Consider the following 144,179-nt stretch of genomic DNA (forward strand, 5'->3'; position numbering starts at 1 on the left):
AAAAAATGGTTGCATGGAAAGATTGATTAAAAGTCACTATATTTTCCAAAAAAAAAAAAATCATTGTATTCAAGCAACTCTTTATTCAAATTAAAGTCACTATATTTCCTTTTCTACAGAACGGTCACTATATTATTTTCAATACAAGGATACAGTTTATTCATATCTTTTAGTTCCTAGCTTAAGAGATAAAAAAAAAAAAAAAAAAAAAAGGTTCTTGTTTAAATTTAAGAAGCAGATTATTTAAAAAAACATTAGAATTTATTTAAGAGTATAGATAATTCTTTTTTATCTAATGGCCAAAATAATAATTCTTTTTTATCTAACTAAATGTATAATATTGAAAAATGAAAAAAAAAATGTTTACACCACTATTAAATAGATAATTCTTTTTTATCTAAATAAATGGATAATATTGAAAAATAAAACTAAATAGACAATTGGTCAATTGCATTGTACGTGAATACAGTAGCTTCTAATTAAGGAATGTGCTCCTTCATAAAATAAGTTGTTTTTGTAAAACATTTTAATTAAGTGCAATTATGGAATTCTATTGAAAGATGAACGTTCATCTTGCAACAGCACAGAAATTAAACACTAAGGAACTTCGATAAATTAATGTCCCTTATTTTTTATTTTTTTAATGGCCCTTGTTTAAACCGATAGATTTTGAAATAATTTTATGCGTTAAACAAAAAGTTAAGTGCATTAATAAAAACTTGTTAATTTGATGATTAAAGTATGACAAAGGGTAACTACCTTAAAAACCTTATAGTATATATTTACGTGTAAAACTAAAAACATTTCAAAAAAACAAAAGGTGTAAATGGAGAAAAATTATTTGAGAGTCCTACTTATGGTGTTAATATTGGGATGGATTGTCCTTATCCAATTTGTAGTGCAAGCAGAAGATCATGCTCCCCCTCTCTCTCTGTTGACTTCACTTCCCACCCATCGTCTTCCACACTCTACAAATGATGAGCTAATTAGAGCCATTATACGTGTTTATAATGGTTATCTTAACAAGGAAAATCACAATGCTAGATATTTTCAATGTATGACTCAAAATATGGGAAATTGTCTACATCATGAATCAGAAGAAGAGTTTGTGGAATGTATGGAGCGTCATATCAAAGATTGTCTTAAAAAACACAAATATATGAAACATTACTAGTGTACATTTGGTGGTACATAATCTATAAAGGAAAAATTTAGATTTGGTATGAAAATCTTACTCTATTCTCTTTGTTCAACATTGACACCAATCAAAATTACACACAAGCATGCATACATTTGTATATATCATACATCATATATGCATATAATTATTAAAATTAATTACATATTTTAAAGGGTATTTTAAAGGGATATTAAACAATAATGATTGGGTTTGTGTGGTAAATTATACCTACTACAGGGAGTAGAATGCAGCTGCTAATCACTTGGCTTCTTTGAGATTTGATTTGGAGTTGGGTGTTCATTTTATGGCTTCCCCTCCTATATGTAGTTTGATGTTTGTTGATGTCACTAGTTGTTGAATCTACTATATATATGTGCAGTGGAAAATAAGTCCTTAAGAGTTTTATGTAATGATAAAAATATTTAATAATTAAAAGCATGGATATTTAAAATTTGTCAAATCTAGTCTTTAAGAACCTTATTTACAGCTGAATCCAAAGCTTTAAAATTTGTTTCCAGTGTGCCAGAGAACTGATTATATATCGATAGAAACATATCAATTCATGAAAAACAAGGAGAATCACAAATTAATCAATACAACTACAAATTGATCAAAAAAATTAGGGAATAATGTATATAATTATTGATATTATTATAATTAATAAATATATGTATTTATTATATAATAAAACAAATCGGGCGGGCCGGTTGTAATTGGGCGGTAGGAAGCCCAACCCGTAACCTACCCACCTCATGCTGTCATGCATGTCGTGCCCAACCGAGTTGATGGGCCAATTTTTGAACTGATATGTGGGCCCGAACCAAGCCTACCCATCATAGTTTAGGCCGCCAGTTTTGCAGGCCGGCCGATTTTGTGCCCAGGCCTAGTTTTTACTACCCTTTTTGACGTAAGTTTTGACGCAAAGGCGGCGCTTTCTAGTCTTATTATTTTTATTTAAAATTTTTGGGAAACGAGGTCGTTTTGTTCATTTACCTATTTCATTGTTTTAATGAAACGGTAGGGATAGACATTTAAACCATGCACCAAAAAAATCGGCTAGACCGAACCGGTAAAAAACTGTGTTGACCGAAAAAAGTCAACATCGGAAAGAAAATCGGACCGGACTGGTTCCAACTGGTTCTAGTTTCACACCTCCTTTAACCAAACTGGACTGGACCGGACAATTAAAAATATATATTTATACAATTTTTTGTCACACCCCGAACCCCGAGTATGCCACAGAGACACCCACCTTGAATGCTTCGAGAGATTAATACCACTAAATTAAGTTAATCCCCCAAGATACACGTAAAGTAAAAATAAAACTTATTTATAAAAACAATCTCCAAGGTTTCGATAATTCATTGCAACCTTAAAAATTAAATAAATTTGAAATACATAACAAGCATAAAATAAATGTTTCAAAGCTACGTAAATGTAAAATCAAAGTGAATAACTCAAAACTATCTCCAATTAATGGAGGAAAAATCAATAAAGCATACTCGACAAGAGAAAATCAATTAAATGACATCACCAATTGAATTCAGGAAGTTGACAAGTCCAGAGATGCTACTCTATTCGACATTCGTCCAAGTTTGTCTCTTTACCGTGCTTTGTACCTATAAAAACATCCAATAAACAAGAAACAAAACAAATGTAGAGGGTAAGCATCACATACGATTATAGCTTCCCCTCAGGGGACCCTGCTAAGTTTGAAAACCAAAAAACCTTTTTTTAGTGTAAATTATTTTCTTACAGATCCTCAAATCATCAAAATAAATTATTCAAAACCTTTTCTTTGAAATCATTTCAAAACATTTATGACTCGGCTGCACATGACATATTATAATCATGCAATTCCATAAAAAATCATTCATACCTAATAGTCGATACACAATGGTACAACTATAATGTCAGTCGTAATAAATAAATAATTACCATAATGAGAGTGCCACAGTAAACAGAGATAGGAACTCAAAATTGAGTAACCGTACCACTGCCACATAATCAGTTATAGGCATATGCACTACTACAAAAAAGCTCATACATATCACTACATTAATATCAGTTTTAAAGGTATTCGATATAATAGGGTTTTTAATATCGCTTATGTGTTTTTTTTTCAAAAACTGATATATATAATATTTTATAAATCACCAAGTTTTTCAATATGATATCTTAAGTTTTTCAATTTACTTAACTATTCATTAAAAGTGATATCTAAAGTAAAAAACTGATCGCAAGCTTAGTGCCAAGAAAAAAGGCGCTACTGTTCATAGAACTTAATTTTTTTTTTTTGCCTAAAACAGAACTCAAAACACGACCTACACTCACTTCTGTGACTCTGATAGAGCCACATCCAGACACACTCACACTCTCTCTTTCATCGCTACCTCCTTCATCTCGACGATCTCCTTCATCGCTAGGTACTCCTCTCATCGATCTCCTTCTACTCTCTATTTCTCTCTTTTGTTTCTCACTCAAGCCCTTACTCCTCTCATCTCTCTCAACAAAACCTAGGTCAACCTGATATCAGCTCGTCTCTTTTCTATGCGAATCCCTGGGGTTAGATTTCTTCCATCTCTCTCTCTCTCTGTTCTCTCTTTCTCTTCTTCTTTCACCGTTTCTTTACTTCCCTCTATATCTCTCCTTTTCGCAATCCTTATCTCTCTTTCTGAAAACCTAGGTCAAATCTATAGTGAGAATTTGAAGCCCTGGTACCTACGAACAACCTGGAAAGAAAGTGTCGTTCATCATCTCCGGTACCTGCGCCGTCACCCTGAGCTTCAGGTTACTCATCTATTAATTTCTTATTTATTTTCTTTTAGGTTTTGTTGATACGGCCTGGAACGTTGGGGTTTCCATACTTCATTTGTTTTTTATTTTTGTGATTCAATTTGGTTTGTGATTTTATTAGTTAATTTTTCTATTTAATACATTTGAGATTACTTTAGGGTTTATGACTCTAGGCGTGGGAGGACAGAGGTGGTTCCTGTTGAGATTACTTGCATCCTGTATTTGTTTGACAATGTTCAGCGGGAACAAGCCAAGTTGAAGACAGCATTCACAATGGTTATTACAAGTTGAACAATGGCAAGTTGAAGATTGAAAGTTGGCATTGTTGTCTTCACAGGTAAGCTTACATTTTGTTTAATATAAAATGTCTTGTTAGATCTAGATTGCTGGGATGATATTTTCATATGTTAATTGTGTAAACTCAAAGTATAATAATCCTCCACTGATCCATCTTGCCAAGTTCCCATGTTCCTTTGAGGTTGCTTTTACTTTTTGAAGCATTATTCAAATATCCAATGCTACAGCACCAATCAAGTTGTTATGGATCTATTGATATACTCAAGTTGTTATGGATGTAGAATGAAATCAATTTGGTATTTGTTCATGTCATAGAAAGCATTTGGAGCTAATTTGTTTGGTAAAGATCAACCCCATGCTATGTAGTGTTTAAGCTAGAAAGTACTTCATCATCCTAGATTCCAGCGGTAAATCCATTTCTTATTCTTTGTTGTAAGATAATTATTTGTGAATGATTTTCCAGTCTGACCTACAAGTTGAATTCCCATGAAAACAAAATAGCATAATTAATTGGGTAGTAATGACTAGTTATGTTGTTTGTCTCGTACTTTCCCTAACCAAAATAGGAGTGAAAAACAAAAGATAAATGTATTATGTATTTTTTTTTTGTTCAGGTTAGGAATAACCCTGCTGCATTGCTTGCTTTATGCTGGTAGTATTGGGCTTCTGATGGGTTAGGATCCAAGGTATTATTTGCTCACTCTATTTATACTCTCTAAATTGTGTCGTATTTCACCTATTTCTTTTTGGTAGGTTTTTCCTTTTTAAATTGTTGAACATTCCCTGTTTGGCTTTCCTCAGGATATGGTTCTTCTTCCTTACAAGGATAGGATTTGACCTTGATGGTAATCGGGTATGTGTAACAATCTGTAGACCATTTTTTTGTTGTTTACTTGGGTTCAAGTAGGAAAAATGACATGGTTATTATTCATAAGAAAATACAATCTCATATTGTGTATTGTTGTATATAACCTTTTAAGTTATATAGGTTAATTGTCTTGTCTGCCGCCTATTGCTGTTACTGTTGCCACTGTGTTCTAGAAAGCTACAAAGTGGTCAGAGCGAAAGGAGGCTGTTGCAGAGCTAACCAAGCTTGCTTCAACTAAAAGAATATCCCCTGGTGATTTTACAGAAATCTGTCTGACGTTAAAGAAGGTACTTATTTATTTTTAGTTGAACAAACTATTTTCATCTTCCAACCTCAACATTGTCCTTTGTCAATTGCATTTCCAATGTAACAGTACAGCTGATCTACCACATAAATGATTTTTTTATCCTCTACAATCCCTTTCTCGCAATGCCTATCTTTTTCCCGCAGCTCATAACAGATGTGAACATAGCTATTGCAATTGAAGCCATCTAAGCTATTGGAAATCTTGCCAAGGGTTTAAGAACTCATTTTTCTGGGAGTTCACATTTCTATTGCCAGGTTTACTTGTAAGTTTGTTTGCTTACTTTTTACCTTAGGAAAGGAAGGAGCATTTATTGGTATAATTTGTTCTAAGAATAATATGACAAATTTTAAACCCTCTCCAATGTTTCAACTGTAAAATCAAAGCTCCTATAAAAATCTGTACAAATCAAAGTGATTAAATGAATTGGTGTGTGGTAATTAAAGCATATGGTTACCTTTTTTTCAACTAATTTCCTAATCATTTTTGAGGTAGATGGTTCTTTACATGTTGAGTTGAGGTTTTGTTTAAGCCCCGATTTGAAAGAATCCATTGAGAGTATGTATAAAGGTCAACTATAATTTTTCTTCCTGATGCTATTACATACATGGTTTCTTATATATGATATTTTGTAATTTTGATCTATCTGAAGTAATGAATATAGTCCTCTCCCCTGAGGTTGGAGTCTCCACAACCAAGAAATTAAGAAACAATATGTTGAGAAAGAAATAACTAAATTCTTTTTACTTTATTCTACATTCTCTTAAGGAGGCCCTTAGAAATTATTATAGAAGCCTAGTGCTTTATCTAATGACATAACCAAATTCAAAATTTTTGATGTTTAATGATTTATTTTTTCTTATGTTTGTGTAGCAGACAGTTCTCATTCGAGTGGGTAGTTGTCCTATGAATCAGTTCATTGTGCTGATATAACTTTATTTCTCACATATTATATTTTTTGTTTACTTAATGCAGGGATTAAATATGCAACAAGGTTTTCAAGAAACTTTCGAAGATGTTTGGTGTTGTCAATACTTGAGGGAAAAAGAACTCTCAAAACATACACATTCAGATTTCTCCTTGTGGTAAAAGTGCTACTCGGAGTTGTAGGATGAAACCCAATTTAAAAGCAACTCTAAACCACCCATCTTCTCATTGTATCTCAAATTCTGATACTCAGCTTTTCCACCGAGTCACTGGTACACTACCTTTCTTAGCTTCTTTTACTCATTCTGAATTTGTTTTTTTTTTTTCTTCTTTTTCTTTATGGAATTACTTGTTTATGGACTATGGTCATCTATATTTTTTGTGTGTGTGTGTGTGTTTTCATAACCAATACATCAATGATGTTGCTTCTATTTTCCTCCCCTGTTAAAAAAATATGCTTGAAAGTGGCATTTAGATTTGGTTATTTATTTATTGTTTTCAGCCTTGTATTTTACTAACAAGTTCAGTGCCTGAATGTAACCACTCTTTGATATAAGTCCACTCTTTGATCAACCTACATGGCAGCTCGTTTTCAGCAAGGAAAAAGCGATCGTGTTTTCTTGGTGCCTTACAATTCTGGGTAAGGGTGTTTAGATGATTAACTGACTTTCTTGAACCTTTTTTATGCCTGCCATTTATTCATGCATGCTAATTATAGTGCTACCCTTTTTGAAGGTCGCATTGGATGCTGACCATAATTACTGAAGATAAACATTGTACTGTTTGCATAAATGTTTACTGAAGATAAACATTGTTCGTATGTACTCTGAGTCACATTTGGGCAAGAGAATGCCGGCCTATGATGGCAGGAAAAGCTTATATACAGCTGGGTCATTGCCATTTGATTCAAAGGAGTTTTTGGTTAAGTTACTTGAAAAAGATGGTCGTGCTGGGCCATCAGGTTCAAAGAGGTATTTTCCCAGTGAGGTGTCACCGTGTCACTGCTTGTTTGTCTTTTTGTTTTTCTTTATGTATTTTTTTATAGTTCTTTCTGGGTTTTGAACTTCATTGTATTTGATTGCTCTACTCATTTAAACCTGCAGGAAGGATAGAGAGTTTAAGGTGGCTGTCAAATTGGCCAATAAGCCTGACATTTATCAACTACAACAGTTCTTACTCAGCAGACACCTCGAAATGCCTCAAGAGGCTATACAAGTTCTTGATGTTGTTCTTAGGGCCACACCATCTGAAAAGTAACGTCTCTATTTGTTAAAAATGTGTAGTTTTTTGTTTTAAATTTTTATGACTTGGTTTTCTCACTATTGTTTGAATTTTGTATTTTCTTGCACAGGTACACTGTTGTCGGGAGGTCATTTTTCTCCACTGAGCTTGGGCAGCCAGGCAACCTTGGGGATGGTCTGGAATACTAGAGAGGATTTTACCAAAGTCTGAGGCCAACCCAGCTGGGGCTGTCGCTCAATGTTGGTAAGGCTTCTACCTACATTTCCCTGTCTTAAGAATTATTCTAAGTCAAGCAATAAAAATGACTTGGCTTCGTGTTCTGTTTCAATGTTGCAGATGTATCTGCCAGATCTTTTTATGATCCCATCCTGGTGACTGAATTTCTTGCTAAGCATTTTAACTATTAAGATATGTCCAGGCCTTTGCCTTAGCGTGATTGTATTAAGGTATTCACCATTTTCCTGTTACTCACCATAAATTGCCTGCTAATTTTCTGAATGTGAAGGACAAGTTATTCATAACATTTATAGGTTATATTATAAGCTGAATATGTTAACATGAAGATATATTGAATTTCCCCATGTAATCGGTTGTTGTATGCATTTTGTTTTCAAGGCTATTCTGTGAGTGCAAACCTCTTATTGTGAATGATTTTGACTTGGTGCCTTTTTGAATATCACTTCCTGTGAATTACATTGCAAATATCCACGAAGATAATATTCTCGCCTTGTGCTATCTTCTCACTTTTGTCTGTCCAGAAGTATTTACTTGTGTATCTTTCTTTCTTTTGACAAAACTGACTGTGACATTCTAATACTTACAGGTGAAGAAAGTCTTGAAGGGGGTAAAGGTGGTACCGAGTTATAGGCAAAATGGGTCTTACAGAATCACGGGGCTTTCTGCACGACCCTTGAGCCAACTGACGTGAGTATTGTACTGTTTGCATAAATGTTTATTTCCCACCGTGTTAGTTATGTGAATTTGCACAAGCTAGCTGCAAGCATTATTTTAGTATGAGCAAGCTTTACGCTACCTTACTATTGAGCTAATGCAATTTTCCTTTGTGTTTTCAGTGGAGCAAATCGAAGATCAAGCGATGTAGTTAGACCAAAGACCAAATTGATGATGTTCGAGAAGAATGGGGTGACTTTGTTAACTTGAATTATGTGTAGGCTTAGGTATATGTGGTGATGGCTGGATGTGCCATTTTGTGGATATTATAGAACTTAGATCAATTAATTTAAATGCTGCCATGCCCATATTTTGTAAAGGGAAATGGGGAATTGCATGCCTACTGCCTAGTTTTTTGGGAAAATGCATGCCTAGCCTACTGCCTAATAGTTTTTGTAAAGGGTAGTTTTAAGTGATGCCTAGCCTAGCTAGCTTAGACATATTTGAAGGAAGGGATAGTTAGAGATGATGAGATCTCCCCCTAATTTTTGTGATATGACAACTTTTGGGTCCTTTGAAATATATGACATTTGATGAATGGAATGGATTGTTGAATGAAATGAATCAGTTTAGCTTATCTGTGCAGGTAAAATTGGCCACTAAATAAATATGCCCTGGATGGTTCAATGTTGTTAACCAATTATTTCAATTTTCTGAAAATAAATTCGATATCAATACAGGTGTCACATAATTCTAATTTCGAAATATATTAGATCAATTCTAATATAAAAACTGAAATGGTATAGAGAATAGATATCTATTTTGGGAAAATAAACTGATACTAATCATGGCTTCATAATCAGTTCTACAATAAAAACACATATAATAGATGTTTACGATATCCGTTTTATCACCAATACCGATATCTATGGAAATATTTATATCAGTTTTATACTTTTAAAACATATAAGTCAAATATACGATATCATTTTTTATCACCAATACCGATATTTATGAAAATATGTATACCAGTTTCATACTCTTGAAACATATAATTCACATATATGATATCAGTTCTTATAAAAAATAACGATATCTATAAGAATATGAATACCAATTTCATATTTCAAACACATATAATTCACATATCAAATATCATTTATGAGAACTAATATCGATGTCTATGATACAGTGTATACCAGTTCCATAATTCAAGAACATATAAGTCTGATCTAAGATATCTGTTCTTATACACAATACAGATGTCTATGGAAATAATTATACCAGTTATACGATTAAAACACATATTATTAATGTATATGATATCAGTTATAAATATAATACTGATATAATATATTATAAATATATCATTTATTGCGTTTTTAACCATCCGGGAAGGAAAAATATATCGCATTTAAAAAAGGAACTGATTTAAAAACCTCTATAGATATCAGTTCAAAACTGATATGTAAACTAATGAGAATAGATATCACGCTTTCCTATATCGAATTTTAGGGGCCTTAGATATCAGTAAATTACTGATATGTATGAGCTTTTTTGTAGTAGTGATGCTTCGCACGGGCATTCATAACAATGTAATACCTTGTGTAGGCCTTCTATAACTTTAATGATTAATTCTTCTAGAAGATTTAGGGACTTGAACTTAAGGTCACAAGTTATGTTACCTTTACTCTCAAACCCATCACAATAAATGTAATAATCATAGCATGTTATAATAATTGAAAATCACACACACACACACACACAAAAGTTCATAGTCAGGAATGTAGGATAAATCGCTCTACCTGGAATCCAATGCTCTTCACATATTCTCTTACACATCCTATGCATCTCATCCGTCTTGAATCCATTGCCTTTTTGGTAAAATTTTATTTACTCGCAAATATACGAATCTAGTAGTATATTAACGAGGTCGAACCTCAAGGAGTGATGAAAAACGATACACTAAACTTAAACTTAAGTTAATTTAAAACTAACCTAGTTTGAAAATTTTGTTGTTTTGTGAGACAACTTAAAACAAAATGCAACTAAATTAAAAAACAAATAAAGTAGATGAAAAGAGAATAAAGTAAGTAAAGGTGCAAGAAATTAAATATTAAATCTAGAAATGAAAATAACAACTTTTTAGTTATAGAAGCTAAACAATGGTATAAGAACCAAGGTTAGGATTCCACACCACTTATGAACATATTAAATGAGATTTTTAGTAATTTCCCCTTAAAAGAGGGCACCCAAGAGTCACTTGATGCCTTCTTACAAAGATAAATATGAATTAAGCACAAAAGTTGAAGATTTATATGGTAGATCTTGATTTTGCTTAGAAAATACAAACTTTAAGCAACTCAAGTAAACTAAAACTAAGGAACAACTAGAGTTCAAAAAGTTTATGTTTAAAACAATTAACCATAAAGCTAAAATGTGGAAAGACGATCTAACAACCCATAATATATGACATTATGGGTGAAAGATGATCTCTTTCTCATTTTAATATCAAAATCTAGAGCTTGTAGGATCTTAAACAAGGAGAAAATTAACATAAAGATCTCATTTAATAATGTTCATGATGGTGCTTCTTCCTTACCTTGGTAAGGGGGTTTAGTGACCACCCATGATGTTATATCTTAAATAAAAATAAACAAATAAATAAATGAGCATGAAATTTAAAGAACAATAAAATAAATAACACTACTAACAATAAAGTAAAGAACTACATAAAATAAAAGACATAAAGTAAATAAAAGATTAGGAGAAGAGAGAATATGACATAATATTAAAGTTAACCATAAAATAAAGAACTACATAAAATAAAAGGCATAAAATAAATAGAAGATTAGAGAAGAGTGACATAATATTAAAATTGCATTAATCAAAATGCAAGAAAATTATATTCCTATTCTCTCTCAAACATCATAGCCAAATGGCTTGAGAGAGAAATCCTAAGAGAATACTAGAAAAGGCAGCAAATTAAATTCTAGAGTAAAAGATGTGGTAAAGGGGCTGAATGCTTTCTTTTATAGGCAAATACTAGGGCTAGTCATGAAGAAAGGATCAGCACAAAAGGCTGCTGCAAGGCTGGAAATATCTAGAATTTCTGCCACATGTCGCAAAATGATTGGCTGAGGGGGATATTTGTGAAAGGAGAGATGCGGAAGGAAGACGTTGGAGAAAGGCTGCGCACAGCTGCAAGAGGTGCCACGTGTCGCCTGCTGGTTGGAGGAGGAGTTGATTAATCAAATGCAGCAACAACATTTGCACGGAAGAAGGTGCAGCGTCTTCCGTGCAGCGGCTTGGAGCTGGCTGAGTTGCGGCTGCATGGGAAGACGTGAGAGAGAGAAGAGAAGGGAACGGCTGGCTCGGCTTGGCTGTGAGCTTGGCTTGCGGCTGGCATGGGGAGGCGTGCATTAGAAAGCTGGAGGATTGTGCTGTTGGGCGGAAAAGAAAAAGAGAGGCATTGGGTTGATTGATGTTGTGCCACGTGTCGTCGTGGTATTGGCTGGAGCCAATATTAATCAAACCATTTGATTTGGGCGGAAGTGTGGTTGTGACTCTTCAGTTTCCATTTGAATTGGGCCGGGCCAGCTGCTTCTTCTTTTGGGCTTCAGTTTCTCCACTTGGGCTGGGCTTGTTCTTCTTCCTTTATTTGTTTTGGGCTTTTGTTTTCATTTTCTTTAATTAAGCCTACAAAATTAAAATAAACTAATTAACAAAAATAAAATCTAATAGACAGTTAAATAAAACTTATTAAATTATACGAATTAAGACAAAACCTAATAAAACCCACTAATTAATTAAATAATAAAAATAAGAATTTACAACACTAAAAATGCTCAAAGATATAGACAAAAATATATGATTTTAAGGATAAAATATGTATATAAATTAAGCTCAACAGCCTTCTTGTCACGTCATAAAGAAATCATTCGGTAACTGGTGTTCCTACTATCCGACAATACGACAACTTAGTCAAAAGTTAAGTTCAACACAATCTCGTTATGAACCATCCTTTTAGGTCACACGTCCCTAAAAACTCTAGTTCTAAGTAGACTAAACTCTACTTTTTAGAGTTTCTAAGTTTCAAGTTTTATCTCAAAGTCAAACTACTTGACTAATTGCTTTAATTCAAAGTAATTCTACAAATTAATTTAGGTTAGAATAAATCAAACCTAAGTACTATCCAAGTATTTAATTAATTAGTATTTCTCCAAAATATTTCACTAATTAATTAAGCTCGAATAATAGCTTAAATCTAACTTAATCTCTACAATAGAAACTTGTTAAGTCTAGCACGTTATTAGCTTTAAATTAAATCTCTAAATTAAGGTTACAACTAATCATGCTTAATTAACCAAATAAATTAAGCAATTAAATCTCCAAAATAAACCTAGACATGTTTAATTAATAAATAAATCCTACTTAATTAATCTAAGCATGCAACCTAATATTAAAGCCTAAGAAAAATAAATAAAGCAGAAATATTAAAATATTTACCCAGTTGTAGACCTCCAAAGCTAGACTCCAACTCTAGGACTTCTCCTCATTGGCAAGCTTTCCAAAGAAAACTTTTAAACTATGAGAATTTTCTTCCATTTTGGTATGTCTCTTCTTAGAGGGACTTCCAAAAAAACCAAGGAGTGAATAACTCTAACTTCACTTGGTGGTACAAGTGAAAACGAGGTATAAGGGTATTTATTTATAGGCATAAGAGGGTGGGAAGAAGTTGTAAGTTTCTGATGTGGGACAAAATGCACTAAAACATATTAACACTAGTGTAGAAACCGAACCGGGTCTGGGAGGGAAAACGTACGAATCTAAAATTCAGGTATTTTGTGAGACAAAATAGGTATAAGAGGCGCGTCAATGGGCGATCCGGCTGGGGGTCAAACGGGTCAACATGCAGGTCAAAGAAACCCAACCGGTTGTGACTGGTTGCTCCAAAAATGGACGGTCGAGATTAGGAAGGCTTTAATGAGGGCGACCGGCTAAGATTTGATTATGGGTTAGGCTTCTGTGTGGTGCAGTGCACCCTTCCCTGCGTGCACTCGTTGCGTCAGCGCCTGCTGGGTGCCTTGTCAGACAAGCCGGCCAATGGCGTCGCGCCACGCGGTGCCTTGTTTGCCTAGTCAGCATCCAATTTAATTTTTTTTTTCCTATTTTCTCTAATTTTTTCTACTTCGAAAATTCACCAAAAATAGTTTGGGACTCCAAATAATTCTCTGAAAAATTTTACAGAATCGTCTCACTAAGTACTAATTTCCTATAGCCTCAAAATAGTCAAATCACTTCAAAAAAAATTATGAAAAATCCTCCTCTCATAATTTAATTCTGAAAAATGTAAATAAATAAAATAATCACTAAACTCTTGAATTTCTTTTTCCAAAATTCACTTCCACACAACTAAACTCTAGAATCATAACCAAGGGTCTAAGTTAGTTCAAACAAAGTTAAGGAAAACTTTAATTCCTTTAAATAAACCTTAAGAACAAGGTTGAAAAACTTAAGTAATAAAATTATCATAAGCAGAAAATTCAGGGTGTTATATTTTTATAAACATTTTATACTCATTTTAGATAATAAAATTAATATTAACCTAGCTATATTTTTATTTTAGATCCTAAAATATAGTTTATATAACCCTATGGCCTATATTCTATATATATAATAATGTTTTAGTATATAATTTTAATTATACCCTATATAATAAAATTAGTATATTCTATATACTCTATATAGTCTATACACTTTACCATATATATACGTATTATAATTCTATGGTATAGTATATATATATATATATATTGTATATGGTATATGCCCTATACTCTAAACCATAAACTCTATCCTATACACAAGAAGTAAAATTTCGGTTTTGAGGAAATTTTCGATGGAAATTTCGATTAAAATTTCGATTTCAACAAAATTAGACAAAAACGACGAAAATTGCTATTAAAATACAGAAATTTTGAATAAAACTTTATTATATGTTTATTTAACATATGATCTACTACGTTGATAAAACAATATTCAAAAAACTAAATTATATAGTAGGTTTCATATGATATAAGATGATATAGACTGAACTGTCAAAAATAATGTATCAAAATTCTGTCTTTTTTATTTTACCACTTTGATTTTGCCTAGTTATTTAAACATAAAAAAAATAATAATAATAAACAAAACCAACTGTTTTGTTACTTTTGTACCTAAGCTTATAAGCCAAAAATTTGATAATTTTGAGATTTCTAATTTTTATTATTATAAAAAATATGTTTTTTTTTTTTTTGAAAAAACCACACATGGACAGTACATTTTTTATTTTCACTTTATTCTTTGCCAAGGCTCCTGACTCCTGAATACTGATGGACAAAAACTTTGTTAACAATTTTTTTTTTTTTATAAATTATGATTCAATTAATTGGGACCACACACTCTGCACCAAAAATGTATTAGAAGTTAATCATGCATACCCCCTACCCCATGACACGCTCATTCTCTCTCCTCCCTCTCTCTTTCTCTTTCTTTTTCTTTTTCTTCTTTCTGGCGAATCTGGCTTCTCTTTCAGCCCCTTTTTTTTTTTTTTTTCTTCTTCTCCTCCTTTCTGGCTTTCTCTTTCAGCCTTCTTTTTTTCTTCATCTCCTTTCTTTCATTTATCTCAATTAGTCCATCCCCCGTGCTTCTCTCTCTCTCTCTCTCTCTCTCTCTCTCTCTCTCTCTCTCTCTCTCGACATCTCAATCCCAGCCCATCCTCATCTCGCCCCTGCTGCCAAAACCCAGTCTCTCCTTTCTTCCTCCCTCCTCCACGGCCTCAGCCTCCCTAAACCCATAAATCTCACCCAGTGAAAATTTCGCCGAAATTTTGAAGAAATATTCCAAAATTAAAATGAAAATTATATGGTATTGTGATAAAATTTCGCCCTCTCCAAAAAACGAAATTTTCCTCCTTGCCTATACACTATAATAAGTTAAAACTTAAAACCTAAGCATACAATTCTAATTTCTAAATCTGAAACCCTATACACTTAGGTCCCGTTTGGTATTGTTTTTAAAATTGGAAAAACGCTTTCTGATTAATAAAAGCGTTTTTGGTTGAGTTTGACAGAAATAAATAGAAGTGCTTATGAGTTATAAAAGCGCTTTTAAGTGGTTTTTTGAGAAGCACCTGTTAAACATTTTAATTTTTTATAAAAATTTATATGTGCTTATGAGCAGAAGCGCTTCCAATAAAAACGATACTGATTATAAGCGCTTCTAAAAAGCAGTGCCAAACGGACCCTAAATCTAATGTTATATATATCTAACATTGTTTATGCATATATAGTTATATATAAATTTATATAAAGATAATTTATGAACTAGTTAGTAGTTTCATAAACTAGTTTGTCCAACCAAACCCCAATTTGCCTAAATCCCAATATGCTCAAACCCTAAACCAAAATTAATTTCCCAAACCCTTAAACATATGTTTTATAAAAATTATAGAACATATGTAAATACAATGAAAAATCCAAATCTAAACTCCAAACCAAACAACTAAAACGCAAAATGACAAAACTCAGAAATTTAATTAAATTATAAAACATGTAAATGTAATAAAAGGGCCCGTTTGGCACTGCTTTTAAAATTGTCAAAAGCGCTTTCAAATTAGTAAAAGCGCTTTTGATAGCGTTTGGCAAAAATAATTAGAAGTGCTTTTGAGTTATAAAAGCACTTTTAAGGGATTTTTTGAGAAGCACCTGACAGGTGCTTTCTCAAGAAGCACTTTCAAGTGCTTTTGCATAAACAACTTATAAGTTTTATAAAAATTTATATGTGCTTCTTAACATAAGCGCTTCTTCGAAACCCCAATCTAAACCCCAAACCAGACAACTAAAACACAAGTGAGGCAGTGACCCAGTACTCTGGAAACCTCCGTACTCTCTCTCTCTCTCTCTCTCTCTCTCTCAGTCTCTCTGTCTCAGACTCTCTGAGTCTCTCGCGCCGCGTCGCCGCCCTCTCTCTCTCACTCACCTCGCAGCTCTCAGTCACTCATCTCTCTCATCTCTGATCTCTCACTCTGTCAGACTGTCATCTCTCATCTCTCTCAGTCTCTCAGTCTCTCGCCTCTCATCTCTCATCTCTGTCGAAGACTCTCTAGGTTATTCATATACTGTTATTCTTTTTTGGATGGAATTCTGTATTGTTCGTATGCTCTGTCTTATCCTTTTATTTATTGATGCTCTGTAATTCTGGGAGTGATTTGTTTTCGAATCTTGAGAGGCTTACGCCTTGCCTTTGAAAACATTGGGTCACTTAGAAGTTAGCACAGGGAAACCCAACACCTATAACTAATCTTCATACATGTTTTGATTGTTGATCTTATTGGAAGGTTTCGAGAGAATGGGTAAGAGAGGAAAGAGTCAGATGAAAGGCAATGGAAAACTTAATAAGAGAAAGCTCCGTGACGAACACGATGCCATTGAAGATGACATGGATGATGAAATTGATGCCTGTATGTTAGTTAATTCACTGATTACTTTTTTACTTTTTATTTCTTGTGAAATTTATTTTCTGGCACTGACAATTGAGTTAGTTTTGTTTCGTACTTTCAAAGTTTCTATATATTTTGAGTTGTTTAGATTATTTTTTGTGAAAATTATCTTCGGACTTTTTTAAATGTTTATTCTATCATCCCATGTAATTGGAGATAATTCTTAGTTGGAAAAGAAAGTCATAGATTTTGCTTATATTTTTTTGGTTTCAGTTCACAAACAAAGAGATATTGTTCCTCTGGACATTAATGAAGACGTTGGGGAATCTGATGAAGATAACGAGCAACCCATCTTTGATATTGAGGTTTTCTTTTTGTACTATTTCCCTTTCATCAAGTTTTAATAGTTGCTACAGAGTTATTTAAACCCTTCAGTAATTTAATATCTTCTAGTTAGAGTGATGCAGATTGCAGAATCAAATTTTTAGTTGCTAGAATATGCTTTTCATGTAATTTTGCTCTTGATTCAATTGTTATGTTTTCTTCATTCCATTTATTGTTTTTCTAATTTGGGGGAGTTGAAATAACTTTGTGTTCTGATAAATAGTTTAGTTTTCGTCTTTCCGATGAATTTTATGAAAAAGGAATTTGGATATGAACTTCTGAGTTTGATTTTCATCCCCCTTTTTTTGAAGTAATTATTGATATTTGTATCTTTATTTTTTCTGAAGATAGTAAGGCTAATACTGTTTACAGAATATTAATGATGGTGACGACGATGAAGATGATGATGAAACCCTGGATACTGGCTTTGCTGCAAAAAGTAAGGAATGGTTTACGATCTTTTGATTTGTTTGATTTCATAGTTCCTTGTTGAGTACTACCATAATATAGCTTAGGATTTTTATTTAAAAAATTTTGATTTCAAGTTATCAAGCCAAAAAGAAAAAACTTATTTTGAAAAGTGAGAATCAGTATATTTTTTTTGGATTCTATAGAGTATTTGACCTTATAGAGATATTTCACAAGTTCACAACATTTAAGAAGAATTTATGAATTATATGTGAAATAGGAACTTTGTTTTGGAATTTTAGGAGCTGTGTTTTGTCACCAGATTGAGTGCATATAGAGAAATTCACATAATATGTTATTGTTCAATCTAGATTCATTGTATGGATGCTTATATCTATATCATTTGAAATACCTTGGTTCAAACTTCATTATTTGACTTTGACACTTTCTTCTTTTGGGTGTAAAATCATTATGTTTAATTATGTAATTACTACTGGAAACTCCTCTTGCTTATCACTCTTGTGGTTCTTACAAACTATATGAGCACACCTGGTTTGAAATTACATAATTGCTCATGGCTTACTTATGTATTGGTTGTAGTTGTTAAGCAGCAAAAGTTCTTAAGGGCAAAGTTTGGTGGAGTTGAGGATGAAATGCACAATGATGATGAAGAAGATGAGGAAGAACAGATGCCTGTATGGGGAGGAAGGAAGCCCCATTATCATGGTGCTGATAATCGTGATTTTGAGGTGAGGACTGGTACTTTAATTGCTAAACTTCTCTCTCTCCCCTTCCTCTCCCTCTATTCATGTATGTATGTGTAACTATTAATTTACGCTGACCATTTTCTTGTGATGTTTTTTCTTCCCTTCCAAATTCTATCAAATTTGCATAACTGGATTTCTATGTGCTTGTTTTAATATTACTTTGGGATTGTTTTTAAATCATTTTTTCTTTTTTGATTGATGAAGCTACAATCAAGCGATGATGAATCTGCTGAAGAGGAGGAGGCAGAAGTGTTGAGGATGCAGAGAGAAAGGGAAAAATCATCAACACGGGAAGACTTTGGGCTTGAGGATATATGTCAAGATGAGAGTGATAGGGAATTAACTTTGGAGGTGAGGTTTGCACACAAAGTTGTTACTTTGGTTTTGTTAAGTCATTGGCTCTCTTGAATCTCTCCTTGTGATGGGGAATGATGGCTAAACTTAATAAGTTAATGTTTTCTGTTCAAAGAGGGATTATGATGTACAGTTTCTTTCATTTGACATGTCATTAAATTCCTTTATTTCTACAGGAAATTTCAGTTACTGGAAAAAGAACAAAAAAGTGTCCAGTGGGATTAGAAGTGACAGATGACATGGGTACAGCTTATGAGGAGGTCAAGAAAGATTTGAATGCTTTATCAAAGGAGGAGAAAATGGATGTTTTATACAAGTAAGGTCTTACATTTTACATTTTTTTTTTATTATAGTATATGCATTCAGATGAGTTTAGCTTTATATGTATTCTGATAAGTTGTCTCTATATGCATTCTTATAAGGGTATACATGTTTTATCTCTATGCATTTTGGTATAACGATAATTTTTTTTTGTCTGATTCATTCTCATCAAAGTTGAACAGTCACCTAACAAATTAAACAAATCAATAATGCTTTGGTTCCATAAAAATATAGTGTAAGTTCTGTTTTAAGGAAATCCTCTGTTTTAAGAAATCCAGGAAGATTGAAGGATCAACTGTAGTCTGCAGGGAAAAAGCATCAACTTTTTTTCATAGGTTGTGTATGCGTTTATATTTGACACTTTTAGACTTGTTTTACTTTTTGGTTGCTAAGAGAAGTTTGATTTTTTTTTTTTTTCCTGTGCCATGTATTGTGTTGCTTTACAAATGCTCTTAAACTCAATCCATTGCCTTTCATCATTTGTAGATGCACATATCTCTCTCTCTCTCTCTCTCTCTCTCTCTTTCTCTCTCTCTCTCTCTTTAGATTTATAGTTTTATTCTAGGACTTTGTATTTTATGATTTAGTTTTCTTAGTTAGCATTTTTTTTTTTCCTACAGTTCTGCACCGGAATTAGTTGGTTTGCTGTCAGAGCTGAATGATGCACTTGAAGAGCTTGAAAGCAAAGTTAATCCACTTTTGAGCAAGGTAGTGTTCATTCTTTTTAATTTTTTATCATCATTTTGTAGTGTTATTGCATGCTTCTTTTGGTAGTACTCTGAGTGCTAATGGTATCATTTTTTTTTCATTGTTGACATCTTTGCATGGAGGGTTTGTAGGAAGAGTAATTTAGAAATTTTAAGGATAATTTTGTGTCTGATTTTTTGACTGGGTTGTAGTTGGTTTTGTGTGTCTTTGGCTGTTTCTTTTGACATTTTATTTTGTTGGACTTCTTGTCCATTCTCTTATGTACTATTTTTTTCTCTTCAATAAAATTCTTGTTTGGTATAAAAGTCTTTTGTGTCTGATTTGGTGTATATGGACAGAAATGATGTGGTGGTTTAAAAGGATGGATTATTCTTCTTATGCATTGAAACTAAGTGCTTTCCTGGAGAAGCACTTGGTAGGTGCCTGCTCAAGAAGCGCTTTCAAGTGAATATGCAGGAAGCACATGGGCTTATAATGCAATTTTTCATTTTTCAGGTGCTTTAACAAAAGCACTACTAAGGGTCTGCTTAGGACTACTTTTGCACAAAGCGCTTTTAGTCAGTAGCCCTTTTGTTACTAGCGCTTTTGTTAGAAGCACATATAAAATATCATAAAAAATCTGAGCGCTTCTGACATACTTGAAAGCTCTTCATGAGGAATCACCTATCAGATACTTTTCCAGGAAGCACTTGAAGTGCTTCTGTCATCCCAAAAAGTACTTTTGTTTGTTTCTGCCAAAATTGTATAAAGCAAGTTTCTTGTTTAGTTATCTGAAAACGTTTCTCACACTGCCAAAAGAACCCCCAAACAGACCCTAAAAAAACTGCTACTGAGTAAAAGCGCTCCGTATAGAAACATGCCCTAAATTTTTTAGGGTGTCATTCTTATGGGCAACAACTTCTTCTCCCATGTCTCCTTTCTTCTTCTAGGCTTTACAATTTTGTTACTTTTTTTATTCTCTTATTTATTTGTTCTGTACTTGTGTTCATGGGTCACACTGCCTTTGGCCTTTTGGTTTTAATAATAGTTAATTGTGCCTAGAAGTAAGATGTTTCTTGTCTGCATTGTGAATCTATACAAAATAGAACAGTTTAATCATTTTTAGCTTTACTCCCAGATGTCTTGGCCCCAAAATTTATGTCCATTATAAAAGAAAAAGATTTTAATGATTCTATTTCATTTTTCCTATATTACCTTTAACTTCAGTATAATTTATATTCTATGCTAAGACCAAACCTATAATGGCAATTTTGGAATATCAAAACTGAAGATATGGAATGTTCATGCATATATTGATTATCCTTCTAAGTTGTTCCCTCTTCAAAGCATTGGTCTATCTAAGGCGGTACACATTTTTTTTTATTTGCAGCTGCACATGTATGATGGTGTGGGTCCTTTTAAGGAGTTATTGTGTTTAGATAATTCATTTGTCATCCATGTATTTGGAATTCCTTTGGGCTTTAATTATGCTCTTATGGTTTCAATATTTGATATCAGAATGCTCTAAACCATTCATTAGGTTTCTTCTGATTGTCCAAAATATTATGATTAATTTGTAAAATTGGTCCCTTAATCCCATCACTCAAGACGGGTGTTATCCACATTTATTATTTATTTTTAAGTTTTGAGTGTCGTTTTTTCTCATAGTTACACACAGATGTGATGAAGTATTTGGTTGTTGACTTGGTGTTATGTATTGTTATATTTTCATGTTTTATGAAGGTTAAAAATGGGGAGGTCATGATGGAAGGAGGAATGCACTATTTAGAGGTCAAGCAGCTTCTTCTGCTGGCCTATTGCCAAGCAATTACATTCTACCTTCTTCTAAAGTCTGAAGGCCAACCAGTTCGTGATCATCCTGTACTTGCTCGCCTCATAGAGATCAAGAGTTTATTGGATAAGGTCTTCTTTTTTCCTCTAAGACCCCCCTCTCCCTCTTTTTTCTTTCCCCAAGTGATTTGCTCCCAAGTAGGCATCATTTACTTGCAAGGCCTTCTAGAGATCAACTTATTGTATTGGCTAATCTATCGGTCATGGCTTGTTGATTGATTGGCCAAGAAATTTTCGTGTGTCACCTGAACCGGCTTGTATAAACACATGTGTGCATACATATACATATAATGCAATGTGCTTTTACTCCCAATTCCCAAAGAATACTTTATATTTATTTCCTTCATTTATAAACATCAAAAGCCTGCTGAGCTCAATGGATATTTCACTAATATGGCGTGTATTTACATTCATTGCAACTTTAAATAGATGGATCTAATTGTTAATTTGTTATCTTCAAATGTCTGTTTTGTTGGTTTTGATGGAACTGCCTTTGTATTTATTGCAAAAAGAATGACTTGCAACTGAGTTTTGGTATTGTTTACAATTGGAACTGGTTGGTGGAAAAAGGAAAATGAATTGCACCACTTGGGTTGAATTTCAGCTTTTCCCAAATTGGTTGCTTCAGATAAGTTTAATCTATTGCCCATGAAAGTAAAGGTTCTGCTTTTTTCTTTTGCTCTTAATTTGTGCAGAAGCAGAAGTAGAGTAGTGGTTTATGTGAGGTGTAAACTGATGCTTTTGTTGTTCGAAGATAGGAGCTAATGTGTGTTTAACTTAACAGATGAAGCAACTTGATGGGAATCTTCCATCTGATCTTGAGGAAATTCTCAACAAGTATAATGAGGTGGAAGCAGTAGTGAAATCAGGTGAAGTTAATGCTTTTGCTAAAGGGTACAGGCCTCCACTTGCCTCAGTTGAAGCAGAAGAAGCAGCTGTGGTAGTTCTTACTTTAATCTGTATTTCAGCAGTGTACAAAATATAGTTTTTGAGTAATGATCTCTTGAGTGATTCATGCTTTAACACTGTAGTTGCATGACATTGCTGAGTTGGAAAAGGTGGAATCTTTGAAGGATAATGAGAAAAAGGTCCAAAAACAAAAATGTCAGGTATATCATACATGACATATTGTTAAATAGTTTCACATTCTCGATTCTGTATCTTTCCTGGATCTGATATTTTCTTTTGGGACACAAAAAGATTATCAATTTGTCTAATGTGGACCTCTTAATATGTGGCAGAATGATGAAGTTGGTGTACAGAGCATGAAAATGTTGAAAGTAAGAGCTGCCCTTGAGGAAACATTGAAGCAGAAGGGTGTCTTCAGTTCCATCCCTCTGAAAACTGATAAACCCCGAAAACTTCTGAAGCCATTGAATGGGTATCACTTTGCTCCATACATCCTTATCTATACTTGTACCTACACTGGGAGGACTAACTTGACCAACATGGAATTGAACAGGAAGCTTGAGTCATACGATGATTTTGATGATGACGCTGTAAATGTTGAAGGGGCCTTCCATGGATTGACTAATGGTCATGCAAGTAAAATTTCCAAACTTGTTGTGGCTAATCCAAATAAGTCCAAGGTACAAACCTCAATACTGTCCTCCTAATCCGTACTTGTTTTTTAACTGCTTCTTTCTCTGGATATATATATATATATATATATATGCAACTTAATGAATTTATACGATTCATCGCAAATCATTGCACCTCATTTTTCCTCGAGAGGTTCGAACAGGAAATAAATTTCTACATTTCCACGCCCCAACTGTATTGCATCTGGATATTGATTTACTAGATTTGGTGTTCTACATTTTGTGGAGAATGCAATCCAAACATTAGTTGACTAGTTGTTCTATGTCAACATATCAATATAAAATCATGATTCAGGATAACCTGATATGGTTTCTACCCAAAAAGGAAAAAAGGATAAATCTGATGTGGTTGGTCATAATGCTATGTCAATATGATTATTAAAATAATATTTGGATGCCGGTTTTTTTTTTTTTTTTTTTTTCTTTTTCTCTTTATGAGAAGGTTATATCAGGTGATGATGATTTACCTAGGAGAGATGATATTGGAGAAAGGCGGAGAAAACATGAGCTCCGAGTACTGGCAGGAGCTGGAATCAAGTCTGAGGATGATGCTGGAGATGAAAATGGCACTATTTCAGATGAAGAAGATGTTGAGATGGAGGATAGTGAAACAGGGGGTTCAGAAGATGAATTTTACAAACAAGTGAAACAAAGCCGAGCTGCAAAACTTGCTGCCAAAGCTGAGATTTATTCAAGGTGTATATTTCATTTTGGTTAATTGTTTTAGTTTTTAATTTGGTTAATTACGTCAATCCTGATATGCTTTGCATTTTGTAGTATATTTAGTCATTGTTGGTTTTAAGACTGGTTATTGTTGGTAATTTGTGTTTGCGAAATATGCTTTGCTTCTGCAGGTCCTCCACAGTTCCATCTTTCCCCGAAATTGAAACTACTGTCGATGGGAAACGCCATATTACTTATCAGGTTAACATGACCCCACTATGTCTTTTCTCATATGATCTTTGATTATTTAATATCTACCATTGTCTCTTGGTTCACCAAATTTCACTGCAGATGGAGAAGAACAGAGGGCTTACTCGTGCTCGCAAGAAGTTGATCAAGAATCCAAGAAAGAAATACAAGGTATTTTCATCAAGATACTTATACCTTTGATGCTGCACGTTACTAAATTGTTTCTTTGTTAATTAATCTCTCTCTCTCTCTCTCTCTCTCTCTCTCTCTCTCTCTCTCTCTCTCTCTCTCACTGTGCAGCTAAAGCACCAGAAAGCAGTGGAGCGTCGGAAAGGACAGGTACGAGCAGTCAAGAAGCCTATTGGTCCCTACGGTGGGGAGGCATCTGGAATCAATGCAGGAATCAGTCGGAGCATCAGATTCAAGAACTAATTTGTTGTTGCCTTTTATTTATTATTTCCCTTCACAATACTGATCTGCATCATTATGAGTGTATGTTATTAAGTAAATTTTGTGTTACAATTTTGATCTAGTCATATAATTCTTTAATATAGTTGAACAGTTTGATGTTTAGAAAGCGACTGATTTTTGCACTTCCAGATTTAACTCTCTTGCTATGGCCTCTGTATAAAGTATGATGCAACGGGGGGTGTTGTTCTTGTAAAGACTTGAGAGTACCTACTATTTTTTGTTGGCTTCGGATCGAAATTTGGGACTCGTAAGTACGATAAAGTAATGGCAGCGCATTTACTCCCACCTTTAAGGCTTTGGGTCTTCTCTTCATATTTGACCTCTTTTGTAATTTTTTTTAAAAGGAGCAAAATAAAACAACAGTTTGAGTTCGATTTCTTTGAATTGGATAAGTTAAACTTGGTTTGGTGCTCAAGATTGAATTGGGTAAGTTTAACTTGTTAGGCTTTCAAAACAAAAATAACTCACTAGATTCAAGTTACATTGAAGAAAGAAATGGAGGGTAACTAATAAACCTTGGAAGGAAGAAGTAGAAGGAAGATGGTGAATCAGTCACGAGGGGATGTCATCGTGGGGATCAGATGAAGTAAGTTTTTCTAATGACTAATCCATCTTATTTAACTTGGACAAAAGTTAGAAGTTAGTATGTATTTCTTTCTTCAATATACCTTGAGTTAAAATTAGTCATTAGATATGCAGTGCATTTATTGATAGTGAGCTCAATTTTGTTAGAAAAATGTATTCTAATTATTATAAAACCTATGATAAAGAGCATAATAAAATAACTTTTCTGTATAACACCTCATGTGCACTTAGCGTCTTTTTTTTAGGACAATTTGTGTCTTTTTTTTTATAAGAAGGGTTTGTTTATCATTAGGTTGACTTTTTTAACATTTGGTAACATTAGGTAGGTTTATTTAACAGTGGTGTAAAAACGGAGTTTAAAATTATTTACTTAAATATTTTAATGTGTCAATTACAGAAAAATAATTAAAATAAATATCACTATACCAATAACTAGTTAAATAAATGTCATTTTTATATTACTTATTCCTTTAAAGACTATAGGAAAAACCTCTTTCTTAATACAAAGAGATCTTCCTTGGAGAAAACCAACCAACCCTTCAAGAACATCTACAAACAACCTGACAATTGAGAGGAGGAAATCTCCCTATAAGGCGGAAGGTGTCGAAATGTAGTTTTATATTTTCAAATTGGAAAAAAATTTGGTGCCTCAAATCATGTGCCTTAATATGGACTAGAGATCACAGATAATAAAATATAGGCTCAAGTTCAAATTAAACACTCAATTATGGGGTGAATTTTATCGAGATTCACGAATTAATAAATTTAAAAAAAAAATTTCACAAATTAACGTCTAAATTGAAAAAAATATTTCCATTTTCTTAACCGATAATTTTGGGGTTAAATGCTAATGTGGCCACCATGATATGACATGTTCAATAACGTGACATCAGCTTGGCAATTTTCACCCCTAGTACACAATATGCAGCATGTTCACATCCAATGGGAACTGTATCAGTGGGCTGAAAATAGGAGGGGTGGTGGGCACGTGCCACATATTGGGTTATTAGGGGTGAAAATTGCCAAGCTGGTGCTACGACATTGAATATGTCATGTCATGGGTGGCCACACTGGCATTTAATCCCAAAATTAACAATTTAGCAAACATAAATACATTTTTCAATTTAAAAGTTAATTTGTGGATGTTTATGAAATATTTATTAATTTGTGGACCTAGTTGAAATTTTTTTTTGGTGATAAGACCTAGTTGAAATTCACCCCATAGTTGGTGTTTAATTTGAACTTGAGCCTAAAATATCTATATATAGATATATATATATATAGTAGAAATAAATAAAAAAATTGGGCATGCATCTCGGGCTACAGCCCATGCTCTCCAATTAATGGCTCCACCCGCCTTAATTAAATACCCTAGACCTCCCCTGTGCATGCCAATGTGGAATACCAATTAGGGGTATCATTGTATCACCATTCACCATAGAAATGAACAGAGCGTCATGCATATTTCATTATTTTGTGGAACTATCATTTTAGCAGGAATGTGTGAGAGGTCTATTAGATGTGGGTTGGTGGATAGGTGGGTTAGGCTGTTTTATGGACTTGTTGGAGATTAAGGCATCAAGTTTGTTTCTAGTACATAGATTGATCGTTTAACACCCAAAATCAAAGAGTTCAACTCTAAAACGAAATTTTATTTCATTAAGAAAAAAATCTAAGTCAAACACAAATACATTCAATCCTAAGTTCCTAACAAACTAGCCTGCAGTAGGTGTAGAACAAAACAAAATAACTCACATACCCTAACATAACTTTTAACTCAATAAAATAACACATAAATAAATAAAATCAACAACTACAAATATATAAAATAAAACAATTAAAAAACCAAATCACATCCCCGGCCAAAAAAAAAAAACCAAATCACATAATTGAACAATCATCTCATAAGAATCCTCTATTATTCCCTTTAGGCCGTAAGAACAATCTTATGTTTGACCAAAAAAAGAACAGTCTTATGTTTCACCAAAAAAGAACAATCTTATGCAACAGCAGTTGTTGCAAAACAAGCAAGGAACATCCACTAGTTAAAAGTTTCTATGTATTGAAGGCAGAGTCCAGAATAGAAATGTACGAAAAGAAACAAAAGAATATTAGAATCATATCAACACTAGACCTCCGCCAATTAGTTCTTCAAATACTCATGCTCCAGAGCTTCTTCTGCAGAAATTCTTCTACTTGGATCCAAGCAAAGAAGTTTCTGAAAAACAAAATGCTTTAGTTTAGTAATCTGCATGTGTTTATGAATGAATGAATATGTACCATGCATGACCAATACACACAAAAGTATATAGGATATATATATAAGATTCAAGTTAAATTTTGGAGCAACTCACAGACAGCAGATCCTTTCCGTTTGCGTCAAGCCTCAGGACCAAAGTTCCCAAATCCTACAAGGACATGGCAGTAGAATTTAAGTATATATATGTATATGCAAAATTTATATACAAAGAAATTACAAACATAAGTTACCTTAGGTACACAGAAAACCCATTCGGAAAATTCTCTAATGAAGTTACCCCAGGCCAATTGTCTTCATTAGGTGTACCCATAGTACTAACACATACAAAGAAATTGAGGGCATTAGTGCCATACAAGAAGAGAACTTGAGTAAAACCTTGCCACTCCAAATTTGAAAATTTAAGTAATAATTAAGAAATTGGCAGCATCAGCGTCACCTGAAAATTTTATGCAGCACATCAATCTCAGATTCGCCTTTAAACAGAGGTTTCAATGTCATCATTTCAGCAAATACACAACCAATTGACCACATGTCAATGGCTGTAGAATAGCGTTCAGAACCAAGCAGGATTTCTGGTGCTCGGTAATCAACTGTCACAACCTGGAAAAAACCACAATTAATAATCTCTTTATGAGGAACAAACTTTTATTGAGTAAGAAAAAGTAAAATCAGGTTCAGATGTCCACTTAATAAAAAATCTAGCTCCTAGAAATGAACCAGAATCAATAAAAAACCATACATATTATATGCACTCTAAGTGGTAGGGAATTGCAGCTACAATCGAAGAGTGTTATCTAATAATAATAAATAATTTGTTACTTGCATTACATTGGTTTCTTCATTATTTCAGCATATTCTATTGTATAAATTTTTTAATTTTAAAATGAAAAACTAAGTATTCTTAACATGTTTTATATAAAAAAATACCATTCAGTTTAAATTTACAACTATTACAGACTGCAACTTAAATCATGTTGAAGGAAACCACCTTCAAACTACAAAAAGATAAAGAGAATGTTAGTACCGTAGGAGTAAGACTTGTTTCAACAGTAAGGAATCCCCTAGCAGACCCAAAATCAGCAATCTTCAGCTCATCACCAGTAATCAACAAATTCTCAGGCTTCAAATCACGATGCAGAACTCCATGAGAATGACAATAAGAGATCCCACAAAGAATCTGCTTCAGAAAACCCTTCAAAAAGAAAAAGATAGAAAACAAAAGAATAAATTGTTCACATGAGATCAGATGATAATAGTCACAAAGCATCGAACTTATAGCATCTTTGACCATTTGGAAGGCAGAAAATTAATTTTGTAGAAAACACTAAGAAATAAAGGTTGAATCAAGAAGCTAACAAGATTGGACCCAAGCACAATGAACAAAAAATAAAGTTTATAGTACCATATTTATATTAGTACTTAGCCAGCGTAGTTATTACTTCTACATGTGCTTGTTTACATTACCATGCTAGAAAGGAGAAAGTCCAGTGCCGTTAAAAACATTTCCTTACCAGTTACCACAAACATGCTAATAACTTCCCATCATTGAGAATGAACGAAAAACTAATTTAATTTGAAAATGGTAAAGAACAAATTGCTTCCTAATATTGTAAACCAATTCTAGAAAATTGTTCACAAATAACCACTCGCAAGTGCTTCTGAATATTTAGGCCAATTCTAGAGCTACGTATACCTAAAATGTAACAATTATCTATCACAAGATATTGTGAATGGTAAATTGTGAAGAGCATACCTTTATCATCCCCAGATCATTATACTTGTCTTTATGCCACACGAAGTGCACATTCATACTCATGGTCATGTGCTCTAAAACCAAATATAGAAAACCCTCATGGACAAATACACCCTCCAACCTGCCAGAAAAAGATGCCATTAGAGAATAAGTCGGAAATATTTCGAATGAGTAAACAAAAAAAATCAAATACTACATACTTATAAGATTACATCATGTGGATGGGACACAAAATGAATTTGTTGCAATAATACCTTAAGAAACAAAAAGTTCTTACCATTTCATCTTAAAATCTGTTATTGTAAAATCTTAACTATCATACACTTGCAATTTATGCGCTTCCCCTAATTAATCAATCTGGATTAAATTAAACACACACCAAAAACAGAACTAAAACTAAAAAAAGCTAAGGCATGTTGCTGCTGGCGCTAACCTGATAGATAATAAGCAAAGGATAAGATCACGCACCTTAACAATATTAGTTGAGGAGGATTTCCATATAGCAGTAAGAAGTACCTGACTATGTTCTTGTGCTGCAACTCATAGAGAATCAGTGATTCTCTGAGCATGTCACGATCAATTTGTTTGTCCTCCAATCGAATTTTCTTCAAAGCAACAGTCTGCTTGGTACGAAGATCGGTGGCCATATCAACAGTGGCATGGGCTCCATCTCCAAGCCATTCCTCAATCATGTACTACAACATAATTTAGTAAAACTTACAAATTTAAAAACATGCTTTCAAACTCGGAAACTGAGGAAAAGTATAAATGAAATAAATCAAACAAAATTCTAAGGGAAACATTTACCCGGTCCATGATGATGTTGTCCATTGTTCAGAAGCTGAGATACAAATTTCAAAAGTCAAGAGGAATCTGAAGGAAAAGGAAACATTTACAAAATCAAATTATACTCTAACAACAGAAAACTAATAAAAGAAACTTAAGGATAAACATTAATTAATGCTTAATTTTCATAATCAGAGCCTTGAAAAGAAGATCTGGATGATTTTAAATCAAAGCTTTTGTCATGATCACATTCCATGAGCTGAGAAATTATAAGATTAAGATTCAATTACAAACAAGAAAAGGCAAAATAATTTGTTCTTTCATCGAAAGTACTCATAATACTACTTGTAAACTGTAATTAGGACTTCCAGTTGATTGATAGAAACAGAAATACTGTTGAATTTGAATTGAAAAAGATTAGAAGAAACAGAAATCTTTTTGAATATTTCAGAGAAACTCAAAACGATTTTGAATCCTTAAACTGAATTAAAATGACTTCGTAACTCAAAATTAATTTACTTAATCCACAAAATTCAACGTCCATGCATGCATTGCATGCTTTTCATTTCTAACATTTTAGTACGTTGCTAAATGCAAACAGTGATTAATTCTAAATGCATAGTGATCGAGATTGCAAGAACCAAAAATCGGAGGAATTGAAAACGACTCTGAATCTAAAACTGTGTTAAATTACCTAGTACTCGAAATTTATTATTCAATCCACGAATTACTTTATTTTCCTCAAGTTTCTCGGTATCCAAACACACGGTGAGTAATTCTAAATGCATAGAACAGTGATCGATGTACAGTACACATGCAACACAGAGCAAATAGTTAGGGTTTTGTTTCTCGATTACCTCAAATTTTTTTTCTTTGCTTCTCGTCTCGATCTTCTACTTGAATATTGGAGTTGAGGTAAATGAGAGAATTGAAAAAGGAGAGAGGTGTGTGGCGGTTTTATACGGAAAGTTTTTGGAGGGAAAAGCCCTGTTACTGTTACTCTTACAGTTACAGAATTACCCATTCTGTTATATGCCGCTAACTGTGTCCCTCGTCTCTCTTCTCTCTTCGCTCTTCGCTCTTCGCTCTTCTCTCTATTGCTTCCGAATTGAGGCTTCGGTCTCGATTGGGGAAGAACTTACATAAAACAGAAGCTATATTAATACCACAATTTTATGAAATACAAAAAAAGAGATTGTTTTTCATATTTAACAATCTGAGTTAAATGCACCTTGGCCTACTTACTTTCAATTTTTTCCAAATTGGTTCAAAATTTTTTTTATACTAAGTTGGTCTATTTTCTTTTTGATATTTACTTACTTGGTCCATTTCATTAATTCTATTAAAAAGAAAGATAAAATGGTCTTTCCAAATTAAATAAAATTTTAATTCTATTTATAATTTAAAAAAAATTAAAAATTAAAACTTAAAAAGAAAAATAAATTTAAAATTTAAAAATTACCTCTCTCCCAACCCAACCCCCGTTCCACCCCCTCCACCCACCCAACCCTGCCTCTCTCCGACCACCCCTCCTCTAACCCAACCTCTCTCCTTCGCTATCTCCCCATGGGCTTAGATCATCTTGAAAATCATCATAATTGAAGAATCTGGCCGAGACCCGAAAGTCAACTCCAATGGCGATCCACCGTCTTCGGACAAATCGAGGCACCGGACCTACTGGGTTTTCTTCCCCTCGTCATGGTGAGTCTCGCCATGATCTCCGATTACCCATTTGACGCTGAATCAAAGCTCCAAAGTCGCGGCTACTCCGGTTGCTTTTCCAGCGAATCCAACAGTGATCTCTGTCGAGTAAGGGTATATTCTCGATCCTCTCTCTCTACTCTACACATTTCTATAATTAGTTTGGGCCAATTATGAGTGGAATGAAAATCCCCAAATCGAAACCCACGACCACCACGGGCTTCGCCGCACATGGTGGCTGGTTTGGGCTTCCTTCGCTCAATTTTGTCCCATTTTCATCCCTTAGTTATATGTGAGTTGATTTCCGAGCTTGGAATTGTGATTGGTTGTTGTTTGTGTCAAATCAAATTTGGGCAGCCGCCAGAAGTGGCAGCAGTGTTGAATTTCGGCCACTTCAAGACTACACAACCGATGTTTGGGATTTTGGTGAGGGTGGGCTAGCTGGGCATGGGTTGGGGATGGGAAGGTGGTAGGGGTGGGCTGAGCACGGGTTGAGGAGTGGAAGGTGGTTGGGGTTGTGTTGCAGAAGAAGAAAGAAAGAAGAAGGAAGAAGAAGATAAGAAGAAAAATGAATGAAAAGTCTATTATGCCTTTCAATTTGACGGAATGGACCAAATAGGTAAACGTCAAAAATAAAGTGGACCAACTTGGTACAAAAAAAAAAAAAAATCGTGGACTAACTTGAGAAAAACGTAAAAGTAAGTGGACCAATAGTGCATTTTGCTCTAATAAATTTTTAAAAGAGTGGTCACCATTAATTACTATTTTCCACCCATTCATTAAAGAAAAATTTTAATTAGTAATTTATCTTAATGTGAGATTACCAAAAATGACGAATATTAATTAATTAAAAGAACGATTTTTAATCACTTTGCTACTGCTAACTTTCAATCAGGGTGATTGCCATGTCAGCAAACTTTAAAAAAGGATCGAAGAAGAATAAAGGTGCAACACAGCTAAGAAATGAGCCAACTCTAAATCCTTATCCTCCTACCCTTTTAATTTTTTTTTATTTTTTTTTTTCAATTGCTTCATGTTTTATTGTCTATAGAAAGCCTTATGCAAACAGTTTCAACAATTACCCATATACATTAAAAGCTTTTTAGCAAAATACCTACTTGAACTTTGACTTGATTTATATGTTACCACCTAAATTAAAAATTTAAGCAAGTTGCTTCCTGAATTAAATTTTGTTTACAAGTTACCACCTTCATCCAAATCTTTAGGAGTTTTTTGGTCTTTGAAATTGGGTGGGGAAGCTTTTGCCACCTCAGCATGCTGAGTGGCAAGGCCCAACCAGTTACAAGTGGCCACATGTACAACCATTTTTCTATTTCTATTTTTCTATTTTTATAAACTTTAAAAATTAATTAAAAATAGCTTCGGACTCAGAAAAATACACAGAAAATTCTTACGGACTTGTCTTGACTAATACTAATTTACTATAGAGACAAATTACCAATTTACCCTCTGAGAGTTTCCAGAAAATTTGGGAAGTCCAAATTTCTTTTTAAAAAAATTAAAATAAATTTCCTGCCACAAAATAAATTCTATAAAAATTATAGAATTTCCGTAAAGTCTCAGAAGAATTCTAAAAAATATTTTGGAAATTACCAAAAACCTGTTTTAGAGAATTCTTTCTAGATTTTATGAAAATTCTAGAATTTTTCTAGAATTTATTTTTCTCTAAAACCGAGACGTCTTTTGGGTAGCAAGTGTTCACGAGAAAAGTAGTGTTAGTTTTTAGAAGACCAATGGTGCAGACCTTGTATTTTTTGGAGTTATCTTATAAATTTTTAAAGAGTCTAGAGTATTTTAATTTTTTAGAAATAAATTTGGACTTCCCAAATTTTCTAGAAACTCTTGGAGGAAAAATTGATAATTTGACTCTATAGTAAATTAGTATTAGTTAAGATGAGTCCGTAAGAATTTTTCTTATATTTTTCTGAGTTCGGAGCTATTTTTAATTAATTTTCAAAGTTTGTAAAAATAGGAAAATAGAAATAGAAAAATGATTCTACATGTGGCCACTTGTAATTGATTGGGCCTTGCCACTAAGCATGCTGAGGTGGCAAAAGCTTCCCCACCCAAGTTCAAAGACTAAAAAACCCATGAGGATTTTGATGGAGGTGGTAACTTGCAAATAAAATTTAATTCATGAGGTAACTTGCTTCAATGTTTCAATTTTTAATTTAGGTGGTAACATATAAATCGAGTCAAAGTTCAGGTGGGTATCTTGCTAAAAAGCCTACATTAAATGAATACTCAATCTTATAGGATTCATTGGGGGACTTGCTTTGTAGAAGCAAGTCAAGCAACAATGGAGGTCCAAGATATAGCTTCAAGCTGGCCATAGATTTCATGCTAGCTTTCACGTTCCAACTCCAAATCCAATGATCTTCAAAAGAAGATTTAGGGTTGCACCAACCAGTTTCTACTACTGGCCTATCCTTGATCTCCTTTGTTTATGGCGGTGGACATGGCTGCACCACTTATGACTATTAAAAAAACAATTGCGTTTTTGATGTGGGAAAATTGTTTGATGGTGGGTCATTGAGATTGTAAGTTAAGGGTATTGTGAGAATAATGAGGGTGAGATAAGTAGATTGTTGCTTTTCTAAAATTTAATAAGGTGTGAAAAAATAAATTGAGTGGAAAAATAGGGATGGGAGGTGAGAATAGCACTATTCTTTCTAAAATTTTATTTTATTATCTTTATAGTTGCTCACTATACCCACCCATATTCCAGAACTACCCTTCACCCACCTCTCTATCCACCACCGTCAGTTCGGATGTAGATTTGATTATTTGTTTGGGCTTGAAATTGCATTTTTTCAAATGGACTAGATCTCCCAGAAGTTGATTGGGCCGCATGCACAGCAGGCACAGTTATCAAAAGAAACAGGCCGTGTACGAGATGAAGCACATTGCCAATTAAAGAGACCCACACATAAGCATCACGGGCCGAGCCCAGTAGCGACAAAAGATAAGGGCTAAGAAAGATAAATCCCACTTGATCAAGGAGTCGAAGAATCCCGGACGATCAAGAGTTATAACCTTTCAAGATTCTTACCGTTACAACCTCTTGAGAGATCTTGACTCTTAGGATACAAGGCACCCGTTAAGGTTTTACCACTATAAATAGAGTCCTCAAGACTCCAACAACACAACTTTGACCCCCAGAGAAATCCAAGAGATCAATAGCATCAAGAACCCAAGCTCTTCAATTATCATAGGTACGGTTGTTACTATGTTCTTTTAGTTTCTTTTCAATTTTTAGGTGTTCTTGAGAAAATCTTATGGTTTCTTTCAAGAACTTAGGATCGAAACCTTTGCTTTCTTCAGGTTTGATTGAAATTAATATGAGTATGTTGCTTTGATTCGTATAATATTAGTGTAGAATTTACTTTTTCTTGTTCTTACTTTTTGCATAATACGTAGGTCTATTACTTCCTTTATCACTTTCATAAGCTAGATTAATGATAGATTTTGCGTTTTACGGTTCATACTCGTATTGTTACAGTTAATTCAGAAGGTTGCTTGTGTTTTGATTTCGATTTTGCAGTTAATTGTTATTTGTTAGATTTTGATTTCACACCTACCACCCACACATCCATTCATATTCACTCATTGTATTACCATCACACCAACTCTGGCCACACTACTCTAAGTCATTGCAGCCAAGGCATCATAACATTTGCGACCAAGAGATGTTCCTTCCTTGGTCCATAGTCGCCTGACCGGAAGTCAGTTTCAGTGCGAATCATTATAATGTATGCCCTGCCCAAAACCGCGTATTAACATGCTTAACAGATATTAGAAGGACATGGTTTCCTTTATCCACGGCCTAGACAACACGTGACCGTTGAGATTTTGAGGCAAACAAATATTTGTATGGGTATGTTTTTAAGGGTTTAGAGGCCAATGTTTTTATATATTTTTTTTAGGCATATAAGATGGTGGAAGTTAAAGTCAAAGTCGTTTGGTACAATTGGGCTTTTAACTCAAACAAAGCTGGATCTGGCCCATAACCAGATATAGGTGTAAACATTTGCCCCCCATTTCCTTGAGCATCAGCCATCTTAGCCGAGTGGTTGAGGAAATGTTGATGCTTTTGAACTATTTTTCGACCAACTTCTATCTTTCTCCAAAAAATTCGTTTGTTTGGGCATAACGCCAAATGTCCATTTAACAGTTAGCAATTTTCAACCTGTATTTGATTCATTATTCCAGCCGTGATGACCACAACATCAGTTCGATAGATAAAATCTCTTCAACGGCACAATATCTACCCATTAAATGCTTTCAATCACGTGAGTGATTAGACATAACTTTGTGAATTCCACGACACACGTCAATCAACTCAGCCTCCAAACATGCCTTGAAAACTAGTTTTAATCATCACATGATTTCGAATTTTAATTAATCCTAAAATTTCGAAATCTTCCACCAAACCCCACTCAATCTCTTCACCTTCAAGACTATATATAAACGAATACTTACCACTTTCAACTTTCCACGCTTTCCAGAATTCACAAACTATCCCAAACTCTTTTTGTTTTCTTTGCAATCTGCTCTCCATTCTTGATGTGTTCTTTGATTTCCAAAAACTTCAATCTTCCTTTTTTGATCTTCGATCTTATTTCACAATCAATGGCCTCCTTAAGACTTCAGACTTCAGTACTGCTCCAAAGCCACTATCTTTGGGCCTCTAGAACCTATCAGCCAACACTTTGAGCCATCATTAAACGACCTCCCAGAGCCGCTCGAGCTCCAACACAACGGCTTTGAGTTCAGCCCTCTTGCACAGCTTGTAGATTTGGTGCATGCGGCAGAGCCTGGCCTTGAGGGCGTAGCGGCGGATCGAGGGACGGAGTCGAAGCGGCACGAAAGGGCGTAGCGGCGATCCAAGCTCTCGACGATCTTCTTTGCCTAAAAAAGGAAGCGCTCGAACGTGGATGTGGATGGCCAAGGTGAGAATGGCATAGAGAGCGAAAAGAGGTGGACAACTATGGCCTTGCCGTTGGTCTTCATGCTCCCAAACTCCACCTGCTTGCCGTGACTGACGCAATGGGGATGGGATTGAGGACGGAACTCAAAAGGCTTTTGTTTTTGTTTGTTTATTGAGATTTGCAAGTGAGAGTGACACTTGAGATTCAGACTTCGAAATGATTTTTTAAGTTTTAAGCAACCATGCCTAGAATAAACGAATAAGCTACCCAATCTACTGATGGGCCCACCCACAACTTGAAAGCTTTTTCTTTTTTTATTCTTCCATTCTTTGATTAATCCAATCCATTGAACTAGCCAACTAGGACTATTGAGAAGCTCATCAAATTGTTGTCAAACGCTCAACAAAACCAGCACTAAGAAAATAATAAGTACCAATACATGGCCATGGACATGGACTGCAAAGCCGTAGTAGACTTCGCCGTTTCCAATTTTAAAAAGGTAATTTCTTTATCATGTGATGGGTATTGTAATTGTTGCGAAAGTATTCAGTTCTCCAGACTCTGACAATTGCAGGAAAACATGCTTAGGATAGGTCTCTTACAAAGGCATCAGAGGAAAGGATGGGTTTCTTACAACAAAGCTAAAGGATGTCGGTTGCTCGGTTCGGTTGTCAGTTGCCCGACTTCACCTATACCCAAAACGAACATCCGAACAAAGTTTGGTGGGTCGGGTGGTTCCAACCGATCCAACTGCATCGGGTCAATTTTTAGTTGCAATTGAAGTCATAAAAGAGAAAATTTTAGCTAAAAGACTCAAACTATACCCCATGTCTCTATTCAAGACATGAATTTCACTTTGTGTCAACTGAGGACTGAAACTTTTATTTTGTGTCAATTAATGACTCTATTTTTTTTTTTATCTCAACTTTGGCCGGACATTGGACTCATTAAATCTCCACCAAATTCAACAAACTTATACTAGGTTTAAATATATGTATCTCCTCTTTACAACCATATAAAGATTACCCAAATAGGACCTTTACAACTTTAGATAATCGGCCCCAAACTAAGGTATCTGAACTAGACATTTTCCTAAAGGTCCAATTGGACAGTTTCGTGTACCCCTACTTTGGGGTTGATTATCTAGAGTTGTAAATATCTGATTTGAGTGATCTATATATAGTTATAAAGAGGAGATGCATAGCTTTGAACCCAGTATAAGTTTGCTAAATTTGGTGAAGGTTTGATGGGTTCAATGTCAGGCCAAAGTTGAAAAAAAAAAAAAACAGAAAAAAAAACAAGGTCCTTAATTGACACAAAATAAAAGTTTCAGTCATCAGTTGACACAAAGTGAAATTCTTCAACTGATATTCATGTTTTGAATAGAGACATGAGGTATAGTTAAAGTCTTTTAACTAAAATTTTTCCTCTAGAAAATTGGTCAGTTTTCGAGTAAAAATCGACCCATTTCCACCCCTACCAAGGAGCAAACATGATATCTCTTTAGGGAGACAAAGAGAAATGGAAAGGAAGGGAAGAAGAGAGATATAGGTGGTGGGGGAGTCGGAATTGCCGACGTCGGTAAGAGGGGAGGGATGGGTGGTGGGGCTATGCATTGGGTGGCTGTGGTGTTTATTTAATGAGCAGTGCTAGAAATCCCAAATTTGTATCTCAATTTTGGATCCCAAATGATGTGTTAGTACTTTATTGATTCATACATAACCCACTCAAATGATTATTAATTTTATAACAAGTAAAACACTGACACGTATATTTGAGATATAAATTTGGGATCCTTAGAATTATTGTTATTTAATTGATTATTTGTTTTATATTTTAGTTTTAGTTTTGTCGATGCTGAAAAATGGTAAAGCAGTCAACGTCGAGTCAAACCACGTGGACCCGTTGACTTACCACTGAGTGGATGACACGTCGAAGTGGGGTAGGAACGAGTAGCTGGGTCCGACTAGTGAATAGTGGAGAAAGAATAATATCTAGAGCACCCTGCGCAAGTACACAAAAGTGAGCGGGAATGGCACCGGCCGAACCTCCTCTGTGAGACCCAAAATTTTCCAAATTTATTTTGGAATTTTTCTTTAATTTCTAGAATTTTTCTAGAAATTTGTTTGGCGGAAAATCGTATTTTTCCTTAAGCTTTAATTGTTTGGCCAACTTTGACTAGAGTTTTGACCCAAGTTAGACCTTTAGAAGGTGGTACTTTTACTCACGAACCCAACGGAGCAAGTCTCGTATTATTCCGAGTCCGGGAGATTATTTTATGATTTTCCCAAAATTTCATTTTTAAAAGCATTTTATCTTAGTTTGTGGAGCTTGAAATTTTTGAAATTTTCGAAATTTTTCTAAAGGGCAAATTGGTAATTTGACCTCATAGTTAATTAGTACTAGTCGATACGAGTCCGTAGTATTTTTCGGGGTATTTTTCTGAGTCCCGAGCTATTTTTTAATTAATTTTTGAAGTTGGGGAATATAGGAAAAAGAAAATAAAATAGGAAATACCAGATCGCGCCACGTGGCACGATCTGGGCTGTTGGATCTCGCATGGCCCATCTGATCCGACGGCTGCATGTGCAACCAGCTGCATGGCCACTTGACACGTGGCAGCCTCTCCACTTGACACGTGGCGACGGTTGGTGGTGAGTCCACCCACTGAGTCAACGAGTTGACCGAGTTGACTCAGTCAAGCCTTCCTATAAATAGCAGCGCACCCTTGCTGATTCTTCATCCATTTCAGCCGCACGCTTCCCAAGAGAGAGCTTCTCTCTCCTCTCTCCTCCTTTCTCTCTCTTCTTCAATCTTGTTTTGAGTTTATCTTGAGTTCTGGAGCTCCGATCGACGATCCGATTTCGCCTACGCGATCGTGGCGACGAGCTCTTCAATTCTAGTAGTGTGAAGGCTATGTTTTGGTGAAGTTTAAAAAAAAATCATTTCTGAGCTCCATAGGTAATTTCTTGATCCCTGTCGAATTTCTGCAAAAATTTTGTTAAATAAATCTCTTGTTAATTAGGCTATTTTAATCTTATTATTTAGCAAGTCTAGTAGTACCGAGACTCTGCTCGTGGGAAGTCTTCAACAGGTATACCCTTAACCCAGCTTATTTGATTTGTTGTTGTTTAAGTGGTGGTTATAGACGAAACGCCGTTTAACTGTTGTTATTAAATGAACTTAATAAATATTGAGGCCATATCAGTGGTAACCAAATAACGTGATGACTAAGGTCAGTCCATGAGCATACAAGCGTTGGGTACTGAGCCAGAGCTCCCTCAGTTTCCCCATGCACTGACCTGGTCACGTTGTAAGGTTCATATCTGATCAACCTCCTCGACAATAAATTAAAATAAACTTAGAAACCACACGGTCTGACATGACTGTCTGCCTCGGGGAGCAGGGTCATGCCGGATCAAGAATTTAGAGAAGCCTAGCAAGTTGCGCTAGTGCCAAACCTCTAGATTTTACCTGGTCTTAACAGACAAGGTCGAGAGTACGTTTAGTATGTTCCTGATAGCTGTCGTCGGATTCGGATCTCCAGTTTCCCAACAGGTACAAGTGGGACCCAGACACAGGAAAGGGATCAGGCAAGGGACACACTTTGGTAAAGCAGGTAGGGGGAAGGTACCATATCCCGGTTATTGGATTTCCTGCCTATTTTCGTACTATATGTATATGAAAATGTTTTCACAGAGAATGTGCATGATTTTTGTATGGCATATTTGTGTGATTTTCTGTGTGATACCTTGGACGACCTGAGAGTAACGGGCACGTGTTGTGACCTTGGGTTTCGATCCCCTAAACCTCCGGAGGGGTAAGTACGGACTGGTTAGTCGAATGTCCTTCTGGGGAGGCTAACCAATGTGGTATTACCAGGTAAATGGATACTCTCACCACAGTATCGAGGTGGTGGTTGAATTTCCGATACTGGCGGTTGGCCTGTATGTGATCGGTCGCAGGTATGTTTCTGAACTATGTCACGTGACAGGAAGGATTTTCACTGAAAAAGATGTATGAGCATGCAAAGGCTTTACTCACTGATTATTGGCATAATTATCTTTATCATTACTGGCTTTGGTTACAATATTATTGATATTGATACCCTGTTTTTGGGTGTGCATTGCTTTTAAACTGTTTTCCTTGAAATCCTATATTTTCGAGTATTGCTTCAAACCTAACCAGGATTTTCCCTCGAGGGGAAGCGATGAACGTATGTGACGCTTACCCCCTACTGTACTCTTGTGAGTGCAGATAATCCAGTTGTTGGAGACCAAGATTGAGGTCGTGGGTGTGGCACTTGCAGCTTGTCAGTTTCAGTCTTGCTATCTGGTTTAGATCCTTTCTTTGGATCTGTGGTGGTGTTTCTCTTTCATCCTCGTAGGTGGCATATCCCAATGGCTATCCATGAGTCCAATTTGTTGCACCACTTTGTTGAAGACTGAATCACTCTGGCGTGGGTTGGACTATCCTGACATATCTGTTTATCTACTGTTTTATTATGTAGCATTAGGGTTAGTGTATTTGAAACATATAACCCTCACGGGTTGGTACTCTTTACTGTTATTTATAATATGAGGCATTTTCAATAATTTCTTCCGTTGTATTTTTACTACTCTGATCCAACCCGGGTTCTTCAATAAAAAGGGCTTAACTCGTTTTAGAGAGCTTGGGAATATAATACTCGGGGTAAGGGGTATTATAGTCTCAAGATCTTTAAGACGGGTGCCGCTGTGGTGTTCCCAGTTTCGGGGCGTCACATCCTCTGACGCTCAAGTCAGTATTCAGAGAACCTGTGAGCAGAGTGAGTGAATAGTATAATATTGATTGAATTGTCCTTTTGTGGCAAGAAAGTACCTATTTTATAGTACTTTTGGAAGAGTGTCCACCAATCCGGTGGTGACACGTGTCCCTTGTAATGGCTCGCATTGTAGGAGCGCTATGTGTCACCTGTCTCGAGGACCCGAGTGAGTTGACACGGGTCGGGGGCTCAGGAGGCTAGAACTTAGGAGGTCAGGACCTAAGGGGCCGGAGCCTAGGTGGTCAAGGCCTAGGAGGCCGGAGCCTAAGAGGTCAAGGCCTAGGAACCCGAGAAGGGCTTAGTCTTTGGGCCTAAGAAGTCGATGCCTAGGAGGGGCTTAGCTTTTGGGCCTAGGCCCAAACGACATGATGCTAAGCCTTGTGTGACTTGTCGTTATGCCCAGATGATTAATCATACGAACAAGTTTAATTGTAAAATAAATATTGAGAGCTACTATTTGCACACCCTTTTTTTTCTTTTTGCACACCCCTATTAAAAAAAAAAAGCCAAAAAAAAAAAAGACAATACACTCCCTCTCTTCTTTCCCTCTCTTTTTTTCTCTCGTTCACACCCCCCTTCCCCTGTTTTTTTTTTTTTCTTCTTCTTCTCCAACCCTCCCCCAGCCAGCCCCTCCACCCAACCCACCTAGCCCCTCAACCCCCTCACCCGACCCACCCCTCCCTCCCTCCCTCCCCCTCCGACCTCCCCCCTCCACCCAACTCACCTAGCCCCTGCACCGACCCCCCCAGTCTCTCTCTCTCTCTCTCTCTCTCGCCCAAGCAAATAGCAAAAAAAAAAAAGGGTGGCAGGTGGTTCGGCACTGGTCTGCCGAACCACCTGCCACCTTTTTTTTTTTTTTTTTTGTCTGCTTGGGCGAGAGGTGAGACCACCACCGGTCACCTCCTCATTTTCTCTCCTCTCTCCATTTCTCTGTCTTGTCTCTAACAGAGCCAAGCTGCTGCCAGCGCTCCCGCGTCGCACCGTCGAGCTTCCACCCCGGAGAAGTGCCCAGCTGCTCCATCGACGATGCGACCAGGCAGTTGGGGGGGCGGGTGTTTGAGCTCAGTGCTGCACAAGGTGGCTGGAAAGAGTTGGAGCCGGCAGTTGGGCTTCGCGGAGCTTGCAGGAGAGGTGATGTTGCGGGGAGGTGGAGTCGCGAGAGAGAGAAAGGGAGCTAGGAGAGAGAATGTGACGGGGAGGTGGTGCTGCCGGGGAAGAGAGAGAAAGAGAGAGGGAGGAAGGTGGTGCAGGGAGGGTGCGGGAGGGAAGGTGGTGGTCGGGTGAGGGGGAGATGGGCTGGGTGGGTCGGGTGAAACGGGGGGAGGGAGTGAGGTGGTGCAGCTGCATGCGGAGAGGAGAGAGAGGGATTGAGGAGGGTGGCCGGTGCTGCATGCGGGGAGGTTGGTCGGAGAGGGAGGGGGTTGAGGGGCTGGGTGGGTTGGGTGGAGGGGCTGGCTGGGGGAAGGTTGGAGAAGAAGAAGAAGAAAAAAAAAACAGGGGAAGGGGGGTGTGAACGAGAGAAAAAGGAGAGGGAAAAAAGGGAGGGTGTGTAATGAAATGAGGGTATTTTGGTAATGGAGTGGGTGTGTGTTGAGAGATTTTGAATTTGAGGTAAGTGTGTGGGGGTGTGTAGGAGAAAAAAAGAGAAAAAGGGTGTGCAAAAAGAAAAAAAAGGGTGTGCAAATAGTAGCTCTCTAAATATTTTGCACTTATTTAAGTTTTTTGAGTTTTATTTTAGGACAAAATAGGAAATTTGTTTTTATTTTAACAAAAAATTTGATGATATGTGTCACATTGTCACATTTGTGCAAGTATGATTGATTGTAAATTTTTTTGTTGTTGGTAAGTGTGCCCACACCCAAATAAGTTGGGTGATATTAGGGAAAAAAAAAACCTTTCGCTAAAATGAAAGACTTAGGCCGGCCCAATAAGGTGGCTGTACTTTTCTTGGCCCAAGCAAATATTATTCTTGAACCCTGGGCCAAAATGACTGGGTTGCCCGATCCTTGCAGCGATCAAACAAACTCGAAATCGATACAAAATTTTTTTTTAGTTGGAAGGAGGGGTTTATGTTTATCCCATGTCCCATGTTTGTATCCATCACTTTTTATAGTTTCTCATGTTCTTTTCCTCCCATATCCCAATAACATAGAATTGAGTTTTGTCTTGTAACCATGGCTGAAATCAATGACACTAGAAAGTCTAGAATGGCCGACTGTATCAGCGACTTGCCTGATGACGTTCTATGTCGCATCCTCTCCTTCCTAACCGTGAAGGACGCATTTAACGCGAAGTTACTGTCTCGTAGATGGAGACATCTCCAGGTTCCTCTCTCCAATCTTTACTTCAATCAAAACACCATCTTTGGAACTGAACATAGTGATTGGTACCTAAACAAACATCTACAGCTTAAGTCTGAATTTATAGAAAGGGTTGATGGGTTTTTGAAGTTATTTAGAGGTCCATATCTGAATTCTTTCATGGTCTGTTTCTGCCTGGACAATGAGTTTGCTTCTCATATTGATAATTGGGTCGCTTTCGCTGTTCAATTGAATACTGAATCAATTAAGCTCAACTTTTACTCTGTTTTCAGTTTTAGTAGATACAAACTCTATAATTTTCCTTTTCATCTTCTTCCCTTTGGCAAAGGGTCTCGCTTGAAGCATCTGAGCTTAAAAGCATGCTTGCTGAGGCCTCCTCCGGAGCCTCAGCTCGCAAACCGACTTAGTTCCTTGAAGACCCTTGATTTGCAATATCTTCCTTTAGACCAAACTGGTATAGACACTGTCCTCTCTATTTGTTTGGAACTTGACTGGTTGATATTGAAGTCCTGTCAATTGCCAGAGACTGCACGGATATGCGGCCGAATGAAAGGCCTACGCGTCAACTTTTGTCAGGACATGCGGACTATTGAGCTCAGGTCTGTTTACCTCCAAGCATTTGAGTATAGGGGTATGAGGATAAATGTCTCCTTTTTGGATGTACGTTGTCTCGAAAGAGTTCTTTTGGGGTTTCATAACCCATCTGAGAGAGGGACAAATTATATCTGCAATGGTCTAGCAAAGGATCTTCCTGAGTTACAAATTCTATCGCTGGTTTGGTTTACTGCTAATGTAAGTTGGGAAATAATTATGTCATATTGTAATTGCTAATATGAATTTTTGAGAAAAAAAATTGGGGAATACTCTGTGTAATGTTTTGCTACATTTATTTTGTCTTTAGGCACGCCCTATACCTGCAAGCGTGACTACATTCAACTGTCTGAAACAATTGGACATGTTTGTGTCTCATTACAAAGGCTTTGACCTCCTCTCAATTGCTTACATTCTAAACGCTTGCCCAAGTCTGCGGAAGTTCCATCTGGCTGTGAGTCCTTACAATCATTTCCAAATGCTGTATTTTATTAATGACATGGTTGGACTAATCTTTGTGAAACTTATTTTACAAATTCATAACCGGCCTTTGTTATCTATACACCACTATACACACATGGTTATATTTATGAAGTGGGTTTCTATATATATATTTTTTCGTCTCTCAATTGATTTATCTTATAGGCACGTTTATGATAATGTGAGCATTGAATAGCCCAGTTCAAGGATTCAGACACACACACACACACACAGCAAGAAAATCCAATGCCCGGAAAACCTAAGGATTCCCCTGCAAAGTTCGTCCACGGAGGGTGAGTCAAGGCCTAAGATCTGGCTGAAGGCTCACACATGTTGAAACAGAAAATTAAGGGATTCTATTAGATATCCCACTTAATTTTGCTCTCTTTTCGGTGAGATAGGGAATTTGATAAAAATTTATTAAGAAAATATGTTAAATGAAAGTTTTTGAGGTTTTCTTTTAGAAGTTATTCTGAAACTTGTCTTCACTAAATGGGTGACGTGTGAAAGGGCATGGTCTTGGATTCCGTTGCACGTATACACACACAGGCACACATGCATGTATGCACACACATACACACATACACATACACATACTGAGCCGGTTTCCGTTCCTTTTTATTGTTGATTTACTCTACCTCCAGTGTGTAGATTCTGGAGAAGCATATACGTGCAGGTGCAGATATGTAATTTCAGTTGTCAGGGGCATATGCTTACTGTTAGATCACTCTAGTTTAAGAGTTCAGTGAACAAATGCAATTTCACAAGAATCGTGTGCATAAATTGTGTGATTTAATAAGTTATATGAAATATAGATGTTTCTGTGAATTCTTGGAGTCTTAGGAGTCTTTCGTTGGATTTCAGGTCTGTAGTTATATTATTAGACACTTCCTTTATGAATGGGACAATCTTAGTAAAATACATGGGATTACCATGAGTTATTATAAATATGTTTGTTGTACTAAGAGATGTAGAGATTTTGATGAAAGAAGGGGGGGGGGGGGATTTGAAAGACTTTAGGCCCTCTAGTTGCTAGTTGGTAGTGTTTATAAATTGTTGTCTTGGCACAAAAGCTGGAAAGGGTCTTGGAAGATGTGTCCGAGCCACAAAATGTGTTTTTGGGAGGAAGGTAACTTTGGAGTCAGTTTGGCTCGCAAATGATACATTGATTCTTTGCTGCAAGTGGGGAAGAATGGAATGTATCTGTAAATTGGATATCTAGGAGGCTTATGATCATGTAGCTGGATTCTTTGATCAATTATGTATTTCTAGACTAAAATTTTCATTTCTGGTGAATAGAAGTCCTAGAGGTTTTTTGTTAGTTCAAAAGATCAGGGAGATCTTTTGTCACCTCTATTATTTATCTTGGTCACGGAGATTTTGAGCAGTGGATGGGAGTCTAACTTTCTGGTTGTCAACTTGGCATAAAATGCAATGGGTTTTATCAAGTTTTCATTTGTTATTTGCATATGATTCCATTTTTTTTTATGCAGAATATTAACAAACTAACAATCCAAAATGTCCTTTGGTGTGTCTTTAGGATTATATGTGATTGATGATTAATTTGAATAAGAGTGAGATGGTGCTGTAGGTGTGGCGAGTAACGAAGTGATGGTTAGTGAATGGAGTTGTGAGGTGGGTTTCTTTGTGAATGACATATCTCAAGTTAGTTTTATGCCTTCTTCAAAGTGGTGTCAGTGTAGAATTCTTTTGGTGAAAGATTTGAGAAAAAGCAGGCGGGATGGAAGAAGAAGTAATGATCTAAAGATAGGAATGCAACGTTGATTAAGAGTGTTTTATGTAGTTTCCCAACTTCATGTCTCTCTATAGTATCTGAAAGTTGTTAATTGGCAAGAGGTTGGAGAAGATTCAACAGGATTTCCTATGGTCTGGATTATGTGATACTTATATGTGCCGTTTGGTAAATTGGAATGGTTTTTATCTTATTAATATTTTCTCAAGCAGGAAACCCACAGGGGTCCAGTGGTAAGGACGAGTTGGGGAAGTCTGCCTAGTTTGCAAGGTCCTCAGTTCGATCCCCCCTGGGTGCATACACTTCTGTTGGGTCCACCATCACCCAATTCTGCTATCGACAATCGATGGAGTTGGGGGTTTGTACTGGCCGTCCGGATTGGTGGGTCTACATGTGTCCTCGAGATTAGTTGGGTCAAAGATCCGGATACTTGAGACATCCAAAAAAAAAAAAAAAATCTCAAGCAGGATGGTGATTAGGGAATTAAAAAGCTTGATGCTTTTTAATCAAACTCTTTTAGGGAAGTTTCTTTGGCGGTTTGGAGTTCAACACAATAGCATCTGGTAGTGATAGTAACTATTGGTGTTTCAGGTGGTGGTTGGACTACCCGAGGTGTAATTAGGGGATCACACGTATCAGTTTATGCAAAAGGGGATTAGGGATGTGGACTAACTTGTCAAAGTTTCTAGTTTTTAAGTTTAGGGTTGGTACGAGAGTTGGATGTTGGAAGAGAGGATATCCATCATATTAGCCATGGGTGTGTGTGTGTGGCTATTTGGAATTCTATTCTATTCTTTTAATTAGGTGATATATTATTGTCTTATTCTTGGAGTCCAATTTCTGTTAGGAACTCCCATGTATAATTGGGAGTTACAGTTATAGCCAGCGAGGTTTCTTAATAAGGTGAAGGTTAGAGAGGGAGGGGCATGAGAGGATGTCCTGGAGTGGAGTTAGGCTGTTTGGGTTGAGTTTGTAATGCCTTTGGATGAAGGACCTTTTTATGGGTTATTATAGAGTTTTTGTTCTTCTCCCATGGAGGGAAATTTCAATTGTGATACGAGGGTTAGAGGAAATGTAATTGTTAATCATTCTAATATGAGCAAGGGAGGGGAAGAATCATTGTACGAGGAATGGAAAACCATAATGTATTGGTTTGTCAATTATTCATTTGTTGTGCTTCAAGGTTTGTCTGTCATGTCATGTGTGAGCCAATGGTGTGTGTGACAACTAAGCATGATAATAATCAATTCAATTAATTTAGTATTGAATTGATATGTCAACTTAAATTTTCAATTATAACCCTGTGCAAGTTTTTATCCTGTTGATTTAGCCTTCAATACATCCTAACTAACATTTCCCTTCTTCTATGGCAGTTAAGTTTTTGGGGTGGCAGAGAAAGACGAGAGGAGAAGGTAGAGTGTTATTCGAATTCGAAGAAACTATGTATTCTGCAATTGAAAGAAATTGAAATTAGTGGTTTTCAGGGCAGACTGGAGGAGATGGAGCTTGCCATATACTTGCTTAATAATGTTATTGCACTTAAACGTATGATCCTCATCAACTCACAAGAGAAAACGCATAACAACAGGTGGATAAATGTGTGGGACTCATGGACTGAAGTGGATAGGAAGCAAATCCATGATTCGCTTGTTAAAGAATTGATAAATTCAGGGGTAGAATTAATTGTCCTTTGATTCTTTTTTTTGAAGTGGGGTAAATTACTTATATACATATAGGATGTATTTACAAGTCAAGATTTCAAGCCATATTGGGTTATTACTCATTGTTAAATTTAATTTTCCTATTTACATTTATTAGGATCATTATCTATGTATTCATCCTGATATTGAAATTGTCAGAAATTTCCAATTTCCTACATAGAACGCCATTATTTTTTTATTTAGTGAAGAAGAGATTTGAAATTGGAATTTCTCCAACATTATGAAAAGAAATAGGACTAATTACAAATAAGTCGATAAAACTTTTAATAATTATATTTTAATCAATGCATTTTTTTATCATTTCATTTTAGTCACTATCGATTAAAATTTAAAAATATGAATTAAAATAAATTAATAAACATACATAATTATTCATATTTAGATTTAGGCTCAAATACATTTACATTCACCAATTATAGGGTCCATTTCAAGTTGGTTCACGAACTATAAAATATTTCAAATTTCCTCATTACTATAGGGTTCATTTCAAGTTGGTCCACGAGCTATAAAACATTTGAAATTTTCCCATTAACTATAGGGTTAATTTCAAGTTAGTCCACGAATTAACAAAAAATATACAGAATAGTAGACAAAACCGGGTTGACAAAAAAAGGGACTGAACCAGATTATTTATATATTTTTTATTTATTATATAAAAGTTATATATTTTGAATAAAAAATGTATAAGGTGTTTTTTGCCCATGCTGGTTCAAACCCATGACCACTTGAGGATAGTGAAAGGGTGAATTCCCACTACATCACTTAGTCACTTATGATATTCAAGTACATGCAATATATTTATAGACATACTGATACTTGAAATATAATAATTTATAAAATTATAATTAGTATTCTACACTATAACCTTATACCCTAAACCATAAAGTTTGAAACCTTATACCTTAAAAATTAACCCTATACTCTAATAATTTTAGTATATAAACTATAAATTATAGTTTGGGACTTTTAGTAACATTTTTACAATATAAAAACTATAAATTATATAAAATATAAACTAATATTTTTAGACTTTTGCAATAATAATATTTAAATAGAGACCTAAAATAATATCTTAAAAAAAGGAATAATATATAAAATATATTTAATTTTATAAATTATTATATTTCAAGTATCAGTATGCCTAGAAATATATTGCATGCATTTTAATTTCACAAGTGTTTAAGTGGTGTAGTGGGAATTCATACTTTGACTCTCCTCACAAGGTCATGAGTTTGGACCCTAGCATGTGCAAAAAACACCTTACACCTTTTTTATTCAATATATATAACTTTTATATAATATAAAATATATAGATATATAAATAATCCGATTCGATCCCCTTTTTTTGTCAACCTGGTTTTGTCTATCATTTTGTATGTTTTTTGTTAGTTAATGGGGAAATTTGAAATGTTTTATAATTCGTGGACCAACTTGAAATAGACCCTATAGTTGGTGGATGTAAATGTACTTGAGCCTTAGATTTATATTAGGTTTGTATTTGACTATTACGCAACAAAACGATTTGGGTTTAGCTCCCGGGTTTGAGACCTAAACCCTAAGTTATAAGCTCCGGAACCCTAATTCTAAACCCTAAACCTCATTTATATGTCATGTACTTCATTTCTATACCCTAAACTAAATTAATAGCAATGTCATAATTTTACGCTCATAAGTAATGAAAAAAAGGCATGAGCAAATTGGTATTATCAAGTGGATTGAGTTTAGTGACTAAAATGGGCTGACCATTTACTAAAATGTAATTTCTCAAAATATACCATTGACTAATATGAGATAGAAAATTTTGTATTGACCTATTTGTAATATTGAAACTTTTTATTGACTTTTTTAGTTTTTTATAATTTGCTATTAAAAGAATTTCGAATATCAAAATGGTCAATGAACTATACAAATAATGTTCATTGACTAAAATGAAATTAAAAAGAAAAAGGCAAAGTAATAATTAAACAAAAAACAAAAATGATGAATCATGCAATGCTGCTGACACACTGCTGATGTCAGCTGTGTTAAAATTTTAAAATTAAATAAAAGTCAATAACAATAACAAACTGACATGTTGATGACGTCAGTAGTGTTTAATTTTTAAAAATTACATATTTATCAATAAACAACAAGCTTACAGGTGGAAAATTTAGGTTAAAGTAATTAACTAACTACCATTAATGTTAATCCATAGTAATTAACATGCTAAAATTTGTGATTATGTGATAGACACCGCTTTTTATTTGGTAACTGTGTGACGATTATTGTTTTTTAATTGGTATATGTGTGACAGTTACCATTTTTGTAATTGGTATCTGTGCGACAATTACCATTTTTTAATTGGTGTTTATGTAATAGTTACCCTTTTTTGATTGGTAATTGTCACACAAATACCGTTTTAAAATTTGTGACTGTGTGACAATCAACCATTTCTTTGTGTAGTTGTTGGGTAAGTTAGTTAGAAGAGCCATAGAATTACTCACAATGCACTCACGTTCGATCCATTTCCCTTAATACAAAAAATATATATATCACCATTTCTTTGCTGAAAAAAAAAAAAGTTTTTGAATTTCGCTTGGTGTAAATATGGGAGAAGGTAAGGGCAAATTAGATAATTCATGCAACTTAAACTGTCTGACATTAGCAACAAAATTTGGGCACATTGACCATTATGTAATAGATAGTTAAAACTCAATAACCATTGTGGTAAAAAAAAAAAAAAAACTCACATTGACCATTTAAGTATCTAAATTTATTTTAATGAATTTAATTTAATCCATCTAATTTATTAATTTTTCACAATATAGAAATTTAGAAAATAATTAATTTACAGATGAATTATTTTTCATAATGACAAATAATTATTCTAGCAAGTTACTAACAAATAAATAATTACACATTATTTTATTTACCATGGTACGTCCAAAAATGCATGTTTTATGGATAATTTTATTAAATACTCAAACTTTTTTGACCCCCTAGCCCCAAAACTAACAATAATGACTCTTTTACATTTTTCAGACCAAAATACCCTTTTATATATGAAAATATCGCCACAATCCACCATGTGTCGACCAAAAATTCGATAAGTTCCTGAACCTTAAACCACAGTCCACCATGTGTCCAATGGTCGCCACATAGTCACCACAAGTCGATTTGTGTCAACCACAAATTTGACCATGTGTCGACCACAAATTTCACAAATTTGACCATGTGCTATAGCACCACCATGTTTCTAGGTTCTTCATCTCCTCTCTCTATCTCTCTCCATCATATTTGAAATTGAAATATTTTAACAGAGATTTGATTGCAAATCTTTGGTGCAAAAAAGAGAGGAGTCCAGTCACGAGTGATATCCTCACAGATGTGTGAAGTGGATTTGACCCAAAGAAAAGAAAGGAATAATAAGAAACACAAAGCATTAACCGAAGGTGAAGGTTTGATAAAAAACGAGTATGGTATTGGTAGACCCTTTTTCACAGGGATGACAATCCACAGTTTTTTGTTAAAGTAGGAATCATAATTAATCACTGCCTTTCGCACTCAGATTGCAATCGAATCGCAGTCAGCCAGAGAATGGGTTGGTTTTGGGTGCGGTGGATCTTTACCACTTTAATCTGCAAAAAATTGGGATTGGCTTTGGCGTTGTTCTTTGCTTTGGATTTGTCTTCATATCTCCATATTAATACCTGTAAATATATTGATGTTGGGTTATATTCTAAAATTTCCCTTACAAAACGTTGATCTGTTTGCAAATATCTTCATGCAATATATTCACTCCCTCATTTAACTTTGATCTTTCAATAACCGTGGATCTTTCATGCAATCCAAAAAGCAACGTTTGTAACCAAATATCTTCAAAAGATCTTTTTGGATATGTTCCAAATATGTTTTGGCCGGGTTGATATTTGGATCTTTGGCATAGTAGATCGAGAGAGGGAGGGAGGGAGAGGGAGAGAGAAAGATCAGATGACGGAGGGAGAGAGAGAAAAAAAATTGCTTCAGTAACAAAAATTTAGTTTTTATATGAAGGGTGTTATGGACATTTCACATGCAAAAGGGTCATAAATGTAAGTTTTGAGGCTAAAGGGTTAAAAAGGTTTAGTTGATATTTAAAAGGGTCATTAAATAAAATTTCTCATGTTTTATACTTTTATCCAATATGTCCCCATTTGGTTACATAGGTGTCCAAAACTATAAAATCAGAATGCTGCTATTTGCACATCTTTTTTTTTTTTTTTTTTTTTTTTCTTTTTGCACACTTTTTTTTACTTTTTCTCACTTCACACCCCACACTCTGCTCACAATTAAATTTTCTCATACGCACACCCCTCTCAATTACTATAATATATCTATTTCATCTATTTAAAAAAAAAGAGAAAAAACACACCCAGCCCTCCCCCCCTCTCCTTCACCCAGCCACCTCCGCTCTTTACCCCACCCACCCAGCCCCTCCTGTCTCTCTCTTTCTCTCTCTCTCTCTCTCTCTCTCTCTCTCTCTCTATATCTCTCATTCCCTCTCCCTTCTGAACATCAACTTAAAAAAAAAAAAATTGCAGGTTGGGCTGGGCTTGAGCTTTCCGGTGGGTGTGGGTCGATGGCCGATAATGGGTGCTCTGGGGAATGATGGCGTGCATCTGGGGAGTATTTTCCGACCGGGGGGTGACTGGTGATGGCCGGAGGAGGGAGTGGTGGTGTCGGTATGGCTGTGTGCGCATGAAATTGTGCGATGGCTGACAGTGGAGGCTGGGTTGGGGAGTCGGGAAAGAGAGAGGGATCTTTTGGCTGGGTTATCGCCGCTTGGTTCACCGGCGAATCTGCTTGAATGAGAGTTGTAGAGAGAGAGTGAGGGGCTGGGGTTGGGTTTCGGGGAGAGAGAAAGATGAGGGGAGGAGGGTGGGGTGGTAGGCGGGGTAAGAGGGAAGGAGAGAGAGTGGGGCGGGCCGGGGCTGGGGTGGTCGACGGGTGGTTCCTGGTTATCGAGGCTGGGGTGGTCGGCGAGTGGTTACTCACGGGGGTGGGGTGCTGTGACGGGAAAAATGAGGAAGGAATGAGAGATAAAGAGATGGGGTTTTGGGTAAATTTGTTTTGGGTGATTTTTGTTATTTCACAAATTAAATTTTTGTGGTGTGCAAAAAGAAAAAAAAAAGTGTGCAAATAACAGTACTCTAAAATAATTCTCAAGGCTAACCATGTGCCATGGATTATAATATTATATCCATTTTCTATTCTCTTTATATGCTTCCAGATATTTTGACAAACAATTTATTCATTCCTACATAGATGTGAATTTTCCATCTTATCATCAATTTTTGTAGGCTAAGATTGGATCTCTACTCTCTAGGTCCCTTAGTAATCCAATTTATCATTTTGGCACAAGCGCTTGCAATAATAACAAACGAGATTAAACTAAGATCAATATTACTATGTGATCTTAGCTGAATTCCAATGATAAGAAATATAAACTTGAATTACAACCCTATTCACTAGATAATATTGCTCATCGATCTTCGTTAAATATCTGTGAATGCAATAATTAAAACTCAATTGTATAACCAATTCATTCATAGCATTTGTCATTGAGGCTTAATTCTTGATCGCAAACAATTCAATGCACCAACATTAAATTAGCTAGTTAGACTCTGTAATCAACACTACTCAATGCGAAATTTAAGAATCCAAAAAATTGTAGTCTTATGTGTTCAACGAACTCATGTAAGAATGTCACCTAAGTCGGCATGAAAAATGAGGTAAAATGGGAAATTTTGAAAAAATAATTAAGGTGTTGGATACCAGTGTGGCCATGAGCAAATCTCAGGAGGTGAGCTTAGAAGCCTAAAATGATGAAAGAGAGGCCAGGCCCACTGACAATCATTAAGCCTACACTATTCATGAGGCCCAAACCAAATTTCAAAGCCATTAAACCTCAGAGTCCGAAACATGAAAAGGCTGCAAAGCCTCCACAGTCCACACCATAAGCTTGCGGGGGGTTTTTGGAATGACGGCGGCTCTTTCGATCACCCTTTTGTGCTGAGTTGACCACCCTAATTGTAATTTAGTAAAAGACATATATACCCTATAGCAAATTGACCATAAAGGACATCTAATATTTTTAGAACATATTTTCTCCCTACACCCCCTACCATCTTCAACCACCAGCTGACTCTACCATCATCTTCACCACCATCTTCAACCTTCATCTTCCACCTTCCACCACCTCCATCTTCGACCTTCCACCCTAGATATAGATTGTTGTTTTAAACAATCCCACCAGCTGGCTCCACCCACGTATACCACCATCATCAAACAACACTCCACTCTCTTCTACCACCACCACCACCACCACCACTACCACCATCTTCAACCAAACCCTAGACATAGATTGTTTCTGTAAACAAATTTATTGTATCAAAATCACTCACTTTTGACAAATGGACATTCAGAACGACAATTTGGAGTCATCAAATGAAGTTTGGGTTTTTTTTTTGAGTTTTTATGAATTTTTTCGCGGCTGAAAAACTATCAGTTCGCGTTTTTATTCGGTAAACCAGTACCGAAATATACTATATATTTCGGTGGATGGTCACCGAATAAATGTACATATTTCGGTAGGTATCCACCGTTTATAAATGTAATGTCAATTTTCCACACTATATATTTGGACGGTTGTCGAAAAATGGCAATCTATTCGGTGGTTTGTCACCGAAGTTTATACAACCGTTCGGCAGATAGCCACCGAATGGCAAATGTATAGTCTTTTTATAGTTTTATTCGGTAGGTAATTGTCGAACTATGTTGGTATATTCGGTACTTATCCACCGAATATATATGATTTATTCGGTGGTTTCCCGTCGAATACTGGGACACAGCTAATTTTTTTCCCCGAATGGCCAACGTATAGGTTTTTTTAATTGTTTCATTCGGTAATTAAGTGTCGAACTATGTTAGTATATTCGGTACTTATTCACCAAATATATATGATATTTTCGGTGGTTTCCCGTCGAATATTTGGACCAAAATAAATTTTTTTTTTTTTTTTTTTCTGAATAGAAACAGCAAGTGGGTGCTTCCACGGAACTCAGTATAGTTGAAGGAAGATGCAATTTTGACTATACCAATGAATTCACAACAGCAGAGGTAAACATTTTTTATTTGGCCGGGAATTATGAGTTATGCATACCTAAATTTGAATTGTAAATAATATAATTGTCATGTATAGGTGTTTCAAAGTAAGGATTCAATGGTTAGTTGGATTCGTTTACAAGGAAAAATGAACAACATGGTAATTGTCATTAGAAAGTCTGATGCAGGCGGGGTTCGTGGTAAGAGAGCTTGGATCAAATTTTCTTGTGAGAGAAATAGTCAATATGAGCCAAATAGATCAAGAAAGTCAACAAAGTCAGATTCAGGCGACCAAACATCCGATGCTGCTAGCCATAAGCAACCAGTTTTTGATGACTCTAAGGACACCCGTTCGAAGAAATGTGGATGTCCATTCTCGTTGAAGGCGGTGAACACTGGATGTGGTGATCAATGGGAGTTGGAGGTTGCATGTGGAGTGCATAACCATGTATTTTCAGAGTATATTGAAGGGCATTCATTCGTAGGCAGATTAACTGAAGAAGAGAATTCATTGTTAGTAGCTGTGTCCAAGACTTTGGTGAAACCGAAAGATATATTGAAGACCATAAAAAGCAAGAATCCACTGAATACATCAATAATCAAAACAGTATACAATGTCAGGTAAAGACATAGGGTCATCGAGAGAGCTGGTAGATCAGAGATGCAATTATTGTTAACTAAGCTGAGAGAACATAATTATGTTGAGTGGCATAGAAGTTCTGGTGATGTTGTAACTGACCTATTTTGGACTCATCCAGAGTGTTGATATATTACGTGCATTTCCACATGTACTGATAATGAATTGCACTTATAAGACTAATAGGTACCGTTGGCCACTTTTTGAGATTGTGGGTGTGACTTCCACTAGCATGACATTCTCTGTTGCATTTGCTGATATATGTTATGAGAAAGAGGATAATTATACATGGGCTTTGGGTAGAGTACGGTCTTTATTGAATGATGACTGTCTTCCTAATGTGATTGTCACGGATCGAGAACTAGCACTCATGTTTGCAATCCCTAAAGTGTTTCCTAGTGCCAGACATTTATTGTGTAGATGGCACATTAGCAAAAATGTGTTGAAAAATTGCAGGAAGTTGTTTGGTATGGTTGACCATTGGGAGAAGTGTAATGGTGCCTGGAATTGTTTGGTTGGATCGGAGAGCGAGGATGAGTATGTAAGTCATTTGCGTGACATGGAAACCAACTTTTGTTCATACGCGGGAGCTATTGAGTACATTAAGGATGGTTGATACCTTATAAAGAGAGGTTTGTGGCTGCATGAACAGATACTTGTATGCACCTTGGTAACACCACTTCGAACATGTAGTCTATTTTTGTTATCATTAACTTGTTATATGCTTAGACACACATACTAACTTCTTGTTACGAATAGGGCTAAAAGTGCACATTCAAGGCTAAAGAAGGAACTTGGCACCAGTCAGCTTAGTTTTGAGTTATCATGGCAGCATATTCATCCATTGATAGAGTTGCAGCATACAAACATTAAGGCATCCTTTGAGAAAAGCCGTTGTTTTATCCAACATAGTGTCAGGAAACATGAGGAGATGAAGGAATTGTTAGGCTCTGTATCAGATACAGCATTGAATATAATTGGTTGTGAGATAAGAAGGTACCTTCACTAATTAAACTTAATTCTACGCATTAAACACTTATTTAGTTCGTACCAATAATTTATTCATTTCTTTCATATTCTACAGGACTGAATGGATTGGAGGTGCCTTACCATGTGATTGCACCATTCGTCGGACACATGAGTTGCCATGTGCACATGAGATTTTGTTGTATAGACGACGTAACCGGCCTATTCCACTTGACTCCTTTCATCCTTATTAGAGAAAGTTGGATTACAATAGGGAACCGGAAGTCACAAAACTCTCGAATCCTCTAGTTAATACCACAGTAGATAGACTAATAAAATGGATGGAAGAGCAAGATGCAGACACCCAGAAGCACATAAGTTTGAAGTTAGAAGAGCTCATGAATCCAAGTTCCACTACTCTAAGAGAACGACAAGTGAAGACCAAAACTAGGGGACTCCCAAGTAAAGCTGAAACCTCTTCTCGGCATTTGCCATCCGCATTTGAGTACGTACTTTCGGGTTGTGACAGTCATTCACCCTCATCGTCTATTGGCAACGTTGGTTGTAGCTCGCCAAAAAAGAAACTAAAAAAACGGGCCAACAAAGTGAAAACGAGTTCGCCCATTCCATTTGCTCAGCCACATCGGTATATAGACCAGTTTCAACCCATCATGAGATCGTATATTTCTGGTGTAACCGACTTCTTACCAGATGGTAATTGTGGATATAGAGTTGTAGCTGTAGCTATGGGCTTTGGAGTGGATGCTTGGCGAAAGGTACGCACAGACTTATCCAAGACACTACTACATACACCGGCTTTGTTTGAGTCAGTTTTCCATGTGCGCGAGCGAGTTATTGAGTTTCAGAGGGTACTTGATTATTTTGATGACACCCCTGCACCCAGAGATCATTGGATGACCATGCCCGAGATAAGATATATTATCGCCACATGTTATGGTGTAATCGTGATCCATTTATGTAGATCGTTATACCTTACGTGTCTCCCACTATATGCACACTCACAAGCACATCAAGACGTTGAGCTCCGTGAGATTTGCATTGGTTTTGTCAACCGTGATCATTTTGTCAGGTATGGCTATAGATTGTGTAATTGTAAATTTATAGTAGAAAAACTTTCATTACTAAGTTATTCACTTAATTAATATGCGTAGGTACACTTTCCCCGGGCCATCCTATGCCACATATTTCAGAATATTGGCATAAAAATGTTGATGTGTATGCCGCACGTGGTTGGTACATTGGATATGAAAATCGCCTTGAGGAGTTTAAGCGAATTAATGGTGACGTGCTTACGCCGTAAATTGTGTCTCTTGATAATGATTGAATTTCAACTTATTAAACCTAGTGATTTGTTTTTAACCTTTATGGCGTACGTACCTATGCATAATATTATCATAATATGTGGTTTTGAAGTTTTTGTCCCTTTCAATCATAATATGTGCTTTTGGCCCTTGTAGTTGATATATGCTACCTAAAAATTACTGATGTATCCATTATAATTCATTATAATACATGCTACCTACAAATTACATGCCACCATTTTCTTACATTTACCTAAAATCAACTTGTCCATAATCCATGTCTGCCAACCAATTATAGTTCATGTCCATAAAATGACAGCCATATCAAAAAAATTTCTAAACATGGAAGCGGGTGATCACTGCCGAGTGCAGCGCTGGAATGCTAAAGTGTTGCTCAAGTGTGTGCCCTCCAAGATATGTTGTAGACTGTCAATCGCCCTGTAAAGGTGAGAGGGACGCCTTGTGGCCTCATCCTCGCCCAATGCCACAATAGGGCGAGTGATATGCAACATACGGTCAACACAATCCTATAAATAAAAAAATCATATAGAAGCAACAAGTTATATACCATGCCAAATTATAATCCAATTTGAGCCTAAATAAACTAATTTTGATAGCAATTTCAAAATTTAAGCCAATATATCCATACCCTGCCAAATCCTAGTGCCACGGTCCTATGGGGGTCAAATGCAGTCCTAAGTGCTGGATTTTGGATGTACGGATGAGATACATAATGAAACCATTGGAGGTAGCCGTCAACGGTGTCGGATGGAGCCTTCACTGCTACACTGTGACTATCTTGAGACAATAAGTGGTCCGACCACCTCTCCCACGTACTATCAAAGTACTCGTAAAAGGGATTATACGATTGCGCATAAGCACCTCGTCCACCACGCTGAGGAGCACGTGGTGCAGGAGGGATCGTTTGTACCCGTCCAAATTGCCTCAAGACTCTCTGGGGATAATACGGCTCCACAATGTCAAAACACTTGATCAATCCTGTGTAGAATGCCACATCTAGTAATGGATGTTGATGTCTACTGGATTTGTAAGGTTCCTATATAACCTGAAGAAAGAAAAAAAACAAAAAGAAGTCAGTATCAAATAATTCATCCAAGAGCAACAAATGCAAAATTAAGTCTAAATTTTTATTATGACTATAAATATATACCTCATCCGCCTTCAAATCGTCCAGTCGTTGTCTCAGTTTTTGCACATCTTCACAAGTTGTCCCAGTATCCCTCCTCGGAGTCCATCGGAGCGCACGAGGGCTACTCTCTAAGTAATTTATGTCATAACCCGGACTAACAATATGGTGCATATGCTCGTACACCCATGCCTCCAACAAGGTCATATATCCATACATTTGCTTAACCTTAGACCTAGAAGCAACACCTAACTGCCGATACATGAAAGATAAGGCCCCTGCACCCCATGCATAATGGCTAGCAGTGTCGAGATTAGTAAGTAATCTTAGATATTGAACTTGTACCCTTGTGCCAGTCTTATCGACAAAAAGGGTACATCCCAATAAGAACAATAAATAGGCTCTAGCAGCACACCTCACTAGCTCATCATCATCTGTATCACACACATGGCCAAACCTTGACCGTAACCACTCGAGACGCACATACTCACCAGAATAGTCATCCAACTCCGATGTGGCATCTGCTTCACTCACCCCTAAGTATGTTCTCAATAACAAATTTGATGCAATATGATCATGAGGGGGTGTAGAAAGTGATAAACCCACAACAGGAATTCCCAAAATGTTTGACACATCATCTAGTGTGATGGTCATCTCACCGAATGACATATGGAAAGTATTAGTCTCAGGCTGCCACCTCTCAACAAAGGCTAAGACCACTACCTTATCAACAATACGGTACGAGCATGACACCAGTGGTTCGAGCCCAGATCCTCTCACATACCCCTTCACATTGTTATTATCATTTCTACTCCACAAGTCCCATGTGCGCAGCTTTGTTGTTTTGGACATGCATCTTAGGGGCTCACGTTCCTATTTTCAAAAACAAGCCACAAGTGAATTACAATATTGCAAACTATATAGTTTAAAAATTTTAAATTATATACGTCATTATGTATAATCTCTAATACCTCATTTTTCCAAATGGAAGCAGCAATGTGACTTTTGAAGCTCCTAAGCAATGACATATCAGTGGGACCTCCAGGGAAAGGCCCATCTAGATCATTGTTGTTATCTTCTATTACATTCTCTTACGGTTGGACATCATCCCTCATCTCTTGGTAAATAGTTTTGCCCGTTTTCCTACGCCTCTCTAAAGCTGTAGGACGCGTTCGATCTTCATTTGCAGCACCACCTCTAGAAGATCTACCTCTACAAGTTTCGCCTCGAGAAGATTTACCTCTAGATGCCCCTCTCTTATCCATACATATATTCAAAAATTGAAATCATGTTTAGAATACAGAGCATATAAGTTATCATGAAATATAAAACAAGAGAAAAGTGTATGTAAAAATATTTTATATTCATGCCATTCGGCAGATGTCTACCGAAAATTTCAAATCCATTCGGTAGATGTCCACCGAAATATTAAGATTCATTCGACAGACACCCACCGAACATATATCAAAGTTTCGACAGATGCTCATCGAATGGAACCAACAACAGTTAAATCAATATCTTCATTCGACAGAACCCCATCGAATAACATTTGATATTTCAGAGGATATCTACTGAATGAATGTAAATAATTCGGAACTGAACTATCGAATGAATTTGTAAACACATTTCCACCAAATTATGTTCGGAAGTATACTGTCGAATATTTGGAAGTAATTCGAAAGGTAGATGCCGAACAAATTAAGAAATTTCGACACACCAGTACCAAATGAAATTCGAAATCAGATTCTAATTTGCAGACACCCACTTTCAAAATCTCATTCTAATTTCTCTAAAATATCAAATATATGTGTAATTGGTAGGCCAAATATATATATTAATGCATTACACAACCCTAAACCCAAAAATTTTAGATCCCGCATAAGCCTAAACATGGCTGACACCGAGAATGAGTGAGGGAGAGTAAGAGGGAGAAAGCAACCACCTGAAATTGCAGAGGAGGAATTGGCGGTGGAGGGGAGGACCGGCGACAGAAGAAGCGGCAGCGTTAGTTTCAGATGGTTTGCGTAGGCCAGGGGTGGGGTCTGCGGGTAGGCCAGGGGTGGGGTATACTGGTGGTGTGTTTGTTTTGGTGGGATAGGTGGGTTTAGATAGTAAAAATGATGTATTTTGTGAAATTAAGGGTATTTCTGTCATATTAGGGTGGTAACTCAGCATAATTTAAAAAAATTTAAGTGTAGGTAGTAAACTAAGTAATGGTGGTCAACTCAGCACAAAAGGGTGGTCGGCATAGCCCCCCCCTTTTGGAATTCGTGGCTTCTGTAATCTCTTGATTCTCTTCCCACCAGCAAAACCTCTTTCTCTTTCTGGAGTTTGGCCTTCAGGTTAGTTCTTGCTCATTTTTCTTTTGTTTTATCGAACTTTAATATCCTAACACTACTAGAAACTCTAAAACCCTGATTGTTTGTTTCCGATAATTGTGGGAAACTGAAGGATTTAATTGTGCATGCTTAGTTCCACTCGAAATGGTGTCATATCTCTATTTCTCATAAAGCAAACAGAGGGTTTTGGGTCTTGATTCTAGTAAGTACTGATGTTCATTTACCTTGTGTTATGGATTAAAATCAGAAAATAAAAAATGGGTTTTTTTCTTATTGTACCATTAAAGAAACCCAATTTAAAATGTCAGTTAGCTCATCACAAGGCTCTATTGTTTTTCTGGGCTAATTTCTACTTGGAAGAAAATCTTTTGAGGCATTTTAGCACTTTTTATTGCTCTAATTTGCTATGATGTTCTTGCAGTAACAGTTTACTTCAATTCTATTCAATAGAAAGTGAAATGAAGATATACCTGAACATTTTGAACCTCATAGGAACTCGATGTGGTCCGAAGTTACTCATATAATTCACCATGCAATGTATAAAGTGTAAAAAGTATGTTGAAGTATAAATAAAATTAAGGTGCACGTGTAAAATCAAATTTTAGTATTTGGTGAATATTTTCTAAGTAACAATGTTTGCCAACAAGCATTATTAAACCCATTATATAATTAATTTTCTTCATTTTTTTTTTTGTCAAAGTAGTAGATAATTGATTAAATAAAGAGCTTTTAAATTTTCATTCAAAAATTTTCTTATTTTTCTCACAATTTCCACGATTTTGGTCTAATTTTTACTGATATCAGTATTTTGTCGAAATCTTCATCGATTTCCGTGTTTTGGACCACCGATATTTCCCTTGAGACCGAAATTTAAGACCTTAGCCACGTCAATGGGGTGAAAAATATGTCGCAAATAGCCTCTCTAAAATTTAAGACCTTTCCCATACACGCAATAATTTTTTTTCTCTCCGAAATTATATCCATACTCGTGGCTTAAGTATATTTTGTGGAAACAAAAATATATAAGTATAGAGTTCGGCTCCTATGATTGACTAATTATGAGGGACTGTTTTAAAAGAGTTCTTTGATTAATCAAATGATACCTAGTTTGTCGGCTTTATGTTTGATTTTAACTCTGAGATTTATGGCTTTCTGAGTTAAAACTTAACATGCAGCCTTCACAAACTCCATTCTACACCTTACGACTGAAATTCCCAAGGTGGTCACTAAACAAAGCCTAGAGGGGGTGAATAGGCTTAAACAAAAATTATCCCAATTTTAAATTTACCAAGTTGATTAGATATACAATGGATTAATTAGATGTGAAACACCCAACTCAATAAAGCAATCATACAAAAAACACACAAAAATTGTTGACGCGGAAAACCCTCAACTGGGAAAAATCGCAGGACCTAGTCCAGATAAAATCCAATCCACTATGATGCCTGAAAAGTTAGAAGTTATAACCAGTGACTTGATCCAAATTAACTAATCTAGATTCCTTCCTAGAAAAGTAAAAATGACCTCACGTCACTTGCAGCTCTTCGATCACTTGAATTGAGTAGAGACCTTCTTGCCAACATCATGGAGACAAGAGCTCACAAACCCAGATTCAATCTTAATGCTCGAGTTCAACTAATGATGGAGGATGTATGCATGAATGAATGTGATAGATTGAATAGATATTCAGAAGGATCGATCTATTCAACCTATCTATGCTTATCCACAATGAACTATCTTATATCATGAGTGTTTATGCAATAAAGATGTTCATTAAATTAATAAACTTTCACATACTAAACCCTAGAATGTACAATATCTCAAATTGTATAATATGCATGAGCAAGCTAAGTTTTTTAGAAAACCACCTATTTATAAGATAATAAAGCCCTATAGAAGTAGTCTGGCCAAAAAAAAAAAAAGCCCTATAGAAGTAGGAAGTAAGGTAGGGGTCGGTAATCGGCCGGGCCGGGCCAGCCTGGCCCAAATTTTTTGGGTTCGGACCGGACTCGGGCTTGAATTATAGGAGCCCAATAAGACTTTTGGGCCGGGCCGGGCCGGGCTTGGGCTTTAATACACAAGCCCAAGGCCCGCTCATCGGGCTTTGGCGGGGTTGGAGGGCTGAGCTGGGCTAGGCCCGAACGGGCGGCCTAGAATGGGCCCAAAGCCTGTTTAGACACATATATATCTTAAAAAATATATATATAGGATTTTGGCCATGTTGTGATTTGAACATGAGACCTCACATAACAAGCTTCAACTCTCAACCAACTGAGCTGACTAGTTTATTTGTTAACTTTGTGAATCATAACATATTTAATAGCTCTTTCGTTTGTTTACTTCAATAAATTATTAATATGCTTATTAAGTTATTATATAATACTATTATGTTAGTAATAGTGTAATACTATAAATAATAAACTTTTAAAATTATATACAACATTACAACAATAATACAACATAAATGTACATATGTTTTATTATATATTTTATTACATATTTTTGTAAACAAACGATGCAATTGTGTTTTCAACGATCCGAACCGTTCAAATTTTAGTTCCTCACTTAAAGATAATTCGTGCAAAAAATAAGCTCAATCGGAGATGTAAAAATGACATAACGTTGGTCGAATTAATGAACGATCGTGGTTTTTTCGAATGATGATTGAATGGGTAGACGAATTTCGATTTGGCCGATTTTTTTTTTAAGGATGATCTTTGACTATGAACAAAGAAAATGAACGAGTCGAATTGTTGAAATTACATTGTGGTCTTCATAATTATGGAAACAACAAAGTTTCAACGGCAAAGTTATTAGAATTATACTCTTCAAGTGTATTTATATGTAGAAACTCACATATCGATCGTGTTTTCAACGATCCGAACCGTTCAAATTTTAGTTTCCCACTCAAAGAGAATCTTTGCAAAAAATTAGTTCAATCGGAGATGTAAGAGTGACGTAACGGTGGTCGAATTAATGAATGAACGTGATTTTTCTAATGATAATCGAACATTTGAACAGGTAGATGAATTCCTATTTGGCCGATTTTTTGTAAGGATGATGTTTGACTATCAACATAAAAAATGAACGATTCAGATCGTTAAATTAATGAACGATCGTGATTTAATAACTTTAATTATAGTTGTATTATAAAAGTTTATTATAATAACTATAGTTGTAAATTTGTAATGTTGTATATAAGTTTAAAATTTTATTATTTATGGTATTACACAGTTTACATTATTACTATTTACTAGCATTATATGATTATAGTATTATATAATAACTTAATAAACATATTAATAATTTATTATAGTATACAAACGAAAAACCTATTAAATATGTTATGATTCACCAATTAGACAAATAAACTAATCAACTCAGTTGGTTGAGGGTTGAAGTTTGTTCCATGAGGTCTCATGTTCGATTCACAACATAGCCAAAATCTTATATTTTTTTATTGAAGATATATTGTGTGTCAATGAGCCCCCCGACCCAAATTTCGGGCCAGATTGGGCTTCAGGCCCAATGGGCCGAGCGGACCTCGGGTGGGCTTCTGGTCTTTGGCTTTTTGGTGACCCCTAAAATAAGGCACAAGGCTTATTAGAAAATATTAGGATTGAAATAGAATTTAAAACCTAATTAAAAATGGAAAAATAAAACATTATAATGCAGGTCTTGTCAATTTACCACCTGAAATTATCAATATGTGCCAATGTGGCACCTGCCAGCTATTTCTGTCAATTTTTCTGTTAACTTAAAGGGTACTATTGTCAATTTATATTATAGAATATCTTAAAAAAAATCCAAATAAAACTCTAAACTAAAAAAAAAAAAAGAAATCCAACCAATCCACCATCACCCTCGATGTGAAACCCCGTAAATTTTTTAAATTTTATTTGAAATTTATTATGAGATTTTGATAATTTATTTAAAGAAGTTGTGATTTTCAAAAATAGTTTGGAAGTCAAAAATATTTTGACCCCTTAGATAATTAATACTCACTAAAACGAGTCTGTATGATTTTTCGGTGATTTTTTACGAGACCCGAGCTATTTTTAACGAATTTTACAAAAATAATATTTAATTATACTTAAGGGCAAACTAGGAAGTTTGAGAAAAAAGTTGATGATTTAACAGAAATATGGATAACAGGTGCTACATTGGCACATACTGATAACTTTAGGTGGTAAATTGGCAAGAAAAAAGGTTTGGATGGTACGGGAGCATCCCCCTTATAGTTCAGGTGGTATTTGAATAAAAAAGCCTTTCGAAAAACCTTCAAACAATCAATCTAACATTCAAAAACTCAATTTTACAACTTCTCAAAATCAAAACCATTTTAAGAACCAATTAATTGTGCAACCAAACAATGAGAAACACTTATGATCTAAGATAAATGCAAATTTACCTTATCTAAGATCAAGATGAACTCGAACACTATAAACCAAGCTTGAACACTTGGACACTTCAAATCTTGCCTCGATCTTTTACCAAACTTCACACACTTGACAAACCTTGACTCAAACACTCTAACCTAACTTAATGTTTACATATTGATTGTTTTGTTTAAGGAAATAGCGAATTACATAAAATTACATTAAGGGTATGATGTGAATCTGTCGACAGATGGGGTAAAAAAAGGGGACGAGAAATAAAATGAGTTTTGGTGATTTTTTATTTTATTTTTAAAAGGGTTAGTAATTTAAAACGAGTTATTGTGTAATAAAATAGGTATGGGTGATGATTTAAGTTAGGGAAATTTTTTCAAAAAGGCCTTGAACTTTGATCCTTGTGTTAGTTAAGGATATGAACTGACTTGTGTTAATTTGCCCCCTAGACTTTAGTTTTGACATCAATTTGTCCCATCCATCAACTCTGTTAGAAATTCTGTCAAAAAATGATCACATGTAACACACATGATCACTTTTCTATGGATAAAAACGTCCAACACAAATTAAATAAAAAAACTAAAAAAATGAAAGGCATGAACAATAAAATAAAAAATAGGTTCATTGATTTTAACTACTAAATTTCAATAACTTTTTAGTTTAGGTACCCAAATTAAATAATATTTTAGATTATGTACTAGTTAAAAAGTCAAACAAATAATAAAGTAAAAAGTATTAAAATTTACAAATATTACATTACATGCCACTACAATAAAAAAATAAAAATAATGTTACATCACAAAGATTACATTAATTTATACTATATTGTATTAAAAAAAGAAAAATCAATCCAGTCACAAGTTAACTGTGACTGTCTTGGTAAATTGAAAGAGACAACTCACTCCACTATACTATGTATTATTTTCAGTAAAAGTATTGTTTTGACCTCTATTTATACTGTATTGTAGTATAATTTCTCTAAAATAAATTCAATTAAGTTACAACTTAATTGTGACTGCCTCACAACTTAGATGTGACTGTCGTTCAGTCACAACTAAATTTGAAGTTGTGAATGTCATATAATTACAACTAAATGTGAAGTTGAGACTACATTAACAAATTTTCAAGATAATATAAAAGCCTTAAGGGCAATTTTGTCAAAACCTTATAAGTTTTAACTACCACCAATCATATGTGGGCCAAAGGACAAAAATGTCAAATGGAAAAGGCTCAAATCAAAGGGGCCAACATGTTTGTGATCTAATCTAAAAAACTACATTTAAATTTGGTAGTTCAATTGAAATATTATTTGTTCTTCATGCTATACCAAAAAATTATTACGATTTGGTATTTAATCCTAATTTTCTATAAAAAAAAAAATAAGGAGTTAAATACAAAAATGGTTCACGAATTAACTTTACACTTATTCTCAATTTGGTTCACTAACTATAAAAAATTTACGTCAATTTGGTCCACGAATTTTCCAAGTTGTACCTAAGCAATACAAACGCTAACCTTCATCCAAAAAATTAACGGAATTGGTCACTTGAAAATGTAATGAACGAACTAAAATGCACCTGAAAATGTGGTCACATGCTGTGCACATCACCAGTTTTCGTTAACTTTTTCGATGGAAATTAGCATTTGTACTGCTTTAGTACAACTTAAAAAATTCATAGACTATATTGATATTTTTTATAGTTAATTGACCAAATTGAAAATCATTGTAAAATTTGTGAATCATTTTTGAATTTAACCCAAAAAGAAAAACCCAAATTAACCCTTCCCCCACCCACAGAACCAACCCAGGGCCATCACTCTCCCTTCTCGCTGCCTCCCTGTCAGTCGACTCCATGCCACCTCTCTCTGCAGCCATAGACCCCTAATCTCTCTCTCTCTCTCTCTCTCTCTCTCTCTCTCTCTCTCTCTCTCTCTCCCTCCCTCCCTCCCTCCCTCTACGCCTCCCCCTCGTCTATCTTCCCTTCTCTCTCAACCACTTGGAGCAAATACGTACGTAGATTTGCAATCAATAAAAAATTGGGAAACAACAAAGAAAGCTCCAAGGTTTCTACATTCTTCATGTTCAAAGAGCATGTATGTACAAGAAAGGCTAAGGTATACTTACCAAAACCTAATATTTGTGTTTTCCAAAACAACTAGGGTTTTTCTTTGTCTTAATTATGATCGAAGAAGCACAAATTCTACAAGCTGCCTTTTTTTTTTTTTTTTTTTTTTTTTTTTATAGATGTCGGTGTTTTCTCTAGGTGGGTTGGGAGAGAATGAGAGAGAGGAAGATATAGGAAATACGGGGTCATCGGCCGGTGAGGGAAGTAGGGCCAGTTGGTGGGGAGGCAGCGGAAGGGGTGGGTGATGGTTTGCTTATGCGGCTGAGTGAGGGGTTTGGTTTTTTTTTTTTTTTTATTCTGTTCATTTTAGTTTTTTATTTTCAGTTAAATTTATTTTTAGTATTTTAGCCCTGGAAAAGCAATTATGTGTGTGACACGTGATCATTTTTTTACGTAATTTCTTACAGAGTTAACAGATGGAGCATATTGGTCAAAACTAACGTCTAGGGGGCAAATAAAAACAAGTCATAGTTCATATCCTTAACTATCACAAAAGTCAAAACTTAAGTTTTTTTTTTTTTTTTTGCCCTTTAAGTTAATAAAAATATGTGTTATTAGATTAATCTTAAGCTTTTTATAAAACATTCACTCACAAATATGGCTCATAATTAATCCCTTATAGACGCTATTCTAGATATATATATATATATATATGTACAAAAATATGCTTAGTATAAACCCTCCATGTATTTTAAGTTTTGTAGTATTAATAGTCTTATTTTACTTAGTATTCTGCATGTATTAGGAATTTTATTTGATATTAGTTTTTTTTTTCTCTATTAGGTTGTAAGGTATATCCAAGGAATAAAATTTCGGGTTTCGACGGAAATTTCGAAGATTTTTAAATTTCGACAAAAATTAGACGGAAACGACGGAAATTGCTATTAAAATACATAAATTTTGAATGAAACTTTACCATATGTTTATTTAACATATTATTTACTACATTGACAAAAAACATTGAAAAAACCAAATTATATGGTAGGTTTCATGTGATATGTAATGAATATAATGCGCACTGGAGACAATACTGTTAAAAAAATGATTCACTAATTAATAATTACATAATAAAATTACAAGAATAAATCACCAATGTGGCAACGGGAAGTAGCAAGCTTACTCAAAGGGACTTGGAAATGGTCTTCGATAGTCAAATTGAGCCGAATTGGGTTAAAAGAGAACCAACCCGGTGGCAGCAGCGGCGACAGCGGTTACCTAAAATTTCAATTTCACAAATTCTCGAAATTGAAAAACCAAACATTAAGGGAATGAAACTCCATGGTGAGGGGATAAATTTCTTTTTCATAATTTATGTTTACAACTAAACGAAACATCAAAATGGCCAAATCAAACCCCAAATAAAATCTCAAATCTTTTTTTTTTTTCTTTCCAATTGCCTAAAGACTCCAAATCTCAATCGATCCTAATTTTTTTTTTCTTTAGTTTTCTTTTCTTTTCTCTTTTTTTTTTCTTTCCTTTTCCTCCTCTTCCCCCTTGACTTCCAATGGTCTTCGTCTTCTTCCAGTGGTCTTCCTCTTTTTTCTTTCCTTTTTCTTTTCTTCCCCCTTTACTTCCAGTTTTTCTTCTCCTTTGTTTATCTCTCCTAGTCCCTCACTCCCTCCTCCCTTCCTAATCTCTCTCTTCCCTCTCCCTCCTCCGATCTTCTTCTTTTCCTCCTCTCCTTCCCCGGATCTCTTCTCTCCCTCCAACGACGGCGCGCCTCTGCAGCTTCCTCTCCGATCTCTTTTCTTCCTCCGGCGACGGTGCTCTGCCTCTGCCTCCCCTCTCCCTCCAGTCTCTACATCTAAAATTTCGCCAAAATTTCAAGGATTTCGGAAAATTTCGGCGAAATTTTTTGAAATTAATTTGGTATGGTATTAAAATTTCCATACCCCTAAAAAACGAAATTTTACTCCTTGGGTATATCTACTAGAGTTTTTTTTGTCAAATTGAAAATATCTCTAAGATATAATAAATTGTTAAGAGGTCCACATATGTCAATTTACTTTAAGGATAGTCATATACGTACCTTTTTATTTGGACAATAGGACCTCTACTACTACCTCTACCTCATATCGTTATCAAAGATACAAATGAAAACTATGAAGTTTTCTCTAAATTTTTTCAGAAAAATACCGTAGAGTTTCAAGTTGTCTTCTCCTTCACAAGGCTACGCTTTTGAGCCTATTTGCACTAGGGGAGGAATCGGTTCGGTTACCGAACCGAAACCCCATGACTGACTACCAAATAGACATTTTTTGAATGCCACAAAACGCAAACGTCGCCGGACCGAAGGCTGTTGGTTACTGATATTTTTCAAGTTCGGTCGGCGATATTGGAGGTATGGTTCGGGGTTTTGGTATTCCGAGTGGGTGGTTTTGTATACCATTTTCGACCACCGATGGTGACGGTTCGGTTTGTTTCACCAGCTGAACTTGAAAAGACACAAACATAACCAAACCGATCGGCTCAGTAGGCAATTTTTTTCCGGTAATTCGGTAAAAAATGCCAACCCTAATTTGCACCACCTATACAAAATAGTGTGTGCCTTGTGCCGCCTTATTGTCATGGCTTACGTATTGCATGCTTTTATGATTCACTGACGCCTCACTTCAGGCACACCTCATAAACTTATAACATACTTAAAATTAATGCTATATTTGATTCATATATTTTCTTCTTTTGGACTTGGATCCTCTCCTAAACTAACTAATCTACTAATCTTTCTAAACTTTTTATTATAAGATGCCATGTGTACATTTTAAGATCTACGGTCTACAAGGATTAAAGACTTTATCTTTCGTTCAATTTGTAAAACATGAATTTAGCTTTAAAAATAAATAAATAAATAAACGTGAGTTGAGTGATCGACTTCTTGTTTTCTAATGGTGCTGTAAGTCTCCTGCATAGAACCAACCCTTGGCAGAACAAGGTTTCTCTGCTATCTGTAAGCTCTCTAGTTCTCTCTCTCTCTCTCTCTCTAGTTATTGTTATATATGTTGCCCTTTTGGAGAAAGAGGCACCTTGTCTGCCATGGCTGGTGATCCTATTAATTTCACTTCGTCTATCATTGGAAGATCATATGGATATTGATAGTGTGATTATTAGATTAATTGTTACCATTTTGTAAGCCAAACGAGGAAATGAGCAAAGAATTGGAAGATCAACCAAACAACCAAGACATTAACCAAAAAAAAAAAAAATTGTACAAAATACAAAATATAAATTTCAAATTAAGAAGAGAATCACTAAGAATCATATATTATTTATCAACAGCTTTTTATCTCTCAAGCTATTAACTTGCAGAGAAAGGAATGGTAGACAAGAGTTTTGGAGGAGACGAACATCTCCAAAAGAGAAAGAAAAAAAAAATTACAAAAAGCAGTGAGAACTTTTTTTCCTCACGTTTTTTATTTTCTTTAATTATTTAATTTGAAGCTATAGCCCTAAATCAATGTGAGCCATTTGATCTTGAAATGTACACATGGCATCTTATAATAAAAAGTTTAGGAAGGTTAAGAGATTAGCTAGATTAGGAGATGATCCAAGTCCTTTACTAAATTTATACTTGCAACAAATAGATTAAATACAAATATATAACTAATAATTTGTCTTGCAGCTCTCATAGCAGGTCACGATATTATTTTTTAATTTGTCTGAATCTGCCACATTAAAAAAACAAAAATGGTGTTAGTATGAATTGCATTAATTGTTGATTTGTGGCAATTGGGGCAATCAGTTAGCTATTACAAGTCTAGACTCGATTGGACAAAAATGAGATTCAATCAACATATTCCTATTGAAAATAAAATAAAAATCAAGGATCAATTACAAAATACTTATATTAACTATAGTGTCACTTTCAATTTGGTACATGAGTTTCAAAACTTGACAATTAGGTACACAACTTTTGCCCTGCTTGACAATTAAATACCTTTAATCCCCCATCCCGTTAGATCTATAGTTTTCAGCTTAGTGTCCACGTTAAATGTCAATTGGCACTAGTGGGACCCATCTTTTCAATACTTTGGATTCCAACTCATTCTTTCATGTCCATCAAATGGGTATTCCAACTCACTCTTATGTCTAAAATACTCATCTAATGACCAGAAAAGAGTAAGCTGGAATCCAAAATGTTGAAAAGATGTATCCCATTAGTGCCACATGACATTTAACATAAACATGTAAGCTGAAAACAATGAATCTAACAAGAGGCGTGACGAAAGGAATATATTTGTCAAATGGAGTAAAAGTTGTATACCTAATTGTTAAGTTTTAAAATTCATGTACCAAATTGAAAGTGATACTATAGTTAATGTAGTTATTTTGTAATTGACCCAAAAATCATTAATAAGAACTTACCTATCCCCTCATGTGATACCACATGGCATCTCCCCCTCTCTCATTGGCTCTCTAGCTCTCTTCTCTCTCTTTCTCTCTCTCTCTCTCTCTCTCTCTCTCTCTCTCATCTCTTGTCTCTATCTCTCTCTTCAAGGGATGCCACATCACTACAACTTGAGGATAGGTAAGTTTTTTCCAAAATCAATATATTAAGAAATTTAGCAATTCAAATTCAAATACAATTATTAAATATCACATAAAATCAAAATTATATATATCCTATTTAATTTATATATTAATTTAATGTTAAAATTACATACATGTAGCATATATAAATATTAGCCTCTTGACAGTTTTTATTTGATTTTTATATTTTACAGTTTTATCCTTAAAAGATATAGTTCGTTTAGTCAATAAATTGTGTTAGGAAATGGTACGTTAGGCAACTCAAATATTGGTGAAGCCTGTAAAACCAAAGAGTGACTTATGACTTTATAATAGTATAGAGTCATTCTCGTATAAGGATGTCCTCATTTAAAGAAACTGAAGGCAACTTTGTTGGGACCACCTCGGGATGTGGTTCTATGATCCAATTCGTTCATTTTTTAGATAACTATCTAAGAATCATCTATGCAGAAACAACCACTTTGGAAATCGTGTGGCCATTTGATTATCAACATAATCACGTTTATGTATATCCAAGACATTATATTCGTCCATTTGTTTGACGATATTTAGATGACAAAACGATTTGGCCAAACTTCACTTCTAGTCCCTATAGTTTGAGTTAGGTTCCAATTTCGTCCTTGTAGTTTCAATTGTTTAGATTTTGATTCTGTAGCTTACAAATTATTGCAATTCAAGGACACATTAATATTTTTGTTCATTAATTCGTTAAATTAGTCATTGTATCGTTAACGGTATGTAAAATACATGACTAAAATCGAAATGGTTTGTAAAGTACATGATAAAAAGCACAACAAATTTGATGATTTGATGAACGAAAAATATCAATATGTCCGTGAATTACAACAATTTGTAAACTACAGGACCAAAATCAAATCATTTGAAACTATAGGGACCAGAGTGAAACTTAGCTCAAACTACAGGGACTAAAAGTAAACTTTGGCCAAACGATTTTAGATTTTATTATTTTTTTTGCAGAGATGATCTTTGATGTTAAATCTAAAGAATAGGCAGTTCATATTGTTAAAGTATATTGTAAGGTGGTCCCACAATGGTATCCTTACTTTTCTTAAAATGAGGACATCATCATTTGAGAATTATCCTAGCTTTATATATGTAAGGAAATGTTTTCTTGCAAGACTATGAATTTGAATCTTTGATCATGTATGTTCTATAGTTTGAATGGTGGTTTGGCAACATAACATATTGGATTTCGTTAAGGGAGACCAAAAATTAATATATACGGTTCATATCATTGGACTAAATGGTGGACCCCAAGTATATATGTGATTCTTTCTTTACAAATAACATAGACATCCACATTAGAAAATGACCGTATGTGTGTGTGTGTGTGTGTGTGTGTGTGTGCACATGAGGGAGAACGAGTATGTAAGATGAAATTGGGTGAGTAAAAGGTAGGATAATTTGCAAATATTTAATAACCTTAGTTTTAAATAAACTTTTAAAATCTTTTCTTTAAAGCGTCTAATAAGGTATAATCTATATTTCCTCGTACATCGATTGACAAACATTATTCTCTTAATCATAGTATATGTAAATGTAAAGAGAAAACCTACTTTTAAAACTGAATACAACATTGAGTAATTTTAGGTCGTTTGAATGACCCAATAGTTAGCCAATGATCATTTGGTCTAGTGGATGACACATAGTCTCCCTTTGTCGGAGTGGGTCCTAAGTTCAAAACTCATGGAAGATAGTTGATTAATAATAAAAAAAAAAAAAATGACCCAATAGGTTTTTTGTTTTGTTTAGGTTTTTCCTAAGTTCAAAAGTCATAGAGGACAGTTTTTCGTTTTGTTTCAAATAGCAACTATGTTTACTCTTAATTTAGAGTGTAAAATAGTATTTATGGCTTAGGGTTTAAGTTTAGGTTATGGAGTGTGGGCAGGTATAATGATCGTTGTAACGGTAAGAAATCACGCAAAGTGGGATCTCGTTTAAGATGCGAACTCTAGATAAAATGGTTCTAATTCCTCCCATTCTCCTTTTCTTTTCTTTATGTTAACACCAAATTATATAATTATAACATAATATTTTTCGCATTTTCATATGTTTCCTCGTCAAATCTCATTTATTGAAAATCAGTTGAAAAAAATGCGTAAAAGTCCAATATATAGTTCATTCTTCTTATATGAGTTCTTGGATGTGCGACAGATCTCTTGAATTGATTTGATTTTTTTAGTTCAAATCTAGAGTTTTAATTGAGAAATAAAAAATTTCTCCCCATTAAACAATATTTAAAGAAAAAAAAACTAGTTAGATTTTGTTCAAATAAAGTTATTCGCCTAAGATTTGAAATTAGAAAAAAGGAGATATCATCTTCCAATATATATAAATATAAATATAAATATCAATGTCATTTATTTTCACTAGTCTCTTGATAAGTGCATAAATTACAACATTTGAATATAAATATCCGAAAGTACGCAGTTGGAACTAAGACAAGGGTCCTAGATTAAAGATTAAATGTAAAATTTTCCCAAAATTAAAAATGAATTAGTAACTATTTACAAAAGTGGAAAATAAATGGAGAAAAATTTGGGGGCTATGAAAGAGTTTGACTCACGTTTTGGGGTTTCCAATAAATTTTGAACTCTTTTTTTAATATACAATGCATTCTCACATTGGCATATACCACATTGTTGTTTTTTTAATACAAAGATGTGCATATCATCTACAACAAAGGTTGGGGAAAAAATTGGGATAAGTGAGTCTAATTTCATAAAATGTTTAATCAAGCATAATTCAGTATATAAGTACTTCATATGATCCTTACCATTATATTGGGTCCATCTCATCTTGTAATCTTAAAATTCGAACAATTATTTTTAAGAGTGCTTTAAGTAGAAGCCCAAAATGAAAAAGAAATTTAACTCACAGCCCAGCTAACCTAAAAATTAAGTAGAAGCCCAAAAATTCTACCAAGTGCTTGACAATTCATACTGAGTGCTTAGCGATTCTTGCCGAGCACTCGGCCGCTATATCTGTAACGTGGCATATGCATCTACAACCTAAAACATGAAGATGCATATGCAACCTAAAAAAAGGCATTTGTAACTTAAAAAGATGCATACGCAACCTAAACTCTGCGGATGCAGATGCAGATGGAGGATGCATTTGCATCTTGCCAAGTGCTCGATAGCTTGTTTTCGACGTCTAGGCCCGCACATGTGAATAGATTGGGCTTCAACTTAATTTTTTATTTGGTTGGGTTTCCCCTTAAAAATCATTCAAAAACTTGACTTAGGAGTAATTTATCTTATTTTTAAATCTCCCTTTAGAGATCGTCTTTACAAAATAAAAATTAATAAATTACTCCTAAGTCCTATTTTCGAAAGATTTTTAACTGAAAATCCAGTCAATAATGAAAAAGTAAGTTCAAGCATAATATATCCGTGTACGCGCACACGGAGTTGAAAAAATACACTATCGAGTGCTCGGCAGGGTACCGAGCGCTCAGGCATCTGCATCTGCATATATATGCACATTTTTAGGTTGCAAATGCATCATTTTAGCTTGCAAATGTATTTTTTAGGTTGCAGATGCATCTTTTTAGATTACAAATGACATAATTTAGGTTGTAGATGCATGTTTTAGGTTCCAAATGCAAGTTATGTTGCGTAGATGCATCTGCCAAGCGCTTGATAATTCCCTTCGAGTGCTCAGTGGATATATAGTTTGAGTTTCCACTTAATTTTTAGGCCGGTTGGGGTTTTGGCCACTTAATTTTTTAAATAAATATTTTATTCTAAAAAATATTTATTTAAAAAAAATTGAATATAGGTAATCTGAATTTTAACATACTTTATTAGTACGAAAACATGGAAATTATATAATAGTAATTTTTTAATTATGAATAAGATAATAACACATTACTTCAAAGACATATAGCATAGTAAAAGGTAAAAGAGGTATTTATACTAGGCTTTTGAGGTTAGCCTAAGTGATGAGAGATTATCGAAATATGGATTAGAATTAAAATACGTTAAGATTCAATCCAGTCTAATATAACCTGAAAAATATACATACATTCTACACATGCATGTGATGGTGTGTCCATGTAGAGAGTGTGAGACAGGAGGGGTACCGTTCTCATGTTTGGAGTTCATAGACTTGGCACAGCGAACAGTACAATTAGAGATAGTATCAATATCTAATCTGTCGAGAACGAGAACATGGCCGTCATGCCTAATTTGACGATAACATTTTATTGGCAAACATATAGAAAGACAACCAAGGTACATTGGGAGGGGTTGTGCTTTACTACAAATGATATCACATTTTGAAATGCACCATGCTATTTTTCGAGGTAATAAAAATTTATGATGTCTAAAAATTTTAATATCATCTTGTTGAATGGAAGAGAGGAGAGCATCAAGTGGTAGTGGGAAGGGTGATGGGGCAGGAGAAGGGTTCGAGAGGGAATCATCAGCTACCACTATAACTATGGTAACCATAACCGGAATAAAAAATATGCTCATAACATTCCTCCAACCAGTTCCATTCATTGGCCCTAAATCTTAAAAGTTATGTGAAGAATAAATCCACTATTTATAGGATTTTAAGTCTATCAATCACATGTAAATGAAATAGTCCATCAATTACAAGTAGTGGATTTGACTAATTCATCATTTTAAATGCTTCTATATAGTAAGGAATTAGGTGAAATTAATTTTATTTAAGCAAACTAATGACTTTTGAAGATATTGTGAAGATTTATAAAAGAAAAGTAAAAATAAAAGAACATGCATAATGTAAAGAGTAGTGTATATATGTATAATTGTATATATTGTCTTGTACCTCATTACTTTGACTACAAGACAATATATATAAGCTATGAGTCATATTCGAGCTTTTGTCTCTTGGTATGAGTTATGAGTCATATTTGAGCCATGCATGTTGTAATTTTTATTTTTAGTTAATAATGTCCTTGTTTTAGCCCTTTGACATAAGCTTAAATGTATGTCGATAAACATTTAAAATAAAATAAGAACAGTAAATTTATAAAATTAAATAATAGAAAATTTTAAATTAAAGAATAAGAAGTCAGTTTTATAAAGAAATATTGGTATACGGCAATAGTTTTCCTTATAAAATTTGTTTTATTTTTTGTTTTTAGAAAACCCCTTATACCAACAAGTAATTCACCTTGTGTTTCTTGGCATACCACCTTAAATTAAATTGGTGGTCAGCATTACCACCTTATTACATATGTGTCATATGTCATTTGAGTTAAAAGGATGATTAACTACAGTTTAAGTTGTTTAACTATTAAAATTAATATAGTAAAATACTATTATTATGAGAGAGAAAAATATCTTAAGAGTAAAAAAAATAAAAATAAATGAAAAGACCCATCAACTCCCCACGCCCTCCTTCCCCTGTCATCTTTCTGACGACCTCTCCCTCCCATTCTGGCAACGCCTCCTCTGACTTCGGCCAGTTGGCACTCTCCGGTAGTCCTTTAGAATCCTCATTGTCATCGTGGAAAAATTATTGGATGTATCCGATACACCGCTACGTTGTGTAACCAAATGTGTAAAGGTATTATTGGACAATATATTTACATTAGCAGGGTATAATATTAATAGCATCTAGTCATATTATGATACGTTGAATTGGTTAAATCACGTGGCGGTGTATCGATTACACAAAATAATTTCTCGTCGTTGTGTTTGTTGAAGACGACATCGTAGTGGAATTAGACGCTTCGTAAATGGGTACCATCTGATTATATATAACCCGAGGTTCTTATTCATCTCTTTGCCATATATAGAAGAAAAAGAGAGGTTTGTATTCCTTTTAAAACTCGCTTTATTAAGGTTCCATTGAAAGTATATTATAATTGATATAGTTTATGCATATTTATGTGATGAAGGCAGGTTGTTTTCTTAGTTACCACTTATACTGGGCTAGACCAACTAGGGGTGTAAACAAGCCGAGCTAAGCCGACTACCACTGTGCCCAAGCTTGACTTGTTTAAAATTTTTTCGAACTTGAGCTTGGTTTGGCTTATTTCTTATACGAGCCAGAAAAAAATCGAATCCAATACGAACTCGAGCTGTATTGAGCTTATTTACATAATTTTATCTAAGGTATTTCATTAGTTACTATTAAAAAAAAATATTAATTTCTATCGAATATTTTCTTCTTGAAAACATTATAATATGTTAATTTAACTTAGAGTTAGTATAAATTTTTAATTAAATTAGATAGGCACCAAAGACTTTTTTAAAACGCCATATAGATGAATAGGATTTCCCTGAAATACAACTGTACCAAATAATTTCATCTAAATATTAATAACTTATAACACTTGCAAAAATTATCAATTAAAAAAAAGACGTAAGGTGGTAGAAGTCTCAGAACCAAATAATACAAAAACCAACTAGGAAATAAAAATAGCATGCCCTCATATAAGCTATAGAAAAGGAGGGACAAGCAAAATGAGGGATGAGCTGCTCACGAGCTTTCTATACCGAACATATTAAAGCTCAAATTTGGCTTATTTTTTAAACGAGTGAACCTTGGCTTATTTTGTTTTTTTACGAGCCAAGCTTAAACAAACGAAGCCCGAGCTGAACTCGATACAAACTTGAGCTATATCGAGCCGTTTTATAGCCCTAAGACCAACCCATTTAACCACTTGATTCACACCTTCCAATTTAGATCATGTGCTTCTGTTGATTAACATATTTGGACAATGGACACAATCACATTAGATCTATGGCCATCCCCATTTTGTATATATATATAGAGAGAGAGAGAGAGAGAGAGAGAGAGAGAGAGAGAGAGAGAGAGAGAGAGAGAGAGAGGAAGGAAAGGAGGCGGGGGTTGCTGGGTTCAGAGAGTGATTGGGTGGGGTCCATGGTTTTTAATTTTTTAATATTAATTTCTCCCACATAATTGTAATTTAAATACATTTATTATAAAAAAAAAAATAGGAAACTTGTATGCCCTGTTATAAGGGACGTGGCATCACAACAAGAGAAAGAGGAGAGAGAGAGAGAGAGGCAAGTTTTTCTATCTTTTTTTCTTTTACATGTGATGCCACGTTCGGACGTTCCCTATAACGGGGATAAACAAGTTTTTCTCTAAAAATAACCATAGTTATATGCTAGTACAGATGTCGTATTTTGAAAAAGCTTTAAGGTAGCGAGCAAATTTACTCTCTGGGACAGTGCACAAGTAATTCACCTTGTGAAATACTCCAAGTCATTGACGTCCTTAGTGATCTATTTTCTCTTTATATTATACCCGCAACCATGCATGGCCATAAAGGAAGGAGGCATAATGGTCATATTATGCCTATATTTGCTCCATCTTGCCCTTCCATCATCAAACCAAAACATCACCTTTGTAATCACAACAACTCATTCGAAACTACCCAAAGTCCATCTCTGTGGTCTTCATCATGATTTCAACTTAGTATACCCCATGCACAACCTTTATTTCAACTTTTAATTCTTCAAGTAATCATGAGATTCAAGTTCTGAATCAAAACCAGTTTTGAAGATTTTGATGGGGACACCCCAATCTTGAAATCGAGACTTTTAATCTGATTTTTCAATCAATATATTTTTAATTTATTTTTCAATCTATTTTGAGCTTTCTAAGATGCTGAACAACCTAATTCAACTAATAATTAAAACAAATAAGAACGTAAGATTCAAAACAAAATAATTTTCAATTAAAAAAAACTTAAAAATTACTCTGTAAACCCAAACCTCTACACCAATTCTTGAATCCAGTCGAAAGTGTGAACAGAATCAGGTAGAGGTCTAATATTACAAATAATTATAAATTAAGGTAACAAACTAACAAATGAACTCAAATTTTTTAAAAGGTAAAATAAAGACGAGTCAAAAGTTTTGGTAAAGAAGAAATTACAGATTTAGTCCAGTTATTTTATACTTAATTCAATTTTGGTCAACAATCTTTTTTAAGTTTTGTTTTGGTCCACTAATTGTTCCAATTGTTTAATAAAGATCCAGATTTGTTTTCTTAAATTTGACATGCCTTTTACCCTATTAATCTCACCCAAATTCAGCAAACATATACTTGTTTTAAAGCTATGCATTTCTTCTTTACAACCATATAAAGATAATTCAAATTGGAGTTATAAAACTCAAGATAATTGACCTAAAAGTAGGGTACCAAAAACTGCCAATTTTTTCAAACTTCACCCAATCTTAATTATCTTAGATTATAATACTCTAAATTTGTTTTTATAACTAAGAAATGATGAAATATAACTTATACTTCAATTGTAATTGAAGAAAAGACAACTCAATGATTCAAAGTCACAAATCTAGACCTTTATTGAACAAATGAAACAATTAGTGGATCAAATCAGAACTTAAAAAAAAATCGTGAACCACAATTGAACTAGGTATAAAATAAGTGGACTAAATTTGTAATTTTCTCTTTTGGTAAATAAAGTGTAAAAAAACTTTTTTGTTTTGTTAAGAACTTAAGATATAAAAAATTTAGGATTAATTTCAGTTCAGTAGCTCAAGTTTGCTTCAAATTTTAATTTAATACTTCATGTTTAAAATCCTGCAATATCATACCTCATTTTTCCAATTTGTTACAATGTCATACCTCTGTCAGTATGGTTGTTAAGAGATCTCTTAAATGCTGATATGACACTTATATGACACTCCCACAATGATGATTGAATATTACGTGGTCTGATAACAGGCCACGTCATGCCACGTGACATAAAAATAAAGGTAAATTACAATTATATACCTTAACTATACACCACTTTTCAACTTGGTACCTCAAGTTCAAAAAGTTGCATTAAGATACACTAACTACGAAACCGTGTCAATTAGGTACCTCCGTTAGTCTGGCTGTCAAAAAAGCCGTTATCTGATGACGTGATACACCACTAAAAGACTTCATTTCAATTTAGTACCTTAACTTTACCATGTTTTTCAAGTTCATACCTCAAGTTAAAAAAGTTACAAATAAATAAATGTTTTCTAATTTTTATCTCAACGTCACCCCAACTTTTGACCTATCAAATCTTCACTAAAATTAACAATCTTATACTCACTTTGAAGCTATGAATTTCCTCTTTATAATCATATAGACATAATTCAAAAAGAAGCTATGAAACGCGAGCTAAGTAGTCACAAATTAGGCTACCCGAAATTGCCAATTTGTTTGGAAAATTTGGCAGTTTTGGGTAGCCTACTTTGTGACCAATTATCTCGGATTTCATAACTCATTTTTGCATGATTTTTATATGGTTGTAAAAAGAAAATTCATAACTTCAAAATGAGTATAATATTGATAGTTTTGGTGGAGATTTGATGGGTCAAAAGCTGAGGTAAAGTTAAGATAAAAACTGAAAAATATTTATTTAATTGTAAGTTTTTGAACTTGAGATATGAACTTTAAAACCATAGTAAAATTGAGATACTAAATTGAAATGAAGCCTTTTAGTGGTGTGCCACGTCATCAGATAACGGCCAGACTAACGAAGGTACCTAACTGACACGATTTCGTAGTTGGGGTATCTTAATGCAACTTTTTGAACTTGAGGTACCAAGTTGAAAAGTGGTATATAATTGAGGTATATAATTGTAATTAACCCTAAAAATAATTAAACATCTAGAAACATGACACGTAATTATTAATTTTTTTTCTTTCAATTTTTAGATTTTAAATTATTTTTTATGTCATGTGTTATGTTGTCAGACCACGTGGTATCCGGTCAGCATTGTGTGATTGCCACATAACTGTCACATTAATATTTAAGAGATCTCTTAATAGTCATACTAGCGAAAGTATGACATTGCAACAAACTGAAAAGATAAAGTATGACATTGCAAGATTTTAAACATGAGATATTAAATTGAAATTTGAAACAAACTTGAGGTCGTGCACTGAAATTAGCCCAAAAACTATTGCGAGTTAAGAGTTTAGTGACAAAAAATCATGAATACAAAATTTTAGCTCCAATTTTCCCGTATTACGTAGTCCCTTCCCTCTTTCTACTTCCAACTGCTTATTCAGTGACGGAATCCAATATTCTCCTCTCTCTCAACCATTCCTCTCCCTCCCTTCTCTTCAATCCCTAAATCAATCAGTTGAGGCCATTCAAATTGCTAGATTCAGATGCTATCTAAGATTAAGGTATGTAGCATTGTATTATGTAATATGATCGATTCTATTCTTACCCACAAATAATTTAGGGTTTCGCGTTTTGTTATTTTGGCGATACTATGATGCTGCTTGCTTATTTTTCTCTACGGAAAGTTTAATTTTTTACAATTTCGTTTTTTATTTTGGGGGTAAAATTTCGGCTGCCCTAACCCTCAATTTCCTCTGCTTTGGGGGTAATGGTGATTCTGCAGGTTGGTTAATGTCGTGCAACATGCATGGTTCTGTTAACCCTCGCATTAGGTATCAAATGGTTAACCTGTTGCAATATGTATATACAATAGATGGTGATTACATCATTCATATAAAATCAATGGTTTTTACACCATTTTCTGAATCTGTGCAATAGTCCTTGTAAAAGACTATTAAAGAGGGACTCGTGTTTTAATTTCAACACAGGGACCCTGAAATCTCAGAGACTGCCTGGGCTCCTCGTCTTATCTTCTGTGGGATATAATTTCAAAGATATAATAGATGGATGCTAAAGCTAGGAACAAGGCGCTTTTTCGTGCTAAATTGAATGCCCAGAAGAAGGACAAGCGCATAGACTCTCCTCTTGTACGGTCAGTGTCCACACCTTCTCTTTTCCTCTCCTTCTTTTTAAGAATTACTTTGTAGTAATAGGATATTAAAAAAACATAAAGAATCAAATTGTCAGTTTAATATAATTCTCATTATTTTAGTAAAGAGAAAATAAAAATGCATTTTTTAGGACCCTTTTCTTGATTTTTGTTTTTCATTTATATTTTGGAATCAGAAATTAATTGTTATTATTTAAACTTTGGACAGATGATGTGCATTTGTTCTAAATACTTATTTTATTTTTGAGTTGTAGTTTTCTAGCTTAAAAGAAAATTTCAGGAATGCTTATTTATTGTTGTTCTATTAAATCAGAGCTTTGAGTGTTTAATTGATTGATATGTTGGAAAACTGTGCTCTCAAAATTTAATTGTGTCAAAACTTTGAGTTTATCAAGCACAAAATACGAATTTAGATGTTAGGTAGCATCAAATTAAAAGTAATCATAATTTGAAAAACTTGAACCTCGTGTAAACTGGGTTTAGTTAGAAGTGGGAATCAGCTAAGAAAATAATGATTATGAAACAATGTAACTTTTTTTTTTCCTGAATTTATTTTTTGGAACCAAAGAGATTGATCTTAATAGTGAAGGCTATCTTTTTTGTACCTTCCAATTGAAAATTTTCATTTGTTAAGAAATTTTGTTTTCTTTTGATGAAGCTGATTGGCATGATTAAATTGCTAAGAAACAGTTCCTGACTGCTTGTTTTGTCCTTTTATCTGATGCATACAGGTACAATGAATCTGACCAGCCCGTGTGCAGGGTTTGTGACATTGTTTTGAAGTCTGAATCCCTTTGGGATGCACATCAAGCATCTCGTAAACATCATGAGGTGATATATTACTTTCCTAAACATCAGTAAGCAGCTAAGAGATGTAAACATCTTGTAACGTGGAAAATACAAAGTTGATTAGAAGGATCCAAATGTTTTAAATAATTTGAAAGAGAATGCATCAATCAAATCATGTATGAGATGTTGAAAAGAAATACAATAGTTCCAAATTCAATAATGCCATTAAGTTCTTGAAATGTAGCTTCATTATAATCTTAAATGATTTCCCTGTTCGTGTTGTTCAGCATTAAGGGTTTACCCCATCTTGTAGATGTAGGTAAGGTAAAACTGGTCTTGTTCTGTTACTGCATCATTACTTCTTGTATACTACTTTGGCTTAGATGTCCCATTTACATCATGGAAAGAGGAGGCATTTTCTTCTTTTCCTTGCTATGAAACTTATGGGACAATTTTTGGGTTTGAACCTGTTGGATCTGGGGAAGTAGGTGGATTTACCACTAGGCTGTCATCCCTATGCCACTGAGGGACCTGGGAATGAAAGAGGAGGCATTCACCGACTTTAGTGACCAATTAACCAGGTGAAGTTGTGGCTGTAGAAGATTCCGATGCTTCATAAAGTAGTTGTAACAGGGATTGGCTGGTATTTTGGGTCTGGTCAAGCCCTCTTGTACTGCTTTGAACTTAAATTTCGTGATTTACTCACTTCAAGTCATTCTGATTTCTGCTAAATTGTATACTACATTGTACTGTTGGAACAAAGGTTACAATACTGGTGGTAGGAGGTCATGTTAGGCTGTGGTTGAGTTCATGTCGGATACATCTAATGGCATAGTAGTTAGCTTAGGTGCAAGGATCTGATATCCTGGGTGATGATTTCTCTCGAGAATGTGATACTGGCATAGTAGTTTACAGAGTAACTTGTCATGCTTGAGAATCTCATGTTTGTTATTATGTTACAACTTAATTTCCGTCTTTAGAAAATAATCATTCAATGATCTAAAATTTGGGGAAGGAAGAAATTACTTTGACAAAGTTTACGAAGTTTAAATAAAAGAACTACTTTCCTGCCAATGATTTCATGTACACCTTTTTAGTAAAAGTTATAAATTTTTTTTGTGTACATAGGTTACATCCATTCTGGTGTCTTTTTAATTTATTTATCCAAAAAAAATGGAAAAGAAAAGTATGACAATTTTACTTCTTTATGTCCAAATGTTAGCTCATGGTTATTCAAATATTTCTTCTGTTGATCATTTACAGAATAATTTCATATGCGATTCCTTTTTATTTTTCAATAATTTATCTATCTGATTGAGTATTACTAATGGGATGCATCTACTACACTAGGCAATAAGTAATCTCAAAGCTACAGCAGCTGGACTAAACCGAGTCAACAACACAAAAACTGAAGCCCATCCAGAATTGCCTAAACCTAAACCTGAACATTCTGTGGAATTGCATAACCCAAGACTTGAACACTCTACAGAATTGCCTAGACCTCAGTCGTCATCTGGGCTTCCTCCTAATTTTTTTGATAGCCATGAGGCACAAAAGATAAATAGTGGTGAGAATATGTACTATTTTTCTTCATTACTACTACTACCCTATTGCATAGTTTGATTGCCCAAGGATAATATTGTATAGAGGATTTTTTTTTTTTCATAAGATTCTTGTATAAACGATTTGGACTAGCCTTCCCACACAAGCAAGATATGTATGCAAGATATCTCTTATAGGCAAGATATGTATGCACTAGCCTTCCCACACAAGTGTAGCTTTCTCTTTTATTCGATTTTTGAAAAATGGTAGTTACAATGAAGGAGAACTATCCAGAAGTTAGTGGACTTCATAGGCAGTTAATATTTCGTACGACTAAAGCCATATCGTTTCAGGGTTTTATCTAGTTATTAACTAAGCTCTAAAACCAAGTTCTCACTTAAGAGTCAAATCAATTTCTGGGTTTTGTATTTTGACAATTAATTTTATGGTTTTTTTTTATAGTGAAGAGTTTTGGTATAGTTTTTTTTATTTTTTATTTTGGTATTTGCCACTTGTTGTAAATAATAATTACTTCTGCCTTTTGCCAGACCTGACCTGTATATTTTTGCCTCATATGCGGTTGCCCGAAGAATTGGGATCCTCCACTTATATTGTAGTGAATTAACACCCTTCTCGTGACCTTTTTCTTTGATGTATTCTAGGATTAGACAATTAGCAAACACACACAATAACAGCAACAATAAAGCAGTAAAGAACCCCAAGATTTGTTCTCGAGGTTCGGCGAACTTTGCCTACGTCCCCGTGTGACCCTTAGAGAATCACAGCTGCACTATGTATAGAATAAGATTACAAGAACTTATTGAAACCCTAGACTACCCAACTTGCAGCCGCTCTCTTCTCTCTTGCACAAATAGCTCTCTTGTGTTTTTCCCTCTTCAAAAACCCCTCCCTTGAAGTCACTCACCCTTAAGTCTCTAACCCGAGTCTCCCTTTGAGTTTCTTCCCTTGAAGTCTCTAGCTATTCTTCTTTTATGAGACTTGTAGCAGCCTATTTATAGAGCATAGGCTTACCACTTACAATATGGATTCCTAATCCTAATAGAATTAGGTAATCTACCTATTAGCTAATTATATTCCCTTGTACATAAGGAAAGCCCTTTAGAACTACTTCCCACACTAGGAAAGTCTTGCGCAAGTCCTCTTTGTCTTCCAAAATCATACCCCACTAGGAAACCCAAAATCTGCCCCAAAACTTGACTCTTTGACTTCGGGCGACCGGTCAGCCATTCCTAGAAACTCTGACGAGTCAAAATCACAACAATATTGTGTTGACATAAGCACAATATATTTTCTATACTGACATTGTGCTTATGACTTAAGTGAGACTTGGTTTTAGAGTTTAGTTTTGTGGGATTTATATTAGAGTGATTACTATAAAAGCCCGAAATGATATAGTTTTGGTCATAAGCATGATATCTACATAGAAAACCTAAGTAGAGAATGTATTGTGCAGAAATTATGTTTGAATTTTCAATCTCTTTCTTTTCAATGTTTTATTGATATCTATTAATTTTATCATCTTAGGAAGGGACTCTTTCAAACCAGTGGCGACTGAGACTGATTCATACAAAAAGATGCAGACAAGAACAATTGAGCCTGCCGGGGACCATACACAGAAATTATCTCAGATTGATGGTTCAGAAACCAAGCAAATAAAAGGAGCTCTTCCTGAAGGCTTCTTTGATAACAAGGAAGCCGATTTATCAGCACGGGGAATAAAGCTTGTTAAGCCAGATGTCAAGTAAGAATACGATTTTTCCTGAACTCCTATATTTGTGAAGAAGCTATTCTATTGAAAGTTCTCTTTTTTGTTTTCATTTTTCTACTCTAGTATGTGGTTCCTTACAAAGGGAGAGGGAGGGGGAAGGGGGGCAGGTGTATTTCAATGTTTTGGTTTTCTTGGATTCCAATGTCATCTGCCCGTATTTCTCTTTTTCATAGTGTTGTACTCAAGCTGAAGGGTGAGCCACAAATAAATAGTCAGATATGAGAACTTCTGATTGGCAATGGAAAAATTGCAACTTTACATTTTTTTGTATGAAAATGCAGTTTATAACAAGTTTCAACTATTTATTACAATCCTTTACCGAAACTAGATTTAGAGGAAATTAGTCTTTGTTGTATGGGAAATTTTTTATTTAAAATTTATAGCAAATATAGGGCAGAATATGCTGGGGTCTCATAGTCTTTCAACTTTTGGATGAAATGGTTTTCTTTTCATGTCACTTCTCTTTGTTTTACTTTAATTTTATTCCTCTCTTGAAGTAAGAACACAGTATAACCTTGAATTTGTGTTAAATGTTGGGTAGAGATGAGTACAAAGAATTTGAAAAGTTGATCCAAAAGGACTTGAAGGAGGTTGATAATCGTATGGAAGAAGAGGAGGTTAGGTTTTTATATCCTTGCACCATTCGATACTCTACATAAGATTGACTTACACATGAAACTCATACCATTTTTGTGTTATTGCAATTGTGCTGCAGATTGATGCTGCTGAAATGATAGAAGAGGCTGAAACTGTAGAACAAAAGTGAGTTGAGCAATAAAATGCCATCGTTTGGTTCAAAAAAAAAAAAAAATTTCTTTTTACATAACCCAACTTCATTTGCTGTAAATTTTTTACCTTCTTTGTTCTCCTTTTGTTCAGGGCATATAGGGAGAAAGTGAAATTGTTGAGAAAGAAGAAAATGGAGTTGAAGGCTGCTAGTGCTGCCAAGCGTAGAAGGCCTTTGGATGTTGCCAAAAAGGAGCCCAGTCATGAAGAGTCATCCAGCGATGGTGAAACTGATGAGAATTTTGCAGTGGATTGGAGAGCTCAACATTTGTGAATGGAGCTTCCAGAATTTGTTGTTCACCTCTAGGATCTGTTCTTGACATTATCAAAACCTCAAAATGTAATGCACCAAGTGACTGGTTTTGGGAATCCTTGTGTTATCTCCATTTGGAATTTGGTATATATATACACTAATCTTGGGTCCCTGATGATCATGTATGCATTTTTTGTTTCTTAAAAAAAAAAAAAGTTAAAAGAGGGAGGGATGTTACATGCATGATGACCAAAACCAGGGTTGATAATTGAGATCAAATATGAAAGAGCTACCCGTTGTCAAATTAAGTGCGATTATAAAGTCTGGATTATTGGATTCTTTTGTCACTTGACTGTTCATGCCTTTTTCAAGAAAGTTTATTAGGCATTAAAGTTATATATGTAATGTTGTTAACGATAGATTTCGGTAGAGTTTTATCAAATCATCATTTTCTTGAATGAAGCTTGGTTCTCGCTCAATAAAGTTGGTCTAGTCCAATTGAATAGAAAGCTAGTTGAGTTGTAAAGAGTGGAAGATCATAACCATCCTTAGATTTTGATTATGACATACTCAAGTATGTAGAGTAATTTACATATAATGTGTTTTGAGTACATGTATGATTCTATTGTTTACGCTTAAATGTGGTACCAGAGCTTTTCATGCACATCTTAAGATTGACGTTTTTTTTATGTGCACAAGTTTGATTGGGACTTTCGGCCATGTTGAGAGTATATGTAAAGTTTTGTAACTGTGTTACAAAATATAATCTATCTAGGAAAAGGATCTGATCCGTAACATCTTATTCTTTACACAAGTTTTTAATGAGGCCGATTCTATATAGAATTTTAACGATCTAAATCGTCTATTTTTTAGATCTCTATTAAAAGATCATTCTTGCAAAAAAAAAAAATTAAATAAATCGGAAACCATTTACTTATAAAGATTAAATTGTCAAAATTTTAAATGTTTATTTTGTTGACCATTTAATTTTTGTAGGTAAATGATTTCTGATTTATCTAGTTTTTTACAATGATATTCTTTAATGAAGATCTAAAAAAAAAGATGATTTAGATTGTTGAAATCTTATATAAAGTAATCTTATCACGGATCCGCCCTCTGATTATTTAATCTTTTTATCCATTATGAATTAGTTTTGAGTTGAATATTTTAATTTCTACATAATATCAGCGCATGCAGTAGACCTAACACATGCTCTCGCAAATTATAAGTTGTCAAGCATGGCTCAAAGTCATGTCACAAGTGCGGGGTGCGGTGTGTTGAGTATTAAAAGATCCAACTTTCATCCAAAGACTCACTCCTAAACAGGAGATAGGATGCTTTCTCGGCCTAGATAACAAAGGACTTCAACGAAGGCGACCACAGCACCACCATGAAAATGCCCAAGCATAAGAAAAGGGTGAGTTTGAATGAAGTCATAATATATTAAGTTATTTAAAAACAAACTTAATATATTTAAACTAATTTAAGATTCGACCAAAAGAAAAACTAGTTTAAGCAATCACATCGAAACCAATAATCCTGTAGATGCTTTTTCTTGAAAAAATGGTTTTAGAAATATAATTGTTTTATAGAGAAGATATGAAATATTCGTAGATTAGGTTCACTTATGATTTAAGCTCATGAGTCATGAAGTATCTGACTTTAGATTGGATGATGTTTTTATCAACCGAAAAATAAAATTTGAAAATTCAACTTGGTAACAATCTATCAAAGAGAATATATTCAAATTAAACATTTTCTCAATTTGAATTGACGAAAAAAACACAAATCACTTACCTACCAATGAAAAGGGATTATAATGGAATATGGACTTCTTGTTACTTATATTTTATTTATGCCTTGGTTCTTAATTCTACATAGTGGCTGAATTTCTTACTTTATGTCATATATAACATGGATGGCTCTACAAGCTTACCAGGTCTTATTCCTTAATCCTTCACTTAACCATATTGTCGTGTTTTGACTTGGCAACTCGATCTTAAGAGCATTTTCTTAATTAATAGAGAAGCAACTCAATATCTATATATAAGTGGTGATCATAATGTCTATTGATATATATTTAGTACAAGTCATGAGGAGAACCATGGTTAAGATCGCTAAAGTTGTTTATTTATGTGTTCTTCTTCTCGTCCTTCTCCATCTTCTAAGAATAGGTAAGTTCATAACGTAGTTTTAACTTTTCATTGTTGTTGTTATAAATTAAGAGATAAAAAAGAGAGAAGTAGGAAGAAAATAAAAGTGTATTTTCATTAACATAAAACCTCTATTTATAAGCTCTAGGATGACTAGGGTTACTTGAACATCACTCCTAAATTACTTGGAGATCACTCTCAAGTTTCCCTATTTTACATAAGAAAGGATTCTGATAATTATAATATTACAAATAAGCCCAAATATATAATTGTGGACAGTCCCATAAATACCAATATTTATAACAGTTGTGTTATTATTAATTGTTGAATTAATACCAACTAGTTTGTGGACCTGTGGTCTAGTGATACTTATATTTTTCTTAATATTAGAAGAGGTTCTAAATTCGAATTATCTCTCTCCCAAAATAAAATTGAATTAATAAATAGAGTAATTAAATGAAAAACACTATTTTTCGTTATATATCTTAGAAGTTTAGCAAAATTGCCTCTTGGGTGAGTAATTAAAGAGTATTGGATTATGATGAGTAGTACAATTCAAAAGCTTGCTATTTCTGGTAGGTGTCTCGGGCCTCTTTTTTTCGGCCAGGTAGGTGTCTCGGGCATTTGCTTGTTGCCTTCTGGGCTTTTTGGGCTCGTCCACTTCGGCTGGGTTTCTTAGTCGATTGCCAGCCTTCTATTTACCTCATAAAGTATTAAATTTGTCATGAATAAAATCAAAATGTTTAACAAAAATTGATAAATATATGTGTTCCTTCTTTAATTAAATAATAGATGTCTTGCAGAGAGAAAACCCCTTATATATATATTTTAAACAAAAATTAAAATTTGCATTAATTAGGGACAAGATATTTAAGTTGGATCACCCACATCAGTATATTTCAGCATCTTTCTATTGCTAACTACCAGTCCAAAGGTGTTTCAGAAACTTATGATGTTCATCATTATATGTATATGTGAATTTGATAGAGGCCTCGTACCCTGGTGCATGTCAAGCTCCTGTGGCTAATGGGAATTGCCTAACTGGTTGGGACTGTCTCGAAAGATGTCAGAAAGTTGCTTTTGGAAGCTCTCATGAATGTGAAGGTGGCATAATTGGCTCTACCGTTTTATGCTTTTGTAGATTTTGTTGAATGGAAACTATATCAAGCTACATCTTTTACATTCTATGTTTTGTGTTGTTACCAGCCAACTATATCCTCAATAAATTGATAGAAAAATCGATCGGTATCAATTTCCACCCCATTTGTGTTAAATATATCTTATTTATCTTCCTTTGCACTAAAAGAATATATGTATATATATATATATATATATGACAACACATTGTTGGCATCAGAGTTTCAGAGTTAAGTGAATCGGAAGACATGCACTGTTAATTAGGTCCTTAGAATTATAAATTATAAATTGATGTAGGGAGACTTTTCAAATCTACAATTCACAACTAACTAAATTCATCGATTTTAAAAGAGTGCTTATATTATCATCCCTTGTTTTATTTTCTCACCTACTTTATTTTAACATCCACCATTAAATTTGAATAAAATATAAAAATACTCTTCTCACCTCTCTTTATTCCTATAATACCCTTTAATATACCAACATAAATACTCATCCACTAAACACTTTTCCCACCCCTCTTAACTATCTTTTCACCCACCCATCTTTTTCCAAATAGCAGAAAAAGAATCTTATACTCGTCATACAATTCATTCATAAATTTCAAATTAAATCCCTAAAATTAATATTCAATTTCTAAATCAAAAGAAACATTAAAATAGAATGAATTCTTGATCTAAAATTATAAATAAATAAATAATAGGGTTCAAAGTAGAGAATAATCATACATTTTCATAGATGTATGGGCATCAACCAAATAGTATATGATATAGGATGTGCACTATGTATCGCCAAATAGTTAGGGACGTCCTAGTATATAATGGGTATCATGTATTGCAGTATAGTATTTGAGTTTGGACCAGGTCTTTACGAACTAGATTTGCATATGAGAGAATGACTGGATACATAGTGTTCACTTGTACATTTTTTATAAAATATATCCATGAAAACAATATTTGAGGTTAGAAATAATAAGAGAAAATTTTAGATAAAGTATTCAATTATACCCTATGTCTCTATTTAGGACATGAACTGAGGACTGAAACTTTTATTTTGTGTCAATTAAGGATTATGTTTTTTTTTTAGTTTTTATCTCAACTTTGGTTCGACATTGAACCCATCAAACCTTCACCAAACTTGCAAATTTATATTGTGTTTAAAGCTATGCATCTCATCTTTACAACCATATAAAGATCACTTAAATCAAACATCTACAACTCTAGATAATCGGTCCAAAAGTAGGATACTTGAAACTATTTAATTGGAGCTCTGGGAAAATATTTGGAAATTAAATTAATTGGACAGTTTTGGGTACCCTACTTTGGGGCTGATTATCTGAAGTTGTAGATGTCCGATTTGAGTGATCTTTATATAGTTGTAAAGAGGAGATGTATAGCTTTAAACTTAGTATAAGTTTTCATAATTTGGTGGAGGTTTGATGGGTTCAACGTTGAGCCAAAGTTGAGATAAAAACTGAAAAAAAAAAAAAATAGGGTATTTAATTGACACAACATGAAAGTTTCAGTCCTCAGTTGACACAAAGTAAAAGTAATGTTTTGAATAGAGACATGTGGTACAGTTGGAGTTCTTTAGCTAAAGTTTTCCCAAATAATAATTTGCCAACATCTATTATCCATTTTTTTTTTCATTTATGACTAGATTATTTATGCAATTAAACAATTTTGGTCTCATAAGAAAAATGAAAAAAAAAAATCGTCATTTTGCATATAATCATGTGGATAAAGACTTGGAAAATATCTAAATTTGTTCAGATATATACATGCGGCTCGATCTTGATTATATCGATCTCTTGGCACCAATAAATTGGAATATATAATATATAATTTATCATGAGGTGCATCAATTCATTGTTTTTTTTTTTTTTTTATCAGAGATAGTCCTGAGTTCAAAACTCATGGACTAAAGTTGTTCATAAAAAATAAATTCAGTGATTTTTAAGTAATTTGGAAATTAGATTCATCTTCAAACTTGAGAGGAAACAATTAATATCTCTTACTCTATATGCTATTTACATCTTCAAGTTGATATCTTAATTCAGGATAAGCAACTTTTAAGTAGGCTTTCACAGCCAACTTTTTCCCTAAAGGGAATTTGATAAGCAATTAGACTATGGAATAGATTGAATAAATTCCACAGTAATACACTACCGTAACAGCTACCCTTATATTCTTCTTTATTCATTCAGGCCTAATGGCGATTTCAGCATACAATACTAGAAGAAACTAAGATGGCGTGCTTGAACAATCTAATCCACCTCTTTTAAGGGGTTTATAGTGCACACTTTATTTATGCACATGTCTTAATTTCTTTATACAATTAAGCTTAATTGGGAACTTCTGGGCCATGACCAATCCCATTCGGTGGGCCCGGACGAACCGGACGAATCGGTGGGCTATGACCAATCGGTGGGCCCGGGCGAATCGGTGGGCCCGGGCGAATCGTTGTTGTTATCATCACCACCGCCATTCTCTCCATCTTCATTACCACCTCCGTTATCACTATCATTGTTATTATCATCTCCGCCGCTGTTCTCTCCATCTTCATTCCCTCCATCGTTGTTGTTATCATCATCATCGCCACCATTTCCTCCATCTTCATTACCCCATCCCGGCCATACATAATCATCACTGTCATTGTTATTATCATCTCCGCCACTATTCTCTCCATCTTCATTCCCTCCTCCGTTTTCACTTCCATCACTACTATTATCAGCACCACCATTCTCTCCGTCTTCCTTGCCTCCATCATCACCACCATCGTTATTATCATCACCACCACTATTTTCTTCATTTTGCTCATTTTCACCATCTAGCTTTCTGCCAGAATGTGTGCTCACTATGAGATGATTGCCAAATTTTTCTTTCCTTCCCACTTTTGAAACCAATTTGTTGGCCTCGGCCTCAAAAGGGAAGGAAAAAAATGTTGTAACCGCAAATAAAAGAACCAGAATTAGTAACAACCTCATCTTAAATGGTTGCACCTAATCCTATACTATATATATGTATTTATATTTTGTAGAGAGAATGTACAAATGAAAGGAAAACGCAAGACCACTGCAGAAACACTTGATTTGCAGACAATTTTGCTTGTAGAACTCTATAGTTCTTGTTACATATTTATAGAAGAGTTTGTTAATTGATTAATTGTTAGTGGAAACTGATTAGATTTCAAACACAAGATTTAACTCCTCTTATCTTTTTTTTTTTTAATTTCAATGAAGGCAAAGTGGGTAATTATCACATTTTGTAGGTCGTGCTGCATTAATTAATTTTAAATCTTATCCATGCATAATTATGGTGTTGACAATATGAGAACAACATATAGTGTGTCCGCAGTAAGTGCATGATCGAGTAATGCTAAGAAAACATATTTAATTTTTATTCTGTGATCGAGGGCCATTTTTCACATGGAATATTATGATCGTGGGGGCATTCTCTCATGATCACCTAGGTCATCAGGACCTGATCTAAATTCGGATGCTATACAGCTATACATGATATACATCTTATATCAAAACATTCATATATGACGATACATGCATGATACTCATTCTATATTAGAATGTTTTCATGCATGTATAAGATAGGCACTATGTATCGCCAACAAGCGACGTTTTGGTATATGATAGGCATCATATATTGTCATACGGTATTTGAGTTCGGACCAGGTGGTCCTCGCAACCTGGGTACTCATGTGAGAATTTATGTTATGACCGAGTACTAGATTGGCTTGTTGGGTTAAAATGATTGCTTATTATGTATCTTATACAGGATCCCTAAAGAAAACTAGACAAGGATTCTCAAGTTGTCAAAGTTAGCTAGGAAAGCCTTGGCTTCCGAAATTCCGAATGAGTTCCAGATTTATGTTCAAAGGTATTGCCTTGAAGAACAACTATTGATTCTACTCGGAATGGTGTTCTTTTTTAGACTTTTGTAATTTGGTTTATATCTCAATTAAGTACTAGATGTGCCTCTCTATGTACTAGAAGATTTTGTTGCGTAAGTATTAGTTATGTTATTTATGCGCGCAGCTACTGCTTCTTGTCCAAAACTCAAACTTTTGCACATTCCAAACTCAAATTCTTGCCACATGATGTTAACTGATGTAAATCCAGGACCAACTGTCTATAATCAGAGCTTGTGCTTAAACCAAATCAATTATATATACAACTCCAAGCTCATGGCTTTGACAGAATTTGGTGCAAGTTTATACTACTGTTAATTTCATTATCACAAGATGATTCGAGCGTTTAGAATTTGTACGTTTTAGCTTCTTTTTTCACTTATTCTAGTTATTCAATGTGAGTTGGACCTCCGGTTCTGTTCATATATATATGACATATGAGAACATATATATGATTTAAATCAAATTTTAGTAGATGAAAAATGTATGAACAAAAAAAAGAGTACTCGATCATGGACACTCTGTTTATGGCCTTTTGTATATGTGATGAATTTATTTAAGAAAGCACCACAGTAGTGTGTAGATTACATAAGGCTGATGTGAAACCATTACAAAAGTAAGCTCCATCTACTCATCTAGCGTACATAAAGAGATTTTAAAGGTAACGATTTCCTAGCTTATTTCAACATAATACCAACAAGACTTTGACAACGTGCCCACATCTTTTATTTTTATTTTATTTTTTTAGGGTTCATTGACGTTAAAATTACAATTTTTTTTTTTTTCATCTTAACTATTAAAATTCTATACTATTACAAAAAAAAAAAAAACTATTAAAATTTTATACTATTTCAGTTTAGATAATAACTTTTGTCGTTCTACCAATCAATCAATCTATAATATGAAAAAAGTTAGGTATATATTGATCATGGCAAAACTTTTTTGATTGAGTCACAATCAAAGTTTATTTCATTAATTAGTTGTATTTTCAATGTTGTATTCTGATTTAAGGTTTAGACTTTAGTGGTAAGTAGTCTCTAGGCTGTAAGGTTATAGACCTCAAGCCTACATCTAAAGCCTTAAACCTGAATAAACTCTAAACTTTTACAAATTTATGAAATCAGCAATTGTGACTGTGTGATAGTCACAACGTACTATATATCGATTGAAAAAAAAAAAAGATTAAAAACCCCTAGCAAACTCATCTTAGATTTCATAATATCATATATATTTGATATGTCACTAATGGAATGAACTTCCTAACCATTTAGAGCATCTACAGTCCTTTTCCTATATTTTTCTTCAATTTGAGGATAATTTAGGGAAAAAAGTTAGATTTGGGGAAAAACTCTTCAATGCTAAAGTTGAAATTTTTCCTATATCTTTTGTTTTTTGTTTTTATTTTTTTTTTTGGGTTTCTAGTCTAAAATCTGACTATTGAAGGTTTGGTGAGAGTTTGAGGAACCTCATCCATTTATTTGGAGAGATTTTAGGGAACGGTTGGAGCTCTGTTTTATATCATTTTTCCCCAAGTTTAAATTTGGTGGAAGGTTTAGAGAAGGATTGGAGATGCTCTTATACATATATGATTTAGGGGTTCAAAAATATGTCATGATTTAAGAACTCTATTTATATAATCTTATGATCATTTTTTAGATCACCCTTTAATGATTATCTCAGAATAATCCTTTAAAAAAAATTCATCTCCAAAATAATTTCAAAAAACAAAAAAGATGATCATCTTCACAAAAAAATCAACCAAATAAAAAATTGTTTGATTATGTAACTATTATATATCAAATAAACATACAGTAAATCTAAATATTCTCAAATTCGTTTGTTTATTTGATAACAGTTATTTGACCAAACAATTTCCAATTCGATTACTTTTTTACAGTGATGATGTTTAAAATGTGAAATAAAAGATAAATAGTTTTGATCATTGACCAATCTTAGCCTCTCAGCCTTTATTATGGTCATGGGTCATGACCCATGATGCATGGGCTCTAGTCCTTAATGAGTAGCTTGTCAAGATGTTTTGGGCTCCAGGGGTTAATGAGTTTGGGTTTCTTGTCCCTCTTCAGACCCAAAAAACAACCTCACCCAAAAAAAAAAAAAAAACAACTAGTCATAGGACATAAGTAGAAATGGGGAACTTGCTGAACAAGGAACACTGCCGCCAATCGTGCTGGTCCCACCTCTCTTCGATTTTTCCCCTCTCGCTGCCCGCACCATGTTTAGCCCTAACTCTGACCTCCTATATATACGATCCTATCCTCAACTCAGTTTTTTATTCGATTTTAATTTGTTCTATTTTTGTATTTTTTTTTTAACCTTAGCCTCTCAATGCATAAACCATTAGCCATATTGAACTCTAAAACTTGATTAGATTAACCCAGATTGAATTTTAGAGCATTTTGAGTGCTACTCCCCAGGTTGAAATTGGCCAGCATTTGATTATCTGCAATTAAATCGCTATTGAGAATTTGGGTACCTAAGTCAATTTGCTAGCTTAAGAAAAGTAAGAACATCTTCTTTAGGCCTATAATTCGATGATTAGAACCGTCTATATTTTAGAATATCATTCAAATATCACCCTTGCAAAAAATCAACCAGATCGGAAACTATTAGCTAGTTTATTATAGAAAACATCATTTCAATTTTATCAGACGGACTGTATTTGTTTGCACAGTTTAGATGACCAAACAATCGATTTGGCTGATTTTTTACAAGGGTGACCCTTAAGGAGGGACCTAAAATATGAACGGTTCCGATAATGGAAATACACTGTCTGGTGGTACCGAAAGAGGATGTTCTTACTTTTCTTAAAGTAACGACATCCTTACTTGAACGGGACTGTATATATAATATACAGTCCCGTTCATATATATATGGTTTTCTATTAAATTAGCAAATATATGAATTTCTTTTTTCTTTTCGGAATATTTTTGGTGCAGGGTGTTATAGTCACCATATGACTTGTTTTTGGAGAAGTTTGTTTTGAAATTTCTGTTTGAGGATTATTTCGAACAAGTAGGGCATTTCAACACACTGATCCAAATATGAAAAATGTTAGGGAGAAAAATGTCCATTTATTTATTTATAAGGAAATTAAAATATGTAATTCTATGAATTATATACATATGTTATAGTACAAATATGCATACATGTTTTTTTTTTTTTAGTGTACATATAAAGTAAAATTAATTTCGTTCTTTTAATTGAAAGAGAAGCATTCATTAATAAACTAGGAAGGAGGGAAATCCAGCAACACTTGTGCCTCTAACCAAGATGGGACAGAAGACCCCCAACTTTGGAGAGAACCACAATGTGAAGCATCACGTGCCAGTAGGTGGCCAACCCCATTACAAGACCGAGACACAAATTGACACGACGAATTCAAAAAAGAACACCAAACTTCCTTAGCCTCGTCTGACAAATGACCATCGGAAGCTAAATCCAACCCCGTCTTATTGAACCGAGATACAACAGAACGTTCATCCGACTCCAATAACACAGAGTTAAAACCAACAGCTAAAGCAAATTCAATTCCTCACAAGATAGCTAACACTTCAACTTGCTATGAGGAAGCGACGCCGGTGAGAGGAAGGACCATAGCCACCTCAACCTCCCCTACCCAGTTACTGATGGTAACACCACCAGCCCCAGAAACGGAATCAAAAGAACCATCAACATTCAACTTATACCACTCTAGGGGGCACGCCACTTATCCATAACTCGCGGCCTCAAGGGAACAACAGTACGTTGAACATCCTGATACTCTGCATGGTATTTGAAAGCCACGTCACAAACATGCTCTACCTACACTGATGACTGCTTATGCACGAATAAATTCCTCTTAAACCAAAGCCTCCAGAGAATAACCACAAATTGCTCAAACTCAACGGTAGAGAAACAAGAATAACAAAACTCCAGTAAGCTCCCAAAATCAGACCCTACCCAAGAGCGACAGAAAAATAAGGAGGAAAGCACTTCCAAACCTTGCGAGCAAATTTGCAAAACCAGAAAATATGAAGGAGCGACTCCGAAGCCAAACAACAATGCAGGCAAGCAGCGATGGGAGCATGGAGATTAGCCATGCATGGCAAACCATTATGGACATCACGCCACACAAACAAGATAATTTTGGCCAGTACGCTCAAACCCCAAATTCGACGCCAAAACACTCTAACAGCTTGCGGATCCGAAGTCGAACCAATACCCTCCTTAGCAAGGAGCTGCTGTAGCCTCACCCTATAGCCACTATTAACCGTATACTCTCCAGAAGGCGTATATTGTCAGAACCATCGATCTCAGGAATGAGGGAGGTCGAGAGGAACATCAAGAATAGCCACCGCATCCTCCGACAAAAAATGAACCAGAATGAATGCCCCATTCCAACCACCAGACACTGTAATAAAGAAGCTAATAGCCGCATCCCATGGCAGCACCGGGAAAGAGGAAATACAGAAACTCGACTTAAGAGGAAGCCAAGTTTCACCATAAATGAAAGTATCCCCACCGTTTCCAATCTTTTTCCTTAACCCAGACTGAAGCAACTCCCTGCCCCACAATAAAGAACGCCAAATATAAGAGGAACCTCGTCCCTTCGCAGCATTAAGAAAAGACGTGGTAGGAAAATATCGAGCTTTAAGAATTTTAGAAGCAAGGGAGTTCGGGTTTAGGAGAAGCTGCCAGCCCTGCTTAGCCACAAGAGCCTGATTGAACGTCTGTAGGTCTTTTAAACCTAAACCCTCATCATCTCGAGGTTGACAGAGCTTCAACCAACGAAGCCAATGAACCCCAGCCCACCAATAAGAAGAACTAAGAGAACTAAGCCTGTCACAAATTTTGGCCAAAATTTTAAATAAGCTTCTGGCATAGGACATGATAGCCCGAGCAACAGCTTTGATCAACACAGCCTTACCGTGCTTGGATAACAACTTTTCTTTCCAACTAGACAATTGTTTACGTAATCTACCCAATAAACCATCAAAAGCCTACATCTAAAGCCTTAAACCCGAATAAACTCTAAACTTTTACAAATTTATGAAATCAGCAATTGTGACTATGCGATAGTCACAACGTACTATATATCGATGGAATAAAAAATAAAAAAAAAAGATTAAAAACCCTAAGCAAACTCATCTTAGATTTCATAATATCATATATATTTGATATGTCACTAATGGAATGGACATCCTAACCATTTAGAGCATCTCCAGTTCTTTTCCTATATTTTTCTTCAATTTAAGGATAATTTAGGGAAAAAAGTTAGATTTGGGGAAAAACTCTTCAATGCTAAAGTTGAAATTTTTCCTATATCTTTTTTTTTTTTTTTATTCGGTTTCGAGTCTAAAATTTGACTATTGGAGGTTTGAGGAGAGTTTAATTTGAGGAGCCTCATCCATTTGTTTGGAGAGATTTTAGGGAATGGTTGGAGCTCTGTTTTAGATCATTTTTCTCCAGGCCTTAATGAGTTTGGGTTTCTTGTCCCTCTTCAACCCAAAAAACAACTCACCAAAAAAAAAAAATTAAATAACCAATCACAAGACAGAAGTAGAAATGGGGAACTTGCTGAACAAGGAACACTGCCGCCAATCGTGCTAGTCCCACCTCTCTTTGATTTTCCCCCTCTCGCTGCCCGCACCAGGTTTAGCCCTAACGTACTCCGACCTCCTATATATACGATCCTATCCTCAACTCAGTTTTTTATTCGATTTTGTTCTATTTTTGTTTTGTTTTTTAACCTTAGCCTCTCAATGCATAAGCCATTAGCCATATTGAACACTAAAATACTTGATTAGACTAACCCAGATTGAATTTTAGAGCATTTTAATTGAGTGCTACTCCCCGGGTTGAAATTGGCCAGCATTTGACTATCTGCAATTAAATCGCTATTGGGAATTTGGGTACCCAAGTCAATCTGCTAATTTAAGAAAAGTAAAAACATCCTCTTTAGGCCTATAATTCGATGATCGGAACTGTCTATATTTTAGAACATCATTCAAAGATCACCCTTGTAAAAAATCAACCAGATCGGAAACTGTTTAGCTAGTTTATTATAGAAAATATCATTTCAATTTTATTTGACGGACTGTATTTGTTTGCACAATTTAGATGACCAAACAATTACTGCTTTGGCTGATTTTTTATAAAGGTGAGCCTTGAGAAGGGACCTAAAATATGAACGGTTCCGATTATGGAAATACACTGCCTAGTGGTACCGAGAGAAGATGTTCTTAATTTTCTTAAAGTAAGAACATCTTTACTTGAACGAGACTGTATATATAATAGAGAAAATTACAGATTTATTCTACTTATTTTATATCTTATTCAATTTTGGTCCACGATCTTTTTTAAGTTTTATTTTGGTCCACTAATTATTTCATTTGTTCGATAAAGGTCCAAATTTGTGACCCCTTAAATCATTTGGGTTGTGTTTTCTTCAATTATAATTGAAGTATAAATTATATTTCATCATTTCTTAGTCATAAAAACAAATTTGGAGTATTAGAATCTAAGAGAATTGAGATTGAGTGAAGTTTGAAAAGTTGGCAGTTTCGGATACCCTACTTTGAGGTCAATTATCTTGAGTTTTAGAACTCCAATTTGAATGATCTTTATATAGTTGTAAAGAAGAAATGCATAGCTTTAAAACAAGTATATGTTTGCTGAATTTGGGTGAGATTTGATAGGGTAAAAAGGCAGGCCAAATTTGAGAAAATAAATCTGGACCTTTATTGAACAAGTGAAACAATTAGTGGACCAAAACAGAACTTAAAAAAGATTATGGACCAAAATTGAACTAGATATAAAATAACTGAACTAAATCTGTAATTTCCTCTATAATATATATATGTTTTTCTATTAAATTAGCAAATATATGAATTTTTTTTTTCTTTTCGGAATATTTTTTATGCAGGGTGTTGTAGTCACCATATAACTTGTTTTTGGGGAAGTTTGTTTTGAAATGTTTGTTTGAGGATTATTTTGAACAAGCAAGGCATTTCAACACACTGATCCAGATATGAAAAATGTTAGGGAGAAAAATGTCCATTTATTTATTTATAAGGAAATTAAATATGTAATTCTATGAATTATATACATATGTTATGGTACAAATATGCATACATGTTTTTTTTAGTGTACATAAAAAGTAAAATTAATTTTATTTTTTTTAATAGAAAGAGAAGCATTCATTAATAAACTAGGAAGGAGGGAAATCCAGCAACACTTGTGCCTCTAACCAAGATGGGACAGAAGACCCCCAACTTTGGAGAAAACCACAATGTGGTTTACAATTTCGTTTTTTATTTTGGGGGTAAAATTTCGTCTGCCCTAACCCTCAATTTCCTCTGCTTTGGGGGTAATGGTGATTCTGCATGTTGGTTAATGTCGTGCAACATGCATGGTTCTGTTAACCCTCGCATTAGGTATCAAATGGTTAATCTGTTGCAATATGTATATACAATAGATGGTGATTACATCATTCATATAAAATCAATGGTTTTTACACCATTTTCTGAATCTGTGCAATAGTCCTTGTAAAAGACTATTAAAGAGGGACTCGTGTTTTAATTTCAACACAGGGACCCTGAAATCTCAGAGACTGCCTGGGCTCCTCGTCTTATCTTCTGTGGGATATAATTTCAAAGATATAATAGATGGATGCTAAATCTAGGAACAAGGCGCTTTTTCGTGCTAAATTGAATGCCCAGAAGAAGGACAAGCGCATAGACTCTCCTCTTGTACGGTCAGTGTCCACACCTTCTCTTTTCCTCTCCTTCTTTTTAAGAATTGCTTTGTAGTAATAGGATATTAAAAAAACATAAAGAATCAAATTGTCAGTTTAATATAATTCTCATTATTTTAGTAAAGAGTAAAAATAAAAATGCATTTTTTAGGACCCTTTTCTTGATTTTTGTTTTTCATTTATATTTTGGAATCAGAAATTAATTGTTATTATTTAAACTTTGGACAGATGATGTGCATTTGTTCTAAATACTTATTTTATTTTTGAGTTGTAGTTTTCTAGCTTAAAAGAAAATTTCAGGAATGCTTATTTATTGTTGTTCTATTAAATCAGAGCTTGAACCTCGTGTAAACTGGGTTTAGTTAGAAGTGGGAATCAGCTAAGAAAATAATGATTATGAAACAATGTAACTTTTTTTTTTTTCCTGAATTTATTTTTTGGAACCAAAGAGATTGATCTTAATAGTGAAGGCTATCTTTTTTGTACCTTCTATTTGAAAAATTTCATTTGTTAATAAATTTTTTTTTCTTTTGATGAAGCTGATTGGCATGATTAAATTGCTAAGAAACAGTTCCTGACTGCTTGTTTTGTCCTTTTATCTGATGCATACAGGTATAATGAATCTGACCAGCCCGTGTGCAGGGTTTGTGACATTGTTTTGAAGTCTGAATCCCTTTGGGATGCACATCAAGCATCTCGTAAACATCATGAGGTGATATATTACTTTCCTAAACATCAATAAGCAGCTAAGAGATGTAAACATCTTGTAACGTGGAAAATACAAAGTTGATTAGAAGGATCCAAATGTTTTAAATAATTTGAAAGAGAATGCATCAATCAAATCATGTATGAGATGTTGAAAAGAAATACAATAGTTCCAAATTCAATAATGCCATTAAGTTCTTGAAATGTAGCTTCATTATAATCTTAAATGATTTCCCTGTTCTTATTGTTCAGCATTAAGGGTTTACCCCATCTTGTAGATGTAGGTAAGGTAAAACTGGTCTTGTTCTGTTACTGCATCATTACTTCTTGTATACTACTTTGGCTTAGATGTCCCATTTACATCATGGAAAGAGGAGGCATTTTCTTCTTTTCCTTGCTAGGAAACTTATGGGACAATTTTTGGGTTTGAACCTGTTGGATCTGGGGAAGTAGGTGGATTTACCACTAGGCTGTCATCCCTATGCCACTGAGGGACCTGGGAATGAAAGAGGAGGCATTCACCGACTTTAGTGACCAATTAACCAGGTGAAGTTGTGGCTGTAGAAGATTCCGATGCTTCATAAAGTAGTTGTAACAGGGATTGGCTGGTATTTTGGGTCTGGTCAAGCCCTCTTGTACTGCTTTGAACTTAAATTTTGTGATTTACTCACTTCAAGTCATTCTGATTTCTGCTAAATTGTATACTACATTGTACTGTTGGAACAAAGGTTACAATACTGGTGGTAGGAGGTCATGTTAGGCTGTGGTTGAGTTCATGTCGGATACATCTAATGGCATAGTAGTTAGCTTAGGTGCAAGGATCTGAGATCCTGGGTGATGATTTCTCTCGAGAATGTGATACTGGCATAGTAGTTTACAGAGTAACTTGTCATGCTTGAGAATCTCATGTTTGTTATTATGTTACTACTTAATTTCCGTCTTTAGAAAATAATCATTCATTGATCTAAAATTTGGGGAAGGAAGAAATTACTTTGACAAAGTTTACGAAGTTTAAATAAAAGAACTACTTTCCTGCCAATGATTTCATGTACACCTTTTTAGAAAAAGTTATAATTTTTTTTGTGTACATAGGTTACATCCATTCTGGTGTCTTTTTAATTTATTTATCCAAAAAAAATGGAAAAGAAAAGTATGACAATTTTACTTCTTTATGTCCAAATGTTAGCTCATGGTTATTCAAATATTTCTTCTGTTGTTCATTTACAGAATAATTTCATATGCGATTCCTTTTTATTTTTCAATAATTTATCTATCTGATTGAGTATTACTAATGGGATGCATCTACTACACTAGGCAATAAGTAATCTCAAAGCTACAGCAGCTGGACTAAACCGAGTCAACAACACAAAAACTGAAGCCCATCCAGAATTGCCTAAACCTAAACCTGAACATTCTGTGGAATTGCATAACCCAAGACCTGAACACTCTACAGAATTGCCTAGACCTCAGTCGTCATCTGGGCTTCCTCCTAATTTTTTTGATAGCCATGAGGCACAAAAGATAAATAGTGGTGAGAATATGTACTATTTTTCTTCATTACTACTACTACCCTATTGCATAGTTTGATTGCCCAAGGATAATATTGTATAGAGGATTTTTTTTTTGTTTTTTCATAAGATTCTTGTATAAACGATTTGGACTAGCCTTCCCACACAAGCAAGATATGTATGCAAGATATCTCTTATAGGCAAGATATGTATGCACTAGCCTTCCCACACAAGTGTAGCTTTCTCTTTTATTCGATTTTTGAAAAATGGTAGTTACAATGAAGGAGAACTATCCAGAAGTTAGTGGACTTCATAGGCAGTTAATATTTCGTACGACTAAAGCCATATCGTTTCAGGGTTTTATCTAGTTATTAACTAAGCTCTAAAACCAAGTTCTCACTTAAGAGTCAAATCAATTTCTGGGTTTTGTATTTTGACAATTAATTTTATGGTTTTTTTTATAGTGAAGAGTTTTGGTATAGTTTTTTTTATTTTTTATTTTGGTATTTTCCACTTGTTGTAAATAATAATTACTTCTGCCTTTTGCCAGACCTGACCTGTATATTTTTGCCTCATATGCGGTTGCCCGAAGAATTGGGATCCTCCACTTATATTGTAGTGAATTAACACCCTTCTCGTGACCTTTTTCTTTGATGTATTCTAGGATTAGACAATTAGCAAACACACACAATAACAGCAACAATAAAGCAGTAAAGAACCCCAAGATTTGTTCTCGAGGTTCGGCGAACTTTGCCTACGTCCCCGTGTGACCCTTAGAGAATCACAGCTGCACTATGTATAGAATAAGATTACAAGAACTTATTGAAACCCTAGACTACCCAACTCGCAGCCGCTCTCTTCTCTCTTGCACAAATAGCTCTCTTGTGTTTTTCCCTCTTGAAAAACCCCTCCCTTGAAGTCACTCACCCTTAAGTCTCTAACCCGAGTCTCCCTTTGAGTTTCTTCCCTTGAAGTCTCTAGCTATTCTTCTTTTATGAGACTTGTAGCAGCCTATTTATAGAGCATAGGCTTACCACTTACAATATGGATTCCTAATCCTAATAGAATTAGGTAATCTACCTATTAGCTAATTATATTCCCTTGTACATAAGGAAAACCCTTTAGAACTACTTCCCACACTAGGAAAGTCTTGCGCAAGTCCTCTTTGTCTTCCAAAATCATACCCCACTAGGAAACCCAAAATCTGCCCCAAAACTTGACTCTTTGACTTCGGGCGACCGGTCAGCCATTCCTAGAAACTCTGATGAGTCAAAATCACAACAATATTGTGTTGACATAAGCACAATATATTTTCTATACTGACATTGTGCTTATGACTTAAGTGAGACTTGGTTTTAGAGTTTAGTTTTGTGGGATTTATATTAGAGTGATAACTAAATAAAAGCCTGAAATGATATAGTTTTGGTCATAAGCATGATGATATCTACATAGAAAACCTAAGTAGAGAATGTATTGTGCAGAAATTATGTTTGAATTTTCAATCTCTTTCTTTTCAATGTTTTATTGATATCTATTAATTTTATCATCTTAGGAAGGGACTCTTTCAAACCAGTGGCGCCTGAGACTGATTCATACAAAAAGATGCAGACAAGAACAATTGAGCCTGCCGGGGACCATACACAGATATTATCTCAGATTGATGGTTCAGAAACCAAGCAAATAAAAGGAGCTCTTCCTGAAGGCTTCTTTGATAACAAGGAAGCCGATTTATCAGCACGGGGAATAAAGCTTGTTAAGCCAGATGTCAAGTAAGAATACGATTTTTCCTGAACTCCTATATTTGTGAAGAAGCTATTCTATTGAAAGTTCTCTTTTTTGTTTTCATTTTTCTACTCTAGTATGTGGTTCCTTACAAAGGGAGAGGGAGGGGGGAGGGGGGCAGGTGTATTTCAATGTTTTGGTTTTCTTGGATTCCCAATGTCATCTGCCCGTATTTCTCTTTTTCATAGTGTTGTACTCAAGCTGAAGGGTGAGCCACAAATAAATAGTCAGATATGAGAACTTCTGATTGGCAATGGAAAAATTGCAACTTTACATTTTTTTGTATGAAAATGCAGTTTATAACAAGTTTCAACTATTTATTACAATCCTTTACGGAAACTAGATTTAGAGGAAATTAGTCTTTGTTGTATGGGAAATTTTTTATTTAAAATTTATAGCAAATATAGGGCAGAATATGCTGCGGTCTCATAGTCTTTCAACTTTTGGATGAAATGGTTTTTTTTTCATGTCACTTCACTTTGTTTTACTTTAATTTTATTCCTCTCTTGAAGTAAGAACACAGTATAACCTTGAATTTGTGTTAAATGTTGGGTAGAGATGAGTACAAAGAATTTGAAAAGTTGATCCAAGAGGACTTGAAGGAGGTTGATAATCGTATGGAAGAAGAGGAGGTTAGGTTTTTATATCCTTGCACCATTCGATACTCTACATAAGATTGACTTACACATGAAACTCATACCATTTTTGTGTTATTGCAATTGTGCTGCAGATTGATGCTGCTGAAATGATAGAAGAGGCTGAAACTGTAGAACAAAAGTGAGTTGAGCAATAAAATGCCATTGTTTGGTTCAAAAAAAAATTTTCTTTTTACATAACCCAACTTCATTTGCTGTAAAGTTTTTACCTTCTTTGTTTTCCTTTTGTTCAGGGCATATAGGGAGAAAGTGAAATTGTTGAGAAAGAAGAAAATGGAGTTGAAGGCTGCTAGTGCTGCCAAGCGTAGAAGGCCTTCGGATGTTGCCAAAAAGGAGCCCAGTCATGAAGAGTCATCCAGCGATGGTGAAACTGATGAGAATTTTGCAGTGGATTGGAGAGCTCAACATTTGTGAATGGAGCTTCCAGAATTTGTTGTTCACCTCTAGGATCTGTTCTTGACATTATCAAAACCTCAAAATGTAATGCACCAAGTGACTGGTTTTGGGAATCCTTGTGTTATCTCCATTTGGAATTTGGTATATATATACACTAATCTTGGGTCCCCGATGATCATGTATGCATTTTTTGTTTCTTAAAAAAAAAAAAAAAAGTTAAAAGAGGGAGGGATGTTACATGCATGATGACCAAAACCAGGGTTGATAATTGAGATCAAATATGAAAGAGCTACCCGTTGTCAAATTAAGTGCGATTATAAAGTCTGGATTATTGGATTCTTTTGTCACTTGACTGTTCATGCCTTTTTCAAGAAAGTTTATTAGGCATTAAAGTTATATATGTAATGTTGTTAACTTGTTAATGATAGATTTCGGTAGAGTTTTATCAAATCATCATCTTCTTGAATGAAGCTTGGTTCTCGCTCAATAAAGTTGGTCTAGTCCAATTGAATAGAAAGCTAGTTGAGTTGTAAAGAGTGGAAGATCATAACCATCCTTAGATTTTGATTATGACATACTCAAGTATGTAGAGTAATTTACATATAATGTGTTTTGAGTACATGTATGATTCTATTGTTTACGCTTAAATGTGATACCAGAGCTTTTCATGCACATCTTAAGATTGACGTTTTTTTATGTGCACAAGTTTGATTGGGACTTTCGGCCATGTTGAGAGTATATGTAAAGTTTTGTAACTGTGTTACAAAATATAATCTATCTAGGAAAAGGATCCGATCCGTAACATCTTATTCTTTACACAAGTTTTTAATGGGGCCGATTCTATATATAATTTTAACGATCTGAATCGTCTATTTTTTAGATCTCCATTAAAGGATCATTCTTGCAAAAAAAAAAATTAAGTAAATCGGAAACCATTTACTTATAAAGATTAAATTGTCAATATTTTAAATGTTTATTTTGTTGATCATTTAATTTTTGTAAGTAAATGGTTTCTGATTTATCTAGTTTTTTACAATGATATTCTTTAATGAAGATCTAAAAAAAAAGATGATTGAGATTGTTGAAATCTTATATAGAATAATCTTATCACGGATCCGCCCTCTGATTATTTAATTTTTTTATCTATTATTAATTAGTTTTGAGTTGAATATTTTAATTTCTACATAATATCAGCGCATGCAGTAGGCCTAACACATGCTCTCGCAAATTATAAGTTGTCAAGCATGGCTCAAAGTCATGTCACAAGTGCGGGGTGCGGTGTGTTGAGTATTAAAAGATCCAACTTTCATCCAAAGACTCACTCCTAAACATGAGATAGGATGCTTTCTCGGCCTAGATAACAAAGGACTTCAACGAAGGCGACCAAAGCACCACCATGAAAATGCCCAAGCATAAGAAAAGGGTGAGTTTGAATGAAGTCATAATATATTAAGTTATTAAAAAACAAACTTAATATATTTAAACTAATTTAAGATTCGACCAAAAGAAAAACTAGTTTAAGCAATCACATCGAAACCAATAATCTTGTAGATGCTTTTTCTTGAAAAAATGGTTTTAGAAATATAATTGTTTTATAGAGAAGATATGAAATATTCGTAGATTAGGTTCACATATGATTTAAGCTCATGAGTCATGAAGTATCTGACTTTAGATTGGATGATGTTTTTATCAACCGAAAAATAAAATTTAAAATTCAACTTGGTAACAATCTATCAAAGAGAATATATTCAAATTAAACATTTTCTCAATTTGAATTGACGAAAAAAACACAAATCACTTACCAATGAAAAGGGATTATAATGGAATATGGACTTCTTGTCAAGGAGTAAAATTTCGGTTTCGAGGAAATTTTCGATGGAAATTTCGACGGAAATTTTCGAGGAAATTTCGGTTAAAATTTCGGTTTCGATAAAATTGGACAAAAACGACGGAAATTGCTATCAAAATATGGAAATTTTGAATGACACTTGACCATATGTTTATTTAACATATTATCTACTATATTGATAAAAAATATTGAAGAAACCAAATAATATAATAGATTTCATGTGATATAAGGTAAATATAATGCGCGCTAGAGACAAATACTGTTAAATAAAAATAGTTCACTAATTAATAATTACATAAAAATGACCTATTTTCAAGGGATATTTAATCATTTTGAATCCAATTGTCCTTAAAACATATGTGGACAAATAAGAAAATGGCATGTATTGTTATTTTCTAAACCACTTAATCCAATTACCAAAAACAATCTAAATAGATTGTGAGATCCCGAAAAGTTGGTTTATAATTTATTTTGAAGTAAATAGTGATTTATTGATAATTATCTTGTTAATTCGGAGATATTAGAATTTTTATGAGAAATTTTGGAAGGAAATAAATTAATTTGAAGTCATAGAAAAATAAAATTTATCAAGACGAACTCACGAGATTTTACAAAACGTTTTTCGGACCTCGAAGTTAATTTTGGTAAGTTATTTAAATTTTAAGTGATTTCGGCAAGTCATTGAGGAATAATAAAAATTAGGAAAGACTCAGTCTTGATTTTAGTCTTGTTGGAAAAGTCTCGGGTTAACGAGCGCATAGACGCAAATGAAATGTTTTTTTTTTTTTTTTTTTCTTTTCTTTTCTCTTCCTTTTTTTTTCTTTCCTTCTTCCTTTTCACCCGTGAGCTAAATATAATTCCAAACTAATAAAAAACTCCATTTTCACTAGTGAACATACTTAAATACCAGTTTTGGTCCTTAGGTTAGGGTCCTATTCTTGCAATTAAGCAGACTTGGTTTTGTTCCTTAACCTGAAGACAGAAACATATATATATATATAGCTAGGTCTGACTACTAGCTTGTAGTAGTGTAGTACTAGTGCTGCTTGTATAGTTTAGGACTAGAGTTTGGCACAAGAATGCATGGGCGGCTGTTGTTGTTGTAGATATGGAAGCTAGCCGACCTATCCCATCAGATCTTTAAATTATTGAGGCTACATAACACTCATTTCTGGACGAAGATCAGTTTTGAATAGACACTGCGTGTATAGTATGATAATTCAATTTGTTACGATGCAGATCATATATTTAATTTATCTTAAAAAATTGTAAACTTTGATTGAGATAAGGATACATACCAAGTTACCAACATATTACATATCATTATATCAATGAAGGTTCTACGGGCCGTGACCACCCCTGCTATCCAATCTTCCCTTTCTCTCTCCAGCCTTCCATTTTCTTCTTTTCCTTCAGTTCTCAGTTCTCACGCAGGCACGCAGCAGACATTTGACCAAAAAAAATTCTCACGCAGACAACACTCCTCCCTCCCTCCTCCCTCCTCCCTCCTCCCTCCTCCCTCCTCTCTTCTCTCTCCCTAATCTCTTCTCTCTCCTCTCTCTCCCTCCCTCTCCCTCCCCCTCCCCCTCCCCCTCCCCGATCTCCTCTTTCGGAGCTCCTCTCCTCCCCGGATCTCCTCTCCCTCCGGTGACGGCGGCCCTCACTTCCTCCAGTCTCTGCCTCCCTTCGGTCTCTACGCCAAATTTCAGCGAAATTTCGTCCAAATTTCGACGACATTTCGGCGAAATTTAGAGAAATTTAACAAAAATGTGCTTGGAGCATTTTCGAAATTTCGGGCGAAATTTAAGCGAAATTTCGTCGAAATTTTTCCGAAAAATAACGGATATGTGATAAAATTTCGGGATCCCCAAAAAACGACAATTTCGGCGAAATTTTCGAAATTTCATTCCTTGCTTCTTGTTACTTATATTTTATTTATGCCTTGGTTCTTAATTCTACATAGTGGCTGAATTTCTTACTTTATGTCATATATAACATGGATGTCTCTACAAGCTTACCAGGTCTTATTCCTTAATCCTTCACTTAACCATATCGTCGTGTTTTGACTTGGCAACTCGATCTTAAGAGCATTTTCTTAATTAATAGAGAAGCAACTCAATATCTATATATAAGTGGTGATCATAATTTCTATTGATATATATTTAGTACAAGTCATGAGGAGAACCATGGTTAAGATCGCTAAAGTTGTTTATTTATGTGTTCTTCTTCTCGTCCTTCTCCATCTTCTAAGAATAGGTAAGTTCATAACGTAGTTTTAACTTTTCATTGTTGTTGTTATAAATTAAGAGATAAAAAAGAGAGAAGTAGGAAGAAATTAAGAGTGTCTTTTCATTAACATAAAACCTCTATTTATAAGCTCTAAGATGACTAGAGTTACTTGAACATCACTCCTAAATTACTTGGAGATCACTCTCAAGTTTTCCTATTTTACATAAGAAAGGATTCTGATAATTATAATATTACAAATAAGCCCAAATATATAATTGTGGACAGTCACATAAATACCAATATTTATAACAATTGTGTTATTATTACTTGTTGAATTAATACCAACTAGTTTGTGGACCTGTGGTCTAGTGATACTTATATTTTTCTTAATATTAGAAGAGGTTCTAAATTCGAATTCTCTCTCTCTCCCAAAATAAAATTGAATTAATAAATAGAGTAATTAAATGAAAAACACTATTTTTCGTTATATATCTTAGAAGTTTAGCAAAATTGCCTCTTGGGTGAGTAATTAAAGAGTATTGGATTATGATGAGTAGTACAATTCAAAAGCTTGCTATTTCTGGTAGGTGTCTCGGGCCTCTTTTTTTCGGCCAGGTAGGTGTCTCGGGCATTTGCTTGTTGCCTTCTGGGCTTTTTGGGCTCGTCCACTTCGGCTGGGTTTCTTAGTCGATTGCCAGCCTTCTATTTACCTCATAAAGTATTAAATTTGTCATGAATAAAATCAAAATGTTTAACAAAAAATAGATGTCTTGCAGAGAGAAAACCCCTATACTGTATATATATATTTTAAACAAAAATTAAAATTTGAATTAATTAGGGACAAGATATTTAAGTTGGATCACCCACATCAGTATATTTCAGCATCTTTCTATTGCTAACTACCAGTCCAAAGGTGTTTCAGAAACTTATGATGTTCATCATTATATGTATATGTGAATTTGATAGAGGCCTCGTACCCTGGTGCATGTCAAGCTCCTGTGGCTAATGGGAATTGCCTAACTGGTTGGGACTGTCTCGAAAGATGTCAGAAAGTTGCTTTTGGAAGCTCTCATGAATGTGAAGGTGGCATAATTGGCTCTACCGTTTTATGCTTTTGTAGATTTTGTTGAATGGAAACTATATCAAGCTACATCTTTGACATTCTATGTTTTGTGTTGTTACCAGCCAACTATAACCTCAATAAATTGATAGAAAAATCGATCGGTATCAATTTCCACCCCATTTGTGTTAAATATATCTTATTTATCTTCCTTTGCACTAAAAGAATATATATATATATATATATATATATGACAACACATAGTTGGCATCAGAGTTTCAGAGTTAAGTGAATCGGAAGACACTGTTAATTAGATCCTTAGAATTATAAATTATAAATTGATGTAGGGAGACTTTTCAAATCTACAATTCACAACTAACTAAATTTATCGATTTTAAAAGAGTGCTTATATTATCACCCCTTGTTTTATTTTCTTACCCACTTTATTTTAACACCCACCATTAAATTTGAATAAAATATAAAACTACTCTTCTCACCTCTCTTTATTCCTATAATACCCTTTGATATACCAATGTAAATACTCACCCACTAAACACTCTTCCCACCCCTCTTAACTATCATTTCACCCACCCATCTTTTTCCAAATAGCAGAAAAAGAATCTTATACTCGTCATACAATTCATTCATAAATTTCAAATTAAATCCCTAAAATTAATATTCAATTTCTAAATCAAAAGAAACATTAAAATAGAATGAATTCTTGATCTAAAATTATAAATAAATAAATAATAGGGTTCAGGGTAGAGAATAATAATACATTTTCATAGATGTATGGGCATCAACCAAATAGTATATGATATAGGATGTGCACTATGTATCACCAAACAGTTAGGGACATCCTAGTATATAATGGGTATCATGTATTACAGTATAGTATTTGAGTTTGGACTAGGTCCTTACGAACTAGATTTGCATATGAGAGAATGACTGGATACATAGTGTTCACTTGTACATTTTTTATAAAATATATCCATGAAAACAATATTTGAGGTTAGAAATAATAAGAGAAAATTTTAGATAAAGTATTCAATTATACTCTATGTCTCTATTTAGGACATGAATTGAGGACTGAAACTTTTATTTTGTGTCAATTAAGGATTATGTTTTTTTTTTTTAGTTTTTATCTCAACTTTGGCTCGACATTGAACCCATCAAACCTTCACCAAACTTGCAAATTTATATTGTGTTTAAAGCTATGCATCTCATCTTTACAACCATATAAAGATCACTTAAATCAAACATCTACAACTCTAGATAATCGGTCCCAAAGTAGGATACTTGAAACTATTTAATTGGAGCTCTGGGAAAATATTTGGAAATTAAATTAATTGGACAGTTTTGGGTACCCTACTTTGGGGCTGATTATCTGAAGTTGTAGATGTCTGATTTGAGTGATCTTTATATAGTTGTAAAGAGGAGATGTATAGCTTTAAACTTAGTATAAGTTTTCATAATTTGGTGGAGGTTTGATGGGTTCAACGTTGAGCCAAAGTTGAGATAAAAACTGAAAAAAAAAAAAAAAAAAAATAGGGTCATTAATTGACATAAAATGAAAGTTTCAGTCTTCAGTTGACACAAAGTAAAAGTTATGTCCTGAATAGAGACATGGGGTATAGTTGGAGTCTTTTAGCTAAAGTTTTCCCAAATAATAATTTGCCAACATCTATTATCCATTTTTTTTCATTTATGACTAGATTATTTATGCAATTAAACAATTTTGGTCTCATAAGAAAAATGAAAAAAAAAAAAAAATCGTCATTTTGCATATATTCATGTGGATAAAGACTTGGAAAATATCTAAATTTGTTCAGATATATACATGCGGCTCGATCTTGAGGTGCATCAATTCACTGTTTTTTTTTTTTTTTTTTTTTTTTTTTTATCAGAGATAGTCCTGAGTTCAAAACTCATGGACTAAAGTTGTTCATAAAAAATAAATTCAGTGATTTTTAAGTAATTTAGAAATTAGATTCAGCCTCAAACTTGAGAGGAAACAATTAATATCTCTTACTCTATATGCTATATATTTACATCTTCAAATTGATATCTTAATTCAGGATAAGCAACTTTTAAGTAGGCTTTCACAGCCAACTTTTTCCCTGAAGGGAATTTGATAAGCAATTAGACTATGGAATAGATTGAATAAATTCCACAGTAATACACTACCGTAACAGCTACCCTTATATTCTTCTTTATTCATTCAGGCCTAATGGCGATTTCAGCATACAATACTAGAAGAAATTAAGATGGCGTGCTTGAACAATCTAATCCACCTCTTTTAAGGGGTTTATAGTGCACACTTTATTTATGCACATGTCTTAATTTCTTTATACAATTAAGCTTAATTGGGAACTTCTAGGCCATGACCAATCCCATTCGGTGGGCCCGGACGAGTCGGACGAATCGGTGGGCTCTGACCAATTCCTATCCTATGATCCCCCATCACCTTTAGTTGATATTCTGAATTCTTCATTTCCACCATCATTTTCTCCATCTTCACTCCCTCCATAATAACCACCATCATCGCCGCCACCATTCTCTCCATCATTGTTGTTATCATCATCACCGCCACCATTTCCTCCATCTTCATTACCTCCTCCATTATTATCACTGTCATTGTTATTATCATCTCCGCCACAATTCTCTCCATCTTCATTCCCTCCATCGTTGTTGTTATCATCACCACCGCCATTCTCTCCATCTTCATTCCCTCCATCGTTGTTGTTATCATCACCACCACCATTCTCTCCATCTTCATTACCACCTCCGTTATCACTATCATTGTTATTATCATCTCCGCCGCTGTTCTCTCCATCTTCATTCCCTCCATCGTTGTTGTTATCATCACCACCACCATTCTCTCCATCTTCATTACCACCTCCGTTATCACTATCATTGTTATTATCATCTCCGCCGCTGTTCTCTCCATCTTCATTCCCTCCATCGTTGTTGTTATCATCATCACCGCCACCATTTCCTCCATCTTCATTACCCCATCCCGGCCATCCATTATCATCACTGTCATTGTTATTATCATCTCCGCCACTATTCTCTCCATCTTCATTCCCTCCTCCGTTTTCACTTCCATCACTACTATTATCAGCACCACCATTCTCTCCGTCTTCCTTGCCTCCATCATCACCACCATCGTTATTATCATCACCACCACTATTTTCTTCATTTTGCTCATTTTCACCATCTAGCTTTCTGCCAGAATGTGTGCTCACTATGAGATGATTGCCAAATTTTTCTTTCCTTCCCACTTTTGAAACCAATTTGTTGGCCTCGGCCTCAAAAGGGAAGGAAAAAAATGTTGTAACCGCAAATAAAAGAACCAGAATTAGTAACAACCTCATCTTAAATGGTTGCACCTAATCCTATACTATATATATGTATTTATATTTTGTAGAGAGAATGTACAAATGAAAGGAAAACGCAAGACCACTGCAGAAACACTTGATTTGCAGACAATTTTGCTTGTAGAACTCTATAATTCTTGTTACATATTTATAGAAGCGTTTTTTAATTGATTAATTGTTAGTGGAAACTGATTAGATTTCAAACACAAGATTTAACTCCTCTTATTTTATTTTATTTTTAATTTCAATGAAGGCAAAGTGGGTAATTATCACATTTTGTAGGTCGTGCTGCATTAATTAATTTTAAATCTTATCCATGCATAATTATGGTGTTGACAATATGAGAACAACATATAGTGTGTCCGCAGTAAGTGCATGATCGAGTAATGCTAAGAAAACATATTTAATTTTTATTCTGTGATCGAGGGCCATTTTTCACATGGAATATTATGATCGTGGGGGCATTCTCTCATGATCACCTAGGTCGTCAGGACCTGATCTAAATTCAGATGCTATACAGCTATACATGATATACATCTTATATCAGAACTTTCATATATGACGATACATGCATGATACTCATTCTATATTAGAATATTTTCATGCATGTATAAGATAGGCACTATGTATCGCCAACAAGCGACGTTTTGGTATATAATAGGCATCATATATTGTCATACGGTATTTGAGTTTGGACCAGGTCCTCGCAACCTGGGTACTCATGTGAGAATTTATGTTATGACCGAGTACTAGATTGGCTTGTTGGGTTAAAATGATTGCTTATTATGTATCTTATACAGGATCCCTAAAGAAAACTAGACAAGGATTCTCAAGTTGTCAAAGTTAGCTAGGAAAGCCTTGGCTTCCGAATGAGTTCCAGATTTATGTTCAAAGGTATTGCCTTGAAGAACAAATATTGATTCTACTCGGAATGGTGTTTCTTTTTTAGACTTTTGTAATTTGGTTTATATCTCAATTAAGTACTAGATGTGCCTCTCTATGTACTAGAAGATTTTGTTGCATAAGGATTAGTTATGTTATTTATGCGCGCATGCAGCTACTGCTTCTTGCCCAAAACTCAAACTTTTGCCCATTCCAAACTCAAATTCTTGCCACATGATGTTAACTGATGTAAATCCAGGACCAACTGTCTATAATCAGAGCTTGAGCTTAAACCAAATCAATTATATATACAACTCCAAGCTCATGGCTTTGACAGCATTTGGTGCAAGTTTATACTACTGTTAATTTCATTATCACAAGATGATTCGAGCGTTTAGAATTTGTACGTTTTAGCTTCTTTTTTCACTTATTCTAGTTATTCAATGTGAGTTGGACCTCCGGTTCCGTTCATATATATATGACATATGAGAACATATATATGATTTAAATCAAATTTTAGTATATATATGACACTCTGTTTATGGCCTTTTGTATATGTGATGACTTTATTTAAGAAAGCACCCACAGTAATGCATAGATCGATTACATAAGGCTGATGTGAAACCATTACAAAAGTAAGCTCCATCTACTCATCTAGCGTACATAAAGAGATCGAGGCACATCAGTGGAGATAGAAACATAATTACAAAAGTCTAAAATTACAAAAATCTAAAAGAAACATTCTTAATAGAACAAAAATTTGTTCCTCAAAGCCACATCTTAATTTGATCATGTAATTTTAATTTTTCTTTATTTTTGGCCAGAATTTGAAAGTTCTTTTTTTTTTTTTGGCCCTGAATTTGAAAGTTCTTTAAAGGTAACGATTTCCTAGCTTATTTCAACATAATACCAACAAGACTTTGATAGCGTACGTGCCCACATCTTCTATTTTTATTTTATTTTTTTAGGGTTCATTTTTTTTAAAATTACAATTTTTTTCCATCTTAACTATTAAAATTCTATACTATTACAAACAAAAAAAAAACTATTAAAATTTTATACTATTTCAGTTTAGATAATAACTTTTGTCGTTCTACCGATCAATCAATCTATAATATGAAAAAAGTTAGGTATATATTGATCATGGCAAAACTTTTTTTTTTTTTTTTTTCAAACTCAATTGTAAATACATGACAGTCACAACTTTTTGATTGAGTCACAATCAAAGTTTATTTCATTAATTAGTTTTATTTTCAATGTTGTATTATGATTTAAGATTTAGACTTTAGTGGTAATTAGTCTCTAGGCTGTAAGGTTATAGATCTCAAGCCTACATCTAAAGCCTTAAACCCAAATAAACTCTAAACTTTTACAAATTTATGAAATCAGCAATTGTAACTGTGCGATAGTCACAACGTACTATATATCGATCCAATAAATAAAAAAGATTAAAAACCCCAAGCAAACTCATCTTAGATTTCATAATATCATATATATTTGATATGTCACTAATGGAATGGACATCCTAACCATTTAGAGCATCTCTAGTTATTTCCCTATATTTTTCTTCAATTTGAGGATAATTTAGGGAAACAAGTTAGATTTGGGGAAAAACTCTTCAATGCTAAAGTTGAAATTTTTTCTATATCCTTTTTTTTTTTTTTTTTGTGGGTTTCTAGTCTAAAATCTGACTATTGGAGGTTTGAGGAGAGTTTGAGAAGCCTCATCATTTATTTGGAGAGATTTTAGGAAATGGTTGAAACTCTGTTTTATATCATTTTTCCCCAAATTTAAATTTGGGGGAAGGTTTAGGGAAGGATTGGAGTTGCTCTTATACATATATGATTTAGGGGTTCAAAAATATGTCCAGATTTAAGAACTCTATTTATATAATCTTATGATCATTTTTTAGATCACCCTTTAATGATCATCTCAGAATAATCCTTTAAAAAAAATTCATCTTCAAAATAATTTCAAAAAACCAAAAAGAGATCATCTTCACAAAAAATCAACCAAATAAAAAATCGTTTAATTATATAACTATTATCAAATAAACATACAGTAACTCTAACTGTTCTCAAATTCGTTTGTTTATTTGATAACAGTTATTTGACCAAACAATTTCCGATTCCATTACTTTTTTACAGTGATGATGTTTAAAATGTGAAATAAAGATAAATAGTTTTGATCATTTACCAATCTTAGCCTCTCAACCTTTATTATGGTCATGGCTCATGACCCATGACGCATGGGCTCCAGGCCTTAATGAGTAGCTTGTCAAGATGTTTTGGGCTCCAGGCCTTAATGAGTTTGGGTTTCTTGTCCCTCTTCAAACCCAAAAAACAACCTCACCAAAAAAAAAATAAACAACTGGTCACAGGACAGAAGTAGAAATGGGGAACTTGCTGAATAAGGAACACTGCCGCCAATCGTGTTGGTCCCACTTCTCTTCTATTTTCCCCCTCTCGCTACCCACACCAGGTTTAGCCCTAATTCCGACCTCCTATATAGACGATCTTATCCTCAACTCAGTTTTTTATTCGATTTTAATTTGTTCTATTTTTGTATTTTTTTTTTAACCTTAGCCTCTCAATGCATAAGCCATTAGCCATATTGAACTCTAATATACTTGATTAGATTAACCCAGATTGAATTTTAGAGCATTTTGAGTGCTATTCCCCGGGTTGAAATTGGCCAGCATTTGATTATTTGCAATTAAATCACTATTAGGAATTTGGGTACCTAAGTCAATCTGCTAGTTTAAGAAAAGTAAGAACATCTTTTTTAGGCCTACAATTCAATGATTGGAACTGTCTATATTTTAGAACATCATTCAAAGATCACCCTTGCAAAAAATCAACCAGATCGGAAACTGTTTAGCTAGTTTATTATAGAAAACATCATTTAATTTTATCTGACGAACTATATTTGTTTGCACAGTTTAAATGACCAAACAATTACCGATTTGGCTGATTTTTTACAAGAGTGACCCTTAAGGAGGGACCTAAAATATGAACGGTTCCGATTATGAAAATACACTGCCTGGTGGTACCGAGAGAGAATGTACTTGAACGGGACTATATAATATATATATATGTTTTTCTATTAAATTAGCAAATATATGAATTTCTTTTTTCTTTTCGGAATATTTTTTATGCAGGGTGTTGTAGTCACCATCAAGGAAGAAAATTTCGTTTTTTACGGAGGGGGAGATTTTATCTCAATTCCATAATTTCTTGGCAAACTTTCGATTATTTCGCCGAAATTTTGGGCGAAATTTCGCTGCTTAGTTACGTGTGTGGCCGTCTTCTTTTCGCGAGATGTTGTCGAAATTTCGCCGAAATTTTGACGAAATCTCAGCGGAATTTCGTTTTTCAAAGCAAATTTCGATCTCCACTTTGCCGGAGGAAGAGATCCGGGGAGAGACCCATCGCCGGAGGGAGAGAAGAGATCGGGGAGGAAGAGATCTGGGGAGGGAGAGCAAAAATCTGGAGAGGGAGAGGAGGAAGAGAGGGAGAACGGGGAGGGAGAGGGAGGAGAGATCAGGGAGGGAGAGGGAAGAGGGAGTGAGGGGCTGGGAGAGAGAGAAAGAGAAGGTCTGCAACTAAGCACAAATCCTACATCAAACAGCTTATCATTGACTAAGAACAGAGAAATGAAAGAAAGGAAGAAAGATAAGGTCACGGGGTAAAGGAAGGAAAGAACACTTGTAGTTTACTGTTTACCTTTATGTGTATTATACTATTATCTATCAATATCATGTTTAAGGAAAATTATCTAATCTTTCCAAAAATACCAACTGACTTTTCTCCTTCTTTTACTTTTACGAGGAATACATCATAATAAGTTGAAATAAAAGTATAGATTAATCTATTTCAATATTGTTACCTAATTTCCTATTATCTTGCATAATTCTTTTTTAACATTGATTCCTCAACTTGTTTGGATATATGTTGTTTTACCGCTTCATCTATATGTGTTGTGCCTCGCAAGATATCACTAAAACTAGGCTAACTTAAGAGAAAAGAAAAGAAAAGAAAAGGTTTAGGGTTGATTGAGATTTGAGACTTTTGGACAATTGAAAAGAAAAAAAAGGGTCTGGGGTTTTTTTTGGCCGTTTTGGTATTTCGTTTAGTTATTTTTAAACCCTAATACATTTTTATATAAAAAATAATTAAAGATACCTAAAGGGCCTAAACCCTAATATTCTATATTATATCTTAAACAATATAGAGTATATAGGATTTAGTGTATAGATTATAGAGTATAAATAATATACTATTTTCATTTATTTATTATACTAATTTTATTTAACAGTATTTGCCTCCAGCGCGCATTATATTCACCTTATATCATATGAAACCTACCATATAATTTAGTTTCTTCAATTTTTTTTATCAATGTAGTAGATAATATGTTAAATAAACATATGATCAAGTTTCATTTAAAATTTTCGTATTTTGATAGCAATTTTCGTCGTTTTTGTCTAATTTTGTCGAAATCGAAATTTCCGCGAAAATTTCCGTTGAAATTTCCATCGAAAATTTTCTCAAAACCGAAATTTTACTCCTTGGTCACCATATGACTTGTTTTTTGGGGAAGTTTGTTTTGAAATGTCTGTTTGAGGATTATTTTGAACAAGCAAGGCATTTCAACACACTGATCCATATATGAAAAATGTTAGGGAGAAAAATGTCCATTTATTTATTTATAAGGAAATTAAAATATGCAATTCTATGAATTATATACATATGTTATAGTACAAATATGCATACATGTTTTTTTTTAGTGTATATATAAAGTAAAATTAATTTTTTTTTTTAAATCGAAAGAGAAGCATGCATTAATAAACTAGGAAGGAGGGAAATCCAGCAACACTTGTGCCTCTAACCAAGATGGGACAGAAGACCCCGAACTTTGGAGAGAACCACAATGTGAAGCATGACGTGCCAGTAGGTGGGCAGCCCCATTACAAGACCGAGACACAAATTGACACGACGAATTCAAACAAGAACACCAAACTTCCTTAGCCTCGTCTAACAAATGACCATCGGAAGCTAAATCCAACCCCGTGTTATCGAACCGAGATACAACAGAACGTGCATCCGACTCCAATAACACAGAGTTAAACCCAGCAGCTAAAGCAAATTCAATTCCGCACAATTTCGTACAAGATAGCTAACACTTCAACTTGCTGCGAGGAAGTGACGTCGATGAAAGGAAAGGCCATAGCCACCTTAACCTCCCTCACCCAATTACGGATGATTGTACCAACACCACCAGCCCCATCAACGGAATCAAAAGAACCATCAACATTTAACTTATAACACCATTCTAGGGGGCACGCCACTTCTCCACAACCCGCGACCTCAAGGGAACAACAATACGTTGAACATCCTGATACTTTGCATGGTATTTCAAAGCCACCTCACAAACATGCTCTACCTGCACAGACGACTGCTTATGCACCAATAAATTCCTCTCAAACCAAAGCCGCTAGAGAATAACCATAAATTGCTCAAACTCAACGGTAGAGAAACAAAAACTCTTGTAAGCTTCCAAAATCAGACCCTACCCAAGAGTGAACAAAAAAATAAGGAGGAAAGCACTTCCAAACCTTGCGAGCAAATTTGCAAAACCAGAAAATGTGAAGGAGCGACTCCGAAGCCAAACAACAGTACGGGCAAGCAGTGAGGGGAACAATCGTGCGCATTTGGAGATTAGCCATGCATGGCAAACCATTATGGACATAACGCCACACAAACAAGATAATTTTGGCTAGTACGCGCAAACCCCAAATCCGACGCTAAAACACTCTAACAGCTTGCGAATCTGAAGTCGAACCAATACCCTCATTAGCAAAGAGCTGTTGTAGCCCCACTCTATAGCCACTATTAACCGTATACTCTCCAGAAGGCGTATATTGTCCGACCCACCGATCTCGGGAATGAGGGAGGCCAAGAGGAACATCAAGAATAGCCACCGCATCCTCCGGCAAAAAATGAGCCCAAATGAATGCCCCATTCTAACCACCAGACACCGTAATAAGGGAGCTAACAACCGCATCCCATGGCAGCACCAAGAAAGAGGAAATACAGAAACCCGACTCAAGAGGAAGCCAAGCCTCACCATAAATGAAAGTATCCGCACCGTTTCTAATCTTTTTCCTTGACCCTGACTGAAGCAACTCCCTGCCCCACAATAAAGAACGCCAAATATAAGAGGAACCTCATCCCTTCACAGCATCAAGAAAATTCGTGGTAGGAAAATATCGGGCTTTAAAAATTCTAGAAGCAAGGGAGTTCGAGTTTAGGAGAAGCCGCCAGCCCTACTTAGCCACAAGAGCCTGATTGAACGTCTATAGGTCTTTGAAACCTAAACCCCCATCATCTCGAGGCTGACAGAGCTTCAACCAACGAAGCCAACGAACCCCAGCCCACCAATAGGAAGAAGTAAGAGAATTAAGCCTGTCACAAATTTTGGCTGAAATTTTAAATAAGCTTATGGCATAGGACGGGATAGCCCGAGCAACAGCTTTGATCAACACAGCCTTATCTGGCTTGGACCACAACTTTTCTTTCCAACCAGACAACCGTTTACATAATCTACCCAATAAACCATCAAAAGCTTTTGTCGTCCATCGTCCAACAATAGTAGGTAAGCCAAGATATTTCTCATGAAAAAAGACCACAGAAAGCTATAACAACGAACTCTACTCATGTTTAATAGCATCCAAGGTATGGGGAGAGAAGGAAATAGCTGACTTATGGAGGTTAATCTTCTAGCCCGACGCTGCTTCATACTGACAAAAAGTAGCCCGCAAAGAATTATAAGCCGACACCGAAGCATCAAAAAATAACAGACTATCATCCGCGAAAAATAAATGTGAGACATGCGGAGCCAACGGAGTCACCGAAACACCCGTTAATGAACCCACATCCTCCGCATGGCGAAGCAAACCAGAGAAACCTTCTGCACATAATAAAAACAAATAAGGTGAAATAGGATCACCCTGACGAAGACCACGTTGAGGCACAATATGTCCCGTAACCTGCCCCTGAAAAATAATAGAGTAGGTAACTATAGTCAAACAGTCCATGACTAGTGACACAAAGGAATCCGCAAAACCCAACTTCAACATGACAGCATGAATAAAGGACCACTCCACCATATCATAAGCCTTAGCTATATCTAATTTCATTGCAGCCTTCGAAGAACAACCCCCACTACGACCTCGCATGGCATGCACCGTCTCATAAGCAACAATAACATTATCCGTAATAAGGCGGTGGGGGACAAACACGCTCTGTGTCTCAGAAATAACCGAGGGCAAAACTAACTTTAGCCGATTAGCAATTGTTTTTGAAATAATTTTATAAACCACATTACACAAAGCAATAGGACGGAACTGGGATACCAACAACGGTTTATCAACCTTAGGAACCAGCGCAAGAAGCATGTGATTGAGAGAACGAACACCACCACCCTCATTTAAAACCACTAAAAAAGCCTACACCACATCAAGCCCACCACATTCCAGAAATGTTGATAAAAACTCGTCGGCAACCCGTCAATACTTGGAACCTTCCATGCCAGCATGGACTTGAGAGCCTCAAGAATCTCATCACTACAATACGACCTCAGTAGAGAATGATTCATTGCGGGAGTAACACGAGTCTCCAACAAGCCCACCACCTCATCAACACCCTGACCCCTCGAGCTAGCAAAAAGATTTTGAAAATAGCCACAGAACACCTGAGAAACACGTTGGGGGCACATCTGCCACACACCCTCATCATCAATAATACCATATATATGATTCCTCATCCCATGCGACTTAGCCTTTTCATAGAAAAACTTAGTATTATGATCCCCCTCTTGTAACCATGCAACCCGAGCTAGCCTGCCATTTCCATAGTCTCCTGCTGCTCCAAGAGTTTATCAATAGCAAACCCTAGCTCATCTTGCAAAGCCAAAACCGCATTAGAAGGGGAGGAAATTAACTTGGATACGATCAAGCTCACCTTGTAGAGCCTAAAGCATCCGCGAGATATTTTGAACGACTCGAGCATTCCACAACTGCAAAGAATGAGCACAAGAACTCAACATGCACGGCAAAGAAGATCTAGAACGAGCATGCACCTAAGTTTCCTGAACCACCTCATCAAAACCATCCTCCTTGAGCCACAAAGCCTCAAAATGAAACCTACCTTGGGCCCGGGAAGAAACCTGGGCAAATGAAGGCAACTAACACTCCAACAATATAGCCAGTGATCCGAACAAGAAAAAGCCAAGTGCCTGACCCCTATGGCAGACCACAACGTTACAAACTCCGCATTAGCAACTCCTCTATCCAAACACTCTCATAGAGTCACATTTGAACCCGAGCCTCGTTGCCAAGTGAAAGGGTGACCCCGAGAGGGAATACCCACTAAACCACAGTCATCAAGAGCCGACCAGAAATTATTCATAAGATAGTCATCCTCACCGACACCCCACTTTTCTCATATGCCTCCAAAATTTGGTTAAAATCACCCATACACAACCATGGCCCAGAAAAACAAGAAGACCACGTCTTAAGAGCTCCCAAGAATGTACCTGTGCACTGGCAACAGGGTTCCCATAAAAACCCGTAAAGCAAAACGGGGGCAAGTGAGGAGAGAACCCGAACCTCCCAATCCACAAGCCAAAGCAAAACAAGACCACCACCGAGGCCAACCCTATCAACCACATACCATTTAAAATTAACCAACGAGTTCAACTAAGTCACCAATTGTAACCTAGTAGCCTTAGTCTCAAGAAGGAAATCCAGGTTAGGTCTCTTCGCTCTCAGTAGAGCTCTGAGAGTCCGGAACGAACGAGGGTTCCTAAGCCCTTGAACGTTCCAAGACAACACATTCATGACGAATAACGGGGCTGCTTGGCAATCCCTGTCACCTGAGCTTGAGCAGAAACAAGCGGAGAAGTCATCCCACTTTGCCATTTTGACACACTAGACCATCTTCGAGCATTCTCACAAACACGCTTTTGTACAATGTGGGCCTTCCCCTTGCTCACCGCAACCAAATCAACAGAAAAGCCGGGCCTATGCCGCCAATACCCACCCCCAACGGCAACATCCTGCTTCACATGAACATCAACAAGGTCATCCCCCAACCGTGAATCAGAATCAACACCCGTAGGTCATCCGCTAGAGGAACGCTCAATAATAGGCCCTAGATTAAAAAGGTCACTACCCAACCCCTCGTCACCACATGGGAGAGCTTCCCTCGGAGTTTCAGGCACAACCGTTGCTGGCACAAAAAAAGGAGAAGTCGTAGGACACAAAACAGGATCCTCCTGAGAATGGCGGAGATCCGCAACCCCAATTCCAGGCCTACGACAGACAGACAGGTCTTCAGCCAAAGTCCCCACCACCTCCATTCCCATAGGGCCACGTGGGGCACTCAAACTCCAAGAAGCATCCTCTTCTTTGAAAGAAAAATCAAACCGGCGACCGCCCCCGCCCTGAGAATTGCGTAGCAAACTCTCCGCCGATAACCAAGCACCATAAGGAGCAATCGCAGGAACAATAGGGTCCCCCACAAAAAGGGAACAATCCTCACCAACATGATCAAAAATGCCACACAGAAAGCAGTAGCTAAGGAGGCGCTCGTATTGAACATCAACTCTTGTGGCAGGCCCACCAAGTACCACCACCGTGACAAATCATCTCAAAGGCTTAGAGACATCAATTCCAACCTGAACATGAAGAAAGTCTCCCAAAAAGTCACCACCCCACCTCTGTTCAACCCCCACAAAACGACCAAGACCACACCCCAACCGTTCACCCCTGGAAGAAGTCATGAGTGCAAGAGGAAGTCCATGTAACTGAACCCAGAAATCCTAGTGAGAAATAAGCACCTGCGAGGGGTTTGCTAAACCATCTGTACATTCCAACAAGAGGAGCGCTTTATCAAACGTCCAAGGACCCCATAACAAAACCCGTCATCGTTCTTCCTCTGAAAAGAAAACAAATAAAAAACAATCCCCCTTGATAGCCTAAACCTCAAACTTGGCCTTCGGACTCCATAAACGCTGCATAAGATTCATAAGTGCCACTTTGTTAAAAGACTTCTTGGTAAGTAAACGACCAACCAGGAAAAACTGATGCGAGAGAACCCGGACATTGCCCATTGTGCTAACAACCACTGGAACCTATTCATATTCCGTAAGCGTAAGATGAGAAGCAAAACGACCAAATAAATCTTTCATCACACACAAAAAGGACGCAACGTTGTGCCACACAGCTATCAAAACCACCCACAAGCCGTACCAAAACATGCAAACTGCAGCAATACACACCAACCAAACAGACAAATGAAATTCCTCCACCCCCCCCCCCCCGGGGCTGTGAATAAGAGTAGCATACAAATGAAATTCCTCCACCCGCCGCTGCACCAAAACCACTGCAACTTCCGAATCCGACTCAACCCAAGCCTCTGCTATCCCTTCCTCTCAAGCCAACAGAATACCATGGAAAATGGCCCACAGCTCAGCTAAAACAATCTGCCCAAGTCCTAAATTCATAATTCATCTATAGGTGTGAGGTTTTTTATGAAAGTACTATAGCTGAGTCAACATTGTTGACTGCTGATTAAGCTTGGACAGCTGTATTAGTTTTGTTAGTTGAGTTGATTAATTGTACAGCTGTGATGTTGTTAGAGTTTGTTGACTATGCTGACTCAGCTAGTACTCTCATCAGTTTTATCTCAAAAAACCTCGATGTGAGGTTTTATCTCAAAAAAGCTCATGTATATTAACCACTTCTTTAGGTGATAAGTTTTATCTCAAAAAACCTCGGTGCTATATATTAGTAATTGATCCTCAACTTATATTTTCTAGACCGATAAATTACTTTTTTGATATGAGACTTACTTCATCTATACTTACAACTTGAGTCGAGTCACACAACTCAATAATCATTAAGAACCCATATATAGTCTTTGACAAAGTTCTGAATTTCAATAATTGCTTTTCTTTTGCAATGAATATGAAGTATATCTGATTCACATTAATGAACATATCGAACAAAATATGAACCACCAACGGTCCCATTCCCATCGTGAACCACGAAATACTTTTTTTTTTTTTTTTGGACATGTGAACTACGAAATACTTGTGTATACTAGGGATGGCAAAATTCCCCGCCCCCGAAAATCCCCGTGGGGACCCGCCCCGATTAAGCGGGTATGGTAATACCATCCCCATCCCCGCCCCGCCCTGTATACCCGTTTAATAAAAATATTATATTACATAATTATATTTTAATTTATTTTCTTAATTTTTGTTGCATATCTTTAAAATTTAATAGTGTTCTCTTTATGATTTAGTGTTATTGTAATATAATATGATGAATTTTAATGTATTTCATCTATTATATTATATATTTATATTAATTTGATATGTTATTAATAAAAAAAATTATTTTTTTAAAAATAATAGGGGCCCCGAATACCCCCGATGGGGACCCGATTACCCGGCGGGGCGGGTATGGTATTGGCAAACCCGCCCCGAACCCGCCCCGTTGCCATCCCTAGTGTATACACTAGTCTGCAGAAGTGATGGCATTAATCTACATCACTATTTAATATCGTATTTGTTTACTATATATACTTTTTATGAAAAAAAAATATATAGTTTGAGTATTTTTAAGAAAAAAAAAGCAAAACATGTTCAAGCATAGAATGTTGAGAAATAAGAGTTTTCTTTTGGTGTTTTTATTTATTTAAATTTGGTATTTGAACTTTCGGTCATATCCTACTTTAGTACCTAAACTCTAATTTGTCCTAATTGCATACTCAATTTTTTATTTTGTTTATAATAAATACCAAATCTTAATTTCGTTAGTGAAATTTCTAATTTTGTCAGTCAACTTAATAGAGATAGTTAAATTTTTTTACAAAATTTAGAAAAACAATAACCAATAGAAATTAGACAAATGACACTACAAGAAAATGGTTTAGCAGACACAAATATGATTTCGTGACACAATGTTCAACATTAAATACAAATACAAGTAGTCATGTGCCATTCACTTTTAGGGCATGAGAATCGTGACTACGCTTATGTTTAGGTTGCCCTCGTCATATTAGTGTAATAAATCACTGCTACGCCTTGCTATGAACTTTTGAATTGGGCATAAATATTTATGTCGTAGTCAGATAATTATGCTTTTAAGATATATGACAGAAGTGACAATGTTATATATACATAAGAAAGTTATATATATATATATATATATTTTTTAAAAAATAACACAAAATAATGATATGTGCCCAATTTTAAAAAAAATTAAAGAAAATTTACAATATTTAACATTAATTTTACTTCCTCTGTAAATTGCATTAATTTTACTTACCAAAAAAAAAAAAAAAAGAACAATTAACTTTCAAAAATGCACTTTTAAATTTCAAATGTGAGTGTGAATTTATATTTTGTGGGTAATAGCTGGTTAGTGGTTACCCAAAGAACATATGGTATTTGTAAAGTAAAAAAAGACGCTGGCCAGAACAGTCACATGCTTGGAAGAATGACTCATCCTCATCGCGTGCACCTGCTCCATCTGTAGAGATTTCTCGTGATACCAACAGTGAAATTGCCATCTATGGTGGTGTTCCTTTCCGGTTCGTTCCAAGTTCCAAACCTTCATAGTAGTGAGGTCAGGTTGAGTCAATGAATTAAAGGTGAGATTAAGTCGGTCTCTCTTTCGATGTGGTGTTTGTTGGAGATTTTAATCAACTAACCAATTAATGTAGATGGACAAGTATGAATGAGATTTTGAGTACAATATATGTTTGGAGCATATGGGAAAAACAGGAGCTAGCAGAGGTTTGAAGTAAATAAAGGACATTGAATTAATTAAACAGTAATTAAGGACAATTTAAGAAATTTAATTGATAAATGGAAATTTAGTAATTAAAAAAAGTAAGTGAAAACGTGGAGTGCAGAATTACATTATGAGTGCTGAGTGCATGTACAAGTAGGGTCTCCTAAATTTTTGACGCAAAATAATATATACGGTATATGTTTTTGTTTTTTTCTAGCTAGGTTCATCCACGTAATGCATGAACATGTTAAACTATTGGAATAATTTGGCTATAAACAAGTGTCATTTATGTTGGGAAAAGAAGAAAATATAATATGATTCGGCACCAAAAAAAAAAGAAATTATAATATGATTGCATCAGTAGTGATGTAGATTAATGTGATGTCAGCAATAACCAAAATGATGACGGTGGCATCCCCCATTGTGTCACGAGTCAATTTCTAATAAATTTTTTTATTCCGATTTCCGACCAAGGGTTTAAATTTCGAAATTTTCGGCGAAATTTCGCCGAAAATTTCGTTTTTAAGGGGTTCCGAAATTTTAACACGTATTTGACAAAATTTCGGAATATTTCGGCGAAATATTCGAAATTTTGCCGAAATTTCGGGCGAAATTTCGAATACCCTTAAATGCAAAATTTTCTGAATTTGAGAGAAATTTCGTGGAAATTTAAGGAAATTTCCACGAAATTTCCCAGCTAACCTAGGCTACCCAGCACAGCAGCTAACCCATAACGAAATTTCCAGAGGACACAAGTCACACAACCATCATATTCTCACAATCTCACCTTCTCGATCTGCAGCGCCGCCGCTGGCCTGTGTCGATCTGCAACGCCATCGCCGCCGCTCGCCTCTCGATCTGCACACCCTTCTCGGACTGGACTGAAGAGTGAAGGCCGAAGTCATCGATCTCTCTCTCTCTCTCTTCTCTCTCTGACTGCTCGCCTCTCGCCGCCGGCCGTTTGTGTTCTCGGGCTGCTCTGTCTCCGGCCACCTTCGGCCTGGCGACCTCGAAGCCACGCCGAGTCTCCGACCTCTCTCTCTCTCTTAAATCTGAACCCCGAAATCAGTGGGTATTTGCCTATTTGGGTTGATGTGTTACTGTGTTAGTGTGTACTGCTTTCCATTTAGATTGAAATAAAACTCAGCCTAAATTCATTTATTTTGTCACATATATACTACAAATTTCGTAACTCTAAAATTATTGATAATTTAGAGATTCCTTTATTAATTCTGTTTATGAGAGTAGCCAGATAGAAAAAAATATAAATATTTTATGTGTAGTTTTAGGAATGCCTACCAATTGTTGGGCATATAAAATAATAATATTTTTGTTACAAATAAATAAATTACAAAATGGTTCTAAATGAAAAAAAATTAATAGTTGGTGCCATTATTGTAATTCTTAGCCAACCAAGTTTTTTATTTTTTATTTTAGAGAAAGCCACCCAAGTATTATATAATGCACGATTCAGATAAAAAAAAAGAGTATATAATGCCTGATTACCATTAAAAAAGAGAATATATAAATTGTATGTGAGAGATTCCCGGATTCCTTCTATTTTATGCGTCATCAGAGCTTTGTGTTTTGGTTCACAATTACAACACATACATCTTTAAATTCATATCATTAACTAAATGTCTATTCTACTGACATGTCTACAGATTGTTTTATTTGGTAACTGATGGATTGGCTTCATTTTGAGATTTCTCTTGAGTTGGGTTTTTGTCTATTCAAGCTGTGATCAGATTCTACTGGATGATCTTACTGTGTTTTACAGTGCCATCAACCCGTGACTGTGAGTAATAGTGTAATAAACTAATCTAAAGTTCTAAACTCTAAACTGTCTAATAGACTTAACTAACAGTGTAAATGTCTAAATTAATGTATCATGTATTGATGTATATGAGTATATCTGTATGTATGAGGTTGAGTATATCATTTACCCATTTTTAAATATTATCTAACATCAATTGATCAATATCATATTTTGGGTTTACATGTAAATTATATTGATCTTGGGTTGATTTATATAAGATAAATTATATTGATCTTGGGTTGATTTATGGGCAAAACCCTCCAATATTCTACCCACCACATCTGCCTTACTTGGTTGAGTCTGATAGTAACTCATTGGCACAACAAGAAACAAACTCTTCAAATGAGTATGCTTATGGGCAAATTCAACCACAACAGGTTTCTGATCCATATAGTTGGCATGTTGGCAAGTTGGCAATTACATGCAAAATTATGCTGGAGAAGTATTTTGGGATGATTATTCTTCACATTACACCTACTCTGGACATGATGATACTGAAGACAGCGGAAATTTTGAACCTCCTAGAAACTCTATGTGGTATTGATTACTTTTGTAATTCATGTGGCAATATTATAGTAAAAATAAAATTGAGGTGTTATTGAAGTAATTATTAATTAGTGAAGCATTTTTTTAACAGTATTTGCCTCCAGCGCGCATTATATTCATCACATATCACATGAAACCTACCATATAATTTGGTTTTTTTCAATATTTTTTATCAATGTAGTAGATAATATGTTAAATAAACATATTGTGAAGTTTCATTCAAAATTTCCGTATTTTGATAATAATTTCCATCGTTTCCGTCGAATTTTTGTCGAAATTTAAAAATCTTCGAAATTTCCGTCGAAATTTCCATCGAAATTTCCATCGAAATTTCTTCAAAACTCGAAATTTTATTCCTTGTTTCCGACCAACCCTTGAGGCCAATTAATAAGATGTTATAAATTTTTTCCGATTTTGTCACGGTGATCAGATGTTGATCGTTTCCTCCTAGCTGGCCAATTAATAAGAGTTATACTTCATTGGTCAAAAATAAGAGTTATACTTCAATGTGTACATGGACTTTTCTTCTTGAGAAATTTAATGCGTACTCACTCATTTCTGTTTTTTTTGGCAGGATGCGTACCCACTCATTTCGTTCACCATATCCTCCAACTAATTTTATTTTATTTTTGACAAAAATTCTTATTTTATTCTGAAGTATATTAAAGAAAAAAAAAAACAAGAATATTAGAAATTAGAAAAACGAGAAAAACCCCACCCCCTCCATGATCATATCTTCTCATCATCTACTGCTATTAAAAATGGTTATGCTATCTAATTTTAATCAAATAAGTAGATAAATAAAATATTTTTAGTAAACAATTAAAATGATGACTATTAATCAAATGGGTAAATAATTTTTAATTTAAGCTAATTTCTTTTAAAGATAATCCTTAAATGCAAATCTAAAATTTAAATAATTTTGATCATCAATATATAATGCGGAGTGAGACTCATAAGAAATTTTTTATTTACCCTTTAATATGGAAGGGACTTATATATATATATATATATTTTGTAGACCCATAGATTACTTTTTTGATGTGGGACTTATTTCATCTATACTTGCAACTGGAGTCAAGTCACACAACTCAATAATCATTAGGAACCCATATATAGTCTCGGACAAAGTTCTGTATTTCAATAATTGCTTTTCTTTTGCAATGAATATGAAGTATATCTGATTCACATTAATGAACATATCGAACAAAATATGAACCACCAACGGTCCCATTCCCATCGTGAACCACGAAATACCTTTTGTTTTTTGTTGGCCATGTGAACCACGAAATACTGGTGTATACACTAGTCTGCAGAAGTGATAACATTAATCTACATCACTATTTAATATCGTATCTATTTACTATATATACTTTTTATGAAAAAAAATATATAGTTTGAGTATTTGTTTTTTTTTTTTTTAAAGCAAAACATGTTCAAGCATAGAATGTTGAGAAATAAGAGTTTTCTTTTGGTGTTTTTTTTTTTTTATTTAAATTTTAGTACTTGAACTTTGGGTCATATCCTAATTTAGTATCTAAACTCTAATTTGTCCCAATTGCATACTCAATTTTTTATTTTGTTTATAGTAAATACCAAATCTTAATTCGTTAGTGAAATTTCTAATTTTGTAGTCATCTTAATAGAGATAGTTAAATCTTTTTACAAGCTTTAAAAAAACAATAACCAATAAAATTTAGACAAATGACACTACAAGAAAGTGGTTTAGCAGACACAAATATGGTTTCCTGACACAATGTTTAACATTAAACACAAATAGAAGTAGTCATGTGTCATTCACTTTCACGGCATGAGAATCGTGACTATGCTTATGTTTAGGTTGCCCACATCATATTAGTGTAAGAAATCACTGCTACGGCTTGCTATGAACTTTTGAATTGGGCACAAATATTTATGTCCTAGTCAGATAATTATGCTTTTAAGATATCTAATAGAAGTGACATTGTTATATATACATAAGAAAGTTATACATATGTTTTAAAAAATAACACAAATTAATGATATGTGCTCAATTTTTAAAAAAATAAATAAATAAAAGGTACTGTTATTCAGATTCAATTTTTTAATTAATAGTTCCAACAATTTAATGAATTATTAATTTGCAATTATATTCTAATATAAATTAACTATTAAGAACAAACATTTAATTTTAAAACAGTAATGTTATACTTATCATATTTTTATACCACAATTTCATACCATCTTACATGGCATTCATACATTGGACACTACAAATTAAAAAATAAAACCTAAAAAAAAAAAAAAATACTCTTCTAATAAAATAATGACACATCAGGTGAGATATAAATGTGAAAAAAAAAATGTAGAATACTAGCATTATTGATTTTAAAATTAAAAAACAGTTAACGTAAAATATACCTAACATTTTCAGTATACCCAACATCTATGTATATCCAAAGATTTCGGTGGATTTCATTTCCCTAGCAACTGCTCAAACCTACTGTTTTATGAAATTCTCTTCCGCATGTATGCCCTCCAAATTCAAACTCAAGATTTTATAAAAGTGGAAACTCTATATTGCTTTTCATATATCTAATGTACTTTCTTCAGTAATCTCTAGAAAAATAGAAATCAAAATACCAGACACAAACCATCATGTTTGTGGTTATTCATTTGTTTTGGGGTTTTTTCTTTATCTGGAGTTTTTCGGTTTTGTTGGAATACGATAATAAACTAACTATAAAACTAATCTACAATTTTAGAAGGAAGCTAGCAAAGAAATAGTAAACGAAACCATACAATCTTGGAAGATCACCCCTGGGAAATGCCATCGATCAATTGAAGAACGATGCGAGCAGTAACTCTTTATTTCCTTTTTTCTCTGTTGGATTGGAGACTTGCTGGAGAAGGGTTCACGCACCCATTCGATGTGTGTGTTTTGTTAAGTTTACTAAGTAGAATTGTTGAGTTTAGTTGTTAGTTTAATTGTTGGGTTTCAATAAGAGTAGTTTAGAAAAACATGTTGAATATACTATTGAGTTTTAATATTTTTTAAAATGAAGATGAGTTTAAAAATAGTGTTGGGATTTTTAATTCAAAAGTTGGATCCGAAAAACGGCACTCTTAAATAAAATTTACAAAGAACATAGGATATTTCTAAAGTAAAAAGAGACACTGGAACAGTCACATGCATGCTTGGAAGAATGACCCATCCTCACTTCGCGCACCTACTCCATCTATAGAGATTTCTCGTGATACCAACAGTGAAATTGCCATCTATGGTGGTGTTCTCTTCCGGTTCGTTCTAAGTTCCAAACTCTCTTAGCAGCGAAGTGAGGTTGAGTCAATGAATGAATTAAAGGTGAGATTAAGTCGGTCTCTCTTTCAATGTGGTGTTTGGTGGAGATTTTAATCAACTAACCAATTAATGTAGATTGACAAGTATGAATGAGATTTTGAGTACAATATATGTTTGGAGCATATGGGAAAAACAGGAGCAGAGGTTTGAAGTAAATAAAGGACATTGAATTAATTAAACAGTAATTAAGGACAATTTAAGAAATTTAATTGATAAATGGAAATTTAGTAATTAAAAAAAGTAAGTGAAAACGTGGAGTGCAGAATTACATTATGAGTGCATGTGCAAGTAGGGTCTCCTAAATTTTTGACGCAAAATAATATATACGGTACATGTTTTTGTTTTTTGTCTAGCTAGGTTCATCTAATGCATGAACATGTTAAACTATTGGAATAATTTGGCTATAAACAGGTGTCATTTATGGTTGGGAAAAGAAGAAAATATAATATGATTCGGCACCAAAAAAAGAAACTATAATTAATATGATTGCATCAGTAGTGATGTAGATTAATGTGATGTCAGCAATAACCAAAATAAAGACGGTGGCATCCCCCATTTTGTCACGAGTCAATTTCTAATAAATTTTTTTATTCCTGACCAACCCTTTTTTTTTTTTTTGGCCATGATTCCTTACCATTCCTGACCAACCCTTGACAGTACTCAATCAGACGTTGATCGTTTCCTGCTGGTAGCTGGCCAATTAATAAGAGTTATACAGAGGACTTGGGGTAGGTCAGTTGGCCAAGCAGTTGTGCTACCCCCACCTCACCGGGTTTCGATCCCCCCCTCCCCCCTCTAGGCCTCTTTCCTTGGCCTCCCTTTGTAACCAAAAAAAATAAAATAATAAGAGTTATACTCAAGGAATAAAATTTCGGATTTCGAGGAAATTTCGATGGAAATTTCGATGGAAATTTCGACGGAAATTTCGAAGATTTTTAAATTTCGACAAAAATTAGATGGAAACGATGAAAATTGCTATCAAAATACGGAAATTTTGAATGAAACTTTACTATATGTTTATTTAACATATTATCTACTACATTGATAAAAAAATATTGAAGAAACCAAATTATATAGTAGGTTTCATGTGATATAAGATTAATATAATGCGCGCTGGAGGCAAATACTGTTAAAAAAATAGTTTACTAATTAATAATTACATAAATTTGATTGAACAAACACCTCAGAGCTTGTGTAATTTATTTTCCAGTTTTTCATAAATGAAAAGAACTTTTCAGAGTTTTGAATTGTTGTTGTTTGTGCTTGTTTGAAGTTGTTCCATTATAACTTTCATTGGAAATTTCAAGGACAAAATTCTTTGAAGGGGGATAGATTGTGAGACCCCTTTGAAGGGGAATAGATTGTGAGACCCAGTATTTTTTCAAGTTTTATTTTGAAAAATATTTGAAATATTTTAAAAATTTATTTGAGAAATAAAATATTTTAGATTAATTTTATAATTTTTGTTTTAAATTAGTTTAACCCGTTTTTTGATTTTTTGAACTATTGGGCTTTTGACTTCAATTTGTGGCTTGTTAGAAAAGTATCGAACACACAAACATGTGAGCGCAAACTGTGCATCAATCAAAACTACAATTTGAGAAATATGAACATTTAAAATGATAGATATTTTTATAAATTTATAAAAATAAATTTTAAAAACCTAAAATCAAATTTTTTATGTTAATTTCTCTCTCACATTATTATTCACGCACACAGCAGTGTAGGTAAATGGGCAGTCACATCTTCTACCCGATTAATATCTCATGCACAGAGTGAATTTAGTGAAAGTGAAATATGAAAAAGAGTATGCCAGAGTGCCAGACACACCTTTATCACTAATCTGCAATTAGGCAAGTGATTGACAGTTTTCTAATGATAATTAATCAATTAAATGATGTGAGAATATCCTTTGTAATTTTCAACTTAATTGTCAATCCTTGACCTTACAAGTTACAATTTAGTAAATAATTCCCAAAGAAAACCTTTCATAATTACAAACACAATAAAATTATAAAGCATGAAAGTGTCATTTAATATTTTTAATGTATTCGATTTGTTCAGCATATACCTTAGAAGATGCTGTAAGGTTATAATACTAAACCAGTCATTAGTTTTTTTTAATTAAAAAGAAAAGGGTAAACACCTTAAACATTTCCAAATTGGTACATTATTTTTGTTTTTCTTTGTCAACTGTTGAGAGGACATAAACTAGGCCAAGCACTACTTGACAGTATAGCATCTCTTATTTTTGCTTGACCTTAATCTAAATGACAGCACACTACCCATCGTATTGACAATTAAAGGAAAGTCCAACTTTTACAACAGATGAATAGATAACTAGATAAGTAGGAAAAATCTGATGCAGCCTACCCACCACCCATCTCATTAATTCTCTCTTCTCTCTCCTCCCTTTCTCTTTCTTTTTTTTCTTTCTTCTTTTTTTTTCTTTTTTTTTCTTCTTCTTCCTTTCTCTCATTTCTTCCTTCAGTAACTCCATGTCTGCGACTCTGCGCCGACCACCAGCTCACCAGCTCACCAGCCCACCCTCTTTTTCTCTCTTTTTTTCTCTCTCTCTCTCTCTCTCTCTCTCTCTCTCTCTCTCTCTCTCTCTCAGTATCGCCATCCCCTCACCTGCGCCGACCCCTCACCTGCGTCGACCCTTCATCTCTTTCTCCCTGATCTCGCCCCTGCCGTCGCCCCCTGCCGCCGAAACCCACCAAAACCCAGCCCCTCCTCTCTTCCTCCACATCTTCAGCTCATCCCAAATCGCAGCCTCCCCAAAACCCAGAAATCCCACCCAACCGAAAACTTCGCCGAAATTTCGATAATTTCGCCGAAATTTTCGAAATTTCGGCGAAATCATCGAAATCCAGACGAAATTTTGTTAGTTTAGTGTTAAAATTTCCATACCTCAAAAAATCGAAAATTTCGGCGAAATTTCGTCGAAATTTTCGAAATTTAAATCCTTGGTTATACTTCATTGTGTACATGGACTTTTTCTTCTTGAGAAATTCAATGCGTACCCACTCACTTCGTTCACCATATCTCCCAACTATATATATATATATATATATTTTTTTTTTTTCACAAAATTTCTTATTTTATCCTGAAGTATATTAAAAAAAAACCATAATATTAGAAATTAGAAAAAGAGAAAAACCCCACCCCCTCCATGATCATTTCTTCTCATCATCTACTGCTATTAAAAATATGCTATTTAACTTTAATCAAATAAATAGATAAATAAAATATTTTCAGTAAACAATTGATGATGACCATTAATCAAACGGGTAAATAGTTTCTGATTTAGGCTAATTTTTTGCAAGGATGATCCTTAAACGAAAACCTAAAATATAAATAGTTCCGATCATCAATACACAATATGAAATGGGCCTCACAAGAGATTATTTATTTACCCTTAAATGAGGCATCCTTTAACGCAAGGGGCCTGTATGTATATATATATATACATATACAGACCTTTTTCCATTGAAGAATTTGGGATCCCTCATAGGGCTGACTTCATATACTATTTTAACGATTCGAACAATCTATATTTTAGGTATTTATTCAAAGATTATCCTTGCAAAAAGTTAAACAAATCAGAAACCATTAATGCTATCTAACTTTGATCAAATAAATGAACGAACAAAATATTTTCAACAAATACTTGAAATGATGATCATTTAATTAAACGGGTAAATGGTTTATGGTTTAACTAGTTTTTTGTAAGAATGATCCTTCAATGCAAACCTAAAATGCAAATAGTTCCGATCATCAAAACACAATGTGGAATGGGCCCTATAAGAAATTTCTTATTTACCCATAAATCAAGGATCTTTCAATAGAAGTGGCATGTGTGTATATATATATATATATATATATCAGTGGTCACGTTCAAGTAAGAATGTCCTTACTTTAAGAAAAGTGAAAAAATCCTCTATGGTATCACCCAGCAGTGCAATTGCACAATCGGAACTATTCATATTTTAGTTCCCTCCCCAATGGTCATTTCTGTAAAAAAAATTAATCAAATCAGTATTTGTTTGGTTATCTAAACTGTGCAAATAAATACAATCTGTCGAATAAAATTGAAAAAGTATTGATTATAATAAACTGGTTAAACAGTTTCCAATTTAACTCATTGTTTGCAAATGTGATATTTGAATGATGTTCTAAAATATGAACATTTTCGATCGTTGAATTGAGTTGTAAGTTCAAAGATGATGTTCTTATTTTTTTTAAAGTAAAGACATTTTATTCCAAAATTTTTCTATATATGTATATAGAGTTTTTCTCTATAGAGAGGACATCTGCACATTTTGAATTTGCGGACAAGATTTACAGCCGTTAGGCGATTTTAAAATCCAACGGCTCCACTTCTTTATGAAAAAACATGGATCTTTAAAAATAAAATTGGATCAAGCTGAAAACACGAATCAGACAAAATGGATCCTTCATCTTCCTCACGCGCACAAAAAAACAAAATCTGAACTATATCTTTATCTCCTCTCTCTCTCTCTCTGCAACTATAGTTGAGCAACCTGGCTGAATTGGGTTTTTTTTTTATTCTTTTACCAGTTCAATTTTTTTTTTTTGGGTTTTTAATCCATTGCTACTGTTGGATGTTGTTGGGGTTTTGTTCATGGGGATTATATTCTAAATGGGATCTTTTCTGGGGGTTTTGGAGAGCATCTTTTGTGACGAGGAGGGAAGATTTAGATTTAGGAGGTGTTTTTTTTTTTTTTTTTTTTTTTTTTTTTTTTTTTTCTCATGGGTTTTGATTTTTCATTTTTGAAGTGAAGATTGAGTTCGACAAAAAACAAATAAAAAAGAAGTGGAGATTGCGTTTCCTCTGAGAAATGAATTAGTCGTATTTACGTACTCTCTCTCTCTCTCTAACCCATCTTTGGCTTTTAAAAATGATTGTCCAATTTATCGATTAATTGTTAATTGTTTGGGTCTAAATTCTGAAGAATTTCAAACCAAATAACCAATGGTTAAAGTACTAGATAACTTGATTGACAATGGTAGCTTTCTCTCATATTTTCATCTTCATCAATGTTGAGTTGTATTGGCTTACTTCAATGATAAGAACAGGAAAGGAAAAAAAAGAAGTATCCGAAGGACCAAAGAAGGACTGAACAATGAACTATCTTAGATTTTTTAAGAGGAAACTCAATCTACACTTCAAAAATGAGAAATCAGACCCACAAGAAATAACCCCTAAATAAAATTTTTCATTCTCATAAGATCTCTCTCAAAAAACTAGAAACTAATAAATTTTTCCAAAATCGATCCAAACCCAATTAATCTTTCTTTTTTTTTTTTTTGGTTGAGAAATCCAATTAATCTACACATTTCCAAATTCCAAACTGATTAATATTCAAATACCCATCTTAGAAAATTGGAAAATCCATGACGGTTTGAGCGAAAAATCACAACCAACATCAAAGACTGAACATTGAGCAAACAATCGTAAAATATCCATCCCATATAAAATCTAGAAAATTAGGATTAAATATCAAATTTTAATAATTTTTTAGAATAAATGAAGAGCATAAAATATTTCAATTAGATTACCAAATTTAAATGTAGTTTTTTAGATTAGATCACAAACATATTGTCTCTTTTGTTTTGGGCATTTTTATTTGACCTGTTTGTCTTGAGACTTTTATGTTGTCTTGGAAGTTGGTTAATATGGTTTAATTATACTCGTGAGTATAAAATTACAACGATACTCTTAATTTAGTTTAGGGTATATAAATATGATGTAGGGTATAAAAATGGGGTGCATAATATATAAATGAGGTTTAGAGTTTAGAATTAGAGTTCCGGAGCTTATGGCTTAGGGTTTAAGTCTCGGGTTTTAGGCAGAGCCCAAACTCCGGGAGTTAAATCCTAAGCCGTTTTGCTGCGTAACAGTCAAACACAAAGCTAATATTTTTTTTTATTAATTTATTTGTAATTGACTATTTTTTTATTGTAGTGACATATAATGTAATATTTGTGAAATATAGTACTCTTTATTATATTATTATGTTTAACTTTTTAATTAGTATCTAATTTAAAATATTATTAAATTTTAGTATCTAAGCTAAAAAATTATTAAAATTTGATATTTAAAGTGGACCTTATAAAATCTGCTTAATACTCGAGGACATTCCCTTGCTGGCGTATGGGTTGTCTTCAATAGTGATGAGGAGAAAGGAAACCCAACTCAGCCAGTTTACTCCACTATGGTTGCAGTATGAGAGAGAGAGAACGAAAGTGTGCGTGAAGAAGATGAAGGGTTCATTTTGTTTGACTTGTGTTTTTAGCTTGACCAACTTTCATTTTAAAAGATCCGCGTGTGTCCGGCCATAAAGCAGTGGAGCCATGCATTTAATTTAAAATCATCTAACAGCTGTAAAGCTTGTCCGTAAGTTCAATATGTTCAGATATATATATATATACAGAGCCCTTCCAATAAGGGATCCCTTATTTAGTGTTAAATAAGGGATCACCATGTGTGGCCCAACCGAGTCATTTTGTGTTAATCCGAACCGTCCATTTTTTACATCTTCATTGATAGATCATCTCTGCAAAAAATCAGCTAAATCGGAAATAGTTTAGCCGTTTGTTTAAGCGATCAAAGTTTAAAACAAATGGACGAACAACAAATTCCTCTATAAACACCTAAACTTTGACCACTTAATCAACGGGTAAACGATTTTCGATTTGGTTGATTTTTTGCATGGATGATCTATCAATGAAGATGCAAAAAATGAACGGTTCAGATTAACACAAAACGACTCGTGTGGACCCCACAAGGTGATCCCTCATTTAACACTAAATGAGGGATCCCTTATTGGAAGGGCCCTATATATATATATATATATATATATATATATATACAGGCTCCTTCTGTTGAGGTATACCTCAACTTATTTATGTTGAGGTATACCCTGTTGGGGCCCACACGAGTCGTTTTGTGTCGATCCGAACCGTTCAATTTTTACATCTCTATATATAGATCATCCTTGCAAAAAATTAGCCAAATCGAAAATCATTTACATAAATAAGTTGAGGTATACCTCAACAGAAGGAGCCTGTATATATATATATATATATATATATATATAAAAGCTCCTTCTATTGAGGTATATTTCAACTTATTTATGTTGAGGTATATCTTATTGGAGCCCACACGAGTCATTTTGTGTCGATCCGAACCGTT

General features: G+C 34.6%; 8 protein-coding genes, 1 long non-coding RNA gene and 1 pseudogene across 18 annotated transcripts; 8 read left to right on the forward strand and 2 right to left on the reverse strand.

Annotated features, from left to right (window-relative positions):
- The first annotated feature begins 3,884 nt into the window (after window positions 1–3,884).
- LOC147293288 (protein argonaute MEL1-like) lies at window positions 3,885–9,068 on the forward strand. Of its 3 annotated transcripts, none has more exons than XM_086233244.1 (14): window positions 3,885–3,970; window positions 4,135–4,313; window positions 4,888–4,959; window positions 5,075–5,126; window positions 5,262–5,428; window positions 5,592–5,710; window positions 6,421–6,644; window positions 6,969–7,012; window positions 7,177–7,343; window positions 7,476–7,625; window positions 7,724–7,857; window positions 7,951–8,060; window positions 8,438–8,538; window positions 8,688–9,068. In XM_086233244.1, exons 7-11 carry the CDS (start codon window positions 6,557–6,559, stop codon window positions 7,800–7,802), a joined length of 528 nt encoding a protein of 175 aa, XP_086089370.1. In that variant the 5' UTR covers window positions 3,885–3,970; window positions 4,135–4,313; window positions 4,888–4,959; window positions 5,075–5,126; window positions 5,262–5,428; window positions 5,592–5,710; window positions 6,421–6,556; the 3' UTR covers window positions 7,803–7,857; window positions 7,951–8,060; window positions 8,438–8,538; window positions 8,688–9,068. The 3 variants fall into 3 exon arrangements, with proteins under 3 accessions (XP_086089370.1, XP_086089368.1, XP_086089369.1); XM_086233242.1 differs by having other exon boundaries at window positions 5,315–5,428; XM_086233243.1 differs by lacking the exons at window positions 3,885–3,970; window positions 4,135–4,313 and having other exon boundaries at window positions 4,321–4,959; window positions 5,315–5,428.
- A 7,334-nt stretch (window positions 9,069–16,402) lies between these two features.
- On the forward strand, window positions 16,403–24,826 carry EMB2777 (Sas10/U3 ribonucleoprotein (Utp) family protein). 4 transcript variants are annotated; one of them, XM_086231881.1, is made up of 17 exons: window positions 16,404–16,657; window positions 16,889–17,011; window positions 17,264–17,355; window positions 17,747–17,813; window positions 18,383–18,531; window positions 18,754–18,900; window positions 19,080–19,219; window positions 19,845–19,932; window positions 21,655–21,834; window positions 22,547–22,702; window positions 22,794–22,871; window positions 23,004–23,143; window positions 23,225–23,351; window positions 23,806–24,059; window positions 24,218–24,287; window positions 24,378–24,446; window positions 24,576–24,826. In XM_086231881.1, exons 2-17 carry the CDS (start codon window positions 16,900–16,902, stop codon window positions 24,705–24,707), a joined length of 2,001 nt encoding a protein of 666 aa, XP_086088007.1. In that variant the 5' UTR covers window positions 16,404–16,657; window positions 16,889–16,899; the 3' UTR covers window positions 24,708–24,826. The 4 variants fall into 4 exon arrangements, with proteins under 4 accessions (XP_086088008.1, XP_086088009.1, XP_086088007.1 ...); XM_086231882.1 differs by having other exon boundaries at window positions 16,403–17,011; window positions 22,794–22,850; XM_086231880.1 differs by having other exon boundaries at window positions 16,404–17,011.
- Window positions 24,827–27,373: 2,547 nt separating this feature from the next.
- On the reverse strand, window positions 27,374–31,213 carry LOC147293290 (cell division control protein 2 homolog). Of its 2 annotated transcripts, none has more exons than XM_086231474.1 (9): window positions 30,988–31,213; window positions 30,152–30,185; window positions 29,861–30,039; window positions 29,345–29,465; window positions 28,616–28,783; window positions 28,028–28,191; window positions 27,822–27,905; window positions 27,686–27,739; window positions 27,374–27,549 (listed from the first exon to the last, which is right to left on the reverse strand). In XM_086231474.1, the coding sequence occupies exons 2-8, from the start codon at window positions 30,173–30,175 to the stop codon at window positions 27,718–27,720; spliced, it is 762 nt and encodes a 253-aa protein (XP_086087600.1). In that variant the 5' UTR covers window positions 30,176–30,185; window positions 30,988–31,213; the 3' UTR covers window positions 27,374–27,549; window positions 27,686–27,717. The 2 variants fall into 2 exon arrangements, with proteins under 2 accessions (XP_086087600.1, XP_086087599.1); XM_086231473.1 differs by having other exon boundaries at window positions 30,152–30,217.
- An 8,331-nt stretch (window positions 31,214–39,544) lies between these two features.
- Window positions 39,545–41,341, forward strand: LOC147293291 (uncharacterized). Its single transcript, XR_015120827.1, has 3 exons — window positions 39,545–39,744; window positions 39,832–39,877; window positions 41,041–41,341. It is a non-coding gene; the product is annotated as an uncharacterized LOC147293291 (long non-coding RNA).
- Window positions 41,342–43,670: 2,329 nt separating this feature from the next.
- Window positions 43,671–48,601, forward strand: LOC147293292 (F-box/LRR-repeat protein 25-like). 3 transcript variants are annotated; one of them, XM_086233770.1, is made up of 4 exons: window positions 43,671–44,700; window positions 44,810–44,953; window positions 48,106–48,144; window positions 48,222–48,402. In XM_086233770.1, the coding sequence occupies exons 1-4, from the start codon at window positions 43,762–43,764 to the stop codon at window positions 48,255–48,257; spliced, it is 1,158 nt and encodes a 385-aa protein (XP_086089896.1). In that variant the 5' UTR covers window positions 43,671–43,761; the 3' UTR covers window positions 48,258–48,402. The 3 variants fall into 3 exon arrangements, with proteins under 3 accessions (XP_086089896.1, XP_086089894.1, XP_086089897.1); XM_086233771.1 differs by having other exon boundaries at window positions 43,766–43,911; window positions 44,432–44,700; window positions 48,106–48,601; XM_086233768.1 differs by having other exon boundaries at window positions 48,106–48,601.
- Window positions 48,602–55,732: 7,131 nt separating this feature from the next.
- LOC147293293 (uncharacterized) lies at window positions 55,733–57,432 on the forward strand. Its single transcript, XM_086231045.1, has 5 exons — window positions 55,733–56,196; window positions 56,399–56,584; window positions 56,669–56,749; window positions 56,972–57,208; window positions 57,297–57,432. Exons 1-5 carry the CDS (start codon window positions 55,733–55,735, stop codon window positions 57,430–57,432), a joined length of 1,104 nt encoding a protein of 367 aa, XP_086087171.1.
- An 87-nt stretch (window positions 57,433–57,519) lies between these two features.
- Window positions 57,520–58,499, forward strand: LOC147293294 (uncharacterized). The gene is made up of 2 exons (XM_086231046.1): window positions 57,520–58,252; window positions 58,351–58,499. Exons 1-2 carry the CDS (start codon window positions 57,520–57,522, stop codon window positions 58,497–58,499), a joined length of 882 nt encoding a protein of 293 aa, XP_086087172.1.
- A 357-nt stretch (window positions 58,500–58,856) lies between these two features.
- Window positions 58,857–60,912, reverse strand: LOC147293295 (uncharacterized; annotated as a pseudogene).
- Window positions 60,913–83,041: 22,129 nt separating this feature from the next.
- On the forward strand, window positions 83,042–89,139 carry LOC147293296 (protein ABA AND ROS SENSITIVE 1-like). 2 transcript variants are annotated; one of them, XM_086232854.1, is made up of 9 exons: window positions 83,042–83,200; window positions 83,422–83,470; window positions 83,627–83,790; window positions 84,540–84,639; window positions 85,948–86,164; window positions 87,685–87,901; window positions 88,470–88,545; window positions 88,644–88,690; window positions 88,808–89,139. In XM_086232854.1, exons 3-9 carry the CDS (start codon window positions 83,702–83,704, stop codon window positions 88,986–88,988), a joined length of 927 nt encoding a protein of 308 aa, XP_086088980.1. In that variant the 5' UTR covers window positions 83,042–83,200; window positions 83,422–83,470; window positions 83,627–83,701; the 3' UTR covers window positions 88,989–89,139. The 2 variants fall into 2 exon arrangements, with proteins under 2 accessions (XP_086088980.1, XP_086088979.1); XM_086232853.1 differs by lacking the exon at window positions 83,422–83,470 and having other exon boundaries at window positions 83,043–83,200.
- Window positions 89,140–103,778: 14,639 nt separating this feature from the next.
- On the forward strand, window positions 103,779–109,153 carry LOC147293297 (protein ABA AND ROS SENSITIVE 1-like). The gene is made up of 7 exons (XM_086233215.1): window positions 103,779–103,937; window positions 104,550–104,649; window positions 105,957–106,173; window positions 107,703–107,919; window positions 108,489–108,564; window positions 108,663–108,709; window positions 108,822–109,153. The coding sequence occupies exons 1-7, from the start codon at window positions 103,849–103,851 to the stop codon at window positions 109,000–109,002; spliced, it is 927 nt and encodes a 308-aa protein (XP_086089341.1). The 5' UTR covers window positions 103,779–103,848; the 3' UTR covers window positions 109,003–109,153.
- Window positions 109,154–144,179: the final 35,026 nt, after the last annotated feature.

Source organism: Dryas octopetala, chromosome 2 (assembly GCF_963921425.1).
Source record: "Dryas octopetala chromosome 2, drDryOcto1.1, whole genome shotgun sequence".
NCBI lineage: Eukaryota > Viridiplantae > Streptophyta > Magnoliopsida > Rosales > Rosaceae > Dryas > Dryas octopetala.

Coding starts and splice junctions, on each gene's coding strand:
- LOC147293297 (XM_086233215.1), top strand. CDS start 103,849: ATGGATGCTAAATCTAGGAACAAGGCGCTTTTTCGTGCTAAATTGAAT. Junction 103,938..104,549: donor ATAGACTCTCCTCTTGTACG/GTCAGTGTCCAC, acceptor TGATGCATACAG/GTATAATGAATCTGACCAGC. Junction 108,710..108,821: donor GCTGAAACTGTAGAACAAAA/GTGAGTTGAGCA, acceptor CCTTTTGTTCAG/GGCATATAGGGAGAAAGTGA.
- LOC147293293 (XM_086231045.1), top strand. CDS start 55,733: ATGGTAATTGTCATTAGAAAGTCTGATGCAGGCGGGGTTCGTGGTAAG. Junction 56,585..56,668: donor GATCGAGAACTAGCACTCAT/GTTTGCAATCCC, acceptor GAAAAATTGCAG/GAAGTTGTTTGGTATGGTTG. Junction 56,750..56,971: donor GGATCGGAGAGCGAGGATGA/GTATGTAAGTCA, acceptor TGTTACGAATAG/GGCTAAAAGTGCACATTCAA.
- LOC147293288 (XM_086233244.1), top strand. CDS start 6,557: ATGAAACCCAATTTAAAAGCAACTCTAAACCACCCATCTTCTCATTGT. Junction 7,013..7,176: donor TTGGTGCCTTACAATTCTGG/GTAAGGGTGTTT, acceptor TGTTTACTGAAG/ATAAACATTGTTCGTATGTA. Junction 7,344..7,475: donor GGGCCATCAGGTTCAAAGAG/GTATTTTCCCAG, acceptor TTAAACCTGCAG/GAAGGATAGAGAGTTTAAGG.
- LOC147293296 (XM_086232854.1), top strand. CDS start 83,702: ATGGATGCTAAAGCTAGGAACAAGGCGCTTTTTCGTGCTAAATTGAAT. Junction 84,640..85,947: donor CATCTCGTAAACATCATGAG/GTGATATATTAC, acceptor CTACTACACTAG/GCAATAAGTAATCTCAAAGC. Junction 88,546..88,643: donor ATCGTATGGAAGAAGAGGAG/GTTAGGTTTTTA, acceptor ATTGTGCTGCAG/ATTGATGCTGCTGAAATGAT.
- EMB2777 (XM_086231880.1), top strand. CDS start 16,900: ATGGGTAAGAGAGGAAAGAGTCAGATGAAAGGCAATGGAAAACTTAAT. Junction 18,532..18,753: donor CTGATAATCGTGATTTTGAG/GTGAGGACTGGT, acceptor TGATTGATGAAG/CTACAATCAAGCGATGATGA. Junction 23,352..23,805: donor CTAATCCAAATAAGTCCAAG/GTACAAACCTCA, acceptor CTTTATGAGAAG/GTTATATCAGGTGATGATGA.
- LOC147293294 (XM_086231046.1), top strand. CDS start 57,520: ATGGAAGAGCAAGATGCAGACACCCAGAAGCACATAAGTTTGAAGTTA. Junction 58,253..58,350: donor TTGCATTGGTTTTGTCAACC/GTGATCATTTTG, acceptor TAATATGCGTAG/GTACACTTTCCCCGGGCCAT.
- LOC147293292 (XM_086233768.1), top strand. CDS start 43,762: ATGGCTGAAATCAATGACACTAGAAAGTCTAGAATGGCCGACTGTATC. Junction 44,701..44,809: donor TGGTTTGGTTTACTGCTAAT/GTAAGTTGGGAA, acceptor TTTTGTCTTTAG/GCACGCCCTATACCTGCAAG. Junction 44,954..48,105: donor TGCGGAAGTTCCATCTGGCT/GTGAGTCCTTAC, acceptor CTTCTATGGCAG/TTAAGTTTTTGGGGTGGCAG.
- LOC147293290 (XM_086231474.1), bottom strand. CDS start 30,175: ATGGACAACATCATCATGGACCGG. Junction 30,040..30,151: donor ACAACATCATCATGGACCGG/GTAAATGTTTCC, acceptor ATTATGTTGTAG/TACATGATTGAGGAATGGCT. Junction 27,906..28,027: donor GTGCTGCATAAAATTTTCAG/GTGACGCTGATG, acceptor TGTATGTGTTAG/TACTATGGGTACACCTAATG.